The sequence below is a fragment of the Prionailurus viverrinus genome, chromosome D1, assembly GCF_022837055.1.
Source record: "Prionailurus viverrinus isolate Anna chromosome D1, UM_Priviv_1.0, whole genome shotgun sequence".
NCBI classification, from domain to species: domain Eukaryota; kingdom Metazoa; phylum Chordata; class Mammalia; order Carnivora; family Felidae; genus Prionailurus; species Prionailurus viverrinus.
In genome coordinates, this window is record NC_062570.1 from 44,931,414 (window position 1) to 45,075,592 (window position 144,179).

The window sequence follows — 144,179 nt, forward strand, 5'->3', positions numbered from 1 at the left end:
CGTGAAAAGTGTCATTGACTTCGAAGCTTTGATCATGTCTGGCAGAAAAGGTTGTGGTATGTCTTATGAATGTCTGGAACATCAGAGGAGCTAAAGAAGATGTTAATAGTGACCTTCAAACTACGGATGAGGGAAGGTCAGGAAAATGGACAGAGCTGGTGGGGTAAACTATCTTCAGGATCTGAGGACAAAGAGTCAGTCACCTGACTTGATTTTTCAGCTCTAACCAAGGTTTAGGATTAGCAATAATCTCTGCCTTTTGATTCAGCACTAAAGTGTACCCACATCTAGCTTTTTTGTATACTAAAAGTCATTTATAGTTACCCCTCTGTCTAACTGGATTTATTGGTAAAACACTAAGGACACGTAGTGAGAAACGTCAGGACGATGTTCTTCAAAGCATGAACAAATTTCCTGTGCCTACGGTTGGGCTTGTGAATTTATTGAGTACCTATTCTGTATCAAATGCTGTAGAAGAAGTTTTACATGTGTAATGTCTGTTAAATATTATTGTCCCTTTCTTAGAGACAAGGGAATGACACTCAGATAAGGACTTGCCGCTTATTCAACGTACCCCAATGGTTAAGAGTCAATTTACCTGACTCTAAAACATTAACTCTTTTCATTATGCCTTGATGCCTACAAGCTTGAGGTTTGTAAAAATAACCATTTAGTTTAGTATCTGATACATCACAAGTTCTTTTATTATTATTTAAATATTGACTGAGCTTCAAGGGGAAGTTACTGGGTTTTTTCCCCAGTGATGTTGAGCCTGACTCTCTTATCCAATAAGTGATTGTTTTTTGTTCACAGCACATATGATGAAAAAAAGTATAGGAATGGTAATGCAAAACATAGTAGAGATAAATTTCTGTAAGCTTTTCTCTTACGAAGTGGCAGGTAGTAAGTGGATACCTCATCAAGGAAACTTCAGCTAGGATTTAGCAAATACTAAATAGCGGGCTATTTTCCCTCTATGACATTTCCTTGCTAATGAACTCTTAAAAATCTATGATACTTCAAAGAGAAGGAAGTTTTGCTGCAAAAACTCCGAGGACTGTTTTATTCTTGCAGTGTATTTGTCATTTGATGAAGGCTTATTTTATTTAATAGATAGCAATCCTGAAAGCATCATAAATATACTGCTAGGAACTAAATTAGTTCTTCCATCTTGATTGGGTTAGATCCATGGAGTCCTGCCTTCTGAGTGGGTGGCAGATTGGGCAGATCAAAGATAATTTCCTTTTCGTATTTGTGTGAACTTTAGAATTACACCTGAGTAGGTATACTCCAAACAGTCGGATGATTATGGAAAATTACGAGTTGTCTTAAAATTTTTATATAAGCTAGCATTCTCAATATGGCTAAATAAAAAATGTTCTAAATCAAAAGGAAGAGGAAGTACATATGTTGTTTGAGATTTGTTAATACAACACATCAAAATTATATATTAGCTTTGTATAAGCAAAAAAAGTATAACCTTGAAATGTAATACTTTACAATTACTCAGATTTTCAGGGAGTGTTCCCTTTCTTCACTCCTCATTTCTATTGGCCCTGATCTTGTGTCTGAATACTCTTTAGCTCTGTGGCCTTAACCCTGTGAAGATTTTTTTCCCCCATGGCGTGAATATTAAGCCGTGTTTTGTGGTAATTTTTTTTTGGTTTATTTATTTATTTTGAGAGAGAGAAAGAGAGAGTTGGGGAGGGGCAGAGAGAGAGGGAGAGAGAGAATCTCAAAGAGACTCCACACTGTGAGCACAGAGCCTGATGGGAGACTCAATATCACAAACCATGAGATCATGATCTAAACTGAAATCAAGAGTTGGAGGCTTAACGAGCCAAGCCACCCACACACACCTTGTGGTGATTTTTACCCGTAGTTTCCATATAAATATCTTCTTTCCTGTCTGAAATATATAGTCCTTAAAGACAGTTGATCATTTTAAAACTTACATCTTTTCATCCATAACACTAGATATACCAAGTAAGAGAGAATTCTATTAGCCCATTTATCTTTAAGACCTGCAAGCTCTTTTTTAGTTAAGCTTAACAAAATACAGTTACTATTTCTCTAATCAGTCGGGATTCATTTCATCTCCCACAACTTAACAGCTACTGTTCCCACTTTACACTTCTTTCTGGCAAATCTCATTCCCCGTTAAGAACTCAATTAGCACATGATACAAGTCGCTATTGTTTCAACACTCACATTCAACACTCATCCGGAGCCCCAGTCCTATATCCATAAATGCCACCAGACAGTGCCACTTGAATGACAACTACCTCCTGGGCATTTTCTAGCCATGCCCATCTCTGTCATCTACAAATATCTAAAATTTAAATATATAATCTTCTCCCCACTGCATACAATGTTGCACTATTGGAAGAGATACTATGTACTTAGCCACTTAACTGTACGCTATGTACTGTGCAAGGTACCCCTTACACACTGGAGATCACTTTAATTAAAAACGAAAGAAAGAAGGAAAGAAAGAAAGAAAGAAAGAAAGAAAGAAGGAAAGGGAATGAAGGAAAGAAAGGAATGAAGAAAAAAGAAAAAAAAAGATATTTAGACTCAGAAAGTTATGTGCCCCAGACTTCATATGACAGAGAGAGGATTCAAGCCAAGTTTGTTAAGATTTCACAGTTAAAGCTCTTTCCACTTCTTCTCACTGCCCCCAACTTTCATTCTCTTATTAAAATACAATATAATGGTTAAGAGCATTTACTACTGTCAGACTCCTTGAGTCTGAATTCTGATGTTACACTTAATGAGTTTATAACCTGAGGTCAAGTTCTTTCCCACGCCTCTATGTTCTTGTTTATAACATGAGACTATAAAATACATACCTCACTGGATTATAAGAATTAAATGAAATATAAAGCATGAAGTACAGTAACTGGCACATGGTAAGCTTTCAATATATTATCCCTGGAATCATGTAGTAGTTATGCTATTAGCAACCCTTTATTTAAAATTCTCCCATATCCCTTTTCATCTTGTCAGTCTTTTTTTTTTAATTTAATTTTTTTTTAATTTACATCCAAATTAGTTAGCATATAACATCTTGTCAGTCTTAATGTTCATGGTCCAGTACAGGAATCCATGATGTAAGGGGCACCTGGGTGGCTCAGTCAGGTAAGTGTTCCGACTTTGGCTCAGGTCATGATCTCTCAGCTCACGAGTTCGAGCCCTGTGTCGGGCTCCATGCTGACAGCTCAGAGCCAGCTCAGAGCCAGTTCAGATTCTGTATCTTCCTCTCTCTCTGCCCCTCCCCTGCTCACGCTTCTCTCTCTTTCAAAAATAAATAAACATTAAAAAAAAAAAAAAGGAACCCATGATGTTGAATGACTGGTCTGTTTTCTGCCCTAGCAACACACCTATCTCTGCATCTGCACCCTTTTTTGTGCTGTACTTTCCTCCACAAACACCCTTTCCATTCTTTTCTGTCTGATTGTATCCTACTTACCTCTCTAGGCCAAGCTCACATTTGTGCTTAACCCAATTTTTCTCTGACTAATCCAACCAGAAGTCATAATTTCTTCTTCCTGCTAAGAAACCAGGAGTTGCCCTTGTTTTAGGTTTGGATAGGGTTTAAATTATCAGCTCATCTTAACCATTTTGGTGGACCTCAAATAGACAGACCCTACTCTTCTCTCCACAGCCTTGTGATGTAGTCCTTGTGCCCTGTCCACTGAAGGACAGATTTCTGTTCTCATATGGCTTTAGGGGGGAGACCTTTGGATACTTGGTTCTCCAAGGAAATAATTCTCTATTTAGATTACCACTCACTGGTTAATCACAGTCAGTTTTGGGTATGATACATATAATTCCTAATATTGTCAGAAAGAGAGTTGGGCTGTGTATTCATCAGGATAATTAACACTAGCTGCTGAGGAAATCAAATCACACTGGATTAAACAATAAAGTGTTATGCCCAGAATTCATGATCCCCAAAGACCACCAGGGAGCCGAGTCCAATGCAAAAGCAAAAGAGCCTTTATTTGAGCTAGCTCGAGCTCAATCTCCTACCTGCACCGACACAGCAGTGAGATATCGGAGAGAGAGATCGAGTTTCAAAAGCACAAAGGTTTTATAGGGGTCTAGGGGCAGTTGGTGAGGTAATGTCTGTGGCCTCAGCCGATTGGCTGGGGAAGGGTCGGAGTCCTGTTAGGCAGGTCACCGGGCGTGTTTTGATTGGGAAGTTTGAACGGGTGAGATTACTCAAGGGGAGGAGGCATGGTCTGAGGTTTCTGCAATTTTCCCAGAAAGGGGCCATGTCGGGGACATAGTCACTCAAGGTGGAGGACACAGAACAAGATGGAGTTGGCCGGCGTAGGTCCGCTCTTTCAAAAGGTTTATGTATTGCTTGTGTTACAGTCTGCATAGTGTCAGGTGCTTTTCAGGGGATTTGGGAGTAGTGCTGGCTTCCAAACAGTGACTCGGGGGTATTGATTTCCATCATGTAACATGTTTTCCATCATCCATGGTCCCAGACCCCTCACTTCTAGGCATAAGGTCAGAGAAAATTAGATAAGAATCACTGGGGTGGTTAGTAGCCAAGCCTATATAGTGGTACATCTTCAGTCATTTTTTATAGCTCAGACTCTAGTCACATGACCCCAACCCAAATACAACGAAAGCTGGATAATTACTTTTCCTGTGTTCCCTGGAAGAGGAAATGGAATCGATCTGCATCTGGCTAGTCTATGACAGGAGGCTAATAGATACAACTATCTCCCCATAACCAATACCAAATCCTAGAACTACCATGAAGCTGTTCTTTCCCAGCTACACCCGAAAAATAGATCAGGTACTAAGACATTTTCAGTCATTCCCAGATAATTAAACATCATTTTAGTTCTAAGAAAAAACTCAGTTGTAATTGAAATGTCCAGTATGAAAAAAAAAAAAAAAGGTATGAAATTCCTGTGAAACTAAAGCTTTCCTTTTCATCAATTTGTATGAACATCATGTTGGAAAGCCAGTTTTGGGGTAGGAAACTTCTTTTCACTAGATGAGATCCTTGAATTCTCTAGCATTGGTGTAGGGAAACAACACAGAGGTCAGATTCAGGAGATGCCATGTTTCAATTGTATGCTTTTGATCTGGAGCTAGTGGCCTCTGGGCATGGTGAATGGTCAGTGATTTTCTTTTTCCCCTGTCATGAGGCACATTTGTGGCTTCCTTGGAGATTTCTCAGTTGGAAACATCGGATTTTTACACGCTTGATGTTGGAAATGTCTTCCTCTTGGCTATCCACTCATGACTTCTACCCTTTTCTTTATGAATCTAAGAAACACATTTGTAGTGAGGCTGACTCTTGGACAGAGTCTATTTTAAGGCTCTCTCCAGGCTGACTCCCTCCTATGCAATTCCTTGTTGGTTCTTTGACAAACACACATCTTCCCCCATATCAGTGAAAATGAAGTTGCTTCATGCTGTGGATACCACTTTTCACTGTGGCACTGGGACAGTAGTTACAGATTCATTTAATATTTCTCAGATATTAGTTCCCAAACTCCAAGGGGTGTATATCAAGTTGTCTAAGTGGTCTTCTTACAACCTTTCTCAGTAGGATGGAAACAAGGAGAAACACACCTTTTGTCTGGAAGCAAGTCATGGGGAGAAAATATCATCACATCCTCAATTACTTTCCTTCAAAACTTCTGTTTCCTTTAACCTCAATTCAGGAGGTGGCTATTTAGTCATGTTCTTTGCAAAATCTGTATAGCATCCCTGTGGAATTTTGAGGGAGTGGGTATTGGCATATATTGTTTTGTTTCAGCTACAGGGTTTCCCTCAACCAATACTGAGAAAATTACCAATTTAACATATTTTTAGGTTAATAGTAAGTAAAATTTCCAAGGAATGATTTACTTAAAAATTAAATTAGAATGGATTGGCTAAATGTCATGTCATACTCATTTGCTTTTGAACTGGGAAAGAAACAGAAAGAATTAGAACTTAATGCACTGAGAATTTCCGGACATCATCTTGAGTGTGCTCAACAGATTGTTGTGAGTGTGGGAAGCTCATTGCTTGTATGTGTCTCTGCAAAGTGGATGTTGAGAGCGTATGGGACATGAGAGCATATAGGAAGGGACATGAAAGTCACATCCTATTTCATGCCTTTCATGGCATGGCATTCACACATATCCATGCTGGATATTCAGCATGTAATGTGAAGCCTTTTTATCACGTATTAAGCTGAAGGTATCCTATCATACTATCAAATTATGAGAGAAACTGCCATGGGAGAAGGAGATGTGTACATTTGTACCTAAAACTAATCAAAAGCACTTGTGTGACTATAGTAATGTGAGACAAAGTAGACTTTAGAATGTGGAATATTACTGTAGAGAAAGAGTGTCAATACAAAATAATAAAGAAGACACTTTACCAAGAACACAAAACAATCCTAAATCCTGGGGTTTAGACTGAGGGATTGGCAAGTCTTAGTCTCTTTGGTACTGAAAAACTGGGGGAGATCCAACTGTGTTTTTCAGAGGTTTCCACATAGTTCTTGGGCCTCCTGCCTCATACTACTTCAAAATCTGCTAAATGTCGCTAGGGAGCGGTTGGCCCTATGCTTGAGGCTGACCTCCTTGCACTGGTCTTTCTATTCTCATCAACCCAAAACTAAGGGAATTTTGACTTTCCCTTTAGAATCTTTTGTAAAACTCCCAGCCTTTGTGTAGCCCCAGAATTTAGGAACTATTTTATGAGGGTTTTTGTGATATTGGAATTTAGTAAGAGATACATAGTTGGTCTTTGTCCCAGTTTTTGGCACAGAGCTCCCTAGAATCCTTGGAATTTCCTAACTGCTGACAGAGATCAAGGTGTCTTTTGTTATGTTAATCAAGTGACTTAGAAAGCACGTAAAGGTAAGAAGCAGGAGGGAGGGGCTACTTGCCTATGAAGCCAACCTTGTGATTTGAGGGTTGAAATTTTCAGTCCCACCCAACCTCCACCTGAGGGGAAAGGGGCTGGAGAATGAATTCAGTCACAAATGGCCAATGGTTTAATCATCCCTATGTAATGAAGCCCCTGTGAAAACCCAAAGGACTGGGTTAGGAGAGCTTCTGTTGGTAAACATGTGGAGATGTGGGGAGTGGTGTGCTTGGAGAAGGCATGGAAGCTCTGTGCCTTTTCTCCAGACCTTGTCCTGTGCATCTATTCTATCTAGGTCTTCTTGAGTTACATCCTTTTATAATAGACCAATGATCTGGTAGGTAAAATGTTTCTCAAGAGTTCTGTGAGCCATTCTAGCAGAGAATTGAGCCCAAGGAGGTAATGGTGGAAACCTCTAGTCTTTATATAGCCAGTTGGTCAGAGGCATACATGACAACTGGGGCTTTCAACTGACATCTGACATAGGGTGGGGAGTCTCGTACAATTGAAACTTTACCCTGTAGAATCTGCTGCTGTCTCCTAGTAGATAGTGTCAGAATTGAGTTAAATTGTAGGACACCCAGCCAGTGCTGGAAAATTGGTGGTCATGTGGAAACTACCCACACCTGCCTGCGTGCTCACACACACACACACACACACACACACACACACACCCTAGAAATTGGGAGCAGAATCATTATAGCCTTTAGGGTCCCTCAAATTTCCAGTTTGTTTTATACCAGCCATGTGTGGCTGGTAACAGCTTGTTATTTCTCTTTCTCCAGCAAAGGTCCTAGGCCTGGGCCACTCCCAATCCTCTGCCTGGGGTAAGAATGGGCCATAGCCTTAGTGGGGAACAATGACTGGAGATCATCAGTTCACCTACCCAGGACACAAGCTTCTCTGAAATTTCAATCTAATCCTTGTTCCCACAGCATCTTGATGTCTTCAAAATTAGGATTTATATAATTTATCTGACTTTTTCTAGGCTTAATTTTTTAAATCCAGTGGAAGTCATTGTATGGAAACCAATTTGACAATAAATTTCATATATTGAAAAAAAAAATCCAGTGGAATCTAGGTGTGACCCAGCCTACTACATTTGAAAGTAGAGATCCTTTGCTCTAGTAATTTTTGAAAGTTAAACTATCTTTCATTATGTTAAATCTTCCCTAATTTTATGAATCATCTCTTGAATTTGGGAATTCCTGTGTATAGAGATATAATCACCAAACACAGTTTATCAAAATTATTTTCTTCACTGATTTTTGTTTGTATTTTGTTTTTGTTTTTGTTGTAGAGAGAGAGTATGTGCATGGGGGGTGGGAGCATAGGGAGAGAATCTCAGGGCTCAAACTCACAACAGCTAGATCATGAACTGAGCCAAAATCAAGAGTCAGAAGCTAAACAGACTGAGCCACCCAGTCACCCCTGATAGATTATTTTCCTTGAGGAGCAATGTAAAAGGATTTCTTTGAAATTCAGTTTCTGTCTGGAAGCATGAATTAATAGTTGCAGAGTTGTGAAAATAATATAAAATATATGAAAAGGCTTTGGGTAATGAAAAAGAATATACAGATCTGAAAGGTTTTTTATTATAAGGTGGAGGTAAAGAACAATCTGAAAGTAGGATGACTTCCCTTTATACTATTTATTTTTGTAAGAGCTATAGAGATATTATGCCCAAAGTAAAGTTATAGACACTCTTCTCCTAAACAAAAACGTCTCAGACATTTAAGTCCAAAAGAGGAGAACAAATGTCTTTTTGAGCATATATTTTTTATTGAGCTATTTTCATGTAAATTATCTCATTGAATTTTCAGACTCTCAAAGATATCTTCTACATTATAAAAATAAGACAATTCAGGCTGCAAAGGGTTAGGAATCTTACACAGAATCACACAGGTAGGAGATCAAAGGGCCAGCTTTCAAACCTCTGGAAGTAACTACAAACCTAGGTAGACTCTTTGGACGATACCAAAGACCACTTTCTTAATCAGAGAGAAATGAGAAATGAGATAACTCAAAGATTCTCTGCAGTCTGTCCTGTTACAGTTACAGGATAAACACATAAGAAAGTTAAATAGTGTCTCCCATGAAAATTACATGATCACAAAGCTCATTTACCTGGACATTGAAGCAAACTACCCTGGAAGTCTCCCTGTAAAATGATCTTTTCTCTCAACTACTAACCATGTATTAATATCTTACGATTATGGTGGTATGTTAGACAGCCATGGGGAAGGCAGGATCCTTCTCAAAAGTCAGTTTCCAGAAGGTGGAGAGATACTGTTACAAAGTAGAGGACTTTGGGGATGACATAATGGAGACCAGTTCCTGAGGATATCCTGGAAAGATTTCAAATGCTGAGTCCTCAATAAGAAGCAGTATCACAGTAGGGGATACAGAGCTACAGAGCAGTTGAGAGTCTAGAAGACAACGAATGATCTGGGAGTCTGGAACTTCAGGAGGTGGCTGATGGGAACAGGAATAAAGACACAATGAATAGAATTAGTGCTGAAGGTTTTTGAGGGAGATAGCGCAAGTGGGGCAGTAATGTTGGGTAGAGAGAGGAGTCAGTAGTAGGTGACAACTAGAATGAAGAAAAACAGAGTGGGTCTTCCTGTGGGGAAGCCATGAGGGTGATACTCAAACCACAAAAGGGTGGGGAGACAGCCCCAGTGAGGGCAAGGGACTCAGGTTGACTCATGGAAGAAGCTGAATGAGAAATGCTTCAGTTTTTCAGCCATGATCTCCTTTGATTATCACTTGCAAGTCCTTACATTTGGCAAGATGTTGCAAATTTTCAGCCTCATAGTTCCAGTTTTTAGAGCTAAAAGTATCACTGATTGTCGTGATTAAGTAAATCTAGTATTTCCCAAGTATTACTTTTTAGTAAGAATAATTTTTCTTACTAGATTTCTATTAAAATATATTCATCTCAGTTTCAATGCAGTCTGTTGAAAGCTTTGCTGAGTAATTTCAAGGGCACTTAATCACTGATTTGATGATTGGAAAGTTAGTTTGGCTCCATTTACTAATGGTGTGTTTTACACCATTAGCTTCCCTTGTTCTCAGGCCTTCAGACTCATACTGAATTATACAACTTGCTCTACTGGGTTGGCAGCTTGCAGACAGCAGACTGTGGGACTTCTTAGCCTCCATAATCAATGGGCCAATTTCTATAATATCTATCTATGTATCTATCTATCTATGTATCCATGTATCTATCTATCTATCTATCTATCTATCTATTAATCATCTATCTATCATCCATCTGTCTGTCTCCTACTGGTTCTCTGGAGAACCCTAATACACCAGATGAAGTGTAAAATCGTAATGTCTGTAGTTTATATGCAAACATTTTAAAATATAATATTCTCTTCTTTAGTTTAAGGAAGAAATAAGTTTAGTTAAATAAATGTAGTACATTCAACTAGGTGAATTCAAATTTGCTACTTAGTCTAAGTAAACATAATGTATTACTTTTCTAAGTAGTTTATTCTGTCATAGAATTCACCACTCCATATAGTTATATTTTTTTAAAATCTGGCCCTCGTTTTCCTAGGGCATGCACTCTCCCTATGCCTAGAATGATCTTCATGCTCCATACCATTTAAGAAAGTCCTTTCAGCTTTTAAAAATTAAATCCAACCATCTCCTCTGTACATGTTTCCCTGACCCTTCTCCCTCTACTGCTACCATTCTGAAATGAATTATTCTATCCTCTGAACAATTTCTGAATATATATATTTCTGAATATATATATACACACACACATGTATATATATATATATATACACACACACACATGTGTATATATATATACACACACACACGTGTATATATATATATGTGTGTGTGTATATATATATATATATATATATATATATATATATATAATAGGGGAGGGGCAGAGGAAGAGAGAGAGAGAGACAGAGTCTTAAGCAGATTCCACATTCAGGGTGGGTCCCAATATGGCGCTCTATCCCTCGACTCTCAGATCATGACCTGAGCCAAAATCAAGAGACAGACGCTCAACCAACTGAGTCACTAATACGCCCCAACATATATATGTCTTATTTTTACCATACTGTTTTATAGTTTCTATGTCTATCTCTCAGTGATTATTCATGGAGTTGTATTATATAATTTTCATTTGTATATCCATAGCACCTAGCCTAGTAACTGTTCTCAGTACATAATCAGCAAGTTTTGTTGAATTGGAATATGTGTGATCATGGACTAACTTTCCACTTCCTTAATTTTGACAGATTTTGGGATGCATTTATTTAAATACACATACTAAATAAGATAGAGTATAAGATAATGATGAATCAGGTATGAAAACTTCCTTAAGGCACTTAATGTCTAAGATGGAACAAGAGGCATAATATCTTCATTCATGGAAGGTTTTTAAAAATTGTCTGAGGTGTTGGAAATTTCTAGGTAGTATATTTCCCTCCCATAACCCTCTTCTGCCTCTTTCTTCTTGATCCCATTTCTTCCAGTACTTTTCCTATCAAGCTTGAGAATCTCAGATATGTAGAGCATGCCCTCTACACATTTAATTAAGGAAAAGTTTTATATAAGATTTTTTCTCAACCTTGAGTAAAATGTAGACTTCCCTTAAAATGAAAACATTTTTATGGATTCCTAGTACTGGTTTAACTTATATTTATTTATGACATTACTAAAATATGTGTAAGGATAAATCTGGATAAAAGCACTGATATACTAGTGCTTTTAGAACTAAAATATCAAAATACATTTAGAGACTAGATACATAAATCTAGAACTTATTTAGGTAGAATTAGAATAATAATTAAATGTGATAAAGGATGTGATTGAAATTTAAATGCCAGTTTTGAATTTAATAGTACAAACTTGCATTTGCTTGTTTTATGTTTTATGTTTTGTGTACTTGGTTGTTCTTTTGAACTGCCCAGACTATTTGGTTATTTTTCACTATCACTCTCATTTTAATTAATTAATTTATTTATTAATTAATTTTTATTTATTTATTTATTTATTTATTTTTTTCAACGTTTATTTATTTTGGGGACAGAGAGAGACAGAGCATGAATGGGGGAGGGGCAGAGAGAGAGGGAGACACAGAATCGGAAACAGGCTCCAGGCTCCGAGCTATCAGCCCAGAGCCTGACGCGGGGCTCGAACTCACGGACCACGAGATCGTGACCTGGCTGAAGTCGGACGCTTAACCGACTGCGCCACCCAGGCGCCCCTTAATTAATTTTTAGAAAGAGCACACGCTTATGTGTGAGCAGGGGAGGGGCAGACAGAGATTGGGGGGAGGGTGGAATCTTACACAGGCTCCATGCTCCAGCACAGAGCCTGATGCAGAGCTCAATCTCATGACCCTGAGATCATGACCTGAGCTGAACTCAAGACTCAGATGCTCAAATGACTGAGCCAACCAGGCTTCCCTTAATTTCATTTTTAATAGAAATATTTTTGTAACTACCAAAACATTTTAGTAGGCCAATTTGATTCATGGTACATTATAAAATGCAATACTAAAAAATTTAAAAGACAATATAATAAAAATTCCTTCACTTTATATGTACTAACATACATACTGCCAGTGAACTCATAAAAGCTGGTAGGTGCAAACACATGAGCTTCCCAGCATGTTTGCTTGCATCCTGAACTAACTGTTGTTCTACCAGCTGAGCTTGAGTTCAACAAGACCTACTAACATAATGCTGTTATAGCTTTGAGCCATCACATAACACCAAACTGATAGAAACAAAAACACAAACCAGGGCACAGGAGTGAGTGGCAGCATTGATTTTTAATTTGTTTCTCTAGATGATTCATTTACTCCTATGTTTGAGCTCCTGGATTTAACAGGACTTCTCTGCTGCATCTCGAAAGTGTCTAGGAAAACTCCTGGGGCACTGTACCCATCAAAACATTTTCTCACTATTGGTAGTTGTGGGATATAACACACTGCATGCTCAAGAATTCATTTCATTTCTTGTTTTGAGAGAAAAGGAGGTGGCATAGTAGCATTTGCCACCTAAGTACTTTCCGCTCAAAATATAAATATTGCTGGAACTCTTTCTAATTATACCAGCTTTTCCTGTGTTGGCCAAAAAATGCTGTCTCCATTCAGTCCCACAGGAGTTTTGATTCACAGTCCTTCAACCTTGGCTCTCTCTGTGGTTGTATTCCTAATTTGTTACATGCATGTAATTAATTATAATTCAATGTAGAAAGTTGTAATCAATGTAAGATTTTTTATAAGATAAAATTGTGTAAGATTTCAATTAAGTGGGATTGCTTTCATCTAGGGTGTTGGAAAAGATATATGGAAATGTAATAAATGAATGATAGCCATCCCAACAATTATAACTCCATTTTTTCTGGTTCACTTTGCCCCTAGCTAGCATTCAGTTCCCTTCCCCTCTCTCCTATTAGAGTCTATCTGCCTGACCACCAACATCAGAGTCTGCACAAGGTTGTGTGTCAGCTCTGGGCAATTAGAAGAAGGTGCCCCTTTCTCCAGGTGAATGTAGCCCACCATCAGATTGCATAATTTGGTAAGCGGGGCACATGCTGGGTTTGAGTTCTCATTTTTATTTCCTTTGATTAGATGTCCCTGTTCAAGGCATAATCTACACAATTTTCTATGATGGTGTTGACGATCATTCACTTAGATCTTGTAGCATAAATTGATTTTTTAAAGATTTTATTTTATTTTAAGTAATCTCTATATCTAACATGGGTCTCAAACTCAAAACCCTGAGATGAAGAGTAGCATAGCATGAATCAATTTAAACTCATAAAATACAATGGAGGCTCTTGGAAATATAATTTCTTTCTTCAATGGAAGCTACTAAAAAAAAGATACTCTGTCCCATCAGACATGGATAAGAAAGCATATAGTCTTACTGACTACAAGTTAATATCATGCGACTATGAAGTCTTGGGACAAACACTAATTAGAAGCAATATTGGTTAGGATATAACATACAAACAGACAGAAATGGCTCAAATACAATACAGGTTTGTTTATAACTTACATAAAGACTAAGTGTTTTAATTGCTTTCCATACTTTCACAGATTAGGATCCTTAACATTTTTTAAAATTTACATCATTTACATCATTTAATATACATCATCATAAACTGCATTTGAAGTATACAATTATTTAAGTTCTTTTGTTTTGTTTTGTTTTGTTTTGTCTTGTTTTGTTTGGAGAGAGAAAGGGCAAGAGAGAGCATGAGTAGGGGAGAGGCACAGAGAAGAGAGAGAGAGAGAGAGAGAGAGAGAGAGAGAGAGAGAGAGAGAGAGAATCTTAAGCAGGCTTCACATCCTGCACAGAGCCTAATTTGGGGCTTGATCTCATGTCTGTGAGATCATGAGCTGAGCCGAAATCAAGAGTTGGGACACTTAACCGACTGTGTCACCCAGGTTCCTCAGAAGTAGATAAGTTTGATATATGTATATACTTGTAAAACTATCACCACATCAAGAAAATTAACATATTCATCACCCCTAAAAGATTCCTTGTGCTCTTTTGTAATTCTTCCTGTCAAGCCATTCTCATTCTCTCATCCTCTCCCTAGGCAACCACTATTCTGCTTTTGATTACTATGCATTAGTTTGTATTTTCTAGAATTTATATACATATATACATAATATATATGTATATGTATATGTAATATATATACATATATGTGTATGTATATATATGTTATATGTGTATATAGTATGCTATATATATGGCATATATATATGGCACACACATGTTATTGCATGTATCCATATTTAATTCCTTCTTATTGCTGAGTAATATACCATTGTAGGGATATATGCCACAGTTTACCTATTCAGTGGTTGATGGACATTTGGGTTGTTCCCTGTTTTGAGCTATTACAAATAAAGCTGGTATGTACATCCACATATAGGTCTTTGATGGACATATGCTTTCATTTCTCACGGGTAAAGATCTAGGAGCAGTTTGATCGTGTGGGTGGTGTATGTTTAAAGTTTTAAGAAACTGCTAAACTATTTTCCACAGCATTTGCTGTATTTTACATTCCTATTTATTTCAATTTTTTTCTCTCTGTTTTCATTTAGGTTACTTTCTATTGCTATGGACTCAAATTCACTAATACATTCTCCTGAAATTGGTTGTTAATATCATCTAGTGTGGGGGTGCCTAGGTGGTTCAGCTGGTTAAACATCTTACTCTTGATTTCAGCTCAGCTCATGATCTCACAGTTCGTGAGATTGAGGCCCATGTTGGGCTCTGTGCTGACAGTGTGGAGCTGCTTGGGATTCTCTCTCTTCCTCTCTTTCTGCCCATCCCCTCCTCACTCTCTCTCTCAAAATAAACTTATTTTTTTTTAATGTCATCTAGTGTAGTTTTCACCTAGAAGCTCTGATCTTTTTATTATCCCTTTCTCCAGTTTTATTGAGATACAATTGACATGTAACACTATGTTAGTTTAAGGTGTACAACATAATGATTATACACACACACACACACACATACACACATATGGTTTTTATATGCCTTATAAACCATTGTTTTAAGTATTTTGTCGTGTATTGATAGTTTCAGGAAGGAGAGTAAATCTGATCCCTTTACTCCATTCCAGTCAGAAGTTGAAGTGCCTGAGCTCCTTACATCTGGTGGCTCTTCCATTTTCGACATATAGCTTGCAAAATCTCTGTGCTTTTTTCCATCAAGCTGTGGAAAGAGAAAGAATATGAAGGATTATGTGTAGGTAATTTTATGAGTCAACTCTGGAAGTTGTTGCTCACATCTGTAACATTACCCTATGTTTGTAGGTCACATGGTTATATCTGACTGAAAGCCCAGTGGAAAATAATAGTCAAGCTGTAATCTCAGGGAAAAACAGGAAATGATTTTGGTGAATGGCTCACCAACTTCTACCACGTTGTACATTTATGGGCACCAAATACCCATTTACTCTTCCTCTCACATTTAAAAAATACATTTATTCCATGTCGAGAGACACAGCCATCCAGGTATTTATGATCTTCAGGTGACGCTTTTTTCTCACTATCAAATCTGAACTCCACCTCTAAAAATTTTGCAGCATATAAAGCAAAAAAATAATATTTTTGCTCTCCCATGCCCACCCAGTAGAAGGTATTGGAGCAGGGATAGGATAATTGCAATTAAAACTTGCATTCTGACAAAGAAAAGAGTGGGATTCTACTGTAGTGTGTGTGGTCCTTGCCAATGATGTACATTCTGCCAGGCAGGCATTGTGCAGTCCCTCCTTGCTAACAAATGGAGGAGATTCCTTGATTTGATGTTTATTCTACTTTCTGAAAACATTTCATCTTTTGTTTTTCGCATGTCCCGACTCCTCTCCTGGGGGTTCCCTTCCTATTAATTATCCTCCACTATCTTTCAGCAAGTTCGTTTGGGGGAAAAGTCCTTTCTTCAAGGTTGCACAACTTTCATACTTCTGTTCATGAGACTTGGGGGCCTGTATATGTTTGAGACATGAGTGTTGAAGACATTTTTAGTATCGGTTCATGGCCTCTTCGGCAATTCAATTTCCTCAAAAATAAGTAGATCTACTTGCATCCAGTCAGTTTCATCTGACTGTAGATACACCAACATTCTTTTCTAGACACCAGTCTAAAGCCTGATTCAGTTCTGTGCTTTCTCATCTACGAATCTCTTATTCTCAACTTAACAAAGCCTGGAAACCATCTGAAGGAATCTGTAGGAATGTCACCCATTACTAGGCTACTGTTGTGTTCAGCTGCTTTTTACTTTTTTCTATTTTTTACAATCTTACTTTTTGCTATTTGAGGTCTATAATAAGTATCTTTTTCAGTCTTTTGGGGCCCTAAATTCTGGAATCAATAAATTACCTTTGATTTCTAATTGAGAAATAAGTATTTAAGCTGATCTCTTTCTTGCAGTAACTTGTGAAAAGCAACAAAGGGTTGCAACACATACTAAGATTAAGGATCTTTTCAACCACTTCTCTGAGTGCTACAGGCTCATAACATACCTTTCAAATTACTGAAGCATTTGTTTCATCAAATGTTTTTTATCACATAATATGGATCACCAGTTTTCAAGTGTGTTCTATCAACAACTAACTTAACTAAAACTAAACAGCTAAACCAACTTTATAAAGTTTAGGTCATCCTTGGTGCCTCATTTTGCTTCTGGTATCAATATTTTAGAGTAAATCAATAAAGTAATACAATGGCTTGAACATTAGAATTTATTTCCCCTTCCCATGAAGTCCAAAATGAGTATTCTTCATTAGCAGGTATCTTTCCTTCAGATTGCACCAACCCAGGCTTTCCATCTTCCACAGATGGCTCCTAAGATTTTGAAGCTTTTCTCCATTAGCTTGTGGGAGGAGAAAGCATGGAGAATCATGCATGGGCTGTGCATAGAAGTAGACATGTCAGTTTTGCCCACCTCTTCTTAGCCAGAACTCAGTCACATGGCCAGACCTAACTGTAAGGAGGGTAGGGAATACATACAGGGTAGTTGTGTCTAAAGGAGAAGGGGCTGAAAACTTTGGTGAATAGCTAACTAATTTCTGCATAGAAGCCAATACTGTGGAAGATAGAGTAGGAAAACCAACAAAATGGAATTCTTGACATCCTTCTTCAAGTTTCATGATCAAGTTTCACCACATGACTTGACTTTTCAACTATGTTAGCTAACATTCCTTTTATTGTCAAAGGTTGTTTTAGTTGGATTTTCTGCTACTTGCTATGTCAAACATTGTAATCAGTAGAGTTGCCAAATGGATTTTCCATTAACATCAACAGTCTTTAACATAGCATCACCTCCTGCTGCCTTCCTGTTATCTCTTTGAGTAAAGTAAGTTTTAATGTTGAATGCTTGAGTTTCCAGTAAAGCATTTGATGTATCAGGCTGCATACTGGGAGATTCAGCTCTGCCCAAGTGGTGAGGCCTCAACATATGTCAGATAGGAGTTTGGAGGCAGGCTAAGGTCTGAAGAAGCCCTTGCAATTCATGTTTCTTTGAGGGTTAATCTTGTAGTAGGAATGTGGTCTGTGATGATCCCCTAAGGCCTCAGAATCTATGACCACACCTTTGAATTTCCCTAGAACAAAAGAAAATCAACAGATTAGTCTCTGTTTTAAACTTGACTCCTGTTTTTTGTTTGTTTGCTTTTTCTATCTTACAGATCATCTGAGCCCAAACTCTTCTTCTTGGCGATACTCATTCTGAATTCATGTCTTCAGCTAAATTCAAACAGTCGTACTTTCTTTCCAAGGTCAAAATAGAGCTAAGCATTGTTCTCATCTTCTGGTGTCTGCCTCCTTTCATTTCCTTCATAACAACAGAAGCTCATTTTCCTATTTCTTTTTTCTGATTTCAGGAATCATTTATTCATTCACTGATTCAGTCAACAAATGTTTTCTGAATGTCTGCTGTGTATCAGACACTCTTCAGTGTGCTAGAAAAAAGCCAGATTGAGCTACTTCCATAAATCGGACATAAGCTCATATAGCATTCAGGCAATTTCTAGAATGGTAATGTGATATATTGGAAAAAAATAGAGGCTTTGAGGTCAGATACTATTGGGTTTAATCTCCAACTCAATTACTTACAGGTTGTGTTAATTATAAAATGAAGCTATCCTGTGAGCCTCAATTTCTCCTTTATAAAAATGTGGGTAATACCATTATTCAAGGTTAGGATAATAATTAAATGATACAAGGCTAGCAAAAGTCTTGGCACAGAGTAGTATAGCGAATGCTTCCTCTTTTCCACTTTTTTTCTTTCTTTCCTCTCTCTTACCTGTCCTCTATTCTTTCACCTTCTTTCCTTCCCTACCTCATTTTCTATTTTCCTTCTTTCTGTTCCAGCTTTCTAAGTTCCTAATTTCCTTTCCAGGTAAACATGCTAATGGCTACATTTTCATTTTCCAAGATTATATTGAAATTCTAACAGATACTCCTTAGCATAAACACTCCAGATTAGATGCTCTTTGAATGACCTAAGAAAGAATATAAATACTAATACTCTTTATGAGATCTGTACATTCTTCCCTTCCTAGATGGCTGCATAGGTAGTTTCTCTTTCTGACTCTAGAAGTACATATCACTGTCCAATTGGGATGATGTCCACTGCCACTTTCCAGGCATATCTTAGAGATGTTGGCTGAGAAAGAGCAATTAGATATCCAAAATAGTAACCACAGAGGGCTGAAAACTATTTTTAAAAAATGACAGGGGGAAAATTTATTTATTTATTTATTTATTTATTTATTTATTTATTTATTATTTTCACTAGGCAAAGAACTTTATTAATCTTGTTTCAAACTTTATTCCCAGGCTTCTTCAGCTTAATTAGCTACAAAGAATGAATTGTGTCTAAGCAAAAACTGAAAAGAGCTGCAGTGTCCCAGGGGCTTGGGCTTAAAAGTATTAGAGATCCATGAACAAAATTTTAAAAAGCAGTCTTAGTATAAAATAGCAGCTCCCCAGAACTTCTTCAAGTTCTGTCTTCTTCAGAACTTGACTCCACTCAGTTTGCTTCAATTTTGGAAGCTTCATCAAAATTCTTCACAAGATCTGGAATTTCCTCCTCCTCCTTCTCTCAGGTGGCAAGTGGTCCTTTTCCATCAACGGATTGTGTGGGCAGAGCTTCAGCCAGTCTTCTTAAACTAGTCAGACTGTCTGCACCGAGTTGATTTAAGATCCTGGGTAGCATTTCTGTCAGCCATTTCCTCTCAGCATGACCTAGAATGGTCAAAGTGTTCGCTGCCAGGGATGCATGAACTTTAGGCTTGTTGAAGTGGATCACTGTTCCTTGGTTTGTGAATCTATTTGCTTCTTCAATACGAGAGATATTGTTTACCCCTAACTTTAAGGAGAACTGAAGTTTTTTTATCATCTTCTGTAGCCGTTCTATGAGCCACTTTGTTCTTTTGGTTCCTTTTCCACCGATGCACACTAGTGCTTGAATTTGAAGAATTTCTCTTGGTTCATGATAGTTTTGTTCATCTGGTTGGAGCAGAAATAGGACCGCGGGGGACTAGGGTTGGCGCTTAGGGGGCCTAGGGCAGACTAGCCACGATTAGGTGCACATGAGCCAGGACGCAAGATGGCAGCTCAACAGGGGAAATGTATTTTTATTTTATTATTATTTTTTTTAACATTTATTCATCTTTGAGAGACAGAGAGAGACAGAGCATGAGTGGGGGAGGGCAGAGAGAGGGGAAGACAAAGACTCTGAAGCAGGCTCCAGGCTCTGAGCTGTCAGCTCAGAGCCCAACACAGAGCTCTGAGATCACAGAGATCACAAACCATGAGATCATGACCTGAGTTGAAGTTGGAAGCTTAACCAACTGAGCCACCCAGATGCCCCAGAGGAATGTATTTTAAATGGAAGACAGAAAAGCATGAGGATTTAGTAAAGTTTTTAAACCTATTTATTTATCTAATTGACTATACTTGATAAAGCTATTTGAATCTATTTCATTTTAATAGAAATTATCATAGGTAAAAAATGAGAATAAATGGGTTTGTTTGGTTCCATTTGCTATAATATTCATCTTAAAATAGAGTATTCATTTTAGTGCTCTAGAAATTTGAGTCTAACCATGTATTACATGTAGCATCATATAAAGGATATTTTTATAGAATTTCTTTGTTGAATATCACTCCAGATTAAATCTTTAATTAAATTGAAAAAAAAAAAACTTTGAGTCTTTATTGAGATGTGTGAAATGCTTTGATGCTCTTAAGATAAGAAGTGTTAAGTGCTAAGTATAATTAGATATAGAAAATTTGCACATGCTAGAAATTATGTTCAAAGACCACATTGATTTTTTGTGAAATTTGCATTTTGGATGAACTCCCAAAATATATGAAAGATAATTTATATAGCTCAAGAAGACTATTTTTATTACCCTCTATTTCACTATGGAAAAAAAAAGAAACACAGATGTTTTATTATCTTTTGAAAAAGGAAATGATATTTTCTTAACATGCCACTTCCTGGGATATATCACTTCATACATAATGTGTTAAAAATAGGAAAAAACTCATTAAGTCTAGTGATGTTATGCCTAAAAAGCTCTATTTGAGTTCACAACTGATAATTTTCTGGGCTTTATCTTAAGTACGTTCTTAAGGGACAATGGACGATGACTATTTGGAAGAAATGTGTTTCATGTTTGAAACAAAGGAAATCCCAATTATGTAAATGATTAAAATTAAGAAATCAAGGCACCTATATGATATCACTGTAATTGTATTTACATATCTACACATACACAAATACATTCCAGAGAAATAAATATAGAAATAAGTAATAAGATACAATGCGGTAAAATGTTGGCAGTGATTGTTGTTAGCTGATGAAATTATGAATGATTTCTTTTTTCTACTTTCTGTATTTGCCACACTTCTTGAAAATGTACTTGAATGAATGTATAATTTAAAAAACTTAAAAAGAATCTCTATTCGTCTCAGTGTGGTTAAAGAAAGAATTATTTCCTTTTAGTGACTACATTTTTCTCCTTCATAAAGGAGACAGTAATATATGTATAGTACAGATTGGTGAGCACAAGTTCAGAAAATTATTGCTGTTAAACACTTACTCTAAACATTCATATGCATTAACTCAGTACACAGAATAACCTAACAAAGTTGCACTATATCTCCATTTTACAGGGGAAGAAACCTAGGCACAAAGAGACTAAGTTTCTTGCCAGAATGAATCCAGGCAGTTTGGCTCCAGGGTCCACCTCTTAACCAGTATCCTATGCCTGCACTTAACATATATCTACTATGTGCTCTGAACTTTTGATAATGCGTCATTGCTTTACGGTAAGCATGAATACCTCAGACCTGGATGGTTCTGCGTTTAAATCCCAATTTCAGTATTTACATGTAGTGTGTCTTTGGAGGAGGAACTTAGCCTCTCAGCCTGAGTTCCTTCAATAAAAGGGGATAATGGTACGATTCAGCCATGAGAAAGAATGGGGTTGCATTACATACTGGATACAGACACAAAAACTCCAAGATACATTGCTAAGTAGCTTCCCCAAGATCATGTGGATACTGAGTGGGAGAGTCACAATTTGAACTCAGGCCTGCTTAATGCAACAGTAGCATGTGTTATAGACTCTTAGAGTGGCTAGAGAATCACTCTAGTTGGCAATGTTCAGTGATGCTTTCTTAGAGGAGGTTGAATTCTTTTGGTCTTTTAGTTTTATCGAATGGGCAATAAAGTTCTTTTAGCTCCAAATAAAGGTCTTATAGTAGAGTATTGGTATTTAGTCTTATAGAAGATTTCCTTTGGTCTTATAGTGGGGGCAACAGGAGTACTGAGAAATCATGACTTTTGTATAGTCATCTCTTTTGTATAGTAATCTCTTTAATTTCCTAAATAATTGCTCACCCATTTATCCAGTTTGATTTTTATAACTACAGAGGGTAGATAATATCACTATTACTGCTAAAATATCTGAGACTCAGAGAGATCCAAGGACTGCCCAATGTCACACTGCAAATGAGTTGTAGAGCTGAGACTAGACCAAATAATTTGTCTTTTTCAGTGGAGTCTGAAGAGCCATGAATGCAAAGTGAAGAGTTCCCATTGGCCTCCCTGCTTGTATGTCCTAGGGGTCTGCTATATACATTTCCTTCTCTTAGCCAAGATGGCTGTCACTTCTCTTGCTGGGACCCATAATTACAGGTTTTTCAGTAATGCTTGTGGGCCCAGTGTTCCAAATCTTGTTTTTCCTAGTTTTGCTAACTTCTGTGTATAATAAATGCCAGGCAGCACTGACTAATTAGCAAACAGCAGACAATGCATGTTGATACATAACTTATTCTTACAAGGCCCCTATTTACTGCCAGTGACTTGTGACCTCACTGTGAACCCTGGTGGCAATAAAGCTACCACTGTGATTAGGGTTAGAATACATGTAATCTTCTTAGCCTTAGTTGAAACTGTGAAAATCCCTTTCATCTTCAATTATTATTTATTTGGCCCTTTTCTCTGGAGGGCAAGGGGCTGTCTAATCTCCTGGGCTGAGCTTCAGGAGTCTGTATCAGCAGGAAAGAATGCCAGCCTTGCATACCAGGAGCTGGAAGACCTGGCCATGTATTGGAGAGGCCATGACCCTGGTGGGGGTGGAGATGGGGGAGCATCAGGAGCTTGCTTTCGGATGGTTATTCTCCAAGGAAACTGCTCTAAAAGTGGCTCAAGAAAACTTCCTAGCAGTGTAAAGTGTTCCTAAGTGGAAGAGAATGAATGAACTGTAAAACCTTTTATTAAAACAAAACAAAACAATATATAACATAGAGTAAACTGAAGTACTTTGGAGTGACTCAGGAATGATTCAGCTGATTGAACTATTGCACTCCAAAGGATCTTGGGTCAGCACAGCCAAGAAGTGCTCACTGGAGATGCACAGACTTTATTCCAGAACGGCTAAGAGTGTTGGAGTATGTGTTCATCAAGGTCAATTGCCTGCATTTGATTACCTCGGAGTACCTTAACTTTAATGAGTCAGTAGCAAAGGCTTTGTTAAATAATTATTTCATTGAAGGAAGGAAGCAGTAGCAAAAAACACTCAGCAATGGCTGTCACCAGGAATACTAAACAAGACGTTTCAGTGGAGGAGAAGACCCTCTTACCTACAGCTGTAAACACTTATTCCATGAGCCTGGAGCCTGGAATTTTGAATTTCTGTAGCTCTGATCTTCCTGAGCCTTCTGGTACCCAACAATCTAAGGATGCTCCCCTCCCTTTTTTTTTTTTTTTTTTTTTTATCATGGAATTACCAGCCTTAAGAAGCCCAACAGACATGTCTGGGAGGCCTCTGGTCATCCTTGTGGCTCTATTCTTGTAACATGGGCCAGTTTGTGTAACAGAATGCCTTCCCTGGGGAAGGTGATCCCAACTGTCTAGCCAAATATCTCTCTTCCAAAGTGAACTGGCTGAGGGAGGCTGGCTTCTAACCCAGGTCGCTAGCAACTGACAAAGATCTGGGATCTAAACCCTGATCAAAAGAAAGATATTTCCAAACCTCTTTAATGGATTACAGTGGAGACTAAATGGACCAGAGCTAAGAGGTTTTATTACTCCCATCCTTCTTTTTTGCCCATATTTTCTTTTGACTGCTTCCTAACCAAAATTTCTGAAATAAACAGGGCCCTTGGGTAACCAGGGAGAAAACAGCAAAAACTTGTCAGTTTTGTCCCCAAGGTGAGCTGCTATGATATTGTTGGCAAAAATCAACAAAAAAGAGCTTATTGATCAAGATGTATATTTATGTTTTTGAAAGATGTCACATTTAAAAAAAAAGGAATGGCTAATAAAAAACTTTCAGTGGAATACTTGGGAAGCAAGTTGAGCAAATTTTCTAGAAAGTCAGATAAAGAGAAAAAAAGGATGAAACCCTAAAAAAAAAGTCTTCATAATGGTGGTTAGATTTTAAAAAAACTTCAAGATACTGAACACAAATAAAAAGGCAAATCAAGTTATCAAAGAAATAATGCAAGAATGCTTCTGCAAAATGAAGGGCATGAGATTACTTAGTGACTTAAGGGGTAATACTATAAAATTTCAAAATACCAAGAGTAAACGAAAATAAGTGGTAAATCCTAAAAGATTTCCAAAATAATTATACATTAATTTTCACTGATTTTAAAGTCAATACACGTATATTGTAGAGAATTTAGAGAAGGTATAAAGAAGAAAAATCACCATGAAGTCTATATTTTGGCAAGGTTCCTGCCAGCTATACATATAATTATGCACATATGTTTGCAAAATTGGGATGATGGGAACGTCACTGGGCACTCGGAGCCCCATCTCCCCCACCCCAGCCTGGGAATGTGGGTCCTACTTGCCTTTCCTGCTCTCAGAGGGTGCTCCAAGGACATAACCCTGAGATAGTTTTACTGTGTTGAGAACTGCACAGTATACCTGACTGAGCCCAGTTAGGACCTCTTCATAAACTTCTAAGATTTGGAGGACAGGTGTGGGAATCTACTCGTCTTGCTGCCACCCAAGGCAAGCATCATACTTAAGTTCCCTTTGCTTATTAAAAATGCTGCCTATCAACCTGGAGAGGCCTACCTCTGTTCCTCTCTTCCTGTCCTCCACGTATGGGGCTGGTTTCAGATTATACCTGGGAAGTTCTCCAGAGGGTTGTAGGCAAACAAATGATAATACTGACAGCATAGATGTGTTTCATGTGTAATTTCATGTTTGCTTTTTTTCCAGATTAGATCCTAAACATCACAGGGCACTAAATATTTTTACAAATGTGATATTTAATGGCTATAAAATACTAAATTCAATTAAAATTTTTGGATATGACATTGTCTTTTTAACCAATTTTCTATTGATTGGTACTTGGGTTGCTACTAAAAATCTTTTGCATAAATCTTTGAAACACTGATTATTTTTTAGGATGGATTCCTAAAAAAGGAACGATTGATAAAAGGGCATTTACTATTTGTTAGATAATTATGCCTATTTTCACGACTCACTTTTAATGCATATGGCCAGGTTATCTTTGAAAAGGTCTTATCAATTTAGAGAAGGTATTTAAGAGGGGTCTGATGGTGTGGGGTAAAACAACCAGGCTGACCTGGGAGTTCGTGGGAGAGTCAAAAATGGAACACAGCTCTTAAAACTTATAGTCTCATGGTGCGGGGATGCCTCCCTCTCCTTTGCTTTCTGTGGAAGCCAGCCGCAATGCTCAAGTTCCTTGTAGGAAAAACAAGCAGCTTACTGCATCCAGGGCTCAGAATGGTTGGCATGGGCATAAGACATGGTCTCACGTGGTTCATATTTTCCATTGTCATTAAAACATTTACTGTCTGCTTAAGTCAGGACACAAAATGCAGCCCGGTCTGAAAGAGGACACAAATCCATTGGAGCCTTCAGGTGTGACATGGCAAGTACTGTGCCAGGTGCTGGTTGGTACAATAGATTGGGAGGAAATCTACGAAAATAATTCAGTTATGACACAGAGCAGTGAAATGACCTACGTATAAACCGCTGTTATGTGGGTGTGCTACAGAGGGAAATGACCTTGTTGGACTCTAGGAGGTTTATCACTTAAGATGCGGTTTGGTTGCATGAAACAGAAAACAACTCAAGAAAGATTAAATAAGAATTTATTCCTCTCAAACATAAAATAATTTCAGAGGTTGTGAATAGAGTGTCCTACTGAAAAAATGTAGCTTTGAAGGCGATCCATCTCAGAGTGGTAAGATAGGTCTAAGTAGGGGAAACAGAGCCAGGGAGATTTCCTTAGGAAGCAGCTGCTGATGAGCTGTCATGAGACACTGAAATGAAAAGCACAGGGTAAATGGGAGGGATTTTGGAGGGAAGAATCAGCAAAGGTGTCTGAGTGGAAAAGCAGGACACCAGCAGGAAGGAAACGAAGACAGTATCAAGGTTTGGGAGGGCCATCTCTTTGGGGGAAAGATGATGTTTCCTTGCAGGCACTTGGAGCTTGTGGGGATGCCTTCCATCAGGGCCTTGTGAGCCGAGCCTGGGCTGCTGTGGTGGTGTGTGGGGTGTGGCTGCTGCTCCAGGATAGCATGGGGACCTCGTCTGAGGTTCTCAAGTGTCAGCCACCCGCGAAACGGTGCATAGGTTACTTTGGGAGGGCAAACATCTTGGCACTGATAAGATCAGTGGCATCAGGATGAGAAAGGTTGGCTGCAAAAATACTGAAACCTAAAACACTGATTCAGAGCATCTGGTGGAGAGGCCTAGAAAAAGTTATTACACAAAAATTGCTGCTGAAACCTGGAACTGGAGCTGGGAGTCTTTCGCCAAGACCCGTTCAGTGTGTAGTCATTTCTTTTAAAATTTGTTTTCTCGCTTTGAAATCAATAATGTTCCCAGTAAAAATAAAATAGAAAATATACAAAAGTAGAAAAATATAATATAGCAAAGCAGTAACCTCATGATCCAGAGATCTATACCTTTCCATAGTTTTTGTATGTGTATTATGCCAAATGGGGTATTATAATATTTTATAATTTTTTTCCAATTTCAGATTTTGTGAAAAATATTATGAACATCTTTCTAAGTCATTCAGTATTTTTTCTTTCACCTCATTTATAAAGATTGTATGATGTGTCATTATATATTTATACCTTTATGATAAAGTTTTTAAGTTTTACTTATTTAAGTAATCTCTATGCCCAAATTCATAACCCTGAGATTGAGAATCACATGCTTCCCCCACTGAGCCAGCCAGGGACCCCTACCATTGTGATATTTAACCTGATGCATATTTAGGAAGTTCTCATTTTTTTCTGTGACAAACAACAGTATAATATGCATTCGTGAAGTTAAATATGTACAAATCTCTAGTGATTTTGTTATTATAAATTCATACAAATGGAATCATTAGGTCAAAAGGCACATACGTTTTTTTTTTTTTTTTTTTTTCTGAAATTTATTGACAAATTGGTTTCCATACAACACCCAGTGCTCATCCCAAAAGGTGCCCTCCTCAATACCCATCACCCACCCTCTCCTCCCTCCCACCCCCCATCAACCCTCAGTTTGTTCTCAGTTTTTAACAGTCTCTTATGCTTTGGCTGTCTCCCACTCTAACCTCTTTTTTTTTTTTTTTTTCCTTCCCCTCCCCCATGGGTTCCTGTTAAGTTTCTCAGGATCCACATAAGAGTGAGACCATATGGTATCTGTCTTTCTCTGTATGGCTTATTTCACTTAGCATCACACTCTCCAGTTCCATCCACGTTGCTACAAAAGGCCATATTTCATTTTTTCTCATTGCCATGTAATATTCCATTGTGTATATAAACCACAATTTCTTTATCCATTCATCAGTTGATGGACATTTAGGCTCTTTCCATAATTTGGCTATTGTTGAGAGTGCTGCTATGAACATTGGGGTACAAGTGGCCCTATGCATCAGTGCTCCTGTATCCCTTGGATAAATTCCTAGCAGTGCTATTGCTGGGTCATAGGGTAGGTCTATTTTTAATTTTCTGAGGAACCTCCACACTGCTTTCCAGAGCGGCTGCACCAATTTGCATTCCCACCAACAGTGCAAGAGGGTTCCCGTTTCTCCACATCCTCTCCAGCATCTATAGTCTCCTGATTTGTTCATTTTGGCCACTCTGACTGGCGTGAGGTGATACCTGAGTGTGGTTTTGATTTGTATTTCCCTGATAAGGAGCGACGCTGAACATCTTTTCATGTGTCTGTTGGCCATCCGGATGTCTTCTTTAGAGAAGTGTCTATTCATGTTTTCTGCCCATTTCTTCACTGGGTTATTTGTTTTTCGGGTGTGGAGTTTGGTGAGCTCTTTATAGATTTTGGATACTAGCCCTTTGTCCGATATGTCATTTGCAAATATCTTTTCCCATTCCGTTGGTTGCCTTTTAGTTTTGTTGGTTGTTTCCTTTGCTGTGCAGAAGCTTTTTATCTTCATAAGGTCCCAGTAATTCACTTTTGCTTTTAATTCCCTTGCCTTTGGGGATGTGTCGAGTAAGAGATTGCTACGGCTGAGGTCAGAGAGGTCTTTTCCTGCTTTCTCCTCTAAGGTTTTGATGGTTTCCTGTCTCACATTTAGGTCCTTTATCCATTTTGAGTTTATTTTTGTGAATGGTGTGAGAAAGTGGTCTAGTTTCAACCTTCTGCATGTTGCTGTCCAGTTCTCCCAGCACCATTTGTTAAAGAGGCTGTCTTTTTTCCATTGGATGTTCTTTCCTGCTTTGTCAAAGATGAGTTGGCCATACGTTTGTGGGTCTAGTTCTGGGGTTTCTATTCTATTCCATTGGTCTATGTGTCTGTTTTGGTGCCAATACCATGCTGTCTTGATGATGACAGCTTTGTAGTAGAGGCTAAAGTCTGGGATTGTGATGCCTCCTGCTTTGGTCTTCTTCTTCAAAATTCCTTTGGCTATTCGGGGAAAAGGCACATACGTTTTTAAGGTTTTTGATACATGTAACCAAATTTCCCTCCAACAGCTTTTTCTTATAGTACCACCACGATCACATGATAGTGTCCATTTCTTTGCATCTTCATGAAGACTGGTATTTTTAGTATTAAAACATATTTGTCTGTCTGAAGAGTGAAAAATGGTATCTCATTGTTTAATTTTCCTACTTCTATTGCTAGTGAAAAAAAATTTTTTTTTGCATTATTACTGGCCTTTCTATTTTTCTTGTGTGGTGGTTGCTTATTTATAGCTCTGTCCCTTTATCTACTTGGATGTATTAAAATAATTTATAAGACCTTTTATATATAAAACATATTCCCTTTTTGCCTGTTGTAAATGTTGCAATTTTTTCCTCAGTTTGCATTTACCATTTGTCTTGCCTCTGGTAATTTTTAATATGTCTACATTTAAAATGTTTTTCCTTTTATGATTTCTGCCCTTTGCAGTATGCATAAAAATCCTTTGCCCGCAGTAATGCTGAAATTGATATTCACCTCTATGTCCTCATAGTACTTTCACAGAGTATAGGAAATGCACGCAGGAATTTGTCTGAGATAGAATCAGAGGACTCAGATGATGCGATGTGTGGGTAATTCAGAAGGAGGAGTCAAGTGTGACTGAGTTTTCAGGCTTGGTAGACTTTGGTGAGGGTGGAACCACTGACTAAAACCAGGAATACAGGAAAAGGAACAAGTCTGTTAGGGTAGATAATGTGTTCGGTTTTGCACAGGCTGCTCTTGAAATGTCTGCCAGGGATCCTGGTAGAAATGCCCAAAAGGCAGTTGGAACAGTGAATGGAATGCATGAGTGAGGTTGGGGTTTTAAACACAGATCTAGAAGCCATCAGCAGACATTTGATAGTTCAACCAACATTTGCTTTTCAGTGAACATCCTGGGCCAAACACTAGGCTAAGGTACTTCACTGCCTTATTTCATTTAGGGTTCCTAAACACTTCAGGAGGTAGAAATTATTATCCTCATCAGGTTATACACACCAAGGGACAGGTTTACAAAAACTACATTTCTTTACTGAAGTCCTATAACTGGTTGGTGGTGAAATTTGAGTGTGAAACCAAGTTAAGTTGGCCTGATTCCAGAGTTGAAGCGATAGCCTTGTTTGCTCCATTGCCAGAGAGGTGGATGAGCTCAAGCAAGGAAAGGCAGAGTCCCACTGGTAGGGACTAGCACACTTGGGTAGTGGGCAGCAAAGAAGGAAGGAGCCAGTGAAGGGATCTGGGGGAAGGTAGAGGCCGACATGTATACCTGCTGACTGATGGCCAGCAGAGGCCAAACATATTGATGGTGGGGACATTCTCGTCGATAAATCTGAGACCCCACTCCTGCCCTTGCCCCTGAAAACAAATTCTGTCACGGTGCTTTGCACATAAATACTCCTTGACTGACACTCCATCAGAAATTTTCTTGGGTTATCCTCTGAGCTAGACCATACCAGTCCCTGTGTCCCCACTTGTTGTGGGTTGGGGGCTCACTCCCAGAAGATCCTTAGTATTATCAAACTATTGCCTCCTCTGAGAGCAACAGAAGTAGACTCCTTGTTTTATAGCAGAAACAAGGCCAAGAAGTCTGGATCTGGATTTTACCACATGCTACAGGAGTGTGGAGAGTAGGAAAAGCAGGGATTTAGGAATTATGAGTTACAATTTTCATTCTGTCACTTTGGGTAAATTATTTAAATTCTCTGAGCCCATGGGGTGCCTGGGTGGCTCCGTCAGTTGAGCATCTGACTTGGGCTCTGGTCATGATCTCCTGGTTTGTGAGTTTGAGCCCCGCTTTGGGCTCTGTGCTGACAGCGCACAGCCTGCTTCCGATCCTCTGTCTCCCTCTCTCTCTGCCCCTCCCCTGCTTCCACCCTCTCAAACATAAATCAACATTTAAAAGATTCTCTGAGTCCCATTTCCCTCATGATAAAATGGAGACACCCACTAACAGGGTGGTCGTGAAGGTTAAATAAATTAAGATAAAGGGCTTGGTGCATTGTAGGCACTCAGTACAAGGAAGTTAAAACTCTGAGTCATACTGAATTATTTCGCTCAGTGTTCTCCGATGCTTACCTTTTGGCTATTCCAAAGCTCATTTATACTCATCCATGTTGGGTGGGTTAGGAGGAAAATAAATCCTAATTCAGCCTTCCCTATCTGTCTAATGCAAGTCAAATGTGTTCAGCGAAAGCATAGAAGTTTAGATGGTAATAAATCTGCTGAAAATGATTTGGGTCATGATCTGCTTGTTTTGGTCCAAACTAAGTGGTGGATTCAAAAACTCACTTGCAATCAATTTCTGATGATAATCTGTAGATATCCTATCATAGTTTTTCTTTCTGGGTAAAAAGTCCGACATCAAAATTCTCATGGACTGAAGTGTATTCATTTGAAGCACTTTCCATACAGAATCCATCCTGGCCTCTCTCCACATAGTTTGAAAATGGTTGCCTGCTTCCAGACACCTGCTCTGTCCTGAGTCAATACTGGATATAACTCACATTGCAAGTTAGCACAGGCTTCAGACAAGCCTAGTAGATAAAAGGGGGGCTCTTTGCATTCAACAAGAAATTAGCACAGCCTTCACTTGGCAGAACTATATATTAAAATGGTGATTTAGGAGAATTTTCAAATGTCCCTCTTTCTTGTGGATCTCATCCTCTGCTTCAGGAATAAACATTCTTTTGGACAACCCTGGCTTGTTCCTGGGGCTTGGTGTAATTATTTAATAGCCCCCCCCCCCCTTTCACTCTCAAGGGTCCCTTTTTGGATGATAAATTCTATTGTTATCTGTTACAGGGCTTTTTCGAAGATATATTATTTGCATTAATCTAAGAAAAATTACCATACCTTTCCTCCAGCAGAGTCTTTGGTACCCTATCTTGAAGTCATTGAAGTATTTCTTCAGAGCAATAATTAAGAGTCATATAAACTAATGAATAACTCCCTACTGCTCTCTTATTGGTGAAAGCAAATAAGGTAACTTTATAAGGACTCATCTAATAGAACAGCCCTAGGAGGGAAACATGTGGACTTCGTGTTTATGTTTGCAAAAGCAATTCCCAATTATTTTATTTACTTATTTTTTAAAGTTTATTGATTTAGTTTGAGAGAGAAAGCATGAGCAGGGGGAGGAGTAGAGAGAGAGGGAGAGAGAATCCCAAGCTGGCTCCAGGCTGTCAGCACAGAGCCCACTGCAGAGCTGGATCTCACAAATGGGAGATCATGACCTGAGCTGGAATCAAGAGTTGGACACTTAACTGACTGAGTCACCCAGGTGCCCCATTTCCCAATCAATTTAATTAGTTTTGCCACTTAATATGAGCAGAGTATGAACCTACATTGAATAGCAAGGGAATGGAGACCTAGAGAAATCTAACTCTGCTTTCTGGAATGCCATTCCGTGCCTGAATTCTGAGAACTCTGTGGTCACATACAGCTTTTACAGACTTGAGTAACCTCCCTTCCTGTTCTTCAGGATAAGGTGTTCTGTAGTGTAGCAACTTGAGGGCAGTAAGATTATCAAAGCATCACCAGAGATGCTTTGAGGGTTACTGCGGAAAACAGGTTTCCATGGCGCAGTGTGGCTGCTGGGAGGAGCCACATAGCACAACCCCAGCCATTCTCTCTGGAGGGAAGGAGAGCCAGCTTGTCAGGATAAAGCCAGGCATCCTTCTGGATAGACTCAAGGTATCTGAGACAGATGGATTATCAGGTTGGGCCAGATGGGTTCTTACGGAGTCTCATAATTTGGGGGGAGAGGAAGGACAGTAGGCAAGGATGATCTACCTATTTGCTAATATTCTTTTCATCTGAAGGTACTCTAGCCTGAATCTAGCTTATGGTCTTTCCTCAGCTACCTGGTTTGCTATTTGCAGCCTAGTTCTGAGGGAAGAAAAGTTCAAAGGAAAGCAAAGGAGCACAGGAATGGCTTGCCATCCAAAAAATGTGCTTGGAGAGCTCTTATCTTGGGGGCAAATGCACAGCAGCTAAGGAGAGAACAGAGCCATGAAACCGGAAGAGAACCATGTCATGATGCTTGTTTTGAAATGGCTTTTCCACAGTCTTTCACCCAAATATCCTAATTGGGGGGTGGGAGGGGAGGGAGCAAATGGAGTACAGGATAGGAAATGCCACAGCTTTGGTAATGGTGCCATTGCAGGAGTGATTAGAATCAGCTGAGTGTCACTCCTGCCGGAAGGTGTGGCTAAAAGACCCAGAACTCTGACAGGTCAGTCACAAGTACACTCCACAGATCTTGTAACCCAACTCCCTCATTTTAGGTCGGATCTTTCAGGATGTCACTGAACTGCTAGCCTGGCAGGATCACCAAGCCGCTTTAGTCTAAAAGATTTAAAAAAAACATAAACCAGGAGTTATTTCTCCCCACTGTGAAGAACTGTCATGAGACCTAAATGAATGACTCTGGAAACAAATTGCAGTACTTCCTGTCTGGCCAGGGAGCTTGCTCTCCACAGTTGCCCACTGCCCCTAACAGGGAGGCCCTGTTAGAGGCAGTGAGGCTGAAGCTTTAGGATCTGTTCCTTAATTTTGTATTCTTTTGCTTAAAGACTACTCCCCACCCAATTTTATAAGCTTTAGGTCTCAGAAAACCTGAATCTTGGTCTGCCTGTCCTACATGGTAAATCTAACTATCTGGTGCTCCAACATGCTCGCAATCAGAAGAGGAGACCAAGTAAGGCTGGGGATGGCTCAGCTTGGACTAGGCTGGGAAACAGGCTGGGGCCTGTAAAGCAGCTGGGGCAGGCATAACACTGAGGGCTGCTGGCTCATGTAATGTCTCAACCCTCTACCCACTCCTTGTTTCCACCCCCAGTTCCTTGCCCAGAACAAACTTGTCTTCAGGTCTACAGACCCAGGATTTTAGATCTAGGGAAGGCCTTTGTCATCATCCCTCATTCTGCAGGCTCTCAGAAGGGCCTGACCCCTTGAGGTTTGTGAACTCCCCTCCCTGCAAAGTGAAGCCACAGCGTTGGCCAATACTTTAAGCAGGAAGACTAGTTGGTTCACTTGTTAGATATAATCTGCCTGCTGTGTCCCTGCATCGGTGGAAACCAAAGAATGGTGTCCACCTGTCTAGGCAGTCAATAAAACACAAACCAGTGCAATTCTGCACACCTTCACTTAGTGCCCATTGTGAGCCAAGCTACTCCCTGAAGGGACAGAAAGCTGACAAGATATGATGCTGGTCCTCAGTATTTATATCAGAGAACAGGGTGTGAAAAGTTTGCCCCTCGTTTGCTATTTATAGCTGCCATTTAGTCAGCACCTGCTATTCAGCAGGACGTTTTATTATACATATTGTCTCTACTTTGACCGACAACTCTAGAAGGTAGATACCATTATTCTCACTTTGTGCATGTGGAAACTGAGGTGCAGAGAGGTTATGTGACTTCTCTAGGTTAGGCAGCTGGGGCATCGCTCTTCTTATTAGGGGCTCATGGAGGCTGAAGGAGAGCATGTGTAATGTCAGATGAAGGCAGAAAGATGATGGGCGTGCCTCACCTTCTATTCTCTGTTTCACACTAGCCTGTATTGAAGTCCCAGTTGTAACACTCTGCATGGGTTTGGGAGCACTGCTCTCTGTCTTGCTTTCCTCCTCGATAAACTGGACAAAATACTTCATAATATAGTTGGAAAGATGAAATGAGATAATGTGGACATGGCTCAGTTCCTGGCACTTTCAGGTACAAAATGATTCACTTTGGTACAAAATGCTCATCACATGGACCTGCATGCCACTTCCTCAGAAATTTATGTTTTTACTAAATTGTTGCCTTCTCAGGGAGGCCTTCCCTGGCCACCCTATCTAAAAGGCCAACCCCATTCCAACTCTTCATACCTGTAGCCCTACCTTATTTATCACCAACTAATATATTACAAATTGTACTTATTTATTTTTGTTTTTTCATCTGCCTCCACCTACAAGAAGGTAAAGTTTTTGAGACCAGGAATCTTTGTGTTATTTCTGTATCATCCCAAGCACAAATATATATTGGTTAAAAGAATAAATTAAAAACCAAACAAAAACCCCCTCTTTGGCTTAGAAAATTGGCCTTTAATTTGACTTTTTCCTATTTGACCCTGGGTACATTACTTAAAATGTCTAGGCCTCAGTTTCCTCTTCTGTAAAGGGGGAAGAATGATGGTATCACTTTTAAGACTGCCAGGATAATTAAGCGACATGCATATAAAAACTGGCACATAGCAAGTGCTGGATAAATGCTTGCTATTATTATCACTTGAAGTATTCTGACCAGTTATTTAAATCGTCTTTCAATGTCGCCCTGAGGTTTTAGGATAGAAGAGGAGGCTAAAAGCCAAGGATACCCTCTGCGTTTTCAGCCCAGTGATCCCCGTTGGTAGACCACTGACAAATAGTCAAAATGCTCAGTGTTCTCACTGCAAGGCTGCTCACGTGTCTGGATTACCATTACCACGTCACTGAGGAAGACAGCAAACTGAGGCTTGCCCAAGATCAAAGGACTTGCCCAAGATCACTCACCTCTAAAACCAAGGCATGCTGAACCCAACCACGTTCAGGCCCATGTTGGGCCTCCTACAATTGTATTATTCGCTGCCTCTCTTCCAAGCTCTCTCTGCAGTGTGGGTTGGAGACGCGGCTGTGAGCTCAGGAGCCCTGTGTTCACCAGGCTTGTCACTTTCATCTCCCGCAATACACTGAACTTTTCTAACTCAGTTTTCCCGCACGCAGAACGTGGGAAATAAAGCCCACATCTCACAGCTTTGCGTTCAGGATCACAGGCGAGGAAAGCTCTTCGGAAACTGCAAAGCGCCCTACGAATAACCTCCGCAACAGGCATTCACACTCGAGCTCCCCCACTTCCCAGTCCCGGGAGACGCTCCCGTCTCCGCCCACCTCCTAGGCGGCGCGGCACCGGGTAGGAAGGAGGATTAACCCCTGGGCGCCTGTCTGGGCGTTTCTCCAGGCGGCCGGGGAGGAGTTCCGCCTCTCGCCCCCGCCCCGCCGCTGGGCTCCCTGGCGCCCGCACTCGCGCTCTCGGAGTCCCTCTCCCGCCCAGGCCCCTGCTGGCTGCGCTCCCTCGGTCCGGCACTGCACGCGGGCGGCCCGCCAGGATGCAGGCCGCGCACAAGGAGCACCTGTACAAGCTGCTGGTGATCGGCGACCTGGGCGTGGGCAAGACCAGCATCATCAAGCGCTATGTGCACCAGAACTTCTCCTCGCATTACCGGGCCACCATCGGCGTGGACTTCGCGCTCAAGGTGCTCCACTGGGACCCTGAGACAGTAGTGCGCCTGCAGCTCTGGGACATCGCAGGTGAGCACCCGGGGAGGAGGCGAGGGCCGGAGGGCCTCGAAGCGGGTCTGCAGGCTCCGGGCAGCGGGTTGAGGTCTAGTGTAGTCCCGGGCGCTGAGCCGCAAGAGACTTTTTCTGGTGGGTTGAAAACTTGTTTCCAAAGAAAACAAAAAAGTTTTTTTTTTTTTTTTCTTTCTCTCTCTCTCTCTCTCTCTCTCTCTCTCTCTCTCTCTGGCTGAAACTTCAAGTGCATTCCCTGGAGCTTTGGGATTGTTGCTTGAACACCCTTTCACACCCTCCCCTGGGATCACTCGACCCAGCGCGGGCCCCCGAAGGGACCCAGAGAGAGACTATCTGGAGTTGCATTCAGTTCTCCCTCTCCAGCTCTTTTTCCGGGCGTGGGCAACGCTGCGGGTGACGAGGCCCTTAGTGTCATGCCAGCCACCAACGGGGGAGTCTTCAGACCTGTTAACAGCGGGAACTAGGAGAGTTCCAGGCTAGAGAGGTTTACTCACTGCTGTTTTTAATTGCTGCTTGCTCTTGCCTCCCTCTTTACCCTTCAGTCAAGAGAGTTTGAGGTTCTCTGCTTTGGTGAAGCCAAGGATCTTTGTGTGTATGTACTGGGGGCAAAGTATTATTTCTCTCTTTCTCTGACTCTCTGTGGTCTATGAAAAGGAGCCTGTGCACATACCTTAAGGTCACTTTTGTCAAAGAGTCTATGACATTAGTCATTTTTTTTCTTTCATTTTTTAAGTTTATGTATTTTGAGAGAGAAAGTGCAAACAGGTGAGGAGCAGAGAGAGAGGGAGAGAGAAAATCCCAAGCAGGCTCCAGTCTGTCAGTACGGAGCCCATCCAGGAGCCACCCAGGGACCCTGGCCGTACGATTTCTTGATTTGGCCTTAAAGTTTTCAGTGAGAAATCTGCAAACTGTGAAGCTTCATTACAATGTTTGAAACCGGAATTTGATTCTGAGGGTTTGTACCCAGAGCTGGGCAGGGCATTAGGCAAATGTATGTCTGCTCCAAGCGTGAGTTCTCGGACTGAAGCTGTTTGCAACCTGGGCATGTCCAACCCCTCATTATAGATCCTGGCTCTGCCACTCACTAACCTGCTCAGTGGCTTCAGACAAGTCCCTTCAGCTCGGTTGCATCCTTGTTAAGTGCAAAGGGGTTGGACATGGCAGCTCAGGAACCTTCCTGCTCAGTTTTAAGGTCCTCTGGGATTCGTTGTGAACAGTCCCACCTCACCTCTGACTGTTCCATGGTCTGTGGTACCAGGAGTCTTTGTAAGTGCTAGACCCAAACCCGGCACTTGTCCTTCAGAAAATAGCTTCATTTTTAGCTGGTGTATTTGACTGGAAACACTTTATCATGACTCGAAGCAAGAACAAATGTGGAAAATTTTTGAAAGGGCACTTCCAGTTCTGGGGACTGCGGTGCCTCTTTAATCAAGAGCTGCCAAGTCTTATGATAAACCTTTTGGCATGTGAACAGATTCATGCATTTGAAGTCATCTTCAGCAGCTCCAGTAGCATGGGGGTTATCAGAGACCGGAAGATGTTACCAGCCACTATCTGATTGGGTTTTTCATCTAGAAAAGCCACACTGTGTCTCTGCACTCAGTTGCTGCATTTTTTGGTGTCTGAAAACTCTTCTGGCTGTACTGGAGTATCCAGGACTCAAGTTTAGAATTAGCTTACTGTTTCAAAGGGGATATAGCTATAATTTAGACTTTTGTGTCAAATGCAAATAAGGATGTGACCTCAGGCGTGTTATATAATGTCCATGAATCTCAGTGTCCCCACCTAACAGAGAGAAGAGAAAGGTATAGTGATTAAGAGACTAAATTCCAGAGTCGAACCGCTTTCGACTGAATCCGTTTTACCCCCCCATGTCCTGGGCGATTTTAGGTTAAGTTTCCTAACCTCCTGATTTCAGCCGACTCATCTGTGAATTAGGCAGAATGCTTTCTCCCAATAAATGGCAAATGAGCAAACAGATGCCAGCTAAAGGTGACTAAAGTCTCCACTATCTAGGAGAGCTGCAAGGATTACTGTTATACTACCATTTTTTTTTTGACCATGTTTAAATGCTAGGAAGAAGGACATGATATAAATATGTGGACTAAATCTTAATAAATGAGGGAGCCCCCCAGATGCTCAGTTCGTTAAGCATCAGACTCTTGATTTTGGCTCAGGTCATGATCTCAGGGTTCATGGGTCTCAGCCCAGCGTCCAGCTCTGTGCTGACAGTCTGGAGCCTGCTTGAGATTTTTGTCTCTCTCCCTCTCTCTCTGCCCCTCCCTGACTCATGCTGTCTCTTTTTTCTCTCTCTCTCAAAAAAATAAATAAGTAAACTTTAAAAAATTATAAAAAAGTAAATCTTAATAAATTTGGAACATAGAATCTGTTCCAAAATGCCCAGCACCATCTTTTAGCTTTATCAGCATTACAACATGCTGACATGAGCAGCTGAAATCCCAAGTTTAGAAATGCCCCCTGAGCCATGGCTCTGGACTAACATGGCTGTGGAGGCTCTAGTGACAGAGGTCTGTGTACATAAGAAACGTAAGAGGTCTGTGTACGTATAGTGGTGTGTAGCAGGTCAGTAGGGAAACTTCTTCCCAGAGCTCTGACGTTCAGTGGGAACCTGTCTATGTCAGTCTCCAGCCCAGAGACCCTGTGAGCTGGGCATCAGGCACAGCTGGTTGTGGGGAACCTGTGCCCTGTGGGAAAGGATGATAGGAGCATCGTGGTGACATGTTTCGTGCTACATCAATAGCCCTGTGAGGAGTGAATTCATATGAAGTCCAGCCTCAGTTGCCCACCCAGATTCCAGTCAACTAACTGTACCTCACGGCACCTTCAGATCAGCCTGTCTGTCCAAACACAGGAATGATTCCCTTTCCTCTTTATTCTCAACTCTGCTATGTGTGTGGATAGAAGAGTTGAGACTAAAAAGTGAATGGTGAGCCTCACTTTGAGCTAGTTAGGAGTGTGGATGAGATAGAGGGGATGGCCCTGTCTTGATAGAATATCAGATCCGTCTGCTATAGAGGGGATCTTTGCTCATTAGACCTTTGATATTCATTTGATTCAATGCCAAGTTGGGCCCTATTTATTTGTCCTACTAATTTCCATCATATATCTCTTATAGCCACTTCAGCTGGCCAGTCTGTTCCTGAAAGACTCCAAAATACTTCTCAGGAGGCACCTGGCTGGCTCAGTTGGGAGAGCATACCACTCTTGATCTCCGGGGCATGAGGTCATGAGTTGGAGCCCCATGTTGGGCCTAGAGATTACTTAATTTAAAAAAAAATGCCTCTCAGGTCTTGTGAAGTAGGCTTTGACACCAACATGGTAAATTCCACAAACCTTGTAGGGAATAGCGATCACCCTGAATCCCAAAGATTCTACATAGAGGAGCAGGTGGGTCAACTCTGGGTTCCAAAGCTCTTGATAGCATCAGGAGAAATTAAGTCATTTTGTCCAAGGCCACCTGCCTAATAAGTGGGAGAGCTGGATTTGATACAGTTTTGTTTGACTTGGAATCAAGCCATGTTCTTCATGACTAAAGCCCATGAGTCCCTGGGACATTGCTGGCCCATTGGGGTTATACCTTCCTCTCCTTTACAGGTAATCCTTCCTTAGTAAATAGGTTATCCTTGCTTTCTCCTTCCTATTTCTTTTTCTTTTCTTTTCTTTTTTTTTAATTAACGTTTTTATTCATTTTTGAGAGGTAGAGAGAGACAGGGTAGGAGTGAGGGAGGGGCAGAGAGAGAGGGAGACACAGAATCTAAAGCAGGTTCCAGGCTCTGAGCTGCCAGCACAGAGCCCGACGCGGGGCTCGAACCCATGAACCATAAGACCGTGACCTGAGCTGAAGTCAGACACTTAACTGACTGAGCCACCCAGATGCCCCTTCTACTTCCTATTTCTAACATATTTTTGGATATTAATCAGAACCACTGTGCAGATAGAAAGAGGAAATGCAATGAAAATCTATTTCCGAAAATTTAATTCTTGGTTGTAAGGTTTTTAAAATAGATTTATCAAGAAAAAAGTAAATAAAAGGTTCACACTTGAGACTCTTCTATTTCTCTTCAAATCTGATACTATAATTACTCCATTAGCATTTTCAAAGAGAACTGTACAATTTTTGTCTAGAACTCTTAACGTGCTTTGGGACCCAGCTGCAGGAATTGAGATAGCCATAGTAATAGTAGCTCACATTTCATACGCATTTATTCTTGCAGTTGTCCACACATTTTAATTTTTAATTCCCCAGTAAAATAGCTGATTAAGTGGAAGTGCTAGAATTTAAAATGCGGCCATGCTCAGTTCACCATCTAATGGTTCGTGGGATCGAACCTCCCATTGAGCTCTGCACTGACAGCACAGAGCCTGCTTGGGATTCTCCCTCTCTCTCTATGCCCCTCCCCTGCTATGCACACACACACACACACACACACACACACACACACACACACACATTCTCTCTCTCTCTCTCTCAAAATAAACAAATAAATTTAAAAAAATTATTAAAAAATATTTGGTCATGGAATCTAGTACCCAGTCTCCTAACAGTTTTGCTCAATTTCCCACAATTTAAAAATAAAACACTTTCAACATACTACAAATATATTTTAAAAATATACCTGACATTGAGTAAGCAATGAAACCTGGCTGGACCTCAGTTGCCGTGTCTGTAAATGGCCATTGTTCCATTTTCCTATGACATCACGTATTTGTATTATGTTATATCCTGCAGTTCCTGTCAGCTCTAGTAGGTTTTCACTCTTCCCAGGTTGTATGTGGCAGTATATTCCAGCTTCTTTCCTTGCTAGGTTTGTGACTTGGGCAGGTCACTTAGCTTCTGTGCCTCGGTTTCCTGTCTGTAACTGGGGACAATAGCAGAGCCCGTACCTTAGAGTTGGTAAAAGAATGAAATGGGTTAATTTGTGTAAAGTTGTGCCTATCTGACACAAAATCAATGCTAAATAAATGTTAGCTATTGCTCTTGTTTTTTTCTTTTTTTTTTTTTTTTCATTGTATTTATTTTAGAGAGAGAGAATCTTAAGCAGCTTTCACACTCAGTGAGGAGCTCAGCACGGGGCTCGATCCCACAACCCTGGGATCATGACCTGAGCTGAAATCCAGTTGGACACTCAACAGACTGAGCCACCCAAGGTGCCCCTACTCTTGCTTTTAATTGTTATTACAAAATACCTTCACAACATTTTCCTGCTTGATCTTCCCAGCATCGCTGAGGGTATAGACAGATCAGGTGGTACTAAACTAAATCTATTTTATATCAGACAAGATGAAGAAGCAGAGAGTTAAGGGACTGGTCCAGGGTCACAAGAGTTAGCAAGGGGCAGAGGAGGAAAAGTAGCTGAGGAAAAACATTTCCATCAGGGCACATCTCTGCTAACTTTCCGTGCCTATGCTGTGTGACAAGGAAGCACTGGAGGACATTAACTATCCAACAGGCAGAGCGATGGAAGGAGGCAGCATGGGCCTAGAATCAGGAGCCCCAGGACACTGAATCCCCACTCCAGTGGCCATGAGATTCATCTGGATTACAGTGCTGTGTTGTTTCAGAATTTATAAAATGCTTCCACATTGTGACAGTCAATTGGGGGAAGGTTTTGGACTTTACTATCTCTTCAGTGTCAATTTTCTAAAAAAAGCCTGTAATTCTCCAAGGAAGTTTAGAAGAAAGGTCTTAAATATCAACATAATAGATCTAGAAATGTAGAAAGAGCTAAATTTGGCAACCATCATGTCAAGCAAAAAACAAAAAATAAAAATGCATGTTGAGTCTGGGCCACATTCTGCTGGGCAGTTTATTGCTTTGTTTCTAGCCTGGCTAATTATAAATTTTCTAAATACCATGTGGACCAACATGGTGTGTGCTTACAGGTAAGCGGTATGTGCACTGAGCAAGATGGTGAACTTTCTAAGTAGGGTGAATGATGTGTGGGGAAAGCACCTCAGGGTTTTTTACAGGGCACTCACTAGAATCTCCATCTATCACAGACACATGAGCATTAGGCATGTGGGACATGTCCACTCATCTAGGTTTTAGAGGACTGGTTCTGACAGGAGAGCACATAGCAGTCTGACCAAGGAAAGCCAAGTCATCTGAAAGAAGGAAGGGATGGGGAGGAGCAGTTCTAATGTGTGTGGCTTCAGCACAAATGTTTATGAAATGCCTGGTATGTGTTAGGTACTGTTCTGGGTGAGGGGAAAACAAAGAGGGGTAAAGTATTGAACAAGACCCGATTCCTGACCTTAAGAAGTTCACAGTTCAGTGGGCATAATGGCACCAAAGCAAATCACAGTAACAGCGAGTGAACTGTACCAATATACGCTACTCCAAAATATTCTGGCGGTGCAGATGGGGTCCTACCTGCACCACATCCATCCACTCTCTGAGCTTAAATTCAAGCAGGCTGGATAAAGCCTCTAACTAGTGGGATGTTTCCTGTACCCTTACCTACCACCAGCTACTCCTTGTGAGTGATTTCAGGGCTGTACAGCTTGAAGCAGAAGTTCATCTTCCGGCTCTCGTCAATTCCGTCTCCTTTTCTTGAGAATCTTAGGCATTCCCATGGCTTTAAACTCCATGCGGATGACTCCAAAAATGTGCGTATAACCTTGACTTCTCATGACCTTCAGACGTACAGTTCTGTCTTCATGTGGGGCATCTCCTTTATGATATCTCACACATATTGCAAGATTAGTATGTCATAGCAAAGTGGCATAAAAAACAAAGATTGTTGTTTTTTCTCTTTTAATAAAGTAATGTATGCTCAGTGTAGCAAAAATTGGAAAGCCCAAAAGAAAACAATAGCAACAACAAAGGACCACAAAGAATATCCACAATCACCCCTTTTAATGATAAGTAGCACAGGGTGCTATTTGTCTGTCTATACTAGATATCTTTCACCACTCACTGGACTTGCTATACACCTTTCCGCCACTCACTTGGACTTGAAACTTGTGCCATCTTTTCTTCTTTGACCCTCCAAGTCAGATAGTGATTATGCTTCTCCTGTCACTGCTTTAGATCAAGGGCAGCACTATTATTACTTACCTATATAATAGCCACTTGTATAGCTCTAGTCTCTTCTTCCTGCAGTTGTTATGTGTACCAAGGTCAAGTTCATCTTCCCAGAACATCACCTTGGCGGCTCCACATTGTCTATAGATTGTGCATATCATGAAAAGAAGAATTAAAGCAGTAGGGATGAGGTGATGGAAGGTTGATGGCTAGAACGAGGTTGGATTTCAGGCCATAGAGCCATTGGGGGCAGAATTGGTGGGGTCCTAGCAAGTAAGAAGTGACTGGAGTCCTTGAGGCCTGACCAGGTCTAAAGGAAACCCAGGATCCATTTCATGGTGGCTTCTTGTCATGAATATAGTTATTCTCATTGAGGGTTGAAATGGTACTTAAATTTTTTTTTTGTTTTATTTTACTGAATTTTATTTAAAAAGTTATTTTAAAATTTGAGGATTTGAGAGGTGTAAGATTTTTCCTGGGAGAATTTATTCATTCACTTGATAAGCAGAGGGATTTAGGGGTAAACAAAATGGATCAATTTTCACGCTTATGGAATCTGATAGTCTGGTGGGATAATTATTTAATCACTGTTCTGATAAGTGCTCTGAAGGGGTGCTAAAAGAAAGTCAAAACAGGCCACCTACCCTAGCTATAGTGTAGGAGTGAGGACACGGTGTGGACAGCGGTAACCTGGCATGGCTATAGGTTACAACATGTGGGCCCATGAAAGGATGCATATGCTAAGCTAAAGGTTAAGAGTGATGGTTCCTTATATTTATCAATTTGTCAAGTCAATCTTTGCAGTTTAAACACCACAGTGATTCTGTCAAATAGGTCTTATTATTTCCAATTTTGTAGGTGAGGAAACTGGGCCCAGCAAAAGTAGAGCATGGTGTCCGGTATATAGTGGTTGTTCAGTGAAAGTGGTTTGGTGTTAAGCAGTCACTGGCATTAATACTGGAGCCCTCGCTCACCTGAAAAGTTTTTGAGAAGAGCTCCTTTGTAGTAAGGCTTAGAGCCCTTTCCTTCTTCTGATGATTCACCCTAGGGAATCCTGCAAAGCTTTCAAGTCGTTGAGAGCCCCCATGCCCTTTTTTTTTTTCTTTCACTTTCTTAGATTCTGAGATGGAAATTTCCAGAGGGATATGCTGACCCTACTACTCCTGGGCTGGAAATCACATTTATTCCCTCAAAGGAAGATTCTCATCTTCTAGGCTGGTGTACTAGAGTAGTCTCCAACTTGGCAAGGTCAAGACTGTGACTGCAGCCTGGGTTTCAAATTATTGAGTTCCGCTATTTTTTTTCCAACTGTTTGAGAATTCAATTAAAAAGTATATGATCTTTTTTTTTTTATTTTTTTTTCAACATTTATTTATTTTTGGGACAGAGAGAGACAGAACATGAACAGGGGAGGGGCAGAGAGAGAGGGAGACACAGAATCGGAAACAGGCTCCAGGCTCTGAGCTATCAGCCCAGAGCCTGATGCGGGGCTCGAACTCACGGACCGCGAGATCGTGACCTGGCTGAAGTCGGACGCTTAACCGACTGCACCACCCAGGCGCCCCAAAAAAGTATATGATCTTAATTTACTCTTTGAAAAAAACTCAGGTTTTAACTTCCACCATTCCCCACTCCTTTTGGTTTCTCATGCACAGCTATTAATTAAATCCTCTCTCTTCTCTCTCTCTCTCTCTCTTTTTAAGTGTGTTTGGAGAGAGAGTGAGAGTGTCTGCACAAGTGGGGGTGGGGCAGAGAGAGAGAGAAGGATAGAGAGAGAATCCCAATCATCCTCTGTACTGCCAGCATGATGCCCAGCCTGATGATAAGGGGCTCAAACTCGTGAACCCTGAGATCATGACCTGAGCCTACATCAAGAGTCGGATGCTCAACCAACTGAGCCACCCAGGCTCACTGCCCCCATCTCTTCTATCTTGAAAAATAACTGTCTTATCCCCTTATGAGTAGCCATGTCTTCTTCACAACTCATCTGGACTACTATAGCAGCTTCCTTATACCCATACCTTCATCAGGATCCTCTCCCTGCCCCCACGCCCCATCAGTTTGTCATCCATAGACATGAGACTTTGCAGCATGGCTTCATTCTCCAGTCAGATATTCTCCAGTTTGGCATTCTTCGGTGGATCTCCATCACTTTCAGAATTAGAGGCTAAACTTTTTACGATGAAATTTGAGCTCACCCATTCCAGTCTCATATCTTATACCTCTGACTCTTGACCATTCCAGATATCTTACAGTGGCTTCAATTCACCCACCTTCCCCTCTGTGCTGTGGCTCATATGATTGCCACTGGCTAAATACACTTTCCTCCTTTTTACTTAGATGATGTCTATGGATTCTTTGTCACAAAACCCATCTCACCCCCTTTATGAAGTATCTGCTTGAGCCCATGTGTCCCTGGGAGGCAGTGTTTCTTTGCTCCCATAATAGCCATGCTTATCATTTTAGATTAGAAGCCCTTCACTTCTGCATTACAATGTCTTTTTCTTCCAATTTATGACCCTAGGTCCCAGCATAGTCCTTGGGATTTAGTAGGTCCTCAATGAGTGTTTGTTCATTAAAAAGTTTTTCAGCCAACTATTTCAGCATTGCTTTAATTCTAAGATATACTGTTGATCTAAACATTTCTCCAATAAAACAGAAAATAATGAATTTGTTTATGCTTGAAAGACTTCATAGTTTTATGAATATTAACAATTAAAAATGCATACATTTTATTTTATTTTTTATTAAAAAAAAATTTTTTTTAACGTTTATTTATTTTTGAGACAGAGAGAGACAGAGCATGAACAGGGGAGGGTCAGAGAGAGAGGGAGACACAGAATCTGAAACAGGCTCCAGGCCCTGAGCTGTCACCACAGAGCCCGACGCGGGGCTCGAACTCACGGACCGTGAGATCATGACCTGAGCTGAAGTCGGACGCTTAACCGACTGAGCCACCCAGGCGCCCCAAAAATGCATACATTTTATAACTGACAAATATGGTAGTCACTTTCCTGAAGATGGCATTCTATTTTATTTTTTACCATAAAAACTGGAGAGTGAGCTTAAAGACCATTCTTTTTTTTTTTTAACGTTTATTTATTTTTGAGACAGAGAGAGACCATGAACGGGGGAGGGGCAGAGAGAGAGGGAGACACAGAATTGGAAGCAGGCTCCAAGCTCCGAGCCATCAGCCCAGAGCCCGACGTGGGGCTCGAACTCATGGACATCGAGATTGTGACCTGAGTTGAAGTCAGACGCTTAACCGAGTGAACCACCCAGGCGCCCCTAAAGACCATTCTTAAAAGCTGCACTTCATCATTTAACCGAGTCTTTATAATTTGGAATGAAGTGTCATTTATTTGGAGGTCACATGGCAAAACTGCATCCTTATGATTTTTGGATACATTAAATGAAGTCATTATTTTGAAGGGTAATTTTCACAGAGGTAAGACCTTGACAGCTCATCAAACCAAATCCTTCATTTTACAGAAGAGAAAGCTGTGCTCTGAAAGGGGGTTTGTATTAGTTTCTCAGAATTTTAGAACGAGTTAATGGTAGAACTGGAACCAGAATGTAGGCATCTCTAGTTTATTAATGATGAGATTTGAAGAAGCTTATTTTTTTTTAATTTTTTGGTATAGTCTTAAGCACTGAGACAACAAAATAATTGAATTTGGTGGGCACCAGCCCTATGGAAATCATGCAGTGAAGAAGAGAGGGTGATGGTCCCGGGGGCACCCAGAGACATCCATAGTCTGGCTTCAAATAGCATTCCTAGTATTATTTTCCTCTCTTCTCCATGATGAAGGTTTGCTTCCTTGTTCACACCCCATGGTCATTGCCTCTACGCCCTTGTTCCTGCTCTTCCTGTTGGTTCACATGCCCTTCCCTTTATTCCCACATATCCAAATCCTATATCATGTTTAAGACCCATCCAAAAGGGCAACTCCTTTACAAAGACTTCCCTAATTCTCTCTTTCCAGCAGTAACTTCCTCTTCCCTCGAACCTCATGCAATTTTTTTATGCCCTTGTAGCACTTCTTTTAACCTTGTCTTAGAGTTGTTCATACCTCTCCAGATAGCCCTCATGTGTTTTAGCAGGCATTGCCACAGATTGTTGCATAATTTACTGAAATGACTGTGGAGTCAGCAAACAGGTAGAGAAGGAGAAAGCACTATATAGGAGGAGAAACAAGCAAGGGCAGGATTTTGGAAGCAAAGGAGAAAGGATTTTAGGAGAGGATAGTCAATAGTTTCAAATGGCTGAGAGAGATCAGAGTTATTTCTTTCTGCTTGGAGTCTCTACTTTTTGTAGTCTCTTTTATCCTGATATGTTATTTAACCTTTCTTTCTCATCAGCCTTGCATTAAACTGTTCTCTCAAGAAAAGTGATGAAAAACTTGGCTTCTTGTATAAGCTCCTCAGCCCAATGGAGACAAGGAAAATATCTGTAGTGGGAAGGATTCAGACAATTTTCAGTCTAATTTCTAGGGAAAAATTTAAAGCTAATCGACAAATTTTTTGTTGGGAGGACTATTTTTCTCTATAATATAATGTGTTATTAACAGCTACCACTTATTGGGTGTCAGGCATAGTGCTATGCATTTTTATGTATCATTTTATTCATTGCTCTCAGTGAGAGTATCTGGTAGGTACTGTTTACTAATCCCATCACAGCACTGAGAGAACTGTGCTTAGACAAGCTAGAAAACAGATAAGCAGGAAAAAAAAATACATAAAACTTTTTTTTTTTTAACGTTTATTTATTTTTGAGACAGAGAGAGACAGAGCATGAACGGGGGAGGGTCAGAGAGAGGGAGACACAGAATCCGAAACAGGCTCCAGGCTCTGAGCTGTCAGCACAGAGCCCGACGCGGGGCTCGAACTCACGGACCATGAGATCATGACCTGAGCTGAAGTCAGCCGCCTAACCGACTGAGCCACTCAGGCGCCCCTACATAAAACTTTTCAAAAGCCATACAAATCGTAAGGGATGGTGGTGGGTAGGAACTGAGATTTGTTTACTGTTTTCTAACTACTCTGTTCTGCTGTTTCCTAAGTGTCATACAACAGTGCAATCACTTTCACATGCCGTAGATTAAGCTGCAGTTAGAAAACACACCTTAGTCACCTCACACCTATCAGAATGGCTAGCATTAACAACTCAGGCAACAGCAGATGCTGGCGAGGGTGTGGAGAAAGAGGATCTCTTTTGCACTGCTGGTGGGAATGCAAACTGGTGCAGTCACTCTGGAAAACAGGATGGAGGTTCTTCAAAAAATTAAAAATAGGACTACCCTACAACCCAGCAATTGCACTACTAGGCATTTATCCAAGGGATACAGGTGTGCTGTTTCGAAGGGATATATGCACTCCAATGTTTATAGCAGCACTATCAACAATAGCCAAAGTATGGAAAGAGCCCAAATGTCCATCAATGGATGATGAATGGATAAAGAAGGTGTGGCATATATATACAATGGAGTATTAGTTGGCAATCAAAAAGAATGAAATCTTGCCATTTGCATCTATGTGGATGGAACTGGAGGGTATTATGCTAACTGAAATTAGAGAAAGACAAATATCATATGATTTCACCTATATGAGGAATTTAAGATACAAAACAGATGAACATAAGGGAAGGGAAACAAAAATAATATAAAAACAGGAAGGGGGACAAAACATAAGAGACTCTTAAATATAGAGAACAAACAGAGGTTTGCTGGAGGGGTTGTGGGAGGGGAGATGGGCTAAATGGGTAAGGGGCACTAAGGAATCTACTCCTGAAGTCATTGTTGCACTGTATGCTAACTAACTTGGATGTAAGTTAAAAAAAATTAAAAAAAAAAGGAAACACACCTTATTTATTTAAAGGAAGAATTTATTATTTTTTGAACATTTATACTTTTGAATAGAGCTAAGAATTAAATGCACACATTATTGCTGAGATCATGGGGTTTGCTTGGCTTAAAAACAACCATCTTAATATACTACTTCTAGGCAGGATAACCATAGTGACTAAAGATAGAAAGAATTGTGATGCTTGATGGTTCTGGAATAAAAAATAAGTCTTATGTAGGACAGAGGGATACATGTGCATGTGCATGTGTGTGTCTTTCAAACTTAAAACAGTAATTTAGAGAATGTAGTGGCTATAGCATAAGTGTTCAAACTTTTAGTTCATAGCATTCTTAAGTGTCAAGTCATGTTTTCATGGTTTCTCTAGGTCAGTAGGATAACAGGCCAAGTTCTATATATTTGGGACATGGATCACCTCAAAATTTGAGTCAGAGTAGACATCACCACTCTCATTTCCTGTTTCACATTGGTTTTCACATGGAAGAGGGAGAATCCCAAGCAGGCTGCTTGCCCAGCATGGAGCCCAAGGGGCAACTTGATCTCCTGATCTCAGGACTGTGAAATCATGACCTGGGCCAAAATCAAGAGTTGGACACTTAACTGATGGAGGCATCTAGGTGCCCCTCTTGCTTTTTATTACACAAACTGAAAAATCCAGTTTCAAAAAGATAGGATCACATCAGCAGGAATGTAGTGTTATCTAAGGTTAAAATTGTGATCTACCTCAAGCTAGTAGTGCCTGAGGTATTTGATTGATCTTGAGTACCATTGTGTTTGCCTTGAAATTTTAAAATATCTTATTGTACCCCTGTGAGTTCACTGAGACACCCCAGAACACCTTGGTACACATCTTGGGAATTACAGCTCTGGAGGAATCTGGAAATTCTTTAAAAACAAAAACCTTAGAGTCCTAGACTTGTGAGTCATTTGTGAAAGTGCTCAGACTTGTGAGGTTTTGTTTTTGTTTTTTTACTGTCTTGTGAATTATGTATAAAAATATCTATAAATGTTACTTAGAGGTGATATCTCAAATGCTAAGTAATCCAAAACATACCTTTTTACTTAATGTGTTTGAGCTTATATTCAGTGGAGATATTTTTAGGTTGTTTGTTAGGTATTTGTTTCAGTTGTAATTAGTTTAATTAAAAACATGGCATGCTGATTGTTTTATATCCATTCATGCCAACTTCTCTTCTGTGATTTGGTTTCATTCCCTCCCTCTATCCAGTATTGGCCATTCTATCACTGTATGATCTTATTTCTCCATCCAAGTGAGTTATTTTATCTAAACTGAGTAGTTTAAGACCTCAGTCAAAATAAATTCTGACAAAAAAAATTTTTTTTGAGATACCAAGGCACTGTCTCTCTCTCTCTGACTCTCTCTCTGTTTCTCTCTCTCCCACATACACAGCCTGAAATTTAAATATAAATATAGAATTGAATGAGAATATTTTGAAATTTAATTTAAAAACAGATCACTCTAATTCATTCATCTTTCTTTTCTAGAATGTTATTATTTATGGACACCTGAGAAACCAATTGTTATTTTTTATGTCATCTTACTCTTTCACGCTTTAGCTTAATTCAGTACACTGCATCTAACTTTACCTTCTTGTTGAATAGAGGTAGGATTTGCCCATAAGAGATGACAACCAGTAATAGGATGAAAGGAGAGCCATCATTTATGGGGAAACTAAAGAAATTGCAGAAGGAGCTTCGATGGTTCTGAATTGGGGACAAGTTTTTTCAAAGTGAATCTTAAGAATGAGCAGGAGTTTAGGGGTGCCTGGGTGCCTCAGTCGGTTAAGTGTCCGACTCACGACACGATCTCACAGTTCGTGGGTTTGAGCCCCTTGTTGGGCTCTCTGCTGACAGCTCAGAGCCTGGAGCCTGCTTCAGATTCTGTGTCTTCCTCTCTCTCTGCTCCTCCCCCACTCATGCTCTGTCTCTGTCTCTGATTCTGTCTCTGTCTCTCTCAAAAATAAATAAACATTAAAAAAATTTTAAAAAAAAAGAATGAACAGGAGCTTGGTAGGCATAGAAAATAATTAGTTGGATCAGAGATCTTGCTTTATTCAGTTCACCCCTCTCCCTGCTGCAGTTCCTGCTCACAAATAAGAAATCGATGTTAGCTGTTATTTCATTACATAAAGAGTACTTGTATTACAGTTCTGTTCTATCACATGAGTCTGCTGTGAGCATAGCCTAGGAGCCTCTCAGAGTGTGTGTGTGCTATGGAGACGTAGAGAACAGTACTTCAGTAATTCAACAATGAGCTCAAGAAGCTCAGTGTAGTTAGGGACGTAGACTGCAGAAATTTGCAGCCCATCAAAAGCAGTACAAGGCAGGGCCTGCATAAGTGGGCAAGCAAGTGATAGAGTCAGTGCCATGTGAGTAAAATCGAGGAAAGAGTTGAGTATGGGCCAAGTAGAATGCTCCAAGAAGGTAGGGTTTTGTACAGATTCAAAGAATAGTTAGGACTTAGAGAGTAAGGGAACGGATATGTTCCAGTGGGAGTGGAGGGTGCCAGGGAGTGAATGTGAATGAAAGCAAGAAGCAGAATTTAGGAGAGCTGTGCAAGTCAGAGTTTTATAGCAGGACCTTGAGCTCAGTCTGAGGATCAGCCTTTAACTTGATCAAGGTGTGCAACTTTGAAAATCCCATTGGAGCCCAGAGGATAAGAGTAAATGAACTCTTTTTTCTACCTGGCAAACTCTTACTCATCTTTCGAGGGCCGATCTGAAGTGTTTGTTGCCAGTTCAGGATCACTCAAGCTACTGCTCCCTGTTTCTGTAGGAAATAGGAACACAGTTTCCTTGTAATCCTGGCTCACATTTTGTTTCTCTACAAAATTCCATTTACAGTAGGTGGATATCCTGGAACAAGCCCAAGTGCATTAAAGAGTATTTTGATGCAAAAATAAGCAAACATGGGATCCTAAGTAATCATTTATAAGAGGCTTGCAATAAGAAAAAAGGATCAGTAGCAACAATTTCTTTAAAATAAAATTACATAAATTTCATTAAATTCTAAATATTTCGTTAGAATTAGTTTTTATAAAATTGATATAATTACTCACGTTTAAATGTAAGGTAGAGTTTTGTGGTATATGACAATGTGACATGCATAGCATCTCAGAAAGTTATTTTCCCTTTAAAATTGGGTGTTTGGTACTAGTCAGCTCAAATGAACTAACTCCTAAACATTACTCATATGATGTAGACCTTGTATTTCTAAATATTCTGAGTTTTCAAGACATTCCAATATCTGTCTTATTAGAGATCTTCCGATTTATAACTGTTGGCAAGTCATCCAAATTGCCTTAAATCTTGTGTAGGTCACAGAACATGTTAACAGCCCAACATCCAGTTTGTGGCATCTGCTGTAGGCAGTAGGGGATCCCTGAAAGTGTTTAATTAGGAAAATGATAGGGTGAAAACAGAGCTTTGGAAGGTGAATTTGGAAGAGGTGTATAGAAATTAAAGTACAAGTTCAATATCTAGCCCTGACCACAGCCTGAAACTTCAGCCTTATATATACAACTGCCGACTCAACGTATCTGCCTAACAGACATCTCAAACCTAACATATCAGATCCTGACCTGCTTCCACAAAACCTACACTTCCAAAAGTCTTCTCCATTCCATTTAATGGCAACTCCATACTTTCCATTTTTTTCAGCCAAAAGTTCTGGAGTCCTGCTCGCATCATCTCATACTATACATCTCCTCTATCATTTCAATTTCCAGATATACCCAGGAAGCCATCAATCTTTACCACCCTTCACCATCACCATGTTGGTCCAAATTATTTCTCTTGCCTGTCTCCTCACTTCCAACCTTGACACCCATAGGTCATTCCTTAATGCAGCAGCCATACCATCCATTTACTCCTGCTCTTTGATGTTTCTCAACTGCTCACAATCCTTCAGTGCTTCCCTCTCTCATGCAGGATAAAAGGCAACCTTCTTATAATGGCCTGAAATTGTTTCCAGTCCGGACCCTGAGATCTGCCCATCTCACTGCACACTACTCTTCCCCTTGCTCAGTCCTCTCCAATGCAGACTCCTTGTTCTTCTCTGAATACTTGCTTCAGAGTCTTTGTGCTGTTCTGTCTAAAACCCTCTTCTAAATATCCATATGGCTTTCTCCTTTACCTCTTTTTGGTCTTTACTTAAATAACACCTTCTTTGTGGGCCTCCACTATCTATCCTGCTTAACTTTGCCCTCCCTCCCACATACCATTTTCTCCTTTCCTACTTTATTTTTCTCTGTAACACTTCACCAGCTAATGCAGTTTTATGTGTACCTTACCACTGTTTATCTCTTTCCACTAGAATGTAAGATTCATTAGGACACAGACCTTTAATTATCTTTTCTAGTTGCTAGAACAGTGCCTGAAAATTAATAAGCATTCAAAACTTTGTTGTTCGGTGAATGAAGGAGGTGAGGCAATCCTAACTAGAGTGGTTTCGATGGGAATGGAAAGAAAATGATGAATACAAGAGACATGGCAGAGGGTGAGCCTTAAAGTCCAGTTAAGCCTGCAAGTATCTGCTGGGGTGAGGGGAGGTAAAGAATTAGGGGTTATTCCTTCACTTGGTGAGAAGACCTTACTGAGCACTCACTGTATACTGAATGTTCAATACACTTGTCATGGGGGTGCTTAAACCTGGTTCTGGCTAGGGGGAACTTACAATTTTGTGAGGGAAGATTACACATGGTTAATGCCAGTATATCAGACTAGGTGACTTGGAAAAAAAGTGATTGATTGAGACATTTCTGTCACTGGCTTGGTGGGGCAAAGTAGGGAAGAGAGAAGATGAGACGGTTTCAAAATGTTGGACAGAAGGTCAGATGGGCCCTTAAAAAGTGGACAAAACCTACTCACGAGGATGTCAGCCAGACTCTGATCCTAGTCTAGATTTCCTTGCCTCACTCTTCAAAACCAGCTTAAGCTATTGTAAATTCAGTAATTAGATAGATTTTTTTTCCTCTAGATCCTTGTGCAAGGTCCATATTTACTCTAATTTTTATCTTCCTGCTTTTCATTCTATTATTCCCTAGAAATAAAGAGCATATCTGTATCTTGGAGGAAATTTTAGCTCTATGGATTGTGCCATGACCAAAAACATATGTTATTTTTAATAGAGTAAATTGATTCCAAATTTCTTAAGAATATGAAAATGATTACAAAAGCATAACATTCCAGTCTAAAACTTGTTGCAACAGATATGCACCTAGCCCTGTTAGAATAATGTTAATTTTCTCCATCAATGAACATCTTTCGATTATTTAGTGGAAATGAGAGTATAATATAGAGCAAGTGTGTTAGTACACAGCACTCGTTCATGAATATACGATGATGTTGTATTTTAGAGGAAGAAAGAACTTTAATTTTAGCTTATTTCTGCAAGAGTATCTTGAGTTTTTACTATATCAAATAGGTGGAAAATAGGCCTCAGATTTATAAGATCAAAATATGATCAACTTGCTCTTCAAGATTTTACAGTGCTGTAGTGGAGACTGAAGCATGAATATATAGCATAATAAATGTAAATGATGTCAGGTAAAGAAAATGCTCCAGGGTCATGAAAAAGTTGGGAGGCCAGGGAAGGTTGCAGAACTGTAATGGCATTTCAGGGCGCAATTATAGGGTGTACAGGATTTCATTGGACAGAGTGAGAGGAAGAAAGATGGGGAAGGAATTCAGGTTTTGGGAATAGAGATATAAAAAGGAAAGAAAAATCCAGGGAGTAATGGAGGATGTGTTTTAGAAAGAGTAAGTACTCTAGTGTGGCTTCGCCATGGAGCACTTGAAGAAAGTGACAGGAGGAGAGTTTGGAAAGGTGGTTGGAGCCAAAGTCTCCTTGTCTGCAGTTTTAATAAAGGTGTCTGTTTTTAAGCATGTAAGAGGCACTGAAGGGCTAAAGCAATAGAGCATAATGGTAATGTTTACATTTTGAAAGTGGATTAATACAGAAATGGTTTTAAGATTTCACCTAGGGACTGCTTAAAAAGACAGATTCCTGGGCCCCATATAAAACTACCATGTAAGAATCTCTGAAGAACATGGCCCAGGAATGGGTGTTCTATAAATACCTAAGATGCATTTTCTTTCCTGCTTTATTGAAATATAATTGGCATATAAAGTGTAAATTTAAGCTGTACAGCATGATGGCTTGATATATTTATATATTTCAAAATGATTACTACGATAGGATGAACACCTCCATCACCTTACATAATTCCCCTTTTTTTTTTGTCTGTGGTGGGAACATGTAAGAACTACTCTTTTAGCAACTTTATACACATAATACAGTATTATTAATTATAATCATCATACTATATATTAGATCCCACCACTTATTTATCTTATAACTGGAGGTCTATATCCTTTGGCCAACATCTCCCCGTTTCTCCCACTCTCAGACTTCGGCAACCACCTTTCTACTCTCTGTTTCTACAAGTTTGACTTTTTTGGATTCCACATATAAATGAGATGATATAGTATTTTTTTCCTCTGTCTGACTTATTTCACTTACCATAATGTTCTCATAGCATTTGCCATGTTGTTGCAAAAGGAAGAATTTCCTTCTTTTTTGTGGCTGAATAATATTTCACTGTATGCATATACCACGTTTTCTTCATTCATTCATTCATTCATTCATTCACTGATAGACACTTAAGAGGTTGCCATGTCTCATTCCTTGTGGACAATGCTGCAATTAACAGGGGGGTGCAGATAGCTCTTTAAGATAATGACTTCATTTCCTTCCTGTGTATGCCCGTCTGGTGATCCCTTATGCTGCCAGAATGTCTGAAGACCTATGTTTATATTTATATTTATTTTAAGATCAGTAGCAGTGCTGATGGGGAAGAGGACTGATCAGGGGCTGCTTCTGAGACAGAAGCATTGGTAGAATGTTGGAGACCCTTTGGACAGAGAGGCAAAGAAAGAGTCAGATGACTTGAAGATACCGCTCTGGGGCACAGTATTACTAGTGATGCTGAGAACTGGAGGGAACACGGAGGGAGTAGGAGGTGGAGAGCTGGTTGCCTGCATCTGAGGAGGTTGATTAGAGGGGTTGCCAGAGGCAATAACGAATTTAGTTTCCGGTATCCAATCCCATTTCCCTATTTTACCAATGAGGAAAGCTGAGTCTCAGAATGGTACGGTGACTAATCTGAGGTCACAGAGCTGGTTGGTTAGTAGTGGAGTGGTAAATGAATGTGCCCAGTTTAACAGAAAACCCAACACACTTCCTCCTCTTGTTTCTATGCCTGTGTAGAAGATTCACAGCTTGATTATGTGCACTGAGAACATCTATAGAGTATTAATTACCAAGTGAAAATCCATTAAATAAACATTATGACTGTATTGCTTGTGTATATTTTTAGATGAGTCTGTGACACCAAATGGACCACTTAAGGCCGTTGGGACAGAGGGCCAAGCATTAATTTACTAGGAATATTTTAACTCTAGAAGCAGGAAAACAGCAAGGGACCTAGGAGGTCAGCCAAAACAAATTCATGCACGTAAAACATGCCTGACATACAATAATAAGCACAGGTGAGAAAACGTAGTCTTACAAAGAGGAATACATTTGTCTAAGGCTGCACTGGTAACCAGGGATTAAAATGAAGACCGGTGTCTTCTGACCATTTAATTTACTGCCTTCTGCAGCAAGGTTTTCCAAATTATTACTGCAGCCATCGTATTAACTTTTGTGGTTCAGTTGATTGCTTTGTCATTTAACTTTCCTAGAAGCTGAACATTGAATCATGAGTCACATCGACAGGGCTATGGATGTGTGTGTAGAATCTAAGAGAAAAGAGAACCTACCTGCTGAATTGGATCATTTTTAGTGCAAGCATCCAGTATGACACTTCTTAGTTTAGCGGTTCAAGGGCAAAAAATTATGTATTTCCAGTACAAAGTACAGAGCCTGGACCGTATTAGCTATCCAGTAAATGTATGTTCAATGAGTGATCTAACCCCACAGGGAATTTTTGAACTATGGTCTTTTTTTTTTTTTTTTTAAGTAAGTTACCTATGATACTCTCCTCAGGTCTCTACATTGGCCATTTGTAGGGATTCATGAAAAGTCACATGGTTCTCATTCTTTTAATAAAAAACAGCAGAGAGAGAGCTATCAGCTGACAAAGGAAGGATAAAATGTGAGTGCTAGAAATGCCCTTTTCTGAATGTGACCTCTTATCAGATCACCGGAAATATAAACTTTTCAAGTCCACCAGCCCAGTGACTTCAGTGTACAAAGATCACTTTTTTCTCTTTGTTTCTGATCTGGCACACATACCCTTATGAACTCAAACACACACACACATACATACAGATTTTCCTTTTTGAATTCCTATAAAGGTGTTAAGCCTATACATTGTTTTTTTGCATTAGTCTTAAAAATGACCCTTTGCCATATATTTTAAATGTAAAAATCTTTCTTCTTCAAGACCCCCTTACTCTACTATGAAAATCTCTGGACAAGCAGATTATTGAATAACCCATGACTTTGCTTTTCATCTGATTAGTTCCCTGAAAGGGATCATAAGACAACTGTGCAAATCCTAAAGGCCTTCAGAGTCCCAAATGATCACAGAAGCCTTTTTTTCCCCTCTCTTCCTGAAATGTCATGGCCACCCTGAGCAGTATCAAAGGAGATCACTGTTTGCATTAGGAACTAAAAAAAGAAAGAAAATAAAAGAAATTTAAAACTCATTTGGGAGAAATGAAAGTTCATCTGTGGGTTGTGTGTCATATGAAGAGTATTATACCACTTTCTTTCATTGACTAGACAACTATGGGGAAGAAAACGAAGCTTCTGTGGTGAAACCCATGTAAGGAATGTTTTAGGATCATCATGTGCTGGCCCCCACCGAATGTTCTTCTTTCCAGTGATACATGCGTGAGCACACAGGCTCACACACTATAGGACCATTAGGGCGGAACCCTTGACCTGCATCCATTTTCACTAGTGCTATGGATCATTTCCTCTTCAAATCTGCAATACTAATGCCCATGTGAATATCACAACCTACAAAAGAGTTTTTTAACTTGAATTAAAACTCACCATCACAACATCTTGTACTCAGAGTTAAATGTAAAGTGTTTTTAAAATTGTTGACCTATATGTCCTTAGATATAGGCCAGTTCCAGTGTTTTATTCTTTTTGAGAGAAGTTGGCTTATTAAATACACACCTCGCTTTATTTTAATTTGTATAACTTTATAAGACTCCTCACATGAATAAATTACCAAATCAGAATAAAAGGCCTTTGGCCATACACTTCTGGGGTTTTGGGTTCAAAAAATATAAACCCACCCTTCATTAGCTCCTGTCTTCAGCTACTGCTAGTGGATAGAGTTACAACCAATAAGATTCATTCCATTTTGTTAATTAGCTGAAATCCCAGTCAATTTTGGTCATAAATTCTGCTCCGGAACTCTGGTTTCACTACCTACATCATACTGATTGTGTACTTAGCTCACTCTTTAAAGATAAGTACTGAAGCACTTTAGTGAGGTATCTGCTCACACTGGACACCTTGAGAGGTTCCAGTATATGATTCGGTTTACAATTGTAATGAGTTTTTGATTTCTCTTTCTTTTTGGTGATAGGTCAAGAAAGATTTGGAAATATGACAAGGGTCTATTACAGAGAAGCTATGGGCGCATTTATTGTCTTCGATGTCACCAGGCCAGCTACATTTGAAGCAGTGACAAAGTGGAAAAATGATTTGGACTCAAAGTTAAGTCTTCCTAATGGCAAACCAGTTTCAGTGGTTTTGTTGGCCAACAAATGTGACCAGGGGAAGGATGTGCTCACGAACAATGGCCTCAAGATGGACCAGTTCTGCAAGGAGCATGGTTTCGTAGGATGGTTTGAAACATCAGCCAAGGTAATGTGACCTTAAAGGAGAAACCTATTAGGCAAGATTCACAAAGACAATAATCATATAATCATTATCATCATCATAATGATGATAATATGTGTTTGTTTAGTGATTTGTATTTCCCAGATTGTTTTAAGCTCTTTCTCATCTCAAGAGGATAAGTTGGCAGGGCAGAAATTACTATCCACAATTTAAGATGATTTTGGCAGGGGCACCTGGGTGGCTCAGTTGGTTAAGTGTCTGACTTCAGTTCAGGTCATGATCTTGTGGTTCTTGAGTTCAAGCCCCACATCGGACTCTGTGCTGACAGCTCAGAACCTGGAGCCTGCTTCAGATTCTGTCTCCCTCTCTCTCTGCCCCTCCCTCACTCCCCGCTCTCATTCTGTCTCCCTCAAAAATAAATAAACCTTAAAAAATTTTTTAAAAAGATGATTTTGGCTAAGAGAGCAAAAAGCAACTTGTACATGGTCACAGTAATAATAGTTAATAACTGTGTTTGTTTAGTGAGTGCTTATTTTATGTCAGGCATGTTTTACGTGCATTTTCTCATTTAGTCCTCAATAACAACCCTGTTAGGTAAGTATGATTTTAGAGTGAATGAAAGAAATGGGCCTTGCATTAGTGTCACTGCCTTATCCATGTATTAATTAATTTATTCCATCAATATTTAATATGTTCTTCTGTATGCCAGGCATGGTGCTTTGCCCTAGAAACGAAAAGATGGCAGGAACGCAGAACTACCACATTGGGAATACTGGAATAGTGGAGTGAGAAAGTAGTTAGCAAGTATCACTGTGAAGAACATTATGTGGTTTGGCACTGCTCACTCTTCAGGTGGTGGAGGAGTAGCAGGGAGTGGGGCAGAGTCAGGGCTGGAAGATGAAGAACCCAATGTGGTGTGATAAGGATATTATTGTTCCCATAATGCCCCATGCTGCCATCTCATCTGTCAGATGCATGGTTTTTGCTTTACTCCCTTTTGTTTTTGCTTATATTTTTGTATCTCAGTATCAGAGAGAGAAAAAAAAAGCTTTTATGGTAAATTTTGAAAGTGAAAAAATACATAAATTAACATAACATATTGTAAGTTTACATATATGTTAAAAATATAAGTATAAAAATATATGAAACATTTTATATATTTTATATTTATAAATTATATTTTATAATATATATTTGTATAATATTTATATATTTTACATATAAATGTATACATATATTTTACATTATTAGGATTGCATTCTGCTTAGTTTTATATCATAATTTTCCCATTTTATTTATTTGTGAAAAACACAAAATAAATACTTAGGGAGTGGAGCACAGGCACTGTGCTGGTTGTTTGGGATTCAACTATGAATAAGATAGGCATTGTCTCTGTACTTATGGAAATCACAGTAAGGCCTTATTGTGAACATTTGTGCAATCACTAGAGAATGGTTTGAAAATATAACTTTAGTGGACATCATTCAAATAGGCTGAGGAGGAGTCTGAGACCTGTTTCATGCTGGAGAGAAGAATGGTCAGATTTTCCCTGGGGACTAGGGCAAGACAGACTGGAGGCAGGTCATCCTGGAGACAGAGTAACGTAGTAGTGATTGAATTCCTGTGGGAAAATGGCAAGGCTTTGAACGAAGGTAAAGGCTATAGGGATTGGAAAGGAAAACCTGAGTTGAGACTATCACTGAAGTTCATTTATTTATTTTTAAAACTTTATTTATTCATTTTGAGAGAGAGAGAGGGAGAGGGCGGGGGAAGGACAGAGAGAGAGGGAGAGAGAAAAGCCCAAGAAGGCTCCACGCTGTCAGCACAGAGCCCAATGTGGGGCTCGATCCCATGAATCGAGAGATCATGACCTGAGCTGAAACCAAGAGTCACATGTTTAACCAACTGAGTCACCCAGGTGCCCCTCACTGAAGTCTGAATACCAGCAGTTGTTAAGCAACTGAGTGGGTTGGGGGATGCTAGAGATGGAGAAGAGGGTGGTGGTGCCACTATTTCTGTCCTAGTTGGGATGTTCCTTTGTTCCCCTCATGTCCTGGAGAGTCTCAATGAGAGTGGTGTCTCTGAGCTGGCCTGTTTTGGGAAGTTGCTACTTCTCAGTGCCTGGAATTTTTGCCTTCCTTGGAGCCACAGTGTGCTATTTTGTCTTTTCCTCCAAAACCTTTTGTTTCCCTTATTTCTTGGGATTATCTTTTAACTCAGGCCACAGTGCCCATCATTTTCTACCGCCTTTCTACTCTACTTGTCAGTGAACCTTTTTGGTTTGTTTGTTTGATGAATTATTGTAAAGAGAGAGATGCAGAGCAAAACTCACAGGTCTGATTAAATTACACAAATTAAAGAAATATGACATTTTTTATAGTTTGATTTTTGGATGTTGATATTGCTGTTTTCTTTTTAAATTCCAAAATATGTGTGAATTCACCTGTTCTCTTTATTCCTTAGCCCTATCCTCAGTTTCACTCTACAACTTCTGCATTTTCCTTCAGATTCGTTTCTTTCAAAATAATTTCTCTCCTGCTCAAAACTCCAGGTACAGGGGTAGAAGAATAAGATTTTAGAGAACTCCTTTTCCCAATAGGTTACTTTCCATTTGAAGGGCAAACTAGAATGAATGACTCATATATATGATGAGGGAGTCTTCCATCATTCATTCATTCATTCATTCATTCATTCATTTAACAAATATTATTGAACACCTGTTATGTACCAGACACTGGGAATACAGAAATGCATAAAAAAGACAGAATCCTGACCTCATGGATAACAATAAAATATAAATTAAACATATAAGGTGGTATATGGGGAAAAGTGTTAGCAAAACAAATAAATAAATAAAAAAAGTAGAAAAAGAAGAAAAGAAAAGAAAGGAAAGGAAAAGACCTATGAGTTTGTGAGGAGGGCTGAAATTGCTTGTAGACCAAAGGACCTTCTGGGCATTTTCTTTAACCTCACTTTGACATTTCTTGTTCCACCATGGCAGTCAAACTCTGCTTAAGAGCATGAGGTTCATTAACTTAAGGCCTGACTGACCCACTGTACTTAGATACTGGATTTTTAATCCTCCAAATCCCTGCCAGTGTAAACTTTGAAGAGAAGCTTTGTACAGAGAGAGGGTGGAGGGATTTCACAAGCCTAAAGTGTGCTGAAATGCTAAAGAGGGTACAAGGCCTCATTGTATTGCACTCAATGCCTTCTTCCCTCCAAACATACTGCTATTGAAATTGTCCCAAATGTCTTAATAATGAAAATGTCTTCCCAGTGCCAGGTTAGTATTCAAAGTTAATATCTAGCATCTCAGGAACAATACTGCAGCATTGATGCTGGAGTGTCAAACTGCTCAAAAAGTCATTTTTAAATGATCTCTGATAAAGCTCTGCTTAACTTCTGAGGATAGTATTACAGCATTTACAAAATAGAGGCCCAGATCAAACTGTCTACCCGAAGACAAGATGGCAGCATGTGGAACTGTGATCCATTTACTCTTTGATTACAACATTTGCAGGCAGGGAACATTTCCTATAGAGATCTTTGTCTTAGAAAGTGAATCTACTAACAATTAGAATCCTTTTGTGGGATGTCATGATCTGTCTGGTGATAAGCAACTGATTTCCTTTTTTATGACTCTAAAACTTCTGATGGACCAAAGGCCATGACCTTTGGCTTTGTCGCCATGGCCACATCTTGTAGCAGTCCTGCAGCTTGGCCATTTCTAAAGCTGAAACTAACAGGTTGTTTGAAAAGTCACTGGGACTAGCCTCCATCTTGATGCTGACCTTGCTGCTGAGGGACATTTGCCCTTTTGCTCTTCAGTCTTGTAGAATAATTTTCCATAAGAGTTTTTATGTCTCACTGCTGTTGCTGGAACACTCATGGTAGCCTCTGGCTGTGATTTAAGAGAGAAAAAATTAGGTGTATGCTAGCATCTATGATCTTTTTACACCATTTCTTCAAATATTAAAACCAGAGGAATAAAAAGAAAAACTGTTGTGAATAAGTTTTCTTTAGTTTTCAACCTTTATATTCTTTTTTTTTCTCAGCCATGTTTACTTGAATTCTACCTGTGGATTCACTAGGACCAGATAATATATAATTGGAGGTGATTACATGTCCCATTTTCCAAGGGCATTCCTGGTTTATCCTGCTGTCCTGGCATGATTATTGGAACAACCCATTCTTGGTTTGTAATTTGAATTTACATCGTCACCATATAGATCAGGAGCTCTAGTACATCTCACTGCCCACATCAGATCTTAACTCTACTAATGTCTATTTTATGCACCCTTGTGCCTAAGCCCAGTCTCTATAATATGTTTTGGTAGATTTGTCTCTTTACGATGAGAGCCTTGGTCTGTTCTTGTTGGAGCATCCCCAGAGTTGGCAGTCCTATCTTCTGGGCCTGTCTCACTGGCTGATGGGGCCCTGCTACCTGTTGAGCCATTTACCTCATCTATTCTTGGTGCCCATTACCTGAATCTCCACCAGTTGCTTCTTTTGGATTCACTTTCTGGCCACACCCACTTACCTTCTAGGGTTGTCAAGAACATTAAGTGACATAATGTCTATGTTATGTCTGATCACATATACACACCACACCTACCCCTCAAACATAACATCTCTGTTATCTGTTTGCACAACCCATCCGCTGGTCTGGATATCACCATCTGTACTTAGCTCTGATGCACACAACAGCTGCACTTGGTGGAAGGGTATGCTTCTATATCTTAGCTCTTTACAGGCTGTCCCATCTTGCTTTTATGGTGCAGTGGTTCACGCATGGCTGTGTTTAGAGACAGGAGACCAGGAAAATGCCTGGGTAGACGGGAAATAGTGGAGCAAGTAATAGCTATCCAATGGTGGTGACAGGAACCAAAGTCACAGAAAGAACTTCAGTGCTCCTGGCTCATGCTCCCCTCCACCTCATGCCCTACTCCTGGCAGATTTCCATGGCTTTTCCTATCCTATGTATAGCTCCATTTTAGGCCCACTCTCTTTCTTAGAATGTTCTAAAATCACTGGGTTCCCCAGGAAGAAATTTTCTTACATTAAACTCCACTCAATTTTGGTCTCTTCCCTGCAGTTAAAAAGAAAAATGTTGATGTTTGTCCTTCTGGGAGAGGGAGTATGCTCAGAAGTGTTCTCTATAAGAACATATTAATTTCTTACAGGGAGGAGTAGGTTTTCCTTAGTGTAATGGATGTTTTTCATGTATTTTGGATTTCTAGCAGTTATTACACATGTTTGCTATCTTTAGGGGAACCCCCAGCCATAGCAGGCTTACCTTCTCAGGAAGAACCCATAGAACTTTCTTCTTTTGCTTTCTTTGCAGCCAGACCACAGGCATGTGACCTAGATTCCACCAATAATACTTATTTTGAGAGAGAAAGAGAGAGAGCATGAGCAGGGTTGGGGCAGAGAGAGAGAGAGAGGAGGGAGAGGATCTCAAGCAGGCTCTGCACTGTCATCACAGAGCCAAATAAGGGACTCACTCTCACAAACCATGAGAGCATGACCTGTGCTGAAACCAAGAGTCAGATGCTTAACCGACTGAGCCACCCAGGAGCCCCTCCACCAATCATACTGATGGAGAAGTGGGCAACTAGAGGAAGAAGGTACAATGTAAAATCCATTTTTTGGTGGTGGAGAGGGGGGTGGAGGCAGAGCAGGACTCCATCCTTGAGAGACAGCAGAATTTTCAGGGTCCTGTGTTTGACCCAGAAAGATAATCACTGCTGGCCCCAGGGACAGTTGCATTCAAGTTCAATTTCTCGAAGCTTCACAGATTATGGGACGCAGTGCTCATTGGTGGCTGGCATTGTGTCCTTATCAGGCCTGTTTTATGTAGGGCTTGAGTTTCTGGAAGCTTAGGCTTGAGCCTGTTTCATAAGACTGCTGAATAAATGTACAAGCTACACAATATCTCTTGAATACACTATTCTGTATTTGGCACTTCAGATTCTGTGTCTTACAACTGAGAACCTGGATTAATATACATGGTTGAATATGTTTGAGAAATCCAACCTGAATAACTGCTTCCCTTGCTGCAGGACTTCTTAGGACTTTGATATTCTAATGTGCATTCTGAATCTCCAGTAAGAACTGTGGTCGTATCTCTTGCTGTTTTCTATACGTGAGCTTCATGTGGAGATTTTCATGCACATGCACTCATTCAATCCTTCTCATGAGCCTACAGAGTAGGCATTATTATTATTACCATTTTAAAGAAAAAAAAAGTTGAAACTTGAGTGACTTTCCTAAAACTGTATTACTACGGCCTTTAAAAAATTTTTTTCAATGTTTATTTTTTAGAGAGAGAGAGACAGAGCACAAGTGGAGAAGGGCAGAGAGAGAGAGGGAGACACAGAATCTGAAGCAGGGTCTAGGCTCTGAGCTGTCAGCACAGAGCCTGATGCGGGGCTTGAACTCACAAGTCATGAGATCATGACCTAAGCCCAAGTAGGACGCTCAACCAACTGAGCCACCCAGGTGCCCCACTACTGCCTTTTTTTTTTTTTAATTCTAACATACTCTTTTTGTTCTTTCATATGTTAACATTTCAAAATCAAAGTGTGCCCTATAGCCAGTGTGATTTCTAAAAATAAAAATGATAGCTTTTTCTGCTGTCTCCTTCAAGAAGAGGAGCACCAGGGTGGCCCAGTCGATAAGTGTCTGACTCTTGATTTCGACTCAGTTCGTGATCTCGTGGGTTTGTGACATTGAACCTCACGTCCAACTCTGCCCTGAGAGCGCAGAGCCTACTTGGGATTCTCTCTCTCCCTCTCTCTGCCCCTCCCCCACTCATGTATGTGCACTCATGCTCTCTCTCTCTTTCTCTCAAAATAAATAAATAAGCATTAAAAAAAAAAAAGAGGGGTCTACACCATGCAGCAGTACCTAAATGTGTTTGGTCACGTGGAACACTTAACAAAATAGTGGAACAAGCTTAGGAAATGCTGGCCTAGAATTTTCATTTAAAAGGAAAGTTTTCTATGTTTTGTGGTTTACTGAGCTATTATTATTATTATTATTATTATTATTATTATTATTATTCTGCAAGCTAAAATATGCAGCAGTTAAGAAGTGGCTAGTTTTTCTGGAAGCTGCCTGAAGAGTAGTATCACATATGATTTATTTCATAGGCTTCTAGAAAATATATACTTAGAAACATAATGCATTCATATGAACTGAAAATGCATAGATAATGCCATCTGGGTATGGGTAGATGGCTATTCTAATTCACTTTTAGCGGATTGAGTAGAGAACACCATTAAAAAAAAACCTTTTATTTTTAAATTGGGTAGTAGGCCATCTCTGATTATTCTCATTTTTCAAATGTCAAACCATGAAAAAATTCTTGACAGTCACTGATGCAATCACTGATTCAATACAATTTGTATTGAGTGACTGTCCAGGTCTGTGCTGTGAATGATGTATATTAAGGTCTTTCTGAGTTCAGAGCATGTTATGAGGTGCCAGTTCTTATTCTTAAAATGTTAGAATTTCCTATAGGAAATAGATCTTACAGGTTTTAAGCGTCTGTCTCCAAAGAATTTAGGATGAGCGTTCACTCACTTACTTTGTCCCAGCACATTTAACCCTATATTTTTAGCTGGTCTGATTAGAGCTGTTTGTAGTTAGGGACATAAAAGGAAGGGCCCAATCTGGAATCTGTAATCAGAGCCAAGTTAGAAGACGTTATTTAAAGGAAATGGTGGCAATGTTTAATAGTCTGTAGCACAACCATTGGAATCACTGCTTCTGACAGATTCTTAATGCCCTACAACAACAACAACAAAAAAAGTGACTTGTTTCTTGAAGTTGAGAAGAGCTTAAGTGCCAGAGCCTGAAACTCAAGCTACTCACCTGCTTGTGAATCAATGTAAATTAATAATAATGTTTTAATTTTTATATTTAGCCAAATTGGTTCTCTAGAAGTTTTCTAGTCTGTGCTTAAAATTTTCTAGAGAATCTGAGATCCAACTATGACTAAAATGTTGTAGGAAAGTAGATGTGGATCCTCAGAGGATATAGTCATAGCTTGGTGTGCAGGGGGCAAGGTGTTCCATATGTCCTTCTCTCCTGCATGTTTTACATTTTCATTTCATAAAGCTTAGGTCCTTCCTGTCTGACATTTGGACAGTTTTAATAGTCTATTTCCAGACTTTGCTTATGATAGTCTGTACTGCATGGTTCTAAAAACTCAATCTACCCAAGGGATCACTTTGATAATTCAAGAATCTTCTGTAGGCCTACTTTTTGATTCAGATTTAGACACCTTGGAACAGGGATCAGAGAACTATAGCCTGCAGCCCAAGTATATAGCCTACCTCCTATTTTGTAAATAAAGTTTTATTGGAGCACAGCCATGCTCATTGATTTATGTTTCTGGAGTCAGCTTTCCTCCTGGATCTTGATCTCTAACCATGACTTCTTTCCCAAACTTCAGACTTCCATATCCTTCTGGGTCTCTACCTGGATTTCACCCAGACAACTCTTCAAACCCAACACATCTGAAACTGAATTCATTGGTTTTTCTGCCAGTCAGATCATCTGATGTGGAGACCTCACATCCACCTGGACATCTAAGCCATGCACCCTTATAACTAGGTTACTCACCCTTCAGAAACCCCTTGTTCCTGAGCATAGAAAACCCACAGTGAGATTCTTTCTTGCCCCTTTTTTGTCCTTCCATTTATCCCTAATGTTACTGAACTGCTTCACATCCCCTGTTCACATCTTGCTTTTCCCTTTGTCTGGGACATGCTTCTTACAGTTATTCACCTCCCTCTCATTCTTCCTTCAGAACTTGACTCAAGTGCTATTGGTTACTAACCCTCAGGTAGTCTCTCCTGTTTCTTATCACAATTGGGTCAAGATTCTTTCTTTGTGAGCCTGCCCTCTGTACTGCACTGTGAAATCTTCCTGGGCAGCCACCAGCTCAGTGGCTTGCACATCCATAGTGGTCATTTGGTCAGTGGTCATTGGATGGAACAGAATTGTTTGCTACACTGCTTCTCAAGGACTCTTTCAGAAGATTCTTTTACCCTATTATTCTTTTTCCTACCCTTTATGGGGGTATTTCTGTCCTTAGAGAACTGTGCAGAAGGAGAAAAATTAATTTACTACTGTATTTCCCAGGAGGACTCCACATTACATAACTGCTTTCATCCAGAAACCTTTATAGATCCTTTGCACAGCAGGGAGGTTGCAGTGCCCTGCAGTGTGGAGGAGGGAGCAGAGAAAGAAATGAAGATGAGGGAAATATCTCCCCTAATGCCTTGGGCCCTAAACTGGGAACTGCAGAATTCTTTTCTTGGTAACACTGCACAGCATCCCGCAAGAATCTCCCATTAGCCTGTGGATCTTATTATCTGGCTTATTCCTCCTTCACACCCCAGGACCAGAATTTAGTATCTTTTCCTCATTGAAATTCCCATCATCTTGTTTACATGCATCTCTCCTTTTGTTCAGCTCCTATCATTTGAGCCATGTACAATGGCTAGCATATTGGCCTTTTCTTACTATTCATAAAATGGAGTTCCAGAGAGGTTTTGGAGAAACCAGGCCCAGACTTCAGATCTAGTCCAGAACTCTATCCAGTGACAATGATTCTTGAAAAGTTGTACATCAGGAACTCCTGAAGAGCTTGCTAAGATTCCACATGGCTCAGCCCTGCTCTGAGGTGTCTGGAGGTGCATAGATGTATGTTTTTAGAAAACGGTCTTTGGTGATGTTGGTATGCACCTTGGTTGAGATGCATTGTGTTATACTTTGTTCATTCACTCATTCATTCATTCATTCATTCATTCCTGAAGTATTCCTTGAATAGCTACTATGTGTGTGTTCAGGTAGGCACTTTGCCAACCACTGGGGCACTGATCATAAAGGGCATAGATTCTTCCCATTAAGAACTTCCCAGTCTCCTAGAGGGAAACTCATATAAACAAATAATTATAATACAGTATGAATTTCTGTAAAAATTGGTGGCGTCTATGTGAGGTGTAGGAACACTTGAAGGAAAGGCTGTTATCTGTGCCTGAGAGTGAGACAGCTTCTTTGATGTTTGTTGTGTGTCACCAAGGATGAGAGAGTCCCCAAAGGAAGATCCAAAGGGGACTCGTGAGAAGAATTCCTTTTTAAGGGGTGCCACGCAGAGGGTCTTTAGAAGCCACTGTTAGGAGATTCTGGGTGTTCTTAAAAGCAAAGACAAGCTTTTAATCTTTACTCTTAAGATATCTTAAGTGAGAACATGTCACTACTGCAGTTAGTAGCTTTACAGTAATCAGAAACTTGTCAATACGAAACCACAAAGAATCTTATTATTAAGAATCATAGTTAGTTTATATTTATGAAACACACTCATACTCTTATTCCCAGGCCTTGTCCTAAGTGCTTTATTTGTTTCATTTACTTCTCACAAACCCTCATGAACCACATAGTGTTATGCATGTTTTACAAATTAAGGAGCTGAGGCTTAGAGACGTCAAATGATTTACCCATGATCATATGGTTAGCAAGTGGCAGAGTCAGAATTAGAACCCAGATCCCTCTATTCAAAGGGATCTTTGAATAGTTTTTATAAATCACTACTATTCTCCATTGTGTTCTGATTTCTAAAAATGTGTTGCAATCTCTTGAATGCTGCTGCATATTTTCTCATTCTTTTAGTTCTTGAGATGCTAATTGAAATGTTTTATTTCTTTCAAATCACTTGTTTTCAGTGTTTTGGCAAGGATAGGGAATAAACCTATTCCCTCAGTCTGCCATGTTTAACTGGAAGGTACCCGTGCTCTTTGACCTTTTTGCTGATTATCTACTTCATTTCTGACTCAAGTTTAGTCATTATATAATTTAACTCATTATAGTTTCTTTTAAAATTAGGGTTATTTTATCCTCATTTTATTATGTGGAAACTACAGCACAACGGGATTTAAGTAACTTACCCAAAGTCACACAACTAGTGAGTCTCAGAGCTGGGACTTAAACTCAGATCTGATTGATTCTGGATATGCCTGGTGCTTTCCATACCAGCTTTCTACTTTGAAAAAGACAACCAACAGGCAAAAGCTGTGTCTCCTTTGTCAGAGCCACTGTCAGAATGTTCTGGGAAGTGTTGCTTCCTTGTGTCTGTAGAGGTTTTGTTACTAAGACATGTTTGTCTTCTCCCTCCCTGTGTTACTTCATTATTTTTCGGTATTGATTTTGTTTGTTCCTGTTTTGTGATCATTTACCTTCTTTCATGTGTCTTGTTTGCCATCTTTGACACAAGTGGTCTTAGATTTGCGGGCAGCAGCCCTGCTCTCCCAAGGCCTTCTGTTTCATCTCTGTCTGCTTCACTGACTAGTGAGGTATTGATTTCTTGGGAGGGCCTGCTGGGATTGGAGGAAAAACCAATATCCCATTAGATAGAAATGAGAAGCAGCAGCAGCTTCTCAGAAGCCTATTCATTGACCTAACATGCTAGGACACTGTTCAAAGACTAGGTTAGCCTGACGTGTCCAGGGGTATTCTGAAGTGATTAAATTTGTCCTAGGTATAAGGTAGAAAAGTCAGTGGTGGTAAAATCAAGGGTTGTAAATCTGTTTCCATGAACTAAATGAGGTAGAATCATCTTTTGAGAATCATTTGCCTGTCAAAGGTTGCTTCAGGGAAGGAATTTCTCTGTAGAAAGCTTTTCTAATTCTTGGTCCCTTTGAATTTTCTAGTGTAGGCATAATCTTTGTGTACCATAAAGCAAGTCCTCCAGTTTTTATGTTTCCCAGGATTCCCAAAATGAAAAAGAGGGTCAGAATTGGGGTGCCTAGAATTGCCCATACAATATGTTTCTGAAACATTGTATATAAGTCCCATTTTTTAGTGCTACCTCAAGAAGCTCATTATGACAGCTCTCCCTTTGACAAGGAAAAGTTCCTTTGGAAGGAGAACTATCATCCTCTGGTTCATCTGGTTATAACTTTAGTTCTTATGTTTCAGATTTCATAAAGGACAGACATGAGCAGTAATTTCAAATGACAAAGGTCTAAAGAGCTCAACTGTTTCCACAGTAACAGAAACCCATACTGAACCCCCAAATCATCATGTCATTATATCTTCCTCTACCATTCTGTGGAAACCTAGGACAAGTAGATCTGGAGAGCACTTCATAATCATCTTATGGTCTAACTACTTATTTTGTAGTTTCATTCAGCCATTTTTCAAATAATCATTGAGCACCTCTCCTCTATGTGACAGGCACAGTTGTGAGCACCAGAGCTATACCAGCAGACACAACAGATAAAATCCCTGCCTTCTCGAAGCTTGCATTGTAATGGTGGAGGCAGGTAATAAAGAGATGAATAAGTGCAATGTGTAGTTTGTCAGTAGAGCTAAATGCTGAGAAAATTTAAGCGGGGAAGGAGTGTAGAGCTAGTGTGGCATGTAAGCTCAGGATATAGGAAAGAGTTCAAAGAAGGAAAGCACTCTTGGGTAGGTGCTACCTACCTAAGGTTGGTTTCACTAGAAAGTGTGGTGTTGTATTTTTTGATTTTTTATCTTTTGAGTTCAAGATTTGAAAGAGGACAATACTGAGCTGTAGAGATTGCTGAGGGTAATGATCCAGGAAGAAGGTGTGGCATGTGCAGAGGCACTCTGGTGGGAATAATAGAGATGAGGTCAGGAAGATGACAGGGGTCATGCTGAGTCATTAGAGCACTGTAATAACTTTAAGTTTTGCCTTGAGTGAGATGGGAAGGCACGGGATTTGATCAGAGATGTGATAGGATTTGATGTAAACAATCATTCTGGTGGTTATGTTGAGCCTGGATTTTAGTGGGAAAAACTGGAAGCAGGAGATTAGCGAGGACTCTATTTGCAGCATCTGAGAGAGAAATTGTGGGAAGTAGTCAAAGATGACATGCTTTTTTGAACAGGCAGCAGATAGGATTTCCTGACAATTTGAATGGAGGTTATAAGAGAAAAAGGATTCTGGGATGGCTCCGCAGTGTTTGGCTGTAGCATCTAGAAGAATGGAGTTGCCATTTTCTGAGGTAGGAGCCCTGAGATGTGGAGGAGATGTCAAGACCTAGTTTTGTATATGTTAAAATCTAGAAGACCTCTAAGAGCAGATGCCAAGTAGATAGCTGTGCATGATTCTGGAGTTCAGGAGGAAAGTCCAGGCAGCAGGTCAGAGGACCAAGTACTGATTCCTGGGCACTCCTACATTTGGATGAGAAAATGAGGCTACACAGAGGAAAAGTAGTAGAGGGCAAAGGCATTTTCCAAAAAAGCTGAGATTGGAACTCAGTGATCTCTTCTCAGTGTATAACCCTAATAAGATCACATGTAATTAGCCTGAAATTTCTTTTCTTCTGCTATTTTCAGTAGTGAGGTGGGAAAATGATGGACTAGAGAAGAGTACACATTATAGGCTCTCTCTTGAAAGCATCAAAACTTGGGTTTACTCACTGTATGTCTGCTAGTTGGTGAGTCACTTTGCAAAGTAGGAAAGTGATTAAATGGTTGTCTCCCTCTATGCTATCAACAGTGCACTTTCTTTCAAGTCACTGGGAGTTCTAACCTAGGCCAGAGTGTCCGTGATATGATTGGAGATGGCTTTCACTAGGTTTTGGGGAGGTGGGAGATGTTTAAATCTAACTCTGAGAGCAATTATGTAAACTTAAGTTTCAGGTCTATGAAAAAATTTGTAAACTAAGTTCATCATGTAGATTGAAAGTCAGCTTTTATTTGCCAAGAATGTTCAAAATGATGATAATTAACATTGGAATAGTACTTTCAAATGTAGAAAGTTTCTAACATTTACTTTCTTATTTGGCTTTCATAAATCCTCTGATTTTTCTCACTCTTTTGTGAAACTCTTTGTTAAGAACTCCTGCTTGTTGTTCACGTGAAATGGCTTTAAGAACCCTAATCATTCTGATTCCTTCCCCTGGATACTCTGTAATTTGTCCATCGCCTTCCCTTTCTTTCTTTCTTTCTTTCTTTCTTTCTTTCTTTCTTTCGTAGCAGCCAGGTCTGTTGGTTACATACCAACAGACTGGACAGAGCATGGTATAATGAGGCTTTAACTTACCTTGGTTACATCACATTTTAAATTTTATATAGTATTTTACTGCATTAATTTATCTTAGCTGTATCAGGCTGTTGACATGTGTACATTCATGGTCATCTAAAAGCCTCCTTATTTTTGCAAATAGTATGCTATCAAATAAGATCTTTATGCTACTGATATAAGCTGCTGATAATTTGAGCCCAAGTGTAGGATTTTACACTAATGTCCATTAAATTTTCTTCTGAAGCTTTAATCTATGGTTCCAGTTTCATTTTTAATCTATTTGCTTATAAAAGTAAAGTGTCAGTTTCAGTTATAGTTATGTGCATACACGTTTGGAAGAGACCCTAAAAACAACGACAGATGGCTGTTGATGAGGGGTTGCTTTCAGGTTCTAGAGGCTCACGTCACTTTCTAGCCACGTGGCCTTTCACAACATGGCGATTTACCTCTTCAAGGTCAGAAGGAGAATCTGTCCCCAGTCATCTACAATGAAGTCTTATGTAAGGTAACCTAATTAAGGGAGTGAGTATCCCATCATATGCATAGGTCCTGGCTATAGTCAATGGTCATGTATCCCAGGAGGTAGAAATCTTGGGGATGGCATAGACTTCTGCCCACTATACTTGTTTTTAGACAAGAATAAGTATTCTGGAAAGGTTAGGGGTAAAAGACATGTAACAGCTGGGTTTGCCCACGCCAACTCCTCTTTTTTAAAGTTCAGAAAACAATAGCTTTACTAGAAGTTTACCCAATAGACGTCTGCTTATATTTCATTAGTCATAGCTACCCTTAGCACAAGGAAGCCAGGGAAATCAAGTTTTTGCTACCTACATATATTGGGATTCTGTTGGAAAGGAAGAGGAGATATCATGTATTGTGTAGATAGCCAGGGCATGAATGGAAATGCCAAAGTGCAGAAAGTAAATGTTATCTAGTTTAGGAAAAACAGGACTTAATAATGAAAAACAAGGGGTGCCTGGGTGGCTCAGTCAGTTAAGCATCCAACTCTTGATTTCAGTGCAGATCATAATCTCACAGTTCATGTGTTCAAGCCCTGCGTCGGGCTCTGTGCTGATGGTGCAAAGCCCACTTGGGATTCTCTTTCTCTCCTTCTCTCTCTGCACTGTGTGCTCTCTCTCTCTCTTTGTCTCTCTCTCTCTCTCTCTCAAAATAAATAAACTTAAAAAAATAATGAAAAACAAACTCACACATAAACTCCTACCCAGGATTAATCACTGTTAACATTGTATTTCCTAATTGCATCATATTATATGCAACCTTAACATTTATCATGGGCATTTTCCATGGCATACTCTGTAAATATAATTTTTAGTAACTGAATCATACTGCATCATAAGTCTGTACCATAATATCCTCTATTCTTTTTATTAATTGGTCTTTATTCTTTTTTATTGGACTTTATTCTTAATAGAATTACTAGATCAAAGGGAATGGACATTTGTACAGTTCTTATTATGTATTTCCATATAGATTTTCAAAAATGATGAGCTAATTTATACTTGCCAACAATGAACAGAAGTGTTTATACCTCTATAAGAACATTCTAAAAATCCAAATTTCATCATGTCACTTCTTCCTCTTGTATGTCTAACAAAAATTTGCTCAGCATGCCTTTTATGACTTCATCCAAACTTCTGATAAAATGAGGTTAGTTCCCACCAGAATCTTGAGCTCTGTGCTACGATCTACTCATTTTACCACGGAGCCTGTCCAAATGCACCTTGTTCACAGGATGTGATGGGGGGCATTATACTAAAGAAAAGATTTGACAGGCAGTCTCTTGATTGCTCAATCTGAAATATTTATTATAAAAGAAAAGGAAGTTAGTTTCTTGTGTTAGGTTTGCTTTCTCTGGGTCATCTGTTAACCTTGTGCTACATTATTTAAGCATTCAGCTTTCCCTTCATGACAATACTTTTGCTCTGAATAAATCCCAGTACTGTCTTCTGCTTTTATCATTTTCTCCAGGCATGTCTTTAGACTTGGTTTGAGCATCCTGAGCCTATTTGGATGAGTTCAGACCACCCTTGAATCTTTTCTGAGTTTACTTCCCTTCTACTTGTGTATATGTTATTTTTAAAACTAATCTTAACTGAGATGTTCCTGTAGTCAAACTGGTTTCTTTTAGATCTCCTTCCTCTTTCTTCTTCACTGGGCTACTCATGACTGTATAGTTAGAATTTCTGTTCCTGAGTTTATTGTCTTTATTTTTCTCCAGACTCAATCTTATGGGTTGTTTTCCATCTGTGAAAAAAACCTACATATATGTTTCCATTTATTCTCTATAATTTTATTTTCCAGTTTATGAAATATTTCTAGATGTGCTGTCTCCTTCCTATTGTCTGGACTTTGATAAATTAAGATATTAGGACCTACACTATTCATGCTTCAAAATTAATTATTCCTCTGTTCCACACCTTTGAATGTGAATGTTAACGTAGTATGTGTACCTTATAAATAACTTATGAAATAACCAGACTTATAAAATCGAGTGTGGAAATTATCTGTAATCAAACCACCAATTGATTTCGCTGCTATCATTTTAGTCTGTTCCTTCTAATCAAGGCTAGGTGTCTATTAAAAAGAACTCCTTTATAGCCCTTTTAGGCTATATTTACACTTAGGGTGTCAGTGCATAAAGTTGGCTTAGTAGCTGTAGACCTAAAGCTGCATATACACAATATCATCAGAAGAAGGAAGAGAGGAAAAGTAAAAGGCACCCAGGGTCAGCAAGAAAAGCTAGGTCCTCTGAATCGTATTTTACAATGCAAGAAAGTATATAATACACCTTGAATAGTTCTCCAGAACAAAGTTAAAATTTTTTTAAATTAAAAAAGTATGCTTATATATTTATTTTGAGGGAGAGAGAGTGAGTGGGGGAAGAGCATAGAGAGAGGGAGAGAGAGGATCCCAAGCAGTCTCCTTGCCGTCAGTGCAGAGCCCAGTGTGGTCTTGATCTCATGAATTGTGAGATCCTGACCTGAGCTGAAATCAAGGATTGGTCACTTAACCAACTGAACCACCCAGGAGTCCCCAAAGTTAAGATTTTTAAAGTTTATAATTGAAGCAGAAATGTTCTTTATCTGGCAAAGTTACTGTCCTTTTGAATAGACTTAATTCAGTGAAAATCTGTAAAAATAACCAGAAATCTGAACTAAGGTCAAGTCTTAACTTCCAGGAGCCTCATTTATTCCTTTAAAAAGTTATTAAGCAACTACTTCATACCTTTCTGATAAGGTACATCTTTTCAGGTCATTTCTGTCTCAACTCTACTTACCTCTTTTTGCATGTCCAATATAAGAGCTTCAATGTCCACTTATTCTGCATATGTTAAAGTTATCAGACACCACTAGATACGTATCTGCTTAATAGTGCACAACTTTATGGAAAAATATTTTCCTATTTTTTTAAAAAAATCATACCTTGCTATGTCTGTCTAAAATATGAATATACTAGTGTTGGGTTGCCTGGGTGGCTCAGTTTGTTAAGCATCTGACTCGATTTAGGCTCAGTCATGATCTCATGGTTCATGAGATTGAGCTCCACATTGGGCTCTGTGCTGACATCTCAGAGCCTGCTTAGGATTCTCTTTCCCTCTCTCTACCTCTCTCCTGCTTGCTCTTTCGCTCTCAAAAGAAATAAAAAATAAACATATAAAAATAAAATAAATAAAATAAAACATGAATACATCAGTGTAGATAATTACAAATGTGCATAAAGCTGTATAGTAGATACAACTGAGCGTTTCCTGATTTTGTGGTGATTCTTTCATGGCCATTTTTGTGCTTCTACTCCCAAACATTCCCTTTCAGGTCCCCCCTACAGGTTTTCCAAATGAAAGTTACCATTTCCTGCATACTCTGTCCCTGAAGTCATCATAATTGGCCAATAGTGTCTATAGGACCTGAGTGGGGCCTCTCCTGGGACCATTCTCTCCTGGACCCTTAGTTGCTTTAATCTTCAGTGTGAACATGTGACTGAAGCCAGACTCATCTGAGTTCTTCCCCAGCACTTCTCCAGCTGAGTTTGGGGCTAAGGGACCTTTCTCTTAGGTGGTAAAGCTATGAGGATGTAAGCCCAGAGCCTGCTGGCAGCTCTCTCCCTCTTTACATGCAGAAAGCTGCTGAACAGATAGGGAAGAATGAAGCTGACCTGATGGTGTTTGAGGGCCTAATTTTATTTCCTAAGGTTTTTGGAGTGGCCTGGGTCATTCAGCAATTCTGTAACTCCTGGGAGCTACCCTTCAAATGACCTAGGCAATTCAATGGATTTCTGATTTTTGCAACCAAGAACTTATGGCTAATCATGTTGATAGAGTGCACTTGCTGTAGTAAATGATAGCTTAAATAAACGTCTTGTTCTTAAATTCTCAACTTGAGAAAATCTTTCCCATTAAAGAAACATTATTCTTAGGACTTGCACCAGTTTAACTGCATTGGAAAAAAGGCAGAATATAAATTCTCTCCTTTCACAGCTGATAAAACTAATGCCTGAGAGAAGACTTGACCTGTTCATAGTGACTAAGCTAGTTGTAGTAACATCAGGGCTAGGACCCAGCTCTCTTAATTAATGAACTGTCTAAAACTATCCTGAGTTTAAAGAAAGTTCAGTATAATAGACTACAATATAAAAGAGCTCACAATATTTTGTTGTAATTTTAATTGGTATTAGTCCATTCTTCTCTCCCTTTCACAGCTCAGTTCATTAATAAATTACTTGTTGGGCATGTATGTGCCAACAGGCCCTATATAAGCTGCTGGTAACAGTCCAAGTGCATAAAAGTGCCACTTCTGCTCTCAAGAAGTTTACTATCTAGTGCGAAGGTAATTTCTAAAAGACATTGCAACCATTAAAGCTACTTTAGGGACTATGATGGAAGCACCTGAGAGACAATACCCAACCCGACCCAGCTCAGGTTGGGACGTGGGGCATTGGCCAGGGAAGGCTCCCCAAAGGGGATGATGTCAGGACCTTGTCATCACCAGTCAGGCCCATTGTTTCCAGCTTTATTATTAACATTGTCTCTCGCTACTCTCCTATTAAAAACATACATAAACTTCGTTTGGGGCTAGCATCAGAAAAATGGAGAAAGGCAAAAATATCTAGCGCTGCTTAGGTAAGGGTGGAAGACCACAAGTATAACACAAAGTCAGTTAATAGATGTCTCTCTGCATCCATCCCTTCACCATCCATAGCCACTTCTAGATGTGCTGCACTACTCCTCAGCAGTAATTGCCAACTTGTGCAGAGAGGAACACTAGTTATATGAGATAGCGTTCTGTTAGAGAAGAGTTCTGTGATCAGATGAGTTAATGGAATACTGTATACTTGTTCTCTACTTGGAGATGGGAGAGGAGAGTGGAGCTGCTTAATTCTCTCTGACCCTCCCATCCCAACCCGAATCTGCCTTTCCTCAATTCATGTTGTTGTTGCGGATCCTTACCCTCTGCTCCCAGTTCTGCTGTGTTTCTTTGGTTCCTCACATGTCCCCCCACCCCAGATGCTAAAACCCTTTTCCATCTAATGCAAGAAGTTCAATCACATGCTACATTGCATAAGCTCCTAGGACTCGAGCAATCCAGTGGTAAAGAATCATCTTGAGGGGCGCCTAAATGGCTCAATTAACCGTCCGACTTCGACTCAGGTCATGATCTCAGGGTTCATAGGTTCCAGCCCGGCTTTGTGCTGACAGCTCAGAGCCTGGAGCCTGCCTCAGATCCTCTGTCTCCCTCTCTCTGCCCCTCCACCACTCATGCTCTGTCTCTGTCTCTCTCTAAAAAACAAATAAACATTATTTTTTTAATAAAGAAACATTTTGGATTTTTTTTTAACTTAGCTTTTCATAAAATTATTTTGCCATAAGATGCCTTTTTTTTTTCCTACCTTGTTATGAAACTTCAGAACCTACTTTGGCATACCTTGCTCTAACAAAGAAGTATATTATGTTTGTGCCTGCAAACTTTCTCATAGACAACTTAGTATTTAATCAAGCGTTTTCTTTTTTTTCAGGGCTTATTATATTCTGGCCCTATTGCTGAGTTCTTTCACATAGCTCATTTTGTTTTAATAACATCTTAAACAAACTTATGAAGCTGACATTTTTTCTCACAATTATACGTAAAGAAACTGAGGCACCAGTCATGCATGATTGCATGCTTGGTGACTTTTGGCGATTTCCCTGAGGTTACATAGTTAGCAATTGGCAAGGCTAGGATAGTTCTGAGTCCTTTTACTGTACCTTTCCTTTTAAATAAACCAATTTGTAAGCAATAAAAATTCAAGATACCCAACGATTATGAAACTGGAAAATGTACCCAAATTTCACCTAAAAGTTCAAAGCAGAGTAAAATGAAATCCTTGTGAATCAATTAGATGTCAGTAGCTAATTACTTCCAAATGAGATATATCCACTCTGTAGGCCTACAGACAGAGATGGAGTAAGGATAATCCAAGCAAGGCACATTGAAAGAATGGCCTGTGGTTTAGTTCAGTTGGAGTTCAGCTAAGTGAGGGGAGCCAGCAGAGATGAGCCAAGAGAATTAAGGGGGAGCCCTGTTGGTTGGCTCAATGTAGTGGTTTGGACTAATTCTGATTCGGCAAGGTGAGACAGCAATGTTTTTCGAGCTGGGAATTAGGGTGAGGTATCATGGTCACTACACTTTAGTTAGAGTAGTCAGGGGATAGTTTGAAAGGAGTATGGAAAACAGTGGCCATGGGAAGAAAACAGAGGGATGTGACCATAGACGAGACTACATAGGGCCTGGCTTAGGGCAAAATGTCACAACAATTGTGAGATGGAGCTCATCGTTATCGTTATGTCTGAGCAGAGGCAGGAGAGGCCAGGGCTAATAAAATAATCACATAATGACTGGCACAATAGTTTATTAAAGTGAAGATTGTAGAGACTTTGATGAATAGTGCCTGGTCCATGGAAAGAGATCAATGATTATTTGCTGAATAATAAGTTATTTCATTTAGTTACATGATACATCAATATTACATGGTAGGAACTATGAAATGAAGCATCTCTTCTTTGCTACTACAAGCTTGTAGAATGAATAAAAGGGTAGTGTTATTCCACAGAAAAAATAAAATTAAAAAAAAAAAGAAAAAAATTATATAGCCCATGCTAAGCACTGCCTTAAGGAGGTTGCCCAGTCCAAGAATGACTTGTTATCCGAGTGTGGAATTTAGGAGTTAGACCTCAGAGACACGGAAGTGTAGACTTTGGTTCTACCGTTGAAGCCAGGGTTCTGGTAGTTGGCTAGTACCATGACATTCCAAGCATAAAGGGAGTGCTAAAAGATGCATTTGTTTGTCAGTACATCATCTTTTATGCATACTTTTTGTTGCTTGTGTTTTCCCCCATGCTGACGTTATTCTAACAATGGTGGTAGAAAGCATTTCATTTATGCTATCAGGAAAAGCAAAGGTTTCAAACTCTCTGCTAGAGTTAGTTGAGGGCTGGACAAAAGGGCCGTATATTAAGAAAATATAAACTACAGGCCTGAGAAGTAGTTGTAAAGCTCGAATTGACCATTCATTCAGTTTCATAAAAATTCTTGAGAAAAGATGATAATAAAATATTCATATATAATATATAGGCATAAATATATATGATGTTACCCAATTTCTACTTTTGCCCCTAATATAATTATTTCTAATTCTCCTAATTCTGTCAGGAGGGTGCTATTATCTTTATATTCTAGGTGATGCCCAATAAAAGTGAATATTTTGCCTAAGTTTATCATCTAGTTATTAAATAGTGGAAGTCACCTGACATAGATTTTGAAATATCAGGGCATAAATAATTATTTTTAAAAGAGCAAAAGAAGTATCTAATGCAGGTCTGCTCAGCTGCAAAGCCTTTAGTAGTTCAGCTTGATTTTTATAAAATGTTTCAGTCAGTCTTCCTTCCATTTCACCCAAAAATAATGGTGTCAGATCATAACTGAAAAACAAGATAAGGAAAGGCAGTTTGACTTGTGAAATAAATTCTGTTGTGAATAAGTTTTCCTTTTCACTCCCTGCAGAGATCACCCCCATCTAAAATTATTTTCGGGTTGAAACCTGGACTTGTTACTCTGGAGGGCCCTTGTTAACAAGCTCTTTCATTTGTTCATGCATTCATTCATCCGTTCATTCATTTACTCAACGTGTTCCAGGTGCCTACTGTCGGCAGGCACTGTGCTAGACACTGGGATGCAGCCATGAAGCCCCCAGGAGCTCCCAGTGCAGTGGAGGACACAGACTAACAAGCCATTACGTATTGACTAGTGGCAGGTGCTAGAATAGAGGGATGTTTGTCCAGCCTCTGGGAGTCAGAGGCAACTTCTCACAAGAGGGTTGTATTTATCTGAGGACCGATACGTAATGTGTAGGTGCTTCATCTGTGTGTATCATTTAATTCTTACATTCAAACAAGAACCCTATGACATGTGGTTACCATTAGCCTCATTTTACAGTTTAAGCAGGAAGGCTCAGGGTTTGGACTGTCCCACAGTTAGGGACAGTAGCAAGTTTTAAAGCTTGATTCCAAAGCTCATTCTCTTTCCATTATATCCTGCTGCTTCCTGGGACAACAATGTTCCAGTCTTAGTCCTCAGACTTAGCACACAGAGGTTCCAGAGTGCAAGCATTTAATTATGATAGAAATGAATTATTAAACAGATAATTTCTACTCATAGTTAACACTCAAAAAATATGACTTTGAATTGAGTAAGTCCAGCAAATCCTGTGGACACACAGTTTATTCTGTAAGTGTATTACTCCTCAGTCTTCTAACCTGTAAAATAGATTAGTAATATATCCACCTCTCAGCATGTACTAAGGGTGAAATGTGGTTATTCATGAAGCATATATAGCATAGTACCTGAGTAAATGTTCAATAGTAAGTGTTCAGTAAATACTATCAAGTATTACTATTAAAAAAATATATTTATTTTGAGAGAGAGAAAGAGAGAAAGCATGCATGTATGAGGGAGGGAGGGACAGAGAAAGAGAGGAAGAGAAAGAATTCTAAGCAGGCTCCACGCTGTCAGTGTAGAGCCTGATGCAGGGCTCAATCTCACGAACTGTGAGGTCATGACCTGAACCAAAATCAAGAGTCAGATGTTTAACCGACTGAGCCACCCAGCAAGTATTACTGTTAATGTTTTGGGTCTGGTGGGCCATTTATCTTCTCAAACTGATGTATGAGCAAGTATTTTTACTGAAGGCTGCTGTCTTCATTAATAAGGTTTATAAAATCTGGCTTAATGGTAGTTTTTATGCTTATATTTATTATTTATTGTCTTTTCAAAACTGATTATTGGGTAGGCAAACACTGTTTCAGTATACTACTCATAGTGAGGGACATTAAAAAAACACTGTATTGAAAGCCAAATGTTAATAGAGACAAAATCTATGAATGTTTTGATTCTTTATAGCCATTAGTGGTAAGTCATACATTACATATTGAAGTTGGCAGTGTATCTCAGGAATGGCAAACTCTAAAAAAGATCTTGGGAACTTTGTGTCCCTAGTTAGCCTGGTGTGGGAAAAGAGACAGGGATGGTGAACTCACATTCCTCCAGGAGCCATGAAGTTAAGGGTATGAGAGAGATAGGTGGCAAACTGGAGAGTGAATATGTGCCATTTAAAGACATTTAAAATAAAAAATAAGTAAATAAATGCCTGTGGGCCAAACATACCACATTGCAATTGCTCATTCATAATTTTTGAAATTTAGAAAGAAAGCCCTGACCACCAAGGTAGGAGACTTGAGTCTTCATTCTTTCCATGGACATTTATAGAGAGGAGTATGGCTCAGTAGGTTAAGAGCAAGGGCTCTGGGCTTCAGTCTGGCTTTGCCATCTAACAGCACAGAACTTTCAGGGGTCAGAGGAGAAGGATCTGAGCATGGGCTGGGGAACTAGGTGCTGAAAGTTTGACTTGCTGGCTGTGTGACCGACCCTGGGAAAAATTTTAACTTCTCTATCCTTCCATTTCCTCGCCTGAGTTTTTGTGAGGATTAGCTTAGTTCGTAAAGGTAAAGTAGATAAATGGTACCTCGCAGACAGTAAGTTTCAACAGGTTTCAACTAACTTTGGCAGTTTTGTTTAGAGGCTTCTTATGCACCAAACACTGTTCTGAGAGCCAGGAACACAAACATAATAAGATAAAATCCATTTTTAAGAACACAGGCGATAAGTGGTTATGAGTCACTGGTAAGTGCCAGGTGTGTACAAAGTGCCAAGCAGCCCTGATGATACATTTCATAATGCTGAGAGAAGGCTACTTACCAGAGATATTTACAGAAACAAAGAAGTGTGCAAGCAGCAAGAGCTAAGAGGCAGCCTGTGTGATGCCAGGCAAGTCACTTTCCTTCTCTGTTGCATTAATTTCTGCATGTGTCAAAGAGATCAATTTGAATTAGTGGTATCTGATTTCCCTGGTAAGTGGCAAGTTTGGAGATGTTTCACGGCTGAGGTGGGGTTTCTGAGGCTGCTAGATTGATGGCAAGGGCATCAGAGAAGAGAGCTTTAAAGTATGAGGCCCGAGGGCTACAGAAGACAGGGGAGAAATGGGGTATAACATGAACTTGGACAACTAACATGGAGGACAGGGGCTGAGGCAGGGCTACAGTAGAGTGGAGAGATCTTGTCAGAGGGACACAGTCTTTGGAGCTGATTTTATCTGTAGACTTTCCTCTTCTTCACCAGTATCTACATGCTGACAATGTGACTCTGTCCTATGTTGAAATCAATTACAATATAGCTCCATCTGTCCTTCCCAGTGCCTGTTAGGTAGATGCAAAGTAACTTTCAGACAACAGGGCATCATTAGGACCTGGTTTTTCTGAAGCACACTCTTCAGTGTAAAACCATGGGGTTTGGATGCAGGCAGACCTTTGCTTGAGCACTTACAACCTGTTGGCCATAGACCTTGAGAAGTCAACAGGGAGAAGAAAAAGAAAACACAGAAGCTTCAAGGGTTGGAGCTGGAACCAGATTCTGCCCCTTCCTGTCCCTGAGACCTGGTGTATGCCATTTAGCCTCCCTGTACCTCACTTTTCTCATTGGTAAAATGAGGTCAGAGCCTCCCACCTCGGCTTTCTTGTGAAAATTAAATGAAATGCCAACTTCTGAGAACAGTGTTGGAGATAGAGGGCTCAGTTTAGAGGAGCCCCAGTAGAAGCTCAAGATTGAGAGGAAGCCATTACTGGAAGGATGGGGGGTGATATTCCAGATGAGGGAGGAAAGAAGTACAAAGCAGACAAAAACACAGGTGTCCATTGTGCCTGCCCCATATTAGATATGAACTAAGGCAAATGAAAGCCAGCAAACTGCTTAGCACTTATGTGCTCAATAAACAAGTACTGAATCTTAGAGAAAGAAAGGATTTGAAAAGCCCTGTTCTGCGCAAGACTTCTTACAGTGGTAGTGTTACCCTGCGGGCCATCTGCTCTAATTAAAATTTCACGGGGCTGAGGAATTTAGTGCCCTAACCTCAGGGCCTCTGGTACACTTGGTGTTTTGTTTGAGGTTGATGTATTTGGAAAGATTAGAGGAGGAAGAATTCTTTGCCAGTTTTTAACTAGGCAGAAGTGAAGGTTTTCTGCTAGAATATTTTTGCTCTCTGGCACTGGGGGGTCAGAGATTAAATAATTTGCCACCAGACAGATGTTCTGAAGAGCTAATTAAAAAACTGACAAGTACCCAGGGCCTCATATAGTTAGATTTATATTCCATCCTCTACAGGAAGATCACAATCACTACAGCTTAAAATCGCTATTTAATATAGCGATATGATACTATAGCGATATGATACTTCCAGAAAGTTCATTTTGAAATTTAAAAAAATGGCATTAAAGACATTCTTAATTATAGAAGTATGTCTCAAATCTGGATGCATATTTTAAAGAAATGGAGAACCTTTTTAAAAATACTTACGCTGGGCCCCATCCCAGACCAATCATATCAATGTCTGGGAGGAGGGTCTCAGTAACAGATTTTTTTGAACTCTTTAAATGATTTGAATATGCAGCCAGGATTAAGAAATACTGATCTAGAAATAAAACTATTTTAATCTCTGTATTAATCCTGGGAGACACTACAATGTAATATATGTGAACAGAATAGGAACTGGAGTGAGGTCAGTTTTAGCCAAAAAGACAGGTTGATCACAATCACATACTCCCCTGGGTAAATTACTTAACCGTGTTAAAGGTCAAAGTTTTGTTACCTTTAAAATATGGCTATTAGCTTTTTAATAGATTTTTATGAGGATTGGATGTGAACATTATGTCATAAGTAAAGGACCTGCTATACGCCCAGCATGGAGTAGACACTCAGTAGTCACCCTGGTGGTCACTACCATTTATTTATTTTTTTTGGTTTTGTTTTTTTGTTTTTGTTTTTGTTTTGTTTTTAACGTTTATTTATTTTTGGGAGAGAGGGAGAGAGAGACAGAGCATGAGTGGGGGTGGGGCGGCGGGTAGAGACACACACACACACACACACACACACACACACACACACAGAATCTGAAAAAGGCTCCAAGCTCTGAGCTGTCAGCACAGAGCCAGATGCAGGGCTTGAACTTACAAACCGTGAGATCATGACCTGAGCCGAAGTTGGACTCTTAACTGACTGAGCCACCCAGGTGCCCCATCACTACCATTTATTTTTACTAAAATGCTTTGCTGGGAATTTTAAGCCTTTTTCTTAGGTATGCTTATTAATATGAATGAAAAGATTTTGAGTAGAGGCACAAAGATGAGCATACATAAACCTAACACAGTCTGCACAATAGAGCATCTTGTCACACTGCAATTTGTAAATACATCATAGTCAGATTCAGCCTGAGTGTACATATCATCAAAGTCATAGAGCGTATAAATTTCCTCCTAGAGATGTTACTACTCTCTAGAATGAATGCCAATAAACATTCCCAGGTAGCATTTTGCACTTAAGCCAGCCGCTGTGTTTCTTTACAATCACCTGGAAAATGTGGACTTAGCTGTGACGACTTGGGTGCCAAGTAGCTCAATCAATTATATTGCAATATAATTGCCCAAAGGGTCTGAACCTGTAGTTCTATCAGGTGCATTTTGATTATCCACGCTAGCCATGGACAGAAGGAGAGAGGGAAGTTTGCTGTTTTGCCATTCCTTATCTGAGCCTAGGCCCTTGGCTGTGACCTCAGTGGTATATAGACAGACAGTAGGACCAGCAATACAAACGAACCTTGCTGGAGGCCCTGAATACATGTTCCTACCTTTTTTTTTTCTTTTTTAAGAGAGGGGTTTATTTTATTTTATTTTATTTTTTAAATGTATTTATTTGTTTTGTAGAGAGAAAGCAAGCAAGCATGGGGGAGAGGCAGAGATAGAGGAGAGACTCCCATGTAGGCTCCAAACTGTCAGCTCACAGCCTGACATAGGGCTTGATCCCACAAACTGCGAGATCATGACCTGAGCCAAAATCAAAAGTCAGGTGCTTAACTGACTGAGCCACTCAGGCACCTCAGCTCCCACCTTTTTTATGCTGGAAACATGTGTCCTGGCCATAGTGTTCCTTTATTTGTTTGTGGGACTATTTTGGCGGAGCTGAGATGAGGGTCTGGCGCTAAGCCTGTGCTTTCAGCATTTTATCCCTTACTTTTTATTGTAAGCATATGGTAAATATTGTGGTACGTATTAGTGTTTACTCTTCTCCTTGGACTTGTACCTGTCCCCACCACTTACTAGTATGTGTCTTGAGGTCAGCCAATTACCCCTTCTCAATCTGTTTCCTCAGCTGCAAAATGAAGGAATTGAATACACATATTATTGTGTTCTGCCGATGATAAAATGAGAATATAGTGATAACATTTGTTGAATGTGTATTTGAGTAGTTGGGTATTTCACGTGTTCTCACTATTAATATATATTAACTTATAACCACCTGTAAAGTAGATCCCTTAATTCCCTTTTTTACAGATAAGGACACTGAGGTATGGAGTGGTTAAAGAAATTTTTTCAAGGTCACACAGCCAGAAAGTGGAGGAGCTGAGATGAGTTTGGCTTCATGCCTGTGCTCAAAACACTGCATACCAGGCCTTTTCATAGAGGGCATGTGGTAAATAATAGTGTTTGCTCCTCTTCTGAGCTTCCTCTGACAATTTCTGATCTGAAATAGGTATGGCATGGCAACAGCACCATGGTTCGCCTGATAGCCATTTACTAAATACTTATTGATAGATTAATTGATAAAACAGTGCTCAGGTTGTGTACAGTTTTGCCTAGTAATGGATTTGTATCATATTGTGTTTATTGACACTTGACCTGCAGAAAACCCTCAGTGACTCTATGTGGCCCCTTAGCATTCAAGGCTCTTCAGTGATCTGGAGTGATCTGCCCTTTCCAACCTCATTATACCTCTGCTATTTATACAAACCTTGCTGGGGTTTAAGCTCAGTTAAGGATGGGACTTATTTGGTCATCTTTTTCTTTGTATGTCTACTACTTGGGGGGAATCTGAATAATATTGACGGAATGAATGACTGAATGTGTCTCAGCCATCATGAGCTGCCACATTGTTCCTATGTGCAAAAAAGCAGGTGGTAGCACTTCTTGGCTCTGATGGATTCCTTTGTCCAGCCCCATCCTCCACGATCCCATGTCCTAGTCCTGACCCCAACTAGCTTTTACCAGGTGTTAAACTTTCCAACAGTTTTACCAGCATCATCCTATCTTTTGTGAAAATGATCCTGCTAGGCTGCCACTAATTGGGCTTAGGTTTTTGTTGTGTTTCTTATAATGATGATGAGTTTTCATAGATTTATCCACACTTGCATTTCACTCACCTCATTACTGGATTTTGCCAATTTGCACATTAATGAAAGTAAACCCTATTTAAAGGGCATGTTAATATATGAGTGGAAGTTTAAAAAATACTCCTGACTAGTCTAACTTTACATTGTAGGTGAAGGGGGGCCTTTTTAATGCTTAAGATGTGTTTTTCCTATTACATAAACATGTTTTTCTTCTAATGTATGAAAGAGAAAGGAGCTAAGATTTATTTAGCACCTATGAGGCCTAACACTGCAGTAAGAACTTCTGTTTGTTATTGCACTTGATCTTCAAAACAATCCTGGAAAGGAATATAGTATGATAAGAACCAGGCTTTGATGTCAGAAAGACCTAGGTGTGGCCCCCAACCCACCCACTGCATGATCTTGGGGAAGTCTCTTAATGATCTTGGCAGGTCAGGTCTAGTGACCCAGAAGAGGTCCTACAGGATGAGCCAAGAGGATCTCTGGCTGAGCTTAGGATGGAAATCAAATGCAAGCCAGCAGGAGGTGAAAGCAGAACTTGATGATGTAGAGAGAGCAGATACAGATGGAGGGTCCAGGAGGCTCAGAAAGGAAAGGAGCATGAGTCTTGTCTTTGTTTCAGGTCTGGGGATTTTGATTAAGGATAGGTGGTCCAGTGGTGTATGTACTCTCTCAAGAATCCAGGAACTGGTTAGACAAAGACAAAGACCCAGGTGTCATTCATGGGAACCAAGGGTCCTTGGTAAAAAGATGTCTAGTGCTGGTGGTCTGGAATATGCATATAGTTTAACACACCTAGTAAAAGCCAGTTGGTAAAAGCCAGGATGTCTCATCTGGTCCTTCCTTAGATGTTATGTCTTCTAGAGAAATCATTAACTCCTTGTCCCTTACAAGGAGGGCATGAGCTATATGCATTCTGAGGTGTGCGTAAAGCAGAGTAGGGGGTGCAGATGTTGGCAGAAATAGAAGCAGGAAAGGGTGAAGAAAGCAGATTTTTATGGAGTCCTTCAGTTTCCCTGTCTCAGGAATCTACCTAAACTTAAGTTTTCTTATCTATAAATAGATATAATGACATCCATTTGGTATTTGAGGTGAGATTTTATTGCTTTCTTCTCTACACACAAACAATCACCAAATGGGAACAAAAGTGTTGGTTTATTAATGGCTAGATAAGCAACCAAAGTTGCTTGGTTAAAACCAACCAAATGTAGGGCTTCTGCAGAGAGATGTACTGGCCCATGAGGCCAGGGCTCAGAAGGCTGAGTGAGGCTACTCATTTCCACTTTCCTGGAACTTGAGACAGTAGAGGACCTGGACCTTCTAATTGGTCACATGAATAAGTGGCTGGGCTCAAGAGCAAACATGGAGCTGAGTCTCTCCCAAAGAACCAGGCTCTTTCTAGGTCAGATTGCTGCCCGAGAGCAGATAGTTCAATTGTGACCCCTGGGCATAATAACTGGCAGAGGAAGAGGGGCAGAAGGCATGCCAAGCCTGGGTAAAGACGTGAAGGCGCAGTAACCCACCCAGCAGGGAACAGGGCAGAGGAAGCTGTTCTCTGTGGAATGGCTTTCAGGGAATGGGCACATATAGGAGCGAAAAGTAGAAGGCCATCCTCAGGCCCAGCCTAACAATAACAGCAAAATCAGTGAGAACACAAACCAAACCCTTACTTCATAGGGCTTTAAATGGGATTAAGTAAATTATGTGTATAAAGTGCCTGGCATGAACACACTGGGCAAGCACCAATGACCACTATAACCTTTAAAGAGAAGCAGTTGTTCATCAGGTAAGTAGTGTCATCAAGACCATTTCATAGATGGAATGGAATGCATAGAGGAATGGAAGGCTCAGAGACATGAATTCTGGTATGGTATAAAAACCAGTAACAACAACAAGAACATCACAAACAAGCAAAACATAATTTTACCTTGTTTTAGATTTGGGAACCCTTGGAAGCATTTTGTTTGTTTGTTTGTTTGTTTGTTTGTTTGTTAAGGGTCTGGACATGAAAGAAAATAATCAGAGGAAATATCCTGGAACTCCAAAAGTTACTTTAAGCTTTCATAGGAGGTGAGCTCGGAAGTGGACTTGAAGGATGGGGAACATGCTAATGAATATTTGCATCCAATGTCATTAGCCACAGGTGCCATTTGGAAACTATCACCACTTCTTACGTTTTCCACGTAGTATGACTTCATGCAGTGATCTCAAAATGTATCAACAACTGACATACATAAAAAGCTCAGAGATCAGAAGTTATATTTCAGATTGGACAAGGTCTTGCAGTGAAACAAGTTGACAAGAAAGTCCTTATCTTTTTATATTGACTATGATGAAACATGTCAGAGAAGTTTAACAAATTTGACTTAATTTTTTGTTTAGGATGCTAGTAGTAAATATTCTGTATTTCTCTGCTTTCTATTAGCAGGGGGAAAAAAAGCTATTTAATCTAGATTAACCTAATAAAGAGCATATTTGAAATTTAAATGTTTGCTCCACATTTTCCCCAAATTAAAGCTTATTTTATTCTTGAACACAGATTCGAATTTCTGATGTCATATTTTTCTTTGAAGAGTTATATCCATCTGGATTGTCTAGGTAATATCACAGTAATAACCTTAAATGTAGTGACGTCAAACAATAGGGTCATAATTCTTACTTGGTGCTACATGCATCATCACGGGCCACTTGGCTCCTCTTGATTCCCATTCATAGACCTAGGACAAGAGAATTTCCATCTTTGTGCTTCCACGATTTCAGAAGCAGGGAAAAGTAAACATGGCAAATTAAGCATTGCCTTTTATTGCTTCTATACAAAAGGGAGACACATCACTTCTCACATGTCATTGTCCAATGAAAGTCACATAATGAAAGTCACATATCCGTGATTAACTTCAAAGAGGTCAGAGCAGTCCACTTCTCCCATTTGACCGAAAGGCAGACAGCCAGAAAATACTTATAAAATCACTAATGACCGCTGTAAGAGGTGTCTTATTATTCCTATTTCATATCAAGGTCATGAAAGTAGTATGTGGAAGAGGGCAGTTATGAACCTAAGTTAGACTGAAGACTTATGTATCTTATATAATATTATGCTGTACTATAAGAGTAAGTAAAAATGAGAAAGTTGCCCTCTACCTTCATTTCAACCTACTAAAAGTAAGTGAGACTACCAAACACTATTTCTCTGAAGTAACAAAATAAATATATCTGCTTTTGTGAAGGAATGAAAAGTAAAGCTTCTCAAAGGAATGTGAGGGAGGGGAGGAGAAAGAAGATGCTTGGATAGGGCATCCAAGAGATACTTAAATGAGTTGCCAAAAATATTGCTCTTTTGTCATATATAGGTCTCTGCTCCAGCATTATTTTAAAATATTGATAAGAAAAACTTTTTTGGGGGGGGTGGTGCCTGGGTGGCTTTGTCGATTAAACATCTGACTTTGGCCCAGGTCATGATCTCACAGTTTGTGGGTTCGAGCCCTGCGTCGGGCTCTGTGCTGTCGGTTCAGAGCCTGGAGCCTGCTTCAGATTCTGTGTCTTCTTGTCTCTATGCCCCTCCCCGGCTCATGCTCTGTCTGTCTCTCAAAAAATGAATAAACGTTAAAAAAAGAAAAAAAGAAAAAAAGAGAAAAACTTTTAAAAAAAAATTTTTTTTTAACGTTTATTTATTTTTGAGTCAGAGAGAGACAGAGCATGAACGGGGGAGGGTCAGAGAGAGGGAGACACAGAATCTGAAACAGGCTCCAGGCTCTGAGCTGTCAGCACAGAACTCAACACAGGGCTCGAACTCACGGACCGTGAGATCATGACCTGAGCCAAAGTCGGGCGCTTAACTGAGCCACCCAGATGCCCCAAGAAAAACTTTTTATTTATTTATTTTTACCCCCTCTGTAGGAGAATATAAACATTGATGAAGCCTCCAGATGCCTGGTGAAACATATACTTGCAAACGAGTGTGACCTGATGGAGTCCATTGAGCCGGATGTCGTGAAGCCCCATCTCACATCACCCAAGATTGTCAGCTGCTCCAGCTGTGCCAAATCCTAGTAGGCTTCTTTGCTGGCATATGATGGAAATAATCCCATTTATCTCATGTCTCAGTTCTTACCAATTTGAGTAAATGTCAGGATAGGGATACACATGCAGCAAGCCAAAGATCTATGCCTGTATATTTCCTATAAGAGAGAAAAATAGCAAATGTTCTTTTCATGTTTTTCCCAGCATCAGCACAGTGTTTACGAGCTTGTTAAATATTTAGTCTGTTACAAAATTCTGTCTTGTAGCCGACCACAGTTCTGGAGGGCCACAGTTCTGGAGGGCCAGCGTCTGCCCTGTTATTTTCTTGGATTCGGCCACGGCCTCTAGTCTTAAAGAGAAAGGGGAGAAGAGCAGACTAGCTGTCAAGTTCAGCACTGGCTTTCACTTTGCCCCTGGTGCCTTTGTCCAGATTTCAATACACTTTCTGCTGGGCTGACAGGCCTATTAAGTAGAAATGTTTTTTTTCTCCAGAGATGACCTCCATTTCCAACAGCCCTAAGAGTTGTCTCTGATTTAGCCCTTCAGAGTCGAGTACACAGGCTTCCTGTGCTTTTCTTGCTTTTATTGTCCCTTGCCATGCCCTGAATGTTGGTTTAAGTGAAAACTGTATGAAAAGACTTGCCTCCATATGTGCCTTTCTGTTCACTTTCTCTGACTTAAGCCGTGGGGCTCTTCTGTTCATGTAATATATATTATATATATTTTCACAAGTGGAAAATAAAACATTACAAGATGCTGTTTCCCTATTTCTGAAAATGCTTTAAGTGTCTTAGTATTGTGATTTTTTTTTTGACTGTGTAGCCATGGTTCTCAAGACCCATTTCTAAAGTTTTTTTTCAAAACGCAATGAGAAAAATACACTTAAAGGAACTTCTGGGCACTATTATACTTAGATGAGTCTATCTATTATTCATTTCAGCATTTAGGCCAAGCAGTGTATCTACATTTTCTTGGTTAAGCAGAGGAATATATTTTCATATGTTCTAATCAAGAATATGGTCTAGGGGCGCCTGGGTGGCGCAGTCGGTTAAGCGTCCGACTTCAGCCAGGTCACGATCTCGCGGTCCGTGAGTTCGAGCCCCACGTCGGGCTCTGGGCTGATGGCTCAGAGCCTGGAGCCTGTTTCCGATTCTGTGTCTCCCTCTCTCTCTGCCCCTCCCCGTTCATGCCCTGTCTCTCTCTGTCCCCAAAATAAATAAACGTTGAAGAATATGGTCTAATAGCAGACCAATCAACATGCAAAGAAACAACTAAAATATGCATGATAATATTTTGGTTTACCCAATGGCTATGGTGCTGATATGCTGAAGATAGGTACTGCTTTTTTTTTTTTTTCCATTTATTTACTTTTGAGAGACAGAGCAAGACAGAGCATAAGGGGGGAAGGGCAGAGAGAGGCGGGGACACAGAATCCAAAGCAGGCCCCAGACTCTGAGCTGTCAGCACAGAGCCCAACGCGGGGCTTGAACTCACGGACTGCGAGATCATGACCTGAGCAGAAGTCGGAGGCCTAAGCGACTGAGCCACCCAGGTGCCCCAGGTACTGCTTTTTAATAGCATTTTATGGCGTTCGTATTCATATTATACTCACGGGAGCTTTGTCTTTTGTAGCAGATATTTTTGGGTGTCCTACCCATATTATCTTGGCATTCACTGTTTCTGTAAGTACCAACCACTCAGCTTCTTATTGTTTGTGACCTATTCCCCGAGGGCATTCTCTGGCCTTTGGCGCACTTGACATGTGAGGCAGACAGATGAGAAGTTCCAGGAGTTAATGTCTACAGGAGTAGCTCTCAACCAAGGATAGCAGGAAGTGGGAGATGAGTATCCTGGGTTCCTTGTCCCTCAGGAACCACGTTCTTTTTGTTTTATTTTTTTTAATATTTATTTATTTTTGAGAGACAGAGCATGAGCAGGGGAGGGGCAGAGAGAGGGAGACACAGAATCCAATGCAAGCTCTAGGCTCCGAGCTGTCAACATAGAGCCCCATGTGGGCTCAAACCCATGAACTGTGAGACCATGACCTGAGCCAAAGATGGACACTCAACTGACTCATCCTGAGGCATACTTTATACAGTCTCACAGGGGTCCAAGTGGGATTAAGCCCTGGCTCTCACAGGGGAACCTCCCATCTGACTCATCCTGTATGGGCTTCCTTTCCTTTTTTCCTCACTTCCTCCCTCCTCTACTGGTCATTCCTGGGTTCACTTCCTAAATAAACTACTTTCACTGAAATCCTTGTTTCAGGGTCTTATGGGGAAACCCAAACCCAGTCTACATTAGTTGGGACATAGGTGGCCTAAGAAGCAGATTCTCAACACCAGCTTCTTGAACCGAATCATTCATCACCCAGGTGGTAGCAAGGACCCCCTTGCTGGTAGACAATGTGGTGGAGCTAATCCCTAGCAAGCTGTAGCACCATAATTACTGAAATTGTCATCACGTGGATTGGGATAGAATCTAGATGGAAGGAAAGTCTATTGCTCTTGGGTTTCAAAGACAGGAGATTATGGAGTTAACTTCCAGAAACTCTGTAGGAGAAAACATTATAGAGTTGATTCAGCTAACACTCAACTCAGGATTTGGTGTATAATCTTGAAGACCTCCAAACAGCAATCAAAATAATCCTCATTTCTCTTAGCTACAGGATAGACAGGATGGACGCTGAAAATCAGGCCTAAGACTTTAGGAGAAGCAGACTTTTATTTTTATTTATTTTTAATGCTTATTTATTTATTTTGAGAGAGAGAGAGCACACCCACAAAAAGAGTGGGGTGGAGAGATAGAGAATCCCAAGCAGGCTCTGAGCTGACACCACAGAGCCTGATATGGGGCTCAAACTCACAAACCGTGAGATTATGACCAGAGCCGAAATCAAGTCAGACGCATAACCAGCTGAGCCACCCAGGCTCCCTGAAAAGCAGACTTTTAAAAGAGGCTGACCCCACAGAGCTAGCAAATTTCCTCCACTAAAATCAGAATTTTTATAGGAAAGAAATCATACACTGAAATATAGAAGGAGATAATTTGGATGGATGCTCTTAAGAATCTTGAACCCAAAGATTGTTCTGAAACTGTGGCCCAGAAAAAAAGACCTTTACCCTTTCCTGGGGGGAAAATAGCCACTTGTCACATAAAAGCTCCACCTGAGTAGGATGTTTTAGAAGGTGATGCTTTTCCTTCTCAAGTTCTGCTCCCATCTTCCCTCATTGCTTCCAGACAAATAACTAGAATCAAGTCTCAGTGTGAACAGTCTCAGAGAAGAAAACTATGCTCTATGTTGCAGGGTGAAAAGGATTATTAATCAAATGAACTATAAAGCCTGACTAATAAGTATGGGTAGGAATCTGGAGAACGTTCTTGAATTGGTCTTAAGATGCTGCATCAGGGAGGACAGAATGTAGCACCAGATGATGGATAATCTATTTCTATGAGAGCACTCTTTAATGAGTTAATTTTTAACATTCTGGCAAGGAAACCTGGAGCTGATCCCAATGTGCTACTAGAATAGCTCTTTGAAGCTTGGAAACAATGTTGGCCTAAAATAAATGATGTGGAGATGCCAGAACTACCTTGGCAAAGTATTGGAGAAGAGCTCTAAGGTCTCAAAGAGGTGGGCATATTATAATGTATTTATTTTGTAATATCAGAGAAATTACCAGCTGATTATGTTCCTCAGGAGAGCCCAGAAGACACTCCCTTCACTAAAACAATAAGGAGTGTCCCCCAAACAGGGATACCAGCATCAATGAGAAGCTCACTGGTGGTTGTTCTCTGTGCCAGATTTGAGACTGTAAGTATGTTGCTGTGTTCACTGGGAATGACACCAACATGGTTAAGGTTCAATATGTGGTATTAGCATATTTAGTGCTGGGTCCTGGATCTTGAGCATCAAAAGGTGGAAGTGGAAGTAAAGCCTCCTACTATCTCTTTAAAAAATCAACTTAAGAAAGTGAGCTTCCCCTTTGTACAACTTCAGGCTCTGCAAAGTTAGAGGTCTTGATCATTCTACCAGGGGACATAGTAAAGATTCTGCCAAATCTATAGCTTCTTCAGCTTCTGCCTGATGTTTTTGGCTCCTCATGCCTACGGGCCTGTTGTTAGAGAAGGTTGTTACTGTACAGGCAGGGGAAGGTCATCCTTATTACCAAGAGGAGAGGGTTGCTGCTAAATAATGAAACAGGGAAGAGTATGTCTGGAAATCCTGGGGCTCATTGGAGTGCCTCTTGATGCTTCCATGCCTAGTGAGAACTAAAAGGGCATTTGCGGTGATAACATCTGGAAGAGTACAAGTAACCAGGGACTCACACTCTCAGGAACAAAGCTCTGCATGCACCACATCATGACCCTTAGCTAAGAGCAGGTTGGTCAAGGGACAGAAGTGGTAGAGGAGGGAAATGCTGCATGTCAATGATGGTCTCAAAATTAACTACAGCAGTGGAGATGGGAGCGTATCCCACCAACCCTTTATTGTGAGTTCTTTAGTGCTCTCCCTCTGTCTTTGGGAATTATGACCAATGACTTCCTTAAAAACATCAGTGAAAGGACAGACTGAACTTAACATTAGCATAAGTGAATCTGAGAAATGCAAGGCATGGGCTACAGTAGTCAACAGCGGAGGAAATACCTGTATCCGCCCAGCACATGGCTTCCAATTGCAGTCCTCTGAAACTCTGCCTAAAAGCATTCCCCAGGTGCATGGAGTGTATTTGTTTTGCATGCTGGACAGGCCAGAGTGCTACAGAGTTAGTTATCACCTCTAGGAGCAGTCTCATCTGAGACTGACAAACAGGCAGATAAATACTTCAGTATCGTCCCCGGCTCAGGTGGGATAAATCTGAGGCTAATTCTATGAACCCTCAGAGGTCCCTGCTGGGATTGAGGCAGAATTTCACACAGTGGTGACCTGCTTATTATCACAACTGTTTTGGTTTCCCTTCCTTGCCTGTCCTGGTTCTCTACTCCTCTGCCAGTGCTTCCAAGGATCATCTCCCAGTGAGGAGATTTCCATTTTTGATTGACCTTCAAATGCTAATAATTCCTTTTTTAATGTTTATTTATTTATTTTGAGGGGAGGAGGGGTAGATTGGGAGGGAGAGAGAATCCCATGCAGGCTCCTCACTGTCAGCCCAGATCCTGACATGGGCTTCGAACTCACTGTCAGATCATGACCTGAGCCGAAATCAAGAGTCGGAGGCTTAACTGATTGTGCCCCCTAGGCTCCCCCAACTGCTAATAGTTCTTAAAACATCAGAGCACCCAGGCAATAATTTTCATTACCATGGAATCTCTAATTCACTCTTTTTCTTTCTAAATATCTTCTGAAATGTGGTGTTTAAAATAAGCATGGTAAGATTCAAACTGTCTTCTAACCCTCACCCAGCATAGAAAATTGTTATTTACAGCCATCAAAATGAGTATTCATTGATTTATTGATTCCTTTACTCCCTCAACAAATATTTATTGAACAATTAGTATATTCCCAGCACTTGGCTAGGCACTTTTCCGAAGACACAAATGACTAAGTCATGGTCTCAGATCTTAAGGTGTTATGATCAGGTAGGAAACTCAAATATTTAAGTAATCTACAATGTATCAAGAGAGAAGTCAAATGTCCAAACTGAGATATTTCTTCCGAAAACGTAAGTTGTTTTTAAATGCAGGGACTTCAGCTCCAATTGTGTTTAAGGAAATAGAATATATGTGCCTACCATTCTCTTCCTAAAACACCAGGATCTAGCCGCACTAGACTATTTTGTTCAGCTAGGGCTTCCTATTGTTTACAATATTCTTTGCTTTTTTTTTTTTTTTTCCTGGAAATCCTACCCATTCTTCAAGGATCGGCATAATGACAGACTTTGTAGACTTGTAGGTCTCTGTAAGTAATTCAAATCTCTTCCTATACTTGCTCAACTCTTGACTCTGTTGTCACTCACATGCCACATTATAGTGATATATTATCTGCTATTTATAGAACGTGTACTATGGGACAGTCATTGATATGTAAGCTCACTGTTATGTCATTAACAAAATTTGTTTTTAATGTTTATTTATTCTTGAGACAGAGACAGAGCGTGAACAGGAGAGGGGCAGAGAGAGAGGGAGACACAAAATCTGAAACAGGCTCCAGGCTCTGAGCTGTCAGTACAGAGCCCGACGCAGGTCTAGAACCCACAAACTGTGAGATCATGACCTGAGCTGAAGTCAGATGCTTAACCGACTCAGCTACCCAGGCACCCCTATTATGTCATTTAATCCCCACAACAACCCTTCATAGAACTACTCATTTTCCTATTTTATATATAAAGACATTGAAACACAGAGACACTGAGCAACTTGCCAAAACTCACACCACTACAGACTGGCAAGGCAAGGATTCCAACCCAGGCAGCCTAATTACAATGTCCCCACTCTTAACTGTTAGGCTAGTAAATTGTAGACAGTCTGACATTTCTGGAGGGGGCAATGTTCTGAATGCAGAGCACAATAGTCAGCCCAGGAAATGCTAGCAGAGTTTACTATATGCTGGCACTGGAGAGATCGTGTCATCTTGTCCTGTGCTAATACATGAAAAACACTTAGCATGGTGCCTAAACCATAGTAAGTAATTGATACATTTGGTTATTATGACACTAGCCTGTCTGCTATTTATTTATTAAATAGAAGTAGTAAGAACAAAGCTGTCAGATAAAAATGGCAGATATTTTTGGAGGTATCAAAATTAGGACCACAACAAATCTATAGAGATAGAAAGATTACTTGTCCCCTAGGCTTAAAGGATTAGGCATGACTGCTGAAAGGTATACGTTTTCTTTTTGGGGGTAATGGTAATGTTCTAAAATTGATTGTGGTGATGCTTGCACAACATTGTGAATTTACGGAAATGCATTGAATGGTACACTTTAATTGGATGGAATGTATGATATGCAAATAAATAATAAAGTTGTGATAAGAAAAAAAAAGTGGGGCCATAGGAGAAAGCAGTACACAGTTATTGATTCCCCTAGTACATTATCTTACCTTACCACAGAGAATAGTCCTGCTTTTATTCCACGGGGAGGAATCTCATGAGCTGCCCTTTACCGCTGCTGACATCTGCCTGGTTAGTCATCACTTCTGAATTCATGACTTGCTCTCAGATGTTGGAACCAGTGTTATACGTGGATTTAGATCAGCTGCATCTGAGCTGTTTCCATCTGAAAATATCCTTTTGTTTTCTGGGCCCCAGGCACATACAATTCCCCAACATTAAAAAAGAATAGAAATCTCAACAGAAAGGTCAGAGGTGCTGATGGACTTAGCTTAATTCTCAAAGATGAGGGCAAAATGAATCTGGGAAGTGTTATATACACTATCTCACTGCCTTGATGACTAAAAATTTCCATTTCAACAAACCAACTTATTTTGTTCAATTGTATTGATTTTCAGACTATTAATCTCCAGATCCAGGCCTTGGTATATTCCTAAGTGCAATGTACTCGTAATTAATGGTAGACATACGACTCTGGAATTCAAAATTCCAAATGGCCCTAATTATGCTTTCTATTAGGACAGAATTTTCTTTAAAAAAAAAGGACTTAAAAAACCTTATTAAAGTGTTTTTTCCCCAAATGTGAAATATCAAAGCATTCTATTACTTATAATACAATACAAAGTTTTCTGTTTTTTCTTGAACTGCTTTTAAGAATACCTTATGCCAGATGTATAACATCAGTCACTTTGTATTCATTGAAGTCCTTAATCAAACAGCTATGAAGTGACTGCTCTGAACAAGTTGCTGTATTTAGTGTGTTTAAGAAGATCGCATGTCAAGGTCTCTGCTTAATATATGTTAGTTTCTTTCCTTTCTCTGTGATAGTTGTTGTCATGGAAACCTGAGGACTAAAAGTCGTGGGCCCCTGATCTTTAAGTTTGCTATTTCCTTGGGGAGATGGGGATGGGTTAACAAGACAGACAAAAGATACATTTATGGATAAAAAAAAAAGCTATTTCTGTTTCTACCACATGACATTCTTCATTTTTATTTGATCATTATAATAAATGTTAATAGTTATTGCTCAGGTCTTATATCTTTTCTAAACATAATGTCGTTTTATCATCATGACCACCCTATGGGGGCGGGGGTGATTTCACAATTTGTAGATAAAAAAACAGGATGATAGAGACCAACGTTCATGTATATCATATGATTCTGGCAGGATTTCTAGTCAGTGTATCTACGCTTTTGGCATAGTGGGCTAATCAGAGTACTTCATTCTTCCTGGCTGAAGTGACAGATCTAGGGGTATGTTAGTGATTCAGCTGAACCATTCAAAGGTCTTTTTTGTGTCTAATGTACCCCCCCACCCCACAAAACTTTTTTTTAAATTTTTTTAATGTTTATTTTTGAGAGACAGAGAGACACAGAGTGTGAGCAGGGGAGGGGCAGAGAGAGAGGGAGACACAATCCGAAGTTGGCTCCAGGCTGAGCTGTCAGCACAGAGCCCGATGCGGGGCTCAAACTCACAGACTGTGAGATCATGACCTGAGCTGAAGTCTGATGCTCAACCGACTGAGCCACCCAGGCGCCCCCACAAAGCTTTACGAAAGAGGACCACAGGAAATGGCCATCATTTTCTCACCCCATGGGACATGTGACAATTAGGTGAGCACATGCCAATACATAGATGAAGAATCAAGAATGAGAGAAAGGAGGGCGGGGAGAAATGAAAACCCCATCTGAGTCCCTTAGTCCAGCTGTGCTTGAATCCTAATTTAACCTTTAACTTTGCAGTTGTGCAATGCAATAAATTCCTCTTTGGTTCTTTGTTCATTTTTTCAGGGCAGATTGATTTGATTTTCTGCCACTTGTAACTCAGATGCCCCTAACTAACATGGCCACATGGCCATTAAAAGTGGAGCTAGTGATGTTGAGCATCTTTTCATGTGTCTGTTGGCCATCTGCATGTCTTCTTTAGAACAATGTCCATTCAGGTCCTCTGCTCATTTTTAGATTGGATTATTTGTGGATTTTTCTCTGTGTTGAGTTGTACAAATTCTTCTTATATTTTGGATCTTAACCCTTTATTGAATATATCATTTGCAAACGTCTTCTCCCAATCAATAGGTTGCCTTTTTGTTTCATTGATGGCTTCCCTTACTGTACAAAAGCTTTTTATTTTGATGTAGTCCCAATAGCTTAATTTTGCTTTTGTTTCCCAGAGGAAAAAAAATGTAGAAAAATGTTTCTATGGCTGATGACAAAGATATTGCCTGTGTCTTCCAGGAATTTTATGGTTTCAGATCTCACATTTAGGTCTTTAACCTATTTTGAGTTTATTTTTGTGTACGATGTAAGAAAGTGGTACAGTTTTGTTATTTGCATGAAACTATCTAGTTTTCCCAGGATCATTTTTTTTCTTTTTTTCCTTTTTTTTAAAATTTAAATTTTACTTAGTTAACATACAGTGCAATATTGGTTTCAGGAGTAGAATTCAGTGATTAATCACTTACATATAATACTCAGTGCTCATCACAACTACCCTCCTTAGTATCTATTCCTCATCTAGCCCATCTTCCACACACCTCCCTCTTTCAACCCATAGTTTGTTCTCTGTCATTAAGATCCCTTGTGGTTCCAACATCATTTGTTGAAGAGACTTTTTTCCATTGTATATTTTTGCCTCCTTTGTTGTAGATTAATTGACCATATAATCATGGTTTAATTCTGGACTCTCTATTCTGTCCCACTGGTACATGTGTCTATCTTTGTGCCAATACTATATTGTTTCAATTACCACAGATTTGTAGTATATCTTGAAATCTAGAATTGTGATACCCTCAGCTTTGTTTTTCTTTCTTAAGGTTAGTTTGGCTGTTCATCACTACTTACCAGGGAAATGCAAGTTAAAACCACAATGAGATATAACTTTATACCTGTCAGAATGGCTAAAATAAAAAGCACAAGAAACAGGGATGCCTGGGTAGCTCAGTTGGTTAAGCTTCCAACTTCGGCTAAGGTCATGATCTCACAGTTCGTGAGTTCAAGCCTCACATCAGGCTCTGTGGTGTCAGCACGGAACCTGCTTTGGATCCTCTCTCTCTCTCTATCTGCCCCTCCTCTGCTCACACTCTTTCTCTCTCAAAAATAAATAAACGTTAAAAAACCACACACGCACAAGAAACACACATGTTGTCATGGTTGTAGGGAAAAAGGAATCCTTGTACACTACTGGTAGGAATGCAAACTGGTGCAGCCACTGGGGAAAACAGTATGATGTTCCTCCAAAAATTAAAAAAGAATTACCATGTAATTCAGTAATTCCACTACTGGATGTTTCTTCAAAGATTGTGGAAACACTAATTTGAAAATTTTATGCACCTCTGTTTATTGCAATATTATGTACAATAACCAAGTTATGGAAGCAGCCTAACTGTCCATTGGTAGATGAGTGAACAAAGAACAAAGAAGATGTGATATTATATACATTTTATATTATATATATAATATATATAATGGAATATTATTCATCCATAAAAATTAATGAAATCTCTCCATGTGCAACAACATGGATGGAACTAGAGAATATAATGCTAAATAAAATAAGTCAGTCAGAGAAAGATAAATGCCATATGATCTCACTTAGATGTGGAATTTAAGAAACAAAACAACTGAACAAACAAAGGAAAAGAAGAGACAAACAAACAAACAAACACAAAAACCATAATCTTAAATCCAGAGAACAAAGTAGGGGTTGCTAGAGTGGAAGTGGGTGGGTGGGATAGGTGAAATAGAAGAGATTAAGAGTACATTCCTGATGGTAAGCCCTGAGAAAAGTACAGAATTGTTAAATCAAATTGTAGACATGAAACCAATGTAACACTATATGTTAATTATATTTGAGTCAAAAAAAGGGGAGTTAAGTCTTGTACCCAGTGTGTCTGTGTACATGGTCCTCACGGTCCATGTTCTTGACCATAATGTTTATTTAAAGTAACAGCTCCCACTTAAATGGCAGACTTTTATAGGCATTGGAAGTTTAACTTCAAATATTCTTCTAGAAGGGAAATATATGAAGACATAGTCAATGGAAGAACAGGTGCTTCATGCTAATAATAACTAAACAGTCAGTATCCCCAAAATAAATATATAAATAGTGACAAGTGGCTTACAGAATAAAAATAAAGCACATAAATACTTTTTGGGACTAGATGATATCATGAAATTACTGTAGAGGAAGTTCTAATAGACATATCATACCACATGTTGTATTTAAATTAACATTTAAAAATTAATATAAAAATGTTTTAAGCAGATGGTGTTTGCCTACATAAATCAGGAGGTAGTTATTCTTAAAAGTCTATAAAGTATGATCTGGGAATCTCTCTTTTAAAGAGAGAGAGAATATGGAGAGGGATCAAAGAAGGATGGAAAAAAAACCTGTGAAAGTGTAAAGTAATGTGGGGTCATAGAGTTTCCCAAAAGAAGCATGAGAAGGAATTTGATAAATGCCTTAAATACTGATTACTTTTAACAAAAGTGACATTCAACTATAATCTTTGGCAAAAGAAAATGAGAGGACAAAATTTAAGCTGCATTCAGAAATGCTTTGTTAAGACATAAGTACACAAAGAACTACAGTGAGGAGGTGGGGGACACGATCACTTGAATAGGACAAGGAAAGGCAATAATGCTCAATCACAAGTGCTGAAAAATACTCATAGTAAATTATTACTTAAAATGCCATTTGTTTGGGGCGCCTGGGTGGCTCAGTCCATTGAGTGTCCAACTTCCCCTCAGGTCATGATCTCACGGTTTGTGAGTTTGAGCCCCGCGTTGGGCTCTGTGCTGACAGCTCAGAGCCTGGAGCCTGCTTCAGATTCTGTGTCTCCCTCTCTCTCTTTTCCTCCCCCTCTTATGCTCTGTCTCTCTCTGTCTCAGAAATAAATAAACATTAAAAAATTTAAAAAAAATAACATTTGTTTGACACCTATTTTGTGCCAACGAAATACATACGCTACTTAATCTCCATAGCAACAGAGATATTTAGAAACTCCTAATCAGAGATATTTAGAGACTCACTGAAGGTCACACAGCTAGCAAGTGACAGAGCCACTCTTCAAACTCAAGACTGGCTGACTCAAAGACTTTATTTTCAATATGCCTCCATATGACTATATTTTATATGACCATATGTTTAGATGGCACTGATTTTTAAAACATATATTTATTTCGTAGATGTATCAGTTAAGGTTCAGTAAAGAAACAGACATGATACAGTCAGTTGAAAGGGAACATTTAACATAAGGAATTATTAGCCAATAAAAGGAGGTTAATTATGGACAGTTAAAAAGAACTCTACAGGAATGTCAGGTATAGGGAAAAGCCACCACTTTTGTGGCTGAAGGAGAGCATCCAAAGAAGGAAAACACTTGGCAGAGCCTGACTGCTTCCCACCTCTTGCCTGAGGCTGACATCAGACCTTGTTGGAGATGGTATGGCTGAGGTCCATTGGATGGTGGAGGAGTTCACTTAGGCTGATGAGTAGAAAACCACTTGCTGGGAGGTTGCTTGCTGGTGTGCCACTGACACTCACTGGGAGGTGTGCACCTGTAAGTCTCCATCATTGCCAGGACCGTCTGGCAAAAAACCTGTCTGCTGGCAGCATTGGTTCCGTTTTAATCCCCTCCTTCCTACAGTACTTCTCCACAGCACCCTGCACTGGCAAAGCCTTTACACTGCGCCTGCTGGCAAAGGAGAAATTTTGGAGTGTCCAGTTCTAGAATCATAATGCAAGGAAAAGACGGTGGATTTGGAACACAGAGTCAGTAAGTTGATAACAGGCAGTGTGTTAACTAGGCTAAGTCATGATAACTGTGAAAACAAATAACTACAAACTGTCAATAATAACATAACGAAGGTTCACCTCTACTTAAATGATCTGCTTGTACTCATGATCTACTTCTACTCATGATCTGGTCCCAGTCAGGTAACTCGACAAAGCTACCATTCTACAAGCAGAAATTCAGCTATTTTAGCTTCTTCCTTTGTGTTGCTCCATCACTGAGGAGTCCTTTGTTTCTGGGATGTGCAATGGAGGAGAGGGAGAACATAGATGGTTGAGGAACATACTTTAAAGCCAATCCTATAAGTGGTATATGTAACATTTGCCAGAACTTAGAACCTCCCAACCAGCTGTAAGAGTGGCTGGGAAATGTGCTACAGGAAAATAAAATGGACAGTGGACATGTAGTCTTGCTTTTGTCACACTAGATTTCAAGTGCATGGTCTGTTATTAGCAGTGAGTTTAAGCAAGTTGTTGTACCTTTGAGTCTTAAATAGCTCATCTTTAAAAGTAGTAACATTTAGCTCAAAATAATCCTGTGGGATTTAAAGAAATATTATATAAAGCACTAGACAATACATACTTAGGCATTCAGTGATATGAGATTCCTTAAATCAATAATTATCAAGAGTTAAAGAGGGCATGTGATATGTATTAAAATCTCACAGAGGTGGTAATAGGAAAAATAGTCGATCTTATAGTTTTATATGTGGAAAAGTAAAAAAAAAATCTACTATTTTTGTGATACAAATCTCAGAAGATTTAAATATCTTCCGTGGGTGAGATACGGAGAAGTTAACTTCATAAGATGGATTTGCAATGGAGGGGAATGGCTGATGGTAATAAAATGTAGAAGGTAGAAAGTCAGGTGAAATGACATATCAGAATCTGGTGTGTGTTTGTGAGAGTAAAAGAGGGTGGGACGAGAAGAGAGTGATGATTTAGTATTGATTACAAAGGGTATGGGTTAGGGGAGGTTGAGAACCACTGCTATAAATCCTTGTTAGGGATATAGAGTAGTCCCTGCCTTATCCACAGTTTCAGTTACTCCCAGTACTCCCTGGTCTGGAAGCAGATGATCCTCCTTGTGACCTACGGTGGGGTCAAGAGTAGTCTCACCTAGCTTCACAGTGCTTACACCCCTCACTTCCCTTCACTTCATCACTCGGGAATTTTATCATCTCACATCATCACAAGAAGGGTGAGTACCGTACAATCAGGTATTTTGAGAGAGAGAAACTGCATTCACACAACTTTATTATAGTATTGTTGTAATATTTCTATTTTATTGTTATTATTTTTTTAATATGAAATTTACTGTCAAATTGGTTTCCATACAACACCCAATGCTCATCCCAACAGGTGCCCTCCTCAATGCCTATCACCCACTTTCCTCTCCCTCCCAACCCCCATCAACCCTCAGTTTATTATCAGTTTTTGAGTCTCTTATGGTTTGCCTCCCTCCCTCTCTGTAACTTTTTTCCCCCTTCCCCTCCCCCATGGTCTTCTGTTAAGTTTCTCAGGTTAGTTATTGTTTTTAATCTCTCCCTGTGCCTAACTTATAAATTAAAGTTTATCATTGGAATGTATGCATAGGAAAAAACATTGTGCATATGGATTTTGGTATTATCCGCCATTGCATGTATCCACTGTGGGTTTTGGAACCTATTCTGGCAGATAAGGAGAAAATACTATAATCTATTTTAAGCATTTAGGAGTGTCCCTAGAATCTTGAACCGAGTAAATACTAAGTATTATTATTCTGATATGAATTAAAACTCAAATTATCACAAGGCAAGACAATTATCCTATGTGCCAAAGGTCTGTTTTGTAGCAACCATAGATTTCAATTTAGAGATATTAGAACCAACACTCTGGTCCTGAGAGAATGTCAAGCACTGTAACTGTTGGAGGATGCTCATCTGGCATATTTTAATATATGTTCCCATTTATTAAGCTCCCAGTATATGTGTATGTATGTATGCGTATGCATACATGCACCCTGTATTGTGTTTCAATTCGACTATGCTCACACTTTGGGTTACTTTACTCTCCTCAGGGGATTCTAATTGCTAGCAATGAAATGTTAATATGAGTTAAGTAGAATTTCCACCTGTGTCCATTTTAAGTTCTCTTCCTCCCTGCCTCCTTTTGATTTTTGGAATGTCACACAAAGAAAGCCTGAGAGATTCAAGAAGAGGTAATGGATTTTGTGAAAATTGAAAAATAAAATAATACAACAAGGAAAGGGATTTTCTTGAGCTCTAGAGCATAAACATCACTGAATATTTAATAACATACCAGGCTTGATTTTAATCCCAGAGTCTATTTTTCATAATTTTATTGTATTTAAAATATATTACATATAATCAGTTTGCATGAGAAAAAATTGCATAGACAAATTTCTTATTCTACCGAGATTGTGTTTGATTTTTATATCAGTTATAATTCTATTTGTGTTTTAATAATTACTAAAACATAGAAATGATTTAAAAGCTTTATTTGAAACAAAATACATAGGAAAGCATTTTCATTTCCATTGGTCCAGTCTATGCTCAATTCAAAATAAAAAATGATTTAGAGTGGAATTAGTTTGAAAAGAATTATTTTCTTAAAATTTTTATTTAAATTCCAGTTAGCAGTGTTATATGAGTTTCAGGTATACAATATAGTGATTCAACAATTCCATACATCACCTGGTGCTCATCACAGCAAGTGCTCTCCTTGATCCCTATCACCTATTTAACTCATTCCCACCCCCCACCCCCACCCCCGAAACAATCAATTCTCTATAGTTAAGGGTCTGTTTCTTGGTTTGCCTCTCTCTTTTATTTTTTTATCCCTTTGCTCAATAATTTCTTAAATTCCACATAGGAGGGAAATCATATGGCATTTGGGTTTCTTTGACTGACTTATTTCTCTTAGCATAAAACTCTCTACTGCCACCCATGTTGTTGCCAATAGCAAGATTTCATTCTTTTTTATGGCTGAGTAACATTCCATTGTACATATATATATATACCACATTTTTTTTCATTCATCAATTGATGGACACTTGGGCTGTTTCCATAATTTGCTTCTTGTAAATAATGCTGCTACAGACATTGGGGTGGATGTATGACTTTGAGTTAGTATTTTTGTATTTCTTGGGCAAATACCTAGTAGCGTGATTGCTGGATTGTAGAGTAGTTCTATTTTTAATTTTTTGAGGCAGCTCCATAGTGTTTTCCACAGTGGAAATACCAGTTTGCTTTCCTATCAACAGTGCAGGGGGGTTCCCCTTTCTCCACATTCTTGCCAACATCTGTTGTTGCTGGTTTTCTTAAAAAAAATTTTAGTATTCCTGTTAAGACCCAAAATGAAGACGGACTATTTTTAAATAGTGTGGGGGTTTGTTCTGTTGTCTAGGTAATGATGGAGATGCCAGAAGTAAATACAATATATAGGATGCCCTTAGCCATTAACTGAGTCAGAATTCTAATAGCAGTAAACTGAGGTCAGCAGAAAAGTATACTTAACAACACTGGCCTCAGGATTGATTCTCTTGCTAAGTCCCAGAGGTGCTTTTGTGAGATATTAGTAAAAAGAAAATAAACCTCCTTTACACATCCTCCCCCAAAACCAAGGTTGCTTTAAAAACATATTATTTTCAGATTTTTTTCCCCAGCCCCTTGTTTTACAGATGATACTAAAGTCCAAGGAGGTTCAGGGTCCTTTATGAAGTCATGCAACTAGCTAAGATTTAGAATAGTGGCTAAAGGCCACATCTCTACAATTCCTCCAGTATTTCCTGTCACTGAGAGTCTATTGGGTACCAGGGACTCTACTTACATTAATTTATTTAACTGGCATAACAAATTTGCAACATGGATTTAAATTTACACTTGGCAAATAAAGAAACAGAGGCTTAGAGAGATTAAATAACTTGCACAAGGTCATACAAAAGTAAAGATGGTTATGACTCTTAGCACAGTTATGACTCTTAGCACAGGATCGTTCTGGTACACCACTCTATCTCCTTCCTATCAGGCGATTTCATCCTACTCTCTAGTACTGAAAGCTCTCAGTGTGTTCTGTCCTGTGTCCTGTGCACCAAGTTTCTGGTAAGAAACAGGTGGGCACCATCAAATAAGATCATACACACACACACACACACACACACACACACACACACTATGTGCTGTATCTATATCTAGCGCTCTAACATAGCTGGTCTGCACTGGTTCAGAAGGCACACTCTAGGACAAATTCCAAAGGCACCTAATTGTTCTCCTTGATAAATCAAATCAAAATGCAAGTTAATGGATGCCTAGAGGGTTTGACTTCACAAAAGAGAAGCCTGACCAGTAGAGTATTGATAGAGTGATACTATTTTTTAAAATGTTTTTATGTCTCTAATATATTCAGCCCTCTCCAGCCACTTATTTCTTTTAATATAAATAATACATTTATTCATCTATAATAATAGTATAACCAAATTTCAGCATAACAGTATTCCAAGTACCTAAATCTCAACATCTTAAAGTTAACAATCCTATGTATTATAGTTTAGAAGGCTTAAAATGCTCTAACATATTAAGGGTATTTTTACTCATTTCTTTTTTTCCCCAGTCTTAATGGGAAGTAATTGACACACCACACTGTGTAAGTTTTGAGGTGTACAGCATGACATTTTGATTTACATACATTGTGAAGTGATGGCCATAATAGGTTTAGTTAATATTCATCATCTCATATAGATACAATAAAAAGAAAAGAAAACTTTCTTCTTGTGATGAGGACTCTTAGGACCTACTTTCTTACCAACATTCCTGTCTATCATACAGCAATATTATCTATATTCAGAATGCTGTGCATTACATCCCTAGTACTTACTTATCTTGGAACTGGAAGTTTATACCATTTAACCACCTTCTTTCAATTTCCCCTCAATCCCATCTGTGGCAACCACAAATCTGATCTCTTTTCTACAAGTTTGGTGGGTTGGTTTGTTTGTTTAGATTCCACATATGAGTGAGGTCATACAGTATTTGTCTTTCCCTGACTGACTTATTTTGCTGACCAGAATGCGTTCAAAGTCCATCCATGTGTTGCAAATGGTAGGATTTCCTCTTTTTATGGCTGAATAATATCCCATTGTATATAGATACCACATCTTCTTTGTCCATTGATGGACACCTAGGTTGTTTCTATATCTTGACTGTTGTATATAATGCTAAATGAATATGGGGGTACAGATACCTTTTTGAGTTGATGATTTTTGTTTCCTTTGATGTATTCCCAGAAATGAAACTTCTGGATCATATGACAACTTACTTCACTGATAAGAAAACTGAGTCTCTGTGATTTCAATATACTTACAACTTCAGTTATTCAGAACATAGTCAGAGCTTACCCTTCTCCCTCAGAAGCCCCATCCTGTCCTTTTCTAATTTTCCAGGGCTTTGATTTTTATAGGAGTTCTTTTAAATTTGAAGGTGGTACAGATTGGATATGAATATGCAGAGGCAACAGTGTTACAGGATGAAGGAAACCAAGCCCTCTGTGAAGCAGATAATGGATTAGATCCTGGTGTACTAATCATATCCCCACACACGTTTGTGAGTCACAAGGCTGAGGCCCCACAGAGCAGCCCTGAGGCATCCTGACTGTGTCTTAAGGAGGGTTTCACTCTTTAGTCTTTGTGACCCTTTTCTCTGTGTTCCTGCAGAACAGGCACACATATTATTCACAATCAAATATTGCTTTACTTTCTAAACACAAACTCAGTGTTTTATTCCCAACAGTTTATAAGCTCTTTGGGGCACAGATGGAGGGCTGTGTTGCTTCTGTACTTAGCTCACAATCAGATAAGTGCTAAGTGCATGCTGATTGTCTTATTGAGTTTGTTTGACCCATGCATATGAAAGTGGACCTGAAACACTCTGTTCCCTACAGAGTGACTGGTACTTCATGGAGGTATTGAGGGACAGCCTGGAAATCTGAGAATGGGAACAGAAAGGAAAGTTCCTCTTTGTGTGTAAGACCAAGTCTGTTTTTAGTTAGTCCAGTATTTGAGATTTCTGTGTAGGAAATGCATTTTTAAAATATGAAGACCCAAATCTATTTTTCTTCTCATGTCATCTTCTCAATTTTTCTTTTTAAAAATTGTCACTTATAAATTCTGTTCTTTATTTAAAACACACAAAAATAGAAGATAGACCAAATAGATCCCCCACCCCCAAAATCCTTTCATCATAATCACAGTATTGAAAATATACTCTGTTGACATTTTGGTGTGTGTGTGTGTGTGTGTGTGTGTGTGTGTGTGTGAGAGAGAGAGAGAGAGAGACAGACAGACAGACAATTTTCTATGTATATATACATGTTTTTATTTTTTTTAATTTTTAAAAATATTGCATCAAATTATATATATCCTGTTACCTCAAATAAAAGGAGAATCTTTTTTATGTACAGAACCTTTTTAAAAACACAAAGTACTTCTTTCCTTCTTCTCTTCATTCATTTCTTTAATTTATTATTTTTGTTGTTATGGAATCCTTTCTTCAAGTGAAATGCATTTATTCAACAGCCTGTCAACATTGTTGAGGGTGCTGTGGATAAAGCAGTGAGTAGATCAAAGTCCCTGCTTTCATGGGGAGTTGCATTCTAATGGTCTGCAGTGAGCAGTGCACACATTAATATATGTTTTGTTAGGTGCTAATGAGTTTCATGGAGAAAAATAAGAACACGTAAGAGGAAGAGAGAATGTTTGTTGGGGTTACTGTTTATATTACATTAGTCAAAGAAGTCTTCTATGGTGCAACAATTGAGCAGAGATCTTAGGAAAATGAGGAACTAAGCCATGAAAATGTCTGAGAGAATAAAATTCCAGACAGAAAGAGTAGGAAATTCAAAGGCCTCAGTGTGGGAACATATGTGGAGTTTTCCAAGACCAGTGTGGCTTGAAGACACTGAGCAAGAAGAATAGTAGGGAATAAGGTAAGAAATGTGTTGGGTAGGGAGAAGATGATATGATAGTTTTTATCTTGACTTTCCATAGGAATAAAATAGGGAATGGTTATAGGATATTGAGGAGGAGAGTGGCATGATCTAATTGGCATTTTAAGAAAACCCCTCTGGGTACTTTATGGAGAAGAGTTTATAGGGGTCAGAGGAAAGCAGAGAGTCTGGATAGGAGATTACTGTGATAATCCAAGGGGGTGATGATACTGCTGCTGAATCAGAGGGCAATGGAAAAGGTTTGAGGGGGAAATTAAAAGGCATGAGATAATCTAGGAAAGAAGGAAAATGATTTGACTAAAAAAGTATATAATTTCCTGCCAGCATGAAGAACTCACTTAAGGTTGGTTGTTATGAATTTAAAATGAGATTAGCGGGGCGCCTGGGTGGCGCAGTCGGTTAAGCGTCCGACTTCAGCCAGGTCACGATCTCGCGGTCCGTGAGTTCGAGCCCCGCGTCAGGCTCTGGGCTGATGGCTCGGAGCCTGGAGCCTGTTTCCGATTCTGTGTCTCCCTCTCTCTCTGCCCCTCCCCCGTTCATGTTCTGTCTCTCTCTGTCCCAAAAATAAATAAAAACGTTAAAAAAAAAATTAAAAAAAAATGAGATTAGCAAGTATGTTGTGCTTTTTTTTTTTCCCAGTCACATTCTACTAGGTAGGCTTAGGTTAAAGTAGGAAGAGATTTAGATTCCGCCTCAGTTGGCAATTTAATAAGAAAGTGCAGGGGCGCCTGGGTGGCGCAGTCGGTTAAGCGTCCGACTTTAGCCAGGTCACGATCTCGCGGTCCGTGAGTTCGAGCCCCGCGTCAGGCTCTGGGCTGATAGCTCAGAGCCTGGAGCCTGTTTCCGATTCTGTGTCTCCCTCTCTCTCTGCCCCTCCCCCGTTCATGTTCTGTCTCTCTCTGTCCCAAAAAAAATAAATAAACGTTAAAAAAAAAAGAAAGTGCAATAGAGAAAAAGAGGAGCAATGGATATGTAAATGCATGTAAGAGAGTTAATATAATAACTGACAATGGAATTGAAGTGGATAAGAGAAAAGTAAAGACATGAGGAGTTGAGAGACAGTGAGAAGGTGGTAGGATCACTCTATTGGGAGTACAGATGGAGTTGAAGGAAAGTGAGGCTCCTCATTGATAATGGTAGATCCAGGGCAGACTTCAGAGGTGAGTTGCTGAGGTAGCTAGAGGAACAAGGATATTAAGATCAGGTCCATGATACTAGAAAATTTATCTATGTGCACGTTGAAATCACAAAAGGTGGAATTGGAGAGTGATGGTGAGTAACATAAAAATCTTCAAATAAAGAGGAAGAGAGTAAATTTGGAAGTTCTGGTCAATCCAGGAAGTGGGGGAAATGGTAGTATGTTGGAAAAAGCACTAAACCTGGCTTCATTCATTTACTCTCTTATTGAGCCCTTCAGCACGTCAGGGAGTGGAAATGTCAACATGCATAAAATAAAAATTCTGCTTCCGCCGGGTTTCTGGCCAGTGCAAGAGGCAGAAAACAGATCATTAAAGCCACATCCTGTGCAATCCACTAGTTATGGAAGCCCCTATAATGTGGGAATGGCTTATTGTATTTAGGGGATGGAGAAACTTTCTCAGGTAAGGTAGAAAGGAATGCTTGGATGGATAAGTATATATTTCAAGATCCATAAAGAGGGCAGGACATCTGGCAGAGACAGAGTATGACAATGAAGTGGAAGGTGAGGAGAGAGCAAATAGGCAGATATGGCGGGGCAATTCCTCTGCAGGTAGCAGAGAAGCTGCCAAACTGGGGCTGAAACACAGGTTGAAAACATGATTAGAATGTCTTCTATTGTAAGCAGTTGGAGTCACCATTGGGTTTAAATGGGAGTTTAAATCAGATCTAGATTTCAGAAAACTTTTTCTGGCTCTAGTATGGCAGATGGATTGAAAGCAGCAATGGAGGTAGAAGATGTTAGCATAGTAAAAATAAGAATTATCAAGGTCCTCAATTAACAAGAGGAATAATTAAGAGGGCATAAAATTGCAGCAGATATTTTTTTTAAAGTGTGTAATAAAAACGTTTTTTCAGTATGTCCACAAAGTTGCCTGATGATGACTACAATCTGTTTTAGAATATTGCCATTACTCCTGGAAGAAACCCCATAACCATTAGCAGTTACTCCCAATTGCCACCCCACCCCCAGCCCCTGGCAATCACTAATCTATGCTCTGTCTCTATGGATTTGCCTATTCTGCACACTTTATGTCAATTGGTTGATATACGGTGTGGTCTTTTGTGACTGGCTTCTTTCACTTAGCATTCATATATAAACATTTTTTGTGGACTCATGTTTTCAATTCTCTTGGATATATACCTAGAAGTGGATTCTGGCTCGTATGGTAACTTTATGTTCACCTTTTTGAAGTACTGTCAAGTTCTTTGCAACATTGCTGTATCATTTTGCATTCCCATCAGCAATGCGTGTGCCTTCCAATTTCTCCATATCTTCACCAACTCTTGTTATTGTCTCTCTTTGCAATTATAACTATCCTAGTGGATGTAAAGTGGCAAATCATTGTTTTTCTGATTTACATTTAACTCCTTTCTAAGAATGTTGAGTATCTTTGCATGTGTTTATTAGTCATTTGTATAACTTCCTTGAAAAAAATCTATTCAGATCATTTGCCCATTTTAATTGGGTCTCTGGTCTTTTTGTTTTTGAACTGTAAAGAGTTCTTTATACAATTCTATATAGAAATGTTTTGTCATATAGATGATTTGTAAATGTTCTCTTAATTTCTATGCATTATCTGTTCACTTTCTTAATGGCATCTTTTGAAGCATAACAGGTTTTTATTTTGATGACATTTGATTTATCAATTACATTTTTTGTCTCTAATATAGTTGCTGTCCTATCTAAGAAGGTTTTATGTAACTCAGTTGTAAAGATTTATTCCTATTTTTTTCTAAGAGTGTTTTAAAATACTTTTAACTCTTATATTTAGGTTAACTCTATGATCCATTTTTACTTAATTTTTGTGTATGATGTGAGGAAGGGGTCCAACTTCATTCTTTTGTATGTGAATATCCTTTTGTCCAAGCAACAATTATTGAAAAGAGGATGCCAGTACCTGATTTTTCCAGAGAGACTAAGTTTTGACCTAGGCCTGATTCCCAGAGCTGGGACCCATTGAGTAGCCAGCCTCCATATTCTAAAAGTTCACTCCCTCTTGTGGCCCAAGAGGATGCTGCTCCTGCAGGGAAATATTGGAAGAATAGAAAACAGGAGGTGGTAAAATAGAAAAGGGAGCATATTCAGGGTAACCCTATCTATACCTCCCTTCTCCTCCTTCTAGATTGGGGATGGGTGTAGAGAGCACTAGCCTAGAAGATAGACGAGCATGGGAGAAAATGGATACCACAATGACCATCTACCACTTGGATACATCAGTGGAGCTAATGGAGAAAACCCAAGCTCTAGCAATCACCCATCCCTTCAGAGAAGGAGAAGTTTCCTCTAAGTAGGAGGCGTTAGTCTTTGGCAGAGGGGGTAAAAGAGACTTCCTGGATTAGGTACTTGCTATAACTGGTTTCTTTTTTCCTGTTCCACTTGCCTGCCTGATTTGGCCCAATTTTTAATTGTGTTGTTTGCATTTTGACTCTGGAGTTGTAAATATTAAAGGATACTTAAATATTCTGAACATAGTCCTTTATCATTTTTATAGGTGGCAAGTATTTTCTCCTAATACATGGCTTGCATTTTCACATTTCTTTTTTAGTGTTCTGAAAAAGCTAAAGTTTTACGCTTAGTTGAAGAGCAATTTATTACTTTTTTCTTTAGTTTCATATATTTTGTGTTGTGAGAAATATTTACATAACCCAAGTTCATAAAGATTTTCTTCTAGGTCTATTTAGTCTTAGCTTTTATTTTTAGAATATGGTCTATTTCAGGATAATTTAGCAAAAAGTATGAGGTAAGAGTAGAGAAGAAGCAAAAGGAATTCATGACAAAAGAAATCTTTGCTACAATAGGCAATTAAAACACTCTAGGACTTGTAGTGATGTACATAGGTGACAGAAACCCTGCTGATGCTATCTGAGGAAGTGGAAGGATTTTCACCAGGCTGGGCCATGTGGTGTCTGTTTGTGGGGAAGGATTGCAGTGGAATGCCTCTCCCAGTGCACTTTAAATACATGAATATTCTTAGAAGTCTTATTTGAATTAAAAATTTTGTTTTTCAACATTTATTTATTTTTGAGAGAGAGAGAGACAGAGTGTGAGTGGGGGAAGGGCAGAGAGAGAGAGAGAGGGAGACACAGAATCCGAAGCATGCCAGGTCTGAGCTGTCAGCACAGAGCCCGATGTGGGGCTTGACCTCACAAACCATGAGATCCTGACCTGAGTTAAAGTCGCATGCTTAACCTATCAAGCCACCCTTGCGTCCCCATAGCAGCCTTATTTGTAATAGCTGGAACCTAGAATCAATCTGGATGTCCTCTGGATGAGTGTTTAACCAACCTGTGGTATAGCCATACTATGGCATGCTATTCAGCAATGAAAACAAACTTTTGGGACACACAACAATGGAATATGGTGAGTAAAAAAGTAAATTGCAAAAGGTGACATACTGTATAATTTCAATTATATAACTTTTTTAAATGACAAAATTTTAGAAATGGGGGACAGACTAGTGATTGCTAGGGGTTAGGGGGAGATGGAGGTAAGGGAGGTAGGAGTGATTTTAAGAGGGCAACAGGTGTGATCCTTGTATTGAAACTGTTCAGTCTCTTAACTCAAGTGATGGATACACAAACCTATACAGATGACGAAATTGTATAAAATTTAACACACACACATACACAAATAAAATAGGAAATCTGAATAAGATTAATGAACCATATCTGTGTCATTTTGCTGATAGTGATATTATACTACAGTTTTGCAAGCTGTTACCATTGTTGGAAAATCGGCAGATTTTACAAGGGATCCCTACATATTATTTCTGACAACTGTATATAAATCTATAATTATCTCAGTAAAAATGTCATTTAAAAAGTAAGAAAATTGAGCCAAGGATTTTGACATGCTTTTATTTAACCAAAAAATACACCTAGGTCATATGAAAATAAATGCAAAGATAATTAACATCATTAGTTATTAGAAAATACTAATTAAAACCCATGAATGTTTTGGAGAGGATATGGCACAACTGGAACTCTCATTTATTGCTATTTGAAATGAAAAATGGTACAGATACTTGGAAAACAGTAAGGTAGATTTTTAAAATAAAAGTCAAACATAGAGCTGTCATATGAACCAGGTATCTTACTGCTATGTATTTATCCAAAATGAATGAAAACATGCCTAGACAAAAAATAGTACAGAAAATGTTCATTGCTTCTTTAAGTATATTAGCCCCACATTGGAAATAATCCAATTATCTATCTACTGATGAACTGATAAATAAAGCATGTTATATATGTAGGATAGAATACTATTCAGCAGTATTCAAAATGAATGAAGTGATGATAAATGCATTAACATGGACTGAAAAATCATTATGTTAAATGGAAAAAGCCAGACACAAAAGACTAATGATTTTATTTATGGGACATTAAAAAAAATAGAAAATAGTATTGACTTAAATCAGATTAGTGGTTACCAAAATTATGGAAAGAGCCCAAATATCCATCATGAATGGATAAATAATATTGGGGAATACACACACACACACACACACACACACACACACATACACACAAGAATATTACTCAGACATCAAAAAGAATGAAATCTTGCCATTTGCAATGACGTGGGTGCAGCTAGAGTGTATAATGCTAAGTGAAATAAGAAAAAGACAAATATTGTACGATTTCACTCATATGTAGAATTTAAGACACAAAACAGATGAACATAGGGGACAGGGGAAAAAAAGAGGGAGGCAAACCATGAGACTCAACTGTAGAGAACAAACTGAAGGTTGACAGAAAGAGGTGGGTGGGGATGGGCTAAATGGGTGATGGGTATTAAGGAGGGCATTTGTGATGAGCCCCGGGTGCTATATGTAAATGACGAATTACTAAATTCTACTCTTGAAACTAATATTACACTATATGTTAACTAACTAGAATTTAGATAAAAATTTGAAACAAAAAATGCTAATTCCAAGAAAAAAAACAATATAATAATGCACCATTTGAATAAAATAATGATATATTTTAACATTATCTTATCAATAAGGGCTCAGAAGGCAGTCGAGAAAAGTTAAAATCCTGGTGAGATGAACTTGTTTAAGTGATTTGCTGCTTTACTGGATTATATGTGTGTGTGTGCGTGTGTTTGTGTATAAAAGAATGTTGGATGGCTACCTATCTGAGAGGTATAAAAATGAATATGATTTTAAGTTGAAAAATAAAATATCAGGCAAAGGAGATGCTTATTGAAACAGGGAAAAAAATTAGTGGTTACTGAGGCTAGGATTGACGCAAAGACACATAGCAACTTTGGGGTCATTGGAGATGTTCTATACCTTGATTATAGTAGTGGTTACATAACCATATGTGTATTTGTCAAAAAGTATTGGACTACACACCTAAAATGAGTGAAATGTATTTTATGTAAGTGTTATATAAATTAAACTGATTTTAAAACATTCAGGAAAACCATGAATAAATTCTTCTATAATTGGGGATTTCTGAGTTGTGTCTTATTGTCTCCATTTGCTTTAAATCTCAGAATTGGAAGGAATCTTAGACATAGATATCTGGGTCACCCTCTTGTTTTCAACAGGATGAAATTGAGGTTTAGAGAGAAAGTCTTTCCCAAGGCCACACAGTTAGTTAATAAGAAACTTGGACTAGAAGCCACTGTCCTGAATTTCTAGTGTGTATTCTGAGGTTATTCATTATACAGTAGTCTCCTCTGAGGATACTGACCATGCTGTATCAATTTTTTTCTCTTTAATTCTCAGGTGCCCTTTCTACCTACAGTCATCCAGCTGGGGCCTTTTGTATATGTCACTCAGTGCTGTGTATATTGTTGATTTAATATCAGAATCTGAGAGAGAGGCAAGAAGGGACACAAAAAGGGGAAAAGGATAGAGCATCATTCATTATGTACCTATTACCTCAATTTCACTGCATACAGATGAAAAGGAAGGTATCTTATTTTTAAAATTTCAGTTTAATGCCATCAATTTAATTTCAGATGTTTCAGATGTTACATATTTTAATTCTATAATTTGAATTTGATGGTCTTTTATAAGATAAATTTTTAGCTAACTTTTTAATCTTTTTGTCAGCCCCTACCCCTGCCTTAGTCAAAATAGTCATAAAGTCTCAATTACCTAACTCCAGCAGCTGAATTACTTGTGAGTCTGTTTTTGCTATCTGATTTAATATTCTATTTTTGTTTTTAGTTATTCAGTCTGTCAGTTTGTTGGCCTTATTAATTTTTTTAAATGTTTGGTTATCTATTAAAAATAGACTCGAGATGGTATCTTTCACCCTTTTCTTTCTAGGTAGAGTAGGGGCCTGAATCCAATCACAGGCAGTTCTGAGTCAAGGCTGAGGTACAGCCCTATCAAAGGTTAGTTTACCTGGGTTCTCCTTATCCCCTTTTCAACAGAGAGCCTAATGTATTCCCAACTCCTCCTCCTTGTGAGCACAGAAATGTCATCTTCGATTCCCAAGATTCCCAAACCTGCTGAGCTCTTTAGAGGCTTTTCACTTGGGTTTAGCCTCCTGCCTCATGTAGCCTAGTATTGAGCACAAGTCCCAAGGGGAAACCTGGCAGGACTTTGAAGCCCATCAAGTTTCTTCCAAATACTCTGCCAGGTTTTTTGTGCCTTCCACACATTCAAAGTCTTAACTGTCAGACTCCTGTCCAAACAAGAACCAACAAATGCCCCCAGGGTAAAGGAAGTGGAGAAGGTCAGGCCACATGATAAGGTTCCTCCTTTCTGAAAGTTCAGTCCCTTTAGTTCTGGCTGCATCTTTCTGCTACTTTCTAACATATTTTCTAAATTGTGTAATTTTTTTTTTTCTAATTTCTCTTGTCAGGAGCATTGACCCATCATTAGCTAGTCTACCATACCTGACATGCAAATCTAACCCAATGAAGTAAATGTCAGTAGGTAAAATGTCTACAATTTAAGTACTTTAAATAAACTTGGAGAAAACAAAGACTGGGGTGCAGGATTTAGAAAATAAATCTAGTGACTTTCCATTTTTTCAAAAATCAACAATTTGTTTTCATCTATTTTAACAAGAATATTACCACTTTTGTTGACATTTATTATACACCAAGTACTGTTCCTAGAACTTTATATACATAATCTCGTTTAATCCTTGCATCAATACCATGCATGATGTAGGTCAACTATTCCCATTTACAAATGAGGTTATTGAGACACAGGGAGGTCACACACTTAGAGGGAAAGCAGAGATTTGAGAATGAATTTTCTTTCTCTACCACTAGACCACTACTCACATGAAAACCAGTTTTACAATTAACTGCCTGTTGTGTGAGTCACAATTACTCTACCAATGACTGAGTAAACTTCCTAAGACTCATTCACAGTTGTAATATAAAATAATCTCTTGAATTAGAAGACAGGAAAGAATTTCAGAAGTTACAGTCCTCAGGGCCTTTGCATTAATTGGTAACATTGATTAAAGCTCCATTATGAAATTCAATACACATGGCTATAGTGAGGAGCTGTTGATCACATTTTCCTGGAATTCATTCATCAAAGATGGGCAGTTCCAGGAAGAAGGGTTCTGCACGTGGATTGCCCAATGGAGGGTTCTAGTTCACAGGGCCCTATGTTTCCATTAGAAAGTAGTGTAGGTGAATTCTTAGGCTTTTCTGAACCTCTTGTGTTATGAGATCAGTAGAGTAGAAACAGCCATGGTATAGGCCAGGCAGAGGTCCATAGACAGCCTCAGAGCTGAGAGGGTCCAACAGTTTTACCACTGTGGCCAGGAATGGTGTGTCTTGCACAGACTGACCATCACATGTGGGAATAAAACATATTTTTAATCACCTCACGGATACATGCTTATACCAGGGTTTCAGACAAATCTCTGCACCCCCACCTGCACAGACAATGGTGCCATTAGATCAAGCCAGGGAGATGGTGGGTGACAAATGCTGATTTTATGGAAAAGACTCTGAACACTCTCAGTGTTAGGATTAGGATTAACAGATTAGGATTCTGTTAAAAGGTGAGTTAAGATTTGGTAGAGAACGTATGTTCAATATAGAAAAAGTCACTTTTTTTAAGATCTGAATTTGCAGCCTATGAAAATCCTACTGCTAAACTACTAGCCAGATAGACTTAAGCATAGGGTTCTTTTAGGATGCAAGAAAATCTTCTCTAATGGACAGCTTAACCAAGGTTATGAAAGAGAAAAGAGACAATTCTCTGAATAAGAACAAGCAGGATATTCCAGGGAAGAAGTAGGCATTTAATCCTATGAAAATCCATGAGATAAATATAGCTCCATTTTGTAAGACACCAGAGTCCCAAATAAGGCAATTTGTCTAAGATCTCAGAACTAGTAAGTGTTTGAACCTATAATCAGTTAAGGGTATATATAAATTGCAAGATGTTGCCTTTCTACTTTAACCTACTGCTTTTCTAGCCATTAATGCAAGTGGGTATACCTCACTAAGTTGCATTTGTGGAAAAGGACATTACTAAATGTCTTATTTTATAAGGTTGTTATTAGATGTTCTTTTTCTATAAAGCTTTTTTTTAGAAGTTTATTTATCTTGAGAGGGGGCAGGTAGAGAGAATGAGTGAGGGAGGGGAAGAGACAGAAGGAGAAAAAGAATCCCAATCAGGCTCTGTGTGGAGACCAAAACAGGGCTTGATCCCATGAACTGTGAGATTATGACCTGAGACAAAATCAAGGGTTGGACATGAAACCAGCTGAGCCAGCCAGGTGCCCCTATGAAGTTTTTGTAGGTGATACTCTTTCCTCCTAGACATAACTGTGAAAATCTCTTCAAATACTACATAACTATGTCTAGGTCTCATTGCATTCCATGTTGGTATCTAAGGCCTCTCCTCCCTGAGACATGAGTGCTATCTGCTCATTTTGGGTTTTGTTTGCTGCTCTTTTTCCACTTCTTTAAGGTGTAAGGTTAGGTTGTGTATCTGAGACTTTTCTTTCTTCTTTAGGTAGGCCTGGATTGCTATATACTTTCCTCTTATGACCGCCTTTGCTGCATCCCAAAGGTTTTAGGCTGTGGTATTACCATTTCCATTGGCTTCCATGTACCTTTTAATTTCCTCTTTAACTTCTTGGTTAGTCCATTCATTCTTTAGTAGGATGTTCTTTAATCTCCAAGTATTAGTTACCTTTCCAAATTTTTTTCTTGTTGATTTCAAGTTTCATAGCGTTGTGGTCTGAAAATATGCATGGTATGATCTCAATCTTTTTGTACTTGTTGAGGGCTGATTGGTGTCCCAGTATGTGTTCTATTCTGGAGAATGTTCCATGTGCACTGGAGAAGAATGTATATTCCACTGCTTTAGAATGAAATGTTCTGAATATATCTGTTAAGTCCATCTGCTCCAGTGTGTCATTCAAAGCCATTTTTTTCCTTGTTGATTTTCTGTTTAGATGATCTTTCCATTGTTGTAAGTAGTGTGTTGAAGTCCCCTACTATTATGGTATTATTATCAATGAGTTTCTTTACGTTTGTGATTAATTGATTTATATATTTGGGTGCTCTCACATTTGGAGCATAAATGTATATAATTGTTAGGTCTTCTTGGTGGATAGACCGCTTCATTATGACATAAACCCTTCTTCATCTCTTGTTACAGTCTTTATTTTAAAGTCTAGATTGTCTGATATAAGTATGGCTACTCCAGCTTTGTTTTGTTGACCATTAGCATGATAGATGGTTCTCCATCCCCTTTCTTTCAATCTGAAGGTGTCTTTAGGTCCAACATGGGTCTCTTGTAAACAACAGATAGATGGATCTTGTTTTCTTATCCATTCTGTTATCCTGTGTCTTTTGGTTGGAGCATTTAGTCCATTGACATTTTAGAGTGAGTACTGAAAGATATGAGTTTATTGCCATTATGTTTCTTGGAGAGTTGGAGTTTCTGGTGATGTTCTCTGGTCCATTCTAGTCTTTGTTGCTTTTGGTCTTTTTTTTTAATCTTTTCTCCCATCAGATAGTCCCCCTTAAAATTTTTTTGCAGGCCTGGTTTAGTGGTCATGAACTCCTTTACTTTTTGTTTTTCTGGGAAACTTTTTATCTCTCCTATTTTAAATGACAGCCTTGCTGGGTAAAGAATGCTTGGCTGCATATTTTCCCATTTCAGCACATTGAATATATCCTGTCACTCTTAGAATTCTGGCCTGCCAAGTTTCTGTGGATAGGTCTGCTTCAAACTTGATCTGTCTTCCCTTGTAGGTTAAGGAGTTTTCCCCCTTCGTGCTTTCATGACTCATTCCTTTTCTGAGTATTTTGTGAATTTGACTATGATATGCATTGGTGATGGTCATTTTTTGTTGAATCTAATGGGAGTCCTCTGTGCTTCCTGGATTTTTATGTCTGTGTCTTTCCCCAGGTTAGGAAAAATTTCCACTATGATTTGCTCACATAACCCTTCTACCCTTTTCTCTCTCTCTTCATCTACTGGGACCCCTATGATTCTGCTGTTTTTCCTTTTTAATGAATCACTGATTTCTCTAATTCTTAAAGCATGCTCTTTTGCCTTAGTCTCCCTCTTTTTTCTGTTTCATTATTCTCCATAAGTTTGTCCTCTATATCGCTGATTCTCTGCTCTGCCTCACTCATCCTTGCCTCCTTGGCATCCATTTGAGATTGCAGCTCAATTACAACAATTTTTATTTCATCCTGGCTATATTTACTTCTTTTATCTCCACAGAAAGGGATTCTAATCTTTTCGCCCCCTTTAGTATTCTTATTATCATGATTCTAAATTCTGGTTCAGACATCTTGCTTGTATCTGTGTTGGTTAAGTCCCTGGCTGTCTTTTCTTCCTACTCTTTCTTTTGGGGTGAATTCCTTTGTTTTGTCATTTTGAAGGGAGAAAAGGAATTAATGATGTAAAAAAAAATTAGAAAAAATTCAAATCAAAGAAAAATTAAAAATTAAAAACAACACACACACACACACACACACACACACAAATCAAATAAATGATGCTAGATCCTAGGTGTGTTTTGGTCTGGGTGTTGAAAGAGGCTTAATAGAGAAATAAGGGGAAAGAAAAAAAAAGGAAATTGCTTGAAAATTTGAAAAACTGAATACACTGAAATACAAGAAAATGAAATGATGGAAGTAAAATAGAGTTTGAAAAAATTTACACAAAAGTAAAAATATAGTAGGAAAAAAATTAAAAATATTTTTAATAAAAATTGAAAATAAAGATAAATTTTTTCTCTTTCTGTATTCAAGAAAAAAAAAAAAGAAAATTGAATAGATGGACCAGCGAACAGACTGAAATACAATTGAAATTATTTCGTTTTCCCCTAGAAGTCAAACTATGAAGCACTTTATAGTCCATAAACTAAGCAGGCAGAAAGATTTGTGTTCCTGAAGAGCAAGGTTGGCCCAGTTGGGTGGGGCTTAATGTAACAGCTCCATTCTCCACTAGATGGCGCTGCTTAGCTTACTGGCGTGGATTGTTGTGGTGCTTGTAGGTGTGTATGTGCATGTGTGGGAGCCGTGAAAATGGCGTCACCCAGCTACCCAGTCTCTAGTATGGGAACTCTATTCTCTCATATCAGCAATGGCGCATCCATCCTTTGTCTTCAGCTTCCATCTACTCCCTGCTTTTACACTGTTACCAAGCCCCAGGAAGCACCTCCCTCCTGGGTTTTATCTCAGATGCAGCTGTTTTTCCCGACCCCTTATTTGTGAGGGACTGCAGGTTTGACCTGTTCTGCTCTTCTGCAGGAGAGTCTCACTGAACAATGCCTGCATGCCGGCCGTACCCAGGAATGTTTGTGGGACCTTACTGCTGTTGATGCCCAGAGGCTGCAGCTGGGTGCCAGCCTGCCCCAGAAAAGTTTCACACGATCATGTAGCAGCAGCATTTCAAGGATTATGGGAAATCACAACACACATCTGATGCCAGGCTTCACCCCCAACGACTTGTTCTGGCACCAGCGAATGTGGTTGTTCCTCTGGGTCCACTAGGGTCTTTGCCTTGGGGAGGGGTCACATAGCCTCTACCAGCTGTCCTCCCAGCAGGGGAACAGCCTCTCCCCATGTGGCCCAAAGACCCCTGGGCTTCACTCTTTTCCTGTGGATTCACCCTTTTTACCAGAGTACAGCCAGTTATTGAGCTGTGGATTTTCAGACTCTGCCCTCTCCCTGTTTATAGAGTCTTAATGAAATTTAAACCCTCTATTTTCTCCTTTCTCCCTTTTTAGTTCAGTCTCTGTGAGTGTTTCCACTTTTTCATTTTCTTTCCAGCTGCTTCTGGGGGGGTGCATTTCCTGTGTTTCCCCCCCTCCCCATCTCCATCCTCTCTCTGCCCACAAAAACAGCTCCCTGCCCTACATGGCTTCTCTATCCCCCAGTTCACCTCTCTGTGCTGTGTACCTGCTGAGTTCTGTGGTTCAGGTTATGCAGATTGTTGTGTTAATCTTCAAATCAGTTTTCTAGTTGTGCAGGATGGTTTAGTATTGATCTGACTGTATTTCATGAATGCAAGACACACACACACAAAAACCTTCCATGCTGTTCCACTATCTTGGCTCCTCCTTGGCCACTTTATCCTTCAGGATAGTCATCTGTAGAAGTTCTTTTTGTCTGTTTTAGGCAGTATTTGGTCCCTGGCCTAAATGTGGTACATTTTGACTAGGTGTGCTCTGGTGTTCTTGTGAAATGAGTCCTGTTACCACCAGCACTGATACCGAGGCTCTGCAAAACTCATCTTTTGGGAGATGTGATGTGAGTAGGGCTTTGGGCTGGTCTTCTGGGAGAAGGGTTCCACCACACTGGGATTAAGGCAAGAATGACTGGGAAGGGTGGTTCCACTGGAGTGCATGGGCAAGGCTTGGTATAAGCAAGTTAGGTGGTGAGTGTCAGCACTGTGCTGGTTCCCGTAGGTGGATGCTGATGGGAGGTGCAGGGAAATGGCACCTGGCAGTTCCTTTGTTCCTGGAAGGGTCTCTCCATGAATGCTGCCTCTCAGAGACACAGAGCAGACAACCTTTCCACTGTGCGCCCCAGGTGTTCTTCAGATAAATTTTTCCAAGCTGTGTGTCCATGGGTAGTTTGCCTGCCTTCTCTCCAAGAGTAGCACCAATGTCCTCTGGGCTGTTCCTGAGGCAAGACTACTGACCTTTAGAATTCTAGGTTCTAAGCTCTGCTGGTTTAAAGATCTCATAAAATTCAGGATCTCTAGCTTTCCAAGCCAATTGCCATGATGATTCATTTTCCCCATGTTCTCCCCTATGTGTTAGTCTTTCTCTCCTGCCTTTCCTTGACCATGGTTCCTCTCCACCCAAGGAGTCACCATCTGTTTCTCTCCCAAACTGCATGTCTGTACTTTCTACCTTCTTTGATATGGCCTCTTCTCTGCCTTTAGTTGTGAAGATTGTTCTGCTTGTCTTCAGGTCTATTTATGGGGTATTTACGATGATTTGATAGTTATCTAGTTATATTCATGAGTCAAGATGAGCCTAGGGTTATCCTACTCTGCTGCCATCTTCCAGACTCTCCAATTAAGGCTCACTTTGATGGTGGATATAAAATGTGCAGCATTCCAAGTTCCCTGATATGTCCAAATGAAATCTCTTGTAAGTATTTTCATAGAGGAAATGAAAATAAATTATTTGGAGTCCCTTTGGAAAATAAGAGTAATTTTGAGAAAATTATCCTTATGTCAAGTTCGTATTTCTTAAATTCTTACAAATCCAAAATGGATTTCTGTCCTAACAACAGATTTTTTAAATTATTATAATTCGTTATTCTTTAAAATATGTTAAGATTCAAGAAAAGTGAGTCTTGGGGACATAGACCTCTACCTTCTAAATTTATGACATGGAATTAAACTAAGGACTGAGGACCAAAGTCAGAAATACATATGTCAAGATCAATATAAAATAAAGGAACTGATAGCAGTTGAGGTGAAATTATCAGGCACAAGTATAAAACAGATAAGTTCGTGATATGTGGGAGTTTGTGAAGCAAGGAGAAGCATAAATGAACTATCTGGGGATGGAAGGTTACCAGACAGATAGAAGTAGCTGTGGTATTTATACTTGAACCATAGCATAACCTGGGTTTAAGTCTTAAACCGTGATTTTCTAACTCATCTTTGCTTTTATGGTCTACAGGAGTAGAGTTAGAGACAAAGGATAGAAGAAGGTGGGAAAAGTGGGTGTTGCCAGACATACTAGGGAAGTTTAGAACATATAATAATTTTACACTTGGAGGAAAATACAGTATGTAATAGAGAGAAGCCTGTTACATTCTGAATACTTGCAATATCCAGAGCCTACAGAACCAAATAGTGTTTTAGTTGAGGTGGAACTGATTTGCAGAATATAAATTCACTCCTCTGGTTGTTGTTGGTCAAATATGAGGTGAGCATCTCACCCAAAGGCAGTCAGTCAATTTAGGCTAGCCAAAAGTCTGTGAGGTTGCCTAGTGAGTAAACTCTGGCCATATGGACATCTAGGGATGCAAACAACTATCTCAACAAACCAATCAAATTTTCTCTGAAAGAGTCTAAATTGGCAAAATATAGGGAGAAAGATGGTTAATTGGTGGTGCTGGAAAAAAAGGAGGCAAAATTTTTTGGTCAACCACAAAATGGAGCCCTAAAGTAGGGATCAACACATCCTTTTTTTATCTCCTAAAATCTTCAAATTCTAGAATCCTTCGAATCTTCATGAGGTCTGACTGTATGAAAGAAAGTCATCATTTTTTTGTGATTTTATATATACTTAAAATGAACTCCTGTGGCTTTACGCATCTTTTCTCAAAGTTTATTAATTTGTATACTACCTTTGAAATACATGTTTCTCAATAGAGTCTGTCTGATGTTAACCATTCACCTTGAAGAGTGTATTTTTGGTTAGGGATTAATTCTTCTATTAATTTATCATGCATATAGTGAAGACGAGAACTAACTAGCATCTATATACATAACATACTCTTTAGGATAAAGTATTTGAAGTAAATGAAGCAATATAGTAAATAGCAAAGCCTGGTCTCTTCCCTGGGAACCTCTTGCTCTGAGCCTGGGTGGCAGATGAGATCTTCATCCCGAGTTCACTACTTGGGCATATGACCTCAGAAAAGAGTCTTGAGAATTAAGTATTTGATTCTAGGCACATTCTGCTCAACAAGCCATATGATGCCTGCTAGAGGAAAGACAAAAGTGATAAATGTCCTTCCTGTCTCCTCTCTATCCCCCTCGGTTGTATTGAAAATTATATTATGAGACTTTTCCTTATGGGACATTCCACCTTCCCTTCCATTGTTCCCATATCATTGTATAACCCACTTTTTAACTTTTTAATTTCTTCTACAAAAATAACAGATATCACATATTGAATGCTTGCTAGATTTTTGGAGCTGGAACTGTGATTAGCACTTTACTTCTGTTCCAGAAAGTCTGAGTTATCTGGAAACAAGATAGTACCCTGCTTCCATATCTCAGAGGGTTTGTGACCTAAACTACAGGTTCTCCTAGAAAAGACAGGGGAAAAGCCAAAAGAAACCCTCTATCTATTTATCTGTATTTTCTAGTTGACCCCAAATTCCTGTGCTATTTACTGCAGTCTTAAGGAAGTTCAACCACAGAACAGCCTCAATCCATGTCCTTCTGTAAAGCGGGGGTTTTTGATTTTTTTTTTTCTGTAGAGTCAGATAGAAAATACTCTAGGCTTTGCATGCTTTATAGTCTTTGTCCTAACTACTCAACTCTGCAGCTGTAGTACAAAGGCAGCCATAGACAATATATAAGCAAAAGAAAATAAGCTGTGTTTCAGCAAAACTTTATTTATAGAAACAAATGACAGGTGAATTTGGATTGTGGGCTGTAGTTCAATGACTCTTAGTGTAAAGAAATCTTTCAATGATTGTTGCCCGAGCATCTCTTTTCTTCTATTTTAGAATAATAAGTCACCACTTATTCCTTACAGCCATGGGGATTGCTGAAAATATTTTCCTTGAAGACATAACTTACAGTTAATGAAGTTTTCCCAAACTTCATTGTAATGTTTAATTTTGATTATAGCATTTGGCACCAGGTAGTGACATAATTTAATGGAAATATAATTAGGTTTGTAGACACAATATCTGAGTTTTATTACTGCTTTTGTCATCTATGACCTGTATGACTATTAAAGTCCCTTCATTTCTTGTGGCATTTTCCCTTTGCTCCTTGAGATACACCTTCCACTCTTTAATCTGCTCTATGTCCTTGGAGGTCTACCTCTAAGAACTGCATTCTTTAGTTTTCATGCTTTGTGGCCTTCAGTTGGATTTGACCAAGGGGGAGAATGAAGAAGAGTTAAAAGTAAGAGAGATAAATGAGGTTTGTTCTGTCCTGCAGGGTCATCAAGTGCTGGCCAATTCCATTGCCAGAATGTCATTGCTTCTGTAAAGGCAGTCCCAGTAAGAGTCTCTTTCTCCAGGTTCTAGTAACTATTATGTAGCAGGTATATGCTCTATCCCTTGTGATTCCCTTATACTTGTCCATTCTTTTTAAATAGTCCTATTACTAAACTATTATCAAATTATCCATTTTGAGTATGTCATCTATTTCTCACGAGGCTCAGAGTGATGTTTCTTCACACCTTAATTATTTCTCTGTTAATAGGACCAAAATATGCAATTTGTCCACCTCACAGGGTTGTTTGTTTTTCTAATACTTTATTAAGCAAATACTCATTCAGCATGATTATGTTCCAGGCACTGAGGTAGACACTGGTGCTATAATAATGGCCAAGATGGAGTCCACCCTCAAAAAATTCCCCAAGGGCTGGAAAGAACAACACAAAATAACAGATTTCTATACAGACAATGCTACTATCAAAGTGTGAAGAAAGCAGCAAAACAGGAAAGGGAAAGATTATGTGAGGGAAGTAGAAGAGCTCAGAGAAGGATCCAGGCTATGCAACCAGCTCTTGAAATGTAAAATAGACCCTCAGTCAAAATAGATACAGTGATATAAGGATTTTTCACATAAAAGTATGACCTCCCTGACCAAGCAATCTTGTCTCACTTCATTCTACTCCTTCCTTTCTGATCAATCTCCAACTTCTTCAATGGGTCATTTTTTCCCTCATAGTAACAGTTATTATTCAGTAAGACTTTATTCTCCTTTTTTCTCTTTTACTATAGCCCTCTTATAGTTCCCATTTGTTTCTATAGTTTTTCTCCTTTTTGAGAAAATGGGGTCAACCCTCCAGCTTTTTACTGTATATCTGAACTGTAGCCCCAGATTCTCAATGAAACGTGAAACACAAAATTCCCGACTTCCTTCCCTTAAACTACAGGTTAAGACTTTCCTCCCAACTTACCTATTTCTGGTAACTCATTGTATATTCATGTACCTGGGTTCCAGGACTTAAGTTAACTATCACTACATATAACACTACTCTTAACATGTAATCTGTTGCCAGATGCTTCCTCTGTATACTTGTCTGCAATAGTCATTTATTCATTTAATATTCTTATTCAACATTCATTGGATAAATATTTATTGAACACTTAACTATTAGCCAGAGACAATTCTAGGATCTAGGGATATAGTACTAAGCAAGGGAGACAAAAAATAACCACTCTAGAATTTATATTCAAATGAAAATAAATAAATAATAAACTTACCCACATTTAATTGAATCTAAGAGGTCAGTGATTATCAAATACCATAAAACCTTGGACTGCAAGTAACTTGTTCTGCAAATATTCTGCTAGAGGAGCAAACATTTCTAACAAATTTTAACTTGATAAATGAGCAATGTCTTGCAATATGAGTAGTATGCGGTGCTGAATGTCACATGATCACAACTGAGCCAGTGGTTCTCTCTCTCTCTCTCTCTCTCTCACTGTGGAATTGTGGGTGATCATTAATGCAATGTCACATTTCCACAAAATCCTTGAAAGGAGGCAAAAGCAAGCGTCATTGATAAGTTCCTTGTTAAAGTTGCACAAAAAGAAAAAGATTCCATTGAGCCAATAGATAGCAGTGATTCCATTAGTGATAGTGAAAGTCATCCTACACAGTAACCATCCTCTCTCTTGTTTCCCTTACACCAGCCACAAAGGTTTTCAAAGTCAAGTACAGGTTAATTTGTGTATTTTTCCGTATTTTTTGTATTTTTTTTGTATTTTTTTGTATTATATTATAGTACTGTAACCATTTTTATATGAATATTTTTGGGTTGTGGAATGAATAATCTGAGTTTCCATTATTTCTTATGAGGAAATTGGCTTTTATATACAAGTGCTTTGGATTACAAACAGGTTTCTGGAATGAATTATGCTCTCAAACCAAGGTTTTACTGTACATTATTATTTTGTGTATCACCACAAAAAATGCTACCAGTTAAAATAATACACTATCAATTGTGAGATACTTTGATTTCATAGATGTTAAAATGTGATAAAATATGAATTTTTTGCATCTTCAGATCAATGAAATTCAATAATATAAACACATGTAATATCTCAGATAATGGGAAGTGCTAAGGAGAAAAATTACATAGAGAAAAGGGATAAGAGGAGCTGAGGGTGAGGGATGTGTTTTTTGTTGTTGTTTTCAGAGTGTGTGTATGTGTGTGTGTGTGTGTGTGAGAGAGAGAGAGAGAGAGAGAGCATGCACAAGGGATGGAGGGAGAGGGAGAGAATCCCAAGCAGGCTTCATGCCTAGTGCAGAACCTTATGTGAGGCTTGATCTCAATAACCTGAGTCAAAAATCAAGAATCGGATGCTTAAGCTACTGAGCCACCCAAGAACCCCAGAAGGATCTAATTTTAAATAAGGTATCCTGAAAGGTCTGATTGCACAGATGATATTTTAAAGGGAAGTCAGCCTTGCAGACATCTGAGGGAAGAGCAGACCAACAAAGAGAATAGTGAATACAAAAACCCTGAGGCAGGAGTGTATCTATTCATGTTCAAGGTACAGTGCAGTGGCAAGTACTACTGGAGGGGATTAAGCTAAAAGAAGAGTAGTAGGAGATGAGGTCAGGAGGAATAGAAAGCCAGATTATGTAGGATCCTTTAGGCTACCATAGAACTTTTGTTTTTGTGAGTGAGATGCAAAACGATTGGAGGTTTCTACACAGAGAAGTTAAATAATCTGATCTATTTTTTAAAAGAAGGACTCTGGCTACTGAATCGAGGAAAGACTGGAGAGTGTGAGAATAGGAACCAGTTAGGGAGCAATGGGAAAAATTAGGAATGTGGTATTGGTGGCTTGGACCTGGATGCCTTCAATGAAGTTAATAAGAAATGAGAGACTTTGAGTAAATTTTAAAGATGGAATTTACAGATTTTCTGATGACTGAGATGTGGGATTGAGATTAAAGAATCAACAATGATGATGATGATGATGCCTCTGTTTTAGATCAGGGACCCTGGAAAAGTGGAGTTGCTGTTGCCTGAGATGAAGTAGATTGTGAGAGAAGCATGTTTAATATGGAACACTAAGAGTACAGGTTTGGCAATCTTAGATTTGAGATTCCTGTCAGGTATCCCAGTGGTTATATTTTCTGACACTGCTTATTCCCTACTGCCTCTGCCACCAGACTGACACTTTCCATGCTCATATTCTTAAAACCATTACCCTTCTTTGCATGTCCTAGGCTTTGCATGTCCTGATTCAACAAATCATTATTTTCTTTCTAAGATTAAGGTGATTAACATGTTTATTATTTTTTAAATTTTAGTTCCAGTATAATTAACATACGGTTACATTAGTTTCAGGTGTACAGTATAGTGATTAAACAATTCTATACATTACTCAGTGCTCATCATTGTAAGTGTACTCTTAATCCCGTTCACTTATTTCACACATTCTGCAACCCACCTCCCCTCTGGTAACCGTCAGTTCTCCATAGTTGAGTCTGTTTTCTTGTTTGTCTCTCTTTTTGTTTTTCTTTGTTTTTTAAATTCTACATATGAGTGAATCATTTGGTATTTGTCTTTCTCTTATTTTACTTAGCATAATACCCTCTAGGTCTATCTATGTTGTTGCAAATGGAAAGGTTTCATTTTTTATGGCTGAATAATATTCCATTGTATATGTATACCATAGGGTGATTAACATTTGTGCTCAAAAACTTTCAATGTCTCCCCATTGTTTATTAAACATAATTGACTCTCCTTGGCTTGGCTATTGTTGGGCCTGAACTACTCTGAGTGCTGGCAAATATATACAGATATGTAACTACCATAACAATTAAAATGTTGATCATTTCCATCATCTAAAAATTCTGTCTTGTGAAAGATATTTCTATCTTTCATCCCCACCCCCTGAAAATTACAGATCTGAGTTTGTCCCTAAATTTTAGCTTTTTCCAGGATATTGTATAGATGGTATCACAGAGCATATAGCTTTTGTGTCTGGAATTTTTCACTTAGCAGGAGGCCTTTGAGATCAATCCATTTTGTTACATGTATTAGGAGTTCGTTCCATTTTGTTGCTGAGTGGTAGGGGTGTTCCACAATTTATTGATCCATTCACTAGTTGAAGAATATTTGGGCTTTTCCAGATTTTGGTGATTGTGAATAAAGCCACCCTAGTGGAATGAATAGTAGCCTTGCAAAAGACATGTCCATCTGGTACTTCAGAATGTGACCTTATTTGGAATAAAGCCTTATGCAAGATGTAATTAGGTAAGGCTATTGAAATAAAATCGTCTTGGATTAGTGTGAACCCTAAGTCCAATAATGAGTACCCTTGTAAGAGATGGAAAAGGAGAAGACACTAGTTGGTCAGGTAAAGATAGATGTGGGGATTGGAGTGATGTATCTACAAGTCAAGGAGTACCAAGGATTGCAGACAGCCGCAAGAAACTATAGAGGAGGATGGAATGGATTCTTCCTCAGAGCTTCCAGGAGAAACTAACTTCATCAACACCTTTATTTTAGCCTCCTGGCATCCACAACTATGAGAGAATACATTTCTATCATTTTAGGCCATCAAGTTTGCGATGATTTGTTGTCATAGTGGTCTCTTAGGATCTTTTGTGTGGTAATAGTTGTAATGTCTCTTATTTATAATTTAATTTAACTAACTTTAATTTTCCCTAACTTTTTTTTGGGTAAGTCTAGTTAAAGGTTTTTGAATTTTGTTTACCTTTATAAAAAATCAGCTCTTAGTTTCATTGGTCTATTAGGTTTATAGTCTTTATTTCATTTATTTATGCTTTGATCTCTGTTATTTCCTTTTTTCTACTTACTTTGACTTTAGTTTGTTCTTTTTTTCCCAGTTCATTGAAGTGTAAAGTTAGATTGTTTATTTTGAAATTTTTCTTTTTTCTTAACATGTTTATTCCTCTAAACTTCCCCCTTAGGACGTGTTTTGTTTTGTTTTGTTTTGTTTTGTTTTGTTTTGTTTTTCTGCATCCCATAGGTTTGTATTTGTGTATTTTGCAGTTTGCTTATAATTGATTTCTAGTTTTCTACCATGGTAGTAGAAAAGATGCTTCATATGATTTCAAGATGCTGGATGCATTAAACTGTGCATCCTATTAATTATAGGTCCTATACCAGGCTCTGTGTGTCACTGGTAGAACCTGTATTTTAATACTGTTCCCAACCCTTCATTTTACTAGCAAGAACTCTTTTATTTCACTCTATTCTTTGTAATTCTAGACACTAGTATATATAGTTGACTCTTTCTTTCTACAGTATCAGACAATATCTACCTTTTAATTTGGGCGTTTAGGTCATTTATGTATAATACAATTATTGATATATTTGCATTTAAGTAAAACATCTTGCTATTTTTTTCTGTTTATTCCATCCATTATTATTTATCTTGCTGAGTCTTTCTTATTGACTAATGTAATGTTTTTATATTTCATTTTATCTTTAATATTAGATTAGTAGTTATATCTCTGTGCTTTAAACTTTTAGTGTTTAGTTTAGCATTTACAATATCCATCTTTAACTTATCTACTTTCTAATTACAGTTCAACACTTCCTGTGTAGTTTGAGAAACTTACAACAGAATGCTCCACAATAATTACCCCATCCTTTTTGCCATTGTCATCATACATCTTACTCTACATATACATACCCTCCATAAAACATTGTTGCTCTGTTTTAAAAATTCAATTTCTTTTATAATAATTAAAAGGTAAGAATATCTTCCATATTTATCCTAATTTTACTATATCTGGCACCTTTGATTTATTTGTATAAATCTATATTTCCATCTAGTATTATGTTCCTTCTTCCTGAAGAAATTATTATTTTTTTTTTAATTTTTTTTTCAGGGGCGCCTGGGTGGCGCAGTCGGTTGAGCGTCCGACTTCAGCCAGGTCACGATCTCGCGGTCCGTGAGTTCGAGCCCCGCGTCAGGCTCTGGGCTGATGGCTCAGAGCCTGGAGCCTGCTTCCGATTCTGTGTCTTCCTCTCTCTCTGCCCCTCCCCCGTTCATGCTCTGTCTCTCTCTGTCCCAAAAATAAATAAAAAACGTTGAAAAAAAAATTAAAAAAAAAAAAAATAAATAAATAAAATTTTTTTTCAACGTTTCTTAGACGGGGGAGGGGCAGAGAGAGAGGGAGACACAGAATCGGAAACAGGCTCCAGGCTCCGAGCCATCAGCCCAGAGCCTGACGCGGGGCTCGAACTCACGGACCGCGAGATCGTGACCTGGCTGAAGTCGGACGCTCAACCGACTGCGCCACCCAGGCGCCCCAAGAAATTATTTTTAACATCTCTTAAAAGTACTGATCTTCTAGCAATGAACTCACTCTCTTTTTGTTTGTTTAAATATTTTTATTTTTAAATTTTATTTTTATTTTGTATAGAATTCTGAAATGACAGTTCTTTTTTTCTTTCAGCACTCTACAGATATTTTCCATTGTTGTCTTGCTTGAATAATTTCTGAAATTGACTCTAATTCTTAGATTTTTAATTTAATTTAATTGTGGTAAGAACACTTAATATGAGATTTGTTTCATTTTATGTAATGTTTCCTTATTTTCTGTGGCTTTAACATTTTCTTTTTATTTTTGTTTGCCAACAGTTTGAATATAATGAATATAGGTGTGTTTAATGGAATATTATTATTTAAAATTAAATCTTCTTAGGATTCCCAGAGGTTCTTGTAATTAACTTTGAAAATTCCTAGCCATTAGATCTTAAATAATTGTTATTTATTTATTTTAATTTTTTAATTATTTTATTTGAGAGAGAAAGAGTGTGCAAGCAGGGGAGAGGGGTAGAGGGAGAGGGAGAGAGGCTCTTAAGCAGGCTCCACACTCAGTGTAGATGCCAATGCAGAACTTTATCCCATGACCCTGGGATCATGACCTGAGCCCAAATCAGGAGTCGGATGCTCAACTGACTGAGCCATCCAGGCGCCCTTCAAATAGTTATTTGTAATACTCAATTTCTCTCTTTTCTCCCTCTGACAATCAAAGTACATGTATGTAAGACCACTGCTACTGTCTTACAGTTCAGTGATGACCAGGAGGGAGGGAGGGTGTGTGTGTGTGTGTGTGTGTGTGTGTGTGTGTGTGTGAAGTTTCCTTGCCCCTTCCTCAATGGCTTAAAGCTTTTGCCTTCTATGTGTCCTAGAAGGCAGGATATGTTTTGTGCTCGTCTCTTCCAATCGCAGTGATAATGACTTACATGCTTGTATCACTGAGCAGGGCTGTTTCCACTTGTCTGCCCTAATTCCATATTTAATATGAACATCTAGTTAAGGCCCATAACAATGAGCTTTTGAGTGTATACTTGCAAACTCCTCCTGAGTCTTTCGGGCTCCAGGCTATTTTAAACTTTCATGCTAGCCATAGTTGGCCTTTAGAAATCCATTAAATTTTAGCTGGAGTTTTCTTACTAACACTATGGCAGCCACTTCTTCCTCCCATGTTTTATAAATGGTGACAAAGTTTACGTGTACTCTTTGAAATTCACTCCAGCTCTTCCTGTCTTGCAACTTCAGCTATCTAATGAGCTCAAGAGAACTTATAATTTTGGAGATTGCTTGTTTTTTTTCTTGTTGCTTGAATGGGAGCACCATTCTCTTTTTGCTTTCTCCATCCAGAGTAAAAGTAACATTTTTGTCCATTGCTCTGATCTTGGTATCCTGACGTCTGATAATCCAAGATAACTAGTATGTCATTCCTGACCTCAATCCTCAGGGTAGTTTTCTCTCTTTCTCTCTCTGTCTCTTTCTGATATTAAAACTTAGGAGAACATTGTTGGGAGGACATCTATATTTTTAATTTCTGGGAAAGTTCTTAAAATAGTTCAGGCTCAAGTTGTCTTCTAATGCCCTACTTAAAATAACTAATTGTGAACTGAGAAAATTGCCTCAATATATTTATCTTCATCAAATTAGAATGGGTTGGAGCCAGAGTTAGAGACCCTTTGACTTCATTTGGTCTCCCAAATTTCTTGATTTTATAATTCCTTGTTATAGACAGCAGTACTTTGTTTAGCACAGCCTGATTAAAGATTAAATTGCCATTTTAAGGGAAGTATAGGCTTGAATATAAAAGGTTGATTTGGGTCAATGCATTTCTATAATAGCTTTATAAAAAATTTTCAATATTAAAGTGTCACAATATATGGTTTTGATCAAATATTAGTTGAGTAAAAGGAAGACACTTATGGCTTATAGACACTTTATCGTGTCTAAAAGTCCCAAATTCTCTCTTGCATTCTCTTGCTTACATCATAGCCTTGAAATTTACTGTTTTTAAATGCTGTTCTTTTAAGATTATGTGAGTTGCTGAGTTATCGATTGCTTTATTTCGAGATCCCAAGATCAGACAATGCCTCCATATATAAAAGAAATAATAGAATTTTTAAAATAGCTACAAAAAAACTCAGAGTGTAGATGATAGATCACCCAAAGTAACTATGATCAATTAGCAACATCTAGATATTTTATGCAAACCCATCCATGATTTAAAATGTGTATACAGGGGGGACCTGGGTGGCTCAGTTGGCTAAGCATCTGACTTTGGCTCAGGTCACGATCTCACAGTTCGTGAATTAGAGCCCCATGTTGGGCTCTGTGCAGCCTGCTCAGAGCCTGGGTCTCCCTCTTTCTCTGCCTCTCCCCCACTCATGCTCTGTTTCTCTCTCTCTCTCAAAAAGTGAATAAACATTACCAAAATAAAAAAATAAATAAATGTGTATACAACGAATGAAAGTGTAACTTCCTAGACCTGACATTATACCGTATGATCAACTTTGATCAACCTTCTTTAACTTCAAATCTAAATATTGAGATCTCAGTTGGCCCTTTTGTGGAGTGTGTTGAGAGAGCTGAGTATTTGTGGCCTGATTTAATCCAAGCATTCTTTCTTTTGATAGACAGTCGGAAGACACTGTTATTTGAAGTTAAACTAAAATTTTAATTCTGACTCCTCAAATATACAGTATGTGTGTGCCGCTGCGGGGCATGGGAGGAGAAGGAATAACCTCTTTGAAAATTAAATGAGATAATGTGTGAGAAGAACCAAGCTTAATACGTTGTCATTTTATGACTCAAGGTTGTTTTTCTTTCCTTTTTTATGTCTTTTAATATGGGGATTCTAGTGTTCTACTAGAATGAGTGTCACTCTAGAGCCCCACAGAGGCTTCAGTCTCAGCCCTGTTACTTAGCAGTGTGTTGTGTATGAGGAAGCTTCTTAACTGGCCTGAACCTCTGTTTTCCTATTTGTTCATGGGGGGCAGAGCAGAATCTCTTAGAGTATCATGAATATTAAATCATATAAACTTTTGCATTAGTACTGTTATCTGAAAGCATTCAGTGACTTATTTTTCCAGGTTTGTCTTTAAAATACATGAAATAAATGTGTTTAAAGTAAATGAAATCATCTATTGACCTCTTTCTGCTGCTGATTAAATATGGTGCAAGCTAAAAAAAAATTCTTCTTTTACATTTTCTTCTAATCTTTATTTTCCTCTTTTCTTCATTTTCTCAATACATCTCATTCCCTGTCAGTTTGGACATTTTCCTCTAGTGTCTGCTGTGCATCAGTTATCCCCAGTTGTAACTCTGTGTAGAACTATTAATTATAATAATCGGTACCCCTTACTGAATACTGACTAGATACCCAGAAATATTTTAAGCACTTTATAGACATTATTTCATTTCAAACTTAGTCTTCCTTAAAGGAAAACCTAAGATGTAATAAAATAAATCAGAACAGTGGTTGCCTCTGAAATGGGGCAGTCAGGGCTTGACTGAGAAGGAAACCATAGGAAGTTTCTGAAGTAATGAAAATAGGCTAGATCTCGATAGAAGTGCAACAGCATTTGAAAAACTCATCAACTGTGCACATAAAATATGGATATTTCATAAAAAGGTGAATTATACTTCAATGAAAATTGAGAGAAAAATTAATCTTCTTAAAAACATCCTATGGAATAGAACAAAATTTAAAAGTATTTTCAGATGAGGAAACCAGTGACCTGAATGTTCAGGTAATTTATTCAAGTTCACATTTACTGATGGCTATACCAAAATAAAATCCATATATGTTTAAGCACACAGCCCATGCACTTAACTATTAGGCTATGCTGCTTCTGGTGAGACAGGTGCATCCTGACCCATGGTTTGTGATTTAACTTATTTTATCCTGTGTAACTATATGATACAGATTGAAGCAGAGAAACACGTTTTAAAATGTCCTGACTTCTTCCTGGAGATATGAGTTGCATATTTTGGATAAAACTCTAGAAAGAAGACCTATCTATTCTAAAATATTTAGCTAGGATGATGTGACCCAGGATACATCTAGTGGAATTACTTTCTCTCCCTTGTCAGCATGTGTTTCCAAGAACTTTGGGAGGTTTTGAGAGTAATATTTCAGCTATGGTAACCTCAGGCAGCATATTCACATGGCAGCTCACTAAGTCCTGTGGTATAAAAACTGCTGCCAGTGTCTGCTGTGTAGTGAACTAACAAGGAATCAGCAGTATCCCTAAGATGGGATTTTAGCAAACAACGTAAACCTGTTCTCTCACCCTCTGTTACAAAGCATATGTTTAAACTGCTAAATCAAAAATGTCAGCAAAGGTCCCTTGCTCCTTTGGTGATTACAAAACAAAGCAATCTGCAATGCCTTTGCAGGGCTTGGGTCCCTTCAGTGTTATTTCATTCTTGAATGAGGCAGCAGCTTTTAAATTTACAATAATAACCTTGCATGATATTACTCCTCCCAACTTCCCAACATAATGACCATAAATATACAGAAAACTGAATCTACAATGTAAATGTAGCAAAAGGACAATTGATCAAATCAAAGGGACATTCTCCCTCTGTGTCAGGATGAATATAAACTGAGAAAGGCCTTATTGTGCTGTAACCTATGTGGTTCACCCTCTGAAATTCAATACTAATGCAAAGCACTTTATATGCTCATTTAATCCTCACAGCAACCCTATGAGAAATTTGCTATTAATATGCTCATTCATAAATTAAAATGTGTTAGTTAGGTTAATTGATTTGCCCAAGGACACACATCACACAATTGTAGAGGAGAGAGCCAAGATTCAGGCCTCTTTAGCTGCCCTCCATTCCCTACTACCAAATATTCTTTCCCCACCTCCCCCGCTGCCCAAATTAGAAAAACATGTTGATCTAGTCTTCTGTCTCTGCTGTGATGTTTCTGGGAATGCATTGGCCCTGGTCAACTAATTTTGGAGTTAAAGCCAGTCATTTTTCCTGTCGCTCTGAGTACCCTCTCATGCCCAAACATCCCTTCAAGCTCAGAGTCTCAGGGCATTGCAGATGAAAGCAAGTGCATTAAAATCTGGGTTTAAGGCAGGAAGAATATTAGCAATATTAGATGACAGGTCATATTATCTATCTTATACTGGACTGATAAAAAAATTGTAAGTAAAACCTTAGTTTCAATAAAAATTATAGAACTCACTATTGTGGGCTTTGAGTAGAGGAGAGTCCACATTTGTAAAGTAAGTATACACCTGAGCATCACACAGGGACCTTGGAGATAAACACAAAATCTGCCCTTTGTATCTGGATCTAAGAGGGAAATTCCGCAAGCCTGTTAAAGGCTGGGCTTGATAGAGCTCTACCCACTTAAAGATCACTAAAGAAATGACAAGAAAGACAAGGCAGAGATCACAGGACCCAACACAGGGTAAGAAACCATTTCCCAGAGACTTCAACAAATCCTTGAAAATGATTATTTACAAGAACCAAAAGAACTCTCTATTAGACTGTATACACTAAGTGAGCAGAAACGATCTGTTTTTCCCCCCTAGGAATTCCCAGCACCAACAACAGTGTTTGATAAATAGAAGGAACTCAGCATATACTTCTTGAATGTCTGTTGAACAAATAGGTGAGGAGAAAAAGCAAAAGCTTATGACCAAAAAATTTCCCAAAAGGTAGAGTTCAAAGATAATCATAAGCACATAATATCTCAAAGTATATAGCATTCCTGTATTATTCCTGGGAAAGCTACTTGAAGAAATATGCTTGTATCAAGCAGTGAATCTAAGATAATTAATGCTAGCTGCTTCAATAAATATTCTCTAAATCTCAGTGGCTTAGCAGAATAAGGTCTCTATCTAATGTTATATAGTCTGATGTGGGAAGAAGTTTCTTCTCTGTTGCTTTTTTCCAACTGATAACTGGGGGATCAAGTCTCCTTCCTTCTCAGAGTATTACACATCACTTCCAGTAGCATGGGTGAGGGAGAAACATAAAAAAATTCTCATGCATCATAGCAGGGCCAGTCCTGGAAGTAGAATTTATCACTTTATCCCACATATCATTAGCCAGAAGCCAGCTACATGGTTCCAGCCTAACTAGAACAGGGGTTTCAGAATGTATTTTTCCTGTCTGCCCAGCAGGAAGAAGGGAAATTTGTAGGCATTTATCCCCTTTGCCACATTTCATTGTGTTTTTTTCTTACACACATAGAATACACTCAGCATATCCATAAGACAATAACCCAAAGTCTCATCTGGTTACAGGGCTGCATCCATCTCAAAGTTTAGAGTAGCCATTGATAAGTTCCTCCTCTGGATTTTAGATGTGGCTCCTTACAGTTATCTGGCTCCTTGTATAACCATTTACAATGGTGGTACATACCCAGCATAATCAAAATAAAGGGATACAGCAGTCACTGTTCCATATCAATTGTGAAATCTCACTGGCCACATGTTGGGATGTCCCCCTACCCTAAGTATAGAAGGAAGTTCCTAATTAGGCCCTGATTTTGCTTTCTGACAGTTTTCTTGCTCTCTTGCCCACCGAAAGACAAGATCCTCTGCACATTTTTCTCCTTGGCTCTTCCAAGTGGATATAAGGTGTGTGCTCTCTTTTGGGGATATAGAGAGTTCAAAATCTGCCTTCTGCTTGTAGAAAATTGGGAACTTAAGTGTAATAACAAAGCTTTAAAAATGTTTTGGGGATTTTTTTGGGTGGTGCACTTAAGGGGAGAGATGCTGTCTTTGGCAATACAGTTACCTAAAAAACTTAGTAAGTTTTGATATATTGGGTTCCAAGCTGTTCCATTTGTTTCCAACTACAGTAAAAGTTCTATTGTAGATATATTTATAAAATATACTTTATTATTTTTCCTTCTTGCCATCCCAGAATAACTCTTTCCCTTGATATAAGTGGGGCTACCTTTAGACAACATATGAATTGAGATACTTTATTCCATTAAGAAATTTGACTGGGCACTTTTCATAAAAGTCTTACAAATAATTATGGAAAATTTCTAACATAGAAAAGTAAGTTCATAATGAACCAGGCTCATTATTTACCTATTACCCAGGCTCAACAATATTTAACACATGGCTAATCTTGTTTTTCTATACCCTCACCCTCTGTCTCCCACAATCCACACATTATTGTTTTGAAGCAAAGCTTAGATAGTAGATTAGTTGCCCATAAATATTTCAATATGCATCATAAAAAGATAATTATTCTTTAAAAATATAGCCAAGAATGTTCGTACTTTAAAAAAGCAATAGCTTCCTAGTATCAACTATCTGATAAATTGGGTATTTTTCTGTATTTGTCTGATTTAGGATTAAAATGAAGTTCATTCGTTGTACTTGATTAATATTACTTGAGATTCTTCTCCCCTTATGACTTTTTTTTCTCCTCATAATTCAATTGGCAAATAAAGAGATAATTGATTTCGAAGTTTTTTATAGTGTGGTTTTACTGTCTGGAACTCTGTTGATGTTTAATATGTTCCTTTGCCACTTGTTTGTCTGTAAATTAGTAAATCAATCTACAGGCTTGATCAGATTTCAGTTTACTTTTTTGGAAGGAATACATAATGAACAGTCCCTAGGGTGATCCCAAATAATTGTCACCTTATGACACTCATGCCTTTGTATAGTTTCCTTCCCTTGAGTGTGTACAGAACTTGTGTCTTAATTCTAACCAATAGAATTATGGTAAAGGTGATGAGATGTCACTCCTGTGATTGGGTGACATTATTTAAGATTCTGTCATAGCAGACTGGAATGAGAGATTCTCCTTGCTCTAATGATACAAATAACTATGTTGAGAGAGCCTGTGTATCAAGGAACTACAAGTGGCTTCCAGTAGCTGTAGGTGGCTGTTGGAACCTAAGAACAGCCCCTAGTCAACTGTGAATTGCCAACTAGCCACTCATTCCTACCTCCACAAGGAAATAAATTCTGTCAGTGACCTGAATGATCTTGGAAGTAGGTTATTCCCCATTTGAGCCTCCAGATGAAAACCGAGCCCAGCTAATGCTTTGATCACAACCTCATGACAGATCTTAAGCAGAGGGCTCAGCTAATCCATATCTAAACCCTGACCCACAGAAACTATGAGATACTACAGTGTATGTTGTTTTAAGATGCTATGTTTGTAGAATTTTGTTATACTACATAGAAAACAAATCCAGAATATTTCACAAATAATGTTGTGTACTGTCATCAGGGATACAAACTATCTGGTGTTCTCTCTATGGTGTTAGTAGGAAAACAGTTAAAAAAACGTTTTTGAATATTGAAGTGAAATATATTTTAAAGAGTCGAGGTAATCTCTGTTTCTGTCAAAATATGTCTTCATAAATAAAATTGTTGATAGTAAAGAAAAACCATAGATGTATATCAATTCTGAGGCATTCTTTTTCAGTAAATGAGTTTTCAACAAATGGTTGAAATGACAACATAATCTTACCATCGTCCTTCATTCCTCTCCCTCCTCTCACCAGAGGAAACAACTGATACATTAATGGATCACTAGTAAGTCATTCATCTTAAACTTTCT

At 39.1% G+C, this 144,179-nt stretch overlaps 1 protein-coding gene and 1 pseudogene across 1 annotated transcript; one reads left to right on the forward strand and one right to left on the reverse strand.

Annotated features, from left to right (window-relative positions):
• Positions 1–19,442: 19,442 nt before the first annotated feature.
• Positions 19,443–19,921, reverse strand: LOC125176157 (transcription factor BTF3-like; annotated as a pseudogene).
• A 15,251-nt stretch (positions 19,922–35,172) lies between these two features.
• Positions 35,173–92,011, forward strand: RAB38 (RAB38, member RAS oncogene family). The gene is made up of 3 exons (XM_047877123.1): positions 35,173–36,198; positions 58,743–59,023; positions 91,782–92,011. Exons 1-3 carry the CDS (start codon positions 35,997–35,999, stop codon positions 91,932–91,934), a joined length of 636 nt encoding a protein of 211 aa, XP_047733079.1. The 5' UTR covers positions 35,173–35,996; the 3' UTR covers positions 91,935–92,011.
• Positions 92,012–144,179: the final 52,168 nt, after the last annotated feature.

Excerpts from the sequence above, each read along its gene's own strand:
- RAB38 (XM_047877123.1), top strand. The coding sequence starts at position 35,997 with ATGCAGGCCGCGCACAAGGAGCACCTGTACAAGCTGCTGGTGATCGGC. Across the intron at positions 36,199-58,742 it reads GCAGCTCTGGGACATCGCAG|GTCAAGAAAGATTTGGAAAT; the intron begins GTGAGCACCCGG and ends TTTTGGTGATAG. Across the intron at positions 59,024-91,781 it reads GGTTTGAAACATCAGCCAAG|GAGAATATAAACATTGATGA; the intron begins GTAATGTGACCT and ends CCCCCTCTGTAG.